This window comes from Amblyomma americanum, chromosome 11 (genome assembly GCF_052857255.1).
Source record: "Amblyomma americanum isolate KBUSLIRL-KWMA chromosome 11, ASM5285725v1, whole genome shotgun sequence".
Taxonomy (NCBI): domain Eukaryota; kingdom Metazoa; phylum Arthropoda; class Arachnida; order Ixodida; family Ixodidae; genus Amblyomma; species Amblyomma americanum.
The window spans coordinates 113,215,921-113,360,099 of NC_135507.1; the positions used below are offsets into that span (position 1 = coordinate 113,215,921).

Genomic DNA, 144,179 nt, shown 5'->3' on the forward strand with positions numbered 1-144,179 from the left:
GTGAATGCTGGCCCAAGCACCCACGAAATAACTGCACAGTGTGGCTGGAGGACATGGGCGGCAGTAACTGCAGGCTCTCTATAGCTCGCCCTGACCATTTAGCAGAGCTTGAGGCCGTATTTTCAGCACCTATGATTACTTACCTTTTTAAACACAGGGATCACTATCATGGGAGGTGCATGCGATGCCAAGGTCAGGTCAGCATAGTGAAAATGAAAATTGGTTTTTGAGGCAAGGAAATGGCGCAGTAACTGTCTCACATAGCTCAGTGGACATCCCAAGGGAAGGGATAGAGGAGGGAGTGAGAGAAGAAAGGAAAAAAGAGGTGCCTAATTGAAGGGCTCTGGAATAGTTTCGACCCCCTGGGGAGCTTTAAGGTGCACTGAAGTACCACAGCACACAGGCGCCTTTGCGCTTTGCCTGCATCAAAACGTGGTCGCCACGGCTGCCTTTGAATACAGGAACTCCGGCTCAGTAACCGAGTGTGCTAACCACTGAGCCACCGCAGCGGGTCAGCGTAGTCAACTGGCATCGAAATTGAAACTGCCGACCTACGCCACCGTTAGTGTCCCCTCACACTCGAAGTGTAATGGTGATGGTGCTCAATAATAACGAAATCGCAACTGTGGATACTGCCCGAAAATTGTATGGATCTGCATAAGATACGAGGTGCAAATATGACACGCTAAATTCTGGAAAAAAAAAGAAAGCTCATATTATACGCGGGTTTTTTCGGTGATGTTCAACATTCTCAAAAGCAAACAGCACTTCACAATTGGTTTCAAAGTGGTAAGAGAATACGTCTACTTAGAGCAGGTAGTGACCGCTAACTTAGCGCGCAGAAGGGGCGGGTTCCTGCGGTCACCTCTGTGCCACGTAAATAAAACATGCTTATGCTGGCAAAGCACTTTATTTTTCTTAGCAAATTGCACTTCGTGGTCGTCTTCTGTTTCCCAAGGGAAAAGAAACCGAGAACCACACATCACATACTGCAACACCTCACCTTTTGGCATATTTGTCATCGATCGTGAGAGCCAAACAACACAGACTTCGACAAGTTGTCTTCGTCGATTTCGTACCAAGCTCTTCTTGCAAGTTTGCTCGGAAGGCACGTAGCCTTAACTGCATTCGTTGAAATTTTTCTGCGCGTTTAGGTCAACCGTACAGTAGCTTGATTTCAGACACCGCATAATAAACAATAACACAGCGTGGAATCAGCTGCTTTCGTGCAAGGCTGCTTGACATTTTACCACTGTCAGCGCATCCCCGCGGCAGCAAAAGGTACCCACCAGCCAATTTAATAGCACAATTTCGAGCACTTTTTGTTTTGCTTAATATTTTCCAACTTTAAACACTATGTTTTGGCAAAATAAAATATTAGTTATTCTGATCGCTGCTTATTTCTTTTTACAAAAATTTAGCAGACATTCCCTCACTCTGTAAAAAAAATGCTCTCGGGGCATCGCCCTGCTATAATTGGCTGATTCCTCGTTGCTTCAAGCGGTGTGACGTCTCTACGTTTTGTCATTTTGGCATCACTAGCAATAACTTTTGACACAATTTGTGACAGTTGCGTAATACGGCCCCAGAAGTGGGCAGAGTGGGTGAGGGAACAAACGCAGGTTAATGACATCCTAGTCGAAATCAAGAGGAAGAAATGGGCATGGGCAGGGCATGTACTGCGAAGGCAAGATAACCGCTGGACCTTAAGGGTAACGGAGTGGATTCCAAGAGAAGGCAAGTGTAGCAGGGGGCGGCAGAAAGTTAGGTGGACGGATGAGATTAAAAAGTCTGCGAGGATACAGTGGCCGCAGCTGGCAAAGGACCGGCTTAATTGGAGAGACATGGGAGAGGCCTTTGTCGTGCAGTGGGCGCAGTGAGGCTGACAATGATACCATATATACACGACAGCATTGACAAATATACCATTTTGCTCACTATGTTTGCTTTTAGGCAGAGAGGAAAAGTGCACTAAGTATAAAGTGTCTTAATTTTAAAAAAATTAATACTCTTTAGAATGCCTTTTTATGATGGGACTACAGCAGTAAATAATTTGATTCCTATTTGCAACTATAAGTTGCAATAAAAATATTGTAGCTGGATTCTGCATATAGTAAAGCACATTAATATCAAATTTAAATGTAATGCGACGAGAGTAAGACCAACAATGCCATGCACAAGTTGCATGAAAATGATTAACGAAGAAAACTGCATACGAAGTGATTTAAAGAGACATTGGCGATACAGCTTCTGGAGAAAGCAATGAGTCAGCACTGTGTCCCTCCTCTTCTGTTTAAATCCTTGTCCCTTGCTCTGTTTTACCAAACATGATCAACCTGCCTGCAGCATCGCAATGGCGGGAAATGTAGCTATACTATACACATTTGTTGCTGTCGTGAGAGCACTACCGTATATACGCGTAAAAGGCCCACACTTTTTTTCCGGATTTGAGGGCATATCTTCAGGGTGCAGCCCATACACGTGCTGTGCGAAAAAAAAAAAAAAACGTTTTTAAGTAAAAACACACCAATCAGGGAATGAGCAGCATTTATTCTACGTTCAAACATCACTCATGTTAGTATTCCGACCCCGAGCTGGTGCTGTGCTCTGGTGCATGCTCTTCTCACAAGAAGTCGCACAGCATGTCCACTTTCAACGCGCAGCCGTTGTTCCGCGCTTCTTCCAGTTTGGGAAACTTGCACGGCTTGCTTCAGACAGCGCGCTTTTTGCATCTTGTGTTCCCCAGCGCATCCTTTTCGTTGCACCATTATCGGACGCACTTCTGACCTATGTCGAATTTCCTGCCCGTCGCACGCTTGCTGTGTTCAACTACAAACTACCAGCCGTGTAGCTATTAAGGTGCTTGCCCATCGTGCTAAAACTTCAACGCTCAGCGGCAGCACGCGAAAGCCACGAAAGCCACAACTACGGTGAAACACGCTACCACAACTCTGAAGCTGGTGATACTGATGCTGATATGGATAGCAGGAGCTCGTGGCGGAGGAAAAAGTTGACGATGATGACGATGAGCCGCGGCCCCGGGCGCCGTCCGTGGGTGGCACCTGGAAGCTCCTGTGCGCATGTGTCTCCTCCATGATCAAGCGCACCGTTGCTTGCAGCCGAAGCTGATCGCAGAGGCCACGGTGCGTGCATTTCGAAGGCTATTCCCGAATGGGTCGCGGAAAGTTTGGGAGCGGCCCTTACATGGATATTTTTTTTTTAATATTTCCTTCAGGAAAACAGTGTGGCCCATACACGGGTGCAACCCTTACACGTGTTTATAAGGTAATCAAGTTCATGACAAATGCACCACGTAATTAGCCTGCATACAAGGCATTCATTACTTTTTGCTAACGATAAAGTGTGCACCATTTTTTTTGGCTGCAAATGTAGTCAGTGCAAACAAGCACTACCCTTGACAGCACTGCACCTTATGTATGAAGCAGCATATAGGCCTTTAGCTTTTTCTTTCAGTAAGCACACATATATATATACTCATCTAAATCTGCACACAGCCTGATAATTCCGTATTTTCCATGCCCGAGAACGCAAACTGCAGTTCACCACTGGCAATCGTTCATTCCTCTCCCAATGACCTCGTCCCTCAGTTACCATTGCCCTATACCAGCTGCGGCCCAGAAAATGTCTTGGAGGGGGACGCAGGGATTAAATCGCAAAAATCTCGAAAAAAAAATTGAATTTTAGAAAACACTCCCTTCGGTATCTATAAGGTTCTTCTAATGAAATCCCAAAAACAGCCCAGAAGTGACTCTAAAGAATGTTTTGCGACCAAAAGTAGCAATAAAACTGGCTTAAAGGAGTGTAGACACCTAATTTTGGTAGCATGTTTTCTTCCCTACAATGATGTGGAAGACACTACTATGCATGGATCACCATGTGGTCGCCTACGACCGCTAAATAATTTATGATCGAATTTTTCTGCCATGCTGTTTTGGTTTCAACAGCCAAACGATGGATGTGACGTCAAAGTCTGGTTATGTGTCACGTGAGGCATGGAAAAACTGCAATATAATAAGTTCTTCACTGTTTTAATTCACTATGGTGCTAAAGCCAGCCTTCCTCAAGAGCCACAATGACAAAGAATGAAGAAGCAGCAATTATATTTAAGTTTTTCATGCCTCACGTGACCTATAACCACACTTTAACGTGACAGTTATTGTTAAGCTGCTGAAACCGAAACAGTCAGGGAAAGAAACTCGATTATAAATTATTTACCAGTCATCAGAGAACACCATATGGTAATCACGTTAAGAATGCCTTACGCACCATTAAAAAGAAGAAAACATGAGCCCAAAAGCTGGGTGTCTATACTCCTTCAAATCTCCATGAAAATGCCAGTTTTCTCTAAAGTGTTTTTTTACCTGACTGCTCTGCTTGCAAAAAACATGGCATAACAATGACTTCATGGATTTGCAAGCAGTTTGCTGCATTGTGTGTATAGTTGATACGTTCCTGGTTTATGCCATTTCCCGGTTCCTAAGCTCAAAACCGCCGGCATTTAAAATGTCCCGTAGAGTTACGCCATATTTTTCCCGGTTAATATGTTCCCGGATAACACAATTTCCTTCTACTATGTTTAAGATTTGGACAAGCTGTGGTCGTATAGCACGTTTATTGGCCAACCATGCATGTTAAAAACATACAAGCGGGCCGAACGTGAGGGCACGCGACATGAAAAGCTATAATGCAGCAGCAGTCACCTGCCGTGGTGGCTTCTCTGCAGTGCAGATATGCAGGGAGCCGAACCACCACCACCACTAAGAATAAAAAAAAACAGTGCGCTAGCATTCGTGACAGCTGTTTTTTTGGGGATGCAGCACGAAGAAGAGTAACGCTGAGGTTTCTTTGCGAGCGCATGATGGCAACGGGGCGAAGCATCTACGAACAACTGCGATGCGCTTCGAAACATTGCAACAATCAGCCGCCACGGTGGCTTCCCCGCAGTCCATAGGGCCAAGCATTTGAAAATGACGATAGGAAGATATTTTCATTACTTTCGTCATGGACTGGATGCGTTGCGAAGCTCCTTCCGCACTTAAAACACTGCAAATGCGAATTGAATTCTGCGAGCACTAGAAAAGGCTCTGTTGAGACCTTGTGCCAAGAATTGCTAATCTTGATTTTTATGAAGTGAGATTGTTGATAACTGTCTTTGTACCTCACTCAACAGTTATATTTCTCAAAATTAGGCAGTTTGGATAATACATCTTTTCCCGCAGTTTCTTGAAAACATATCAACGAGGTTTTACTGTATATTCTCTATGCAGTGATGTTCCTATAATTCTGAATTATGTTTTCATTTTTTCATGACATGACAATAATGAATGCATTATGCAAGCGTAGATATAACTTTCTGTAAACTTTGTGTAAAGCTTAAGTGTAATTGCAGGCTCCTCCTGTGCTTTGTTGTCATGCCAGGCAGGTTTGGTATAGCACTGAAGCATATTAAATTTACATTTGTAGTTTTCCAGAGCAAGAAAGAGCACATGGCCAAAGAAGGGAAGACATCAAGCGCAACAAAGACAGAAAGGAGAACGATGGGACCTGTGTGCTGTCTTTGTTGCACTTGAATTTAGTGGACTTCTCAATAGGTATGCCAAATTTCACTGCGCAAAACCAAGAAGTAAATATGCTCTCAGTTCCTTGGTATCCACTCCGCTACCCTAACACGCGATCAGAGCTGGATCAAAGCTGTAGCTGTCGCGTGTACGTGTGTCCACTGCTCTGCAGTTTGCCCAGATGATCAACCAATACTCAAATGAATGAACAGTGCATTCTTTCTTTAACAAATAGTTTATTTCAAAACAAACAAATGGTGTAGCACTGCTCTCTTACAGTTATCTCCTTGAGAGACCACTCGTTGAATAGAACAATAGCGTGGAACTTTAGGACTCTACAGCCCTTTCCTTTATGCTGCGTGCCTTGAATATCTGTATAACCTGCTAGCAGTGCTTGAATACCAACGTTAGAAGTGCCCATTATCACACAGTGAGACCCATGACACGGTACTAGGAAAAATGATATGAGAACTCACTTCTTCAGTAGCTTAGCCATTTTCATCAGCACTAGCTCGTTAACGAGATCGCAGCCTAGTATGTGGCAGTAAGCCAGCGCCCCTCAACCACCGGTGCTCCAACGCCACCCACAAAACAGTGGGTGCCTGGTAAACTATCGAAAAAGGGATTGCCAAAGAGCACACAGCACAGCACAATTTCAAGCATTTGTGACTTAAAAGAACATGTGCTGTAGTCGCAGACAATTACTTGGCAAAGAATGACGCCAAGTCCCTGAAACTGACCAAATGCACAGTTACGGCAGTCATGCAGCAGTTCTTATAATGTCCTGCTCGTTAAAATAAAATCCTCTCGTTCTCACAATCTAAAAAAGAGGTCCCTCAGCATGCCACACTCAGTGGATACAAAAAGGGTCCCCCCATGCAAATACAGCTTTCAGTGGGGGCAGGGGCCTTGCTTACCACACAGGCGTCAAACAGCAAAGGCCCATAAGAGTCCTGTCTCCATCGATCGTCAATACAGGAAGACTCGCCAGCCACGCCCAGAAATGGTCCGCAGGCGTAACACGTGACGCATCACAGCAAACTCGCGCACAGCTTCTCCGCACCAGCACCGCGTGTGGCGGCGACAGGCAACGAGGCACGCGAGGTGCCGCCGTCAGGTGGTGTCCTCTTGCCAGCGGGCGGCCAGGAAGCGCCGGTAAATGATGGTCACGTAGATGGCAAGCAGCAGCACGACGAACAGGTCATCGAGTAGGCCAAGGATGCCGAAAATGGCCTCCGGGATCATGTCCAGTGGCGAGACAAGGTACATGATGGCTGCCACGAAGCAGAGGACGATGCGCAGCCGAAACATGTACATGATGCCCCCCACTGAGAAGAACTCGGAGCCCGCATGCCGCAGCAGGGTCGGCAGGTCGCGCAGGTGGTCCAGCCACTGTGGAGGGACAAAATGTGGGGTGCAGGCAATGGCACGACGCTCAGCTTTGAAAAGTGGGATGCAGGCAAAGGAACCATCATCAGTTTCAAAATATTGGGATGCAAGAAAAAGGGATGATGCCCAGCTTCAAAAGTGGAATGCAGGCAAAACAAAAACGAGCTTGAGCATGTCCGGAAACGTGCAGCCCATTTTGTATCTAGTGACTGCTTTGCAATGATGTAAAATGAGCTGAGTTGGCTACTAACTGAAAAATAGGAGGACATATCTAAGGACTTTGTCTTTTCTATAACACATTTCAGGGCAGAATAGGCGTGGATACGGGCATTTACGTCAAGCCACCGACTTCCGACTTACGTGTCTCCTTGAATGGGTCACTCAATGAAAACCTGGGAACACAGGTGTGGGGTGAATATATTTAAATACATTTTCTTCCCAAAAACAATCCATGACTGGAATGATTTACCAGAAAACACTGTCACCGCTCCTCTCCCATCTTTTTCTACTCACCTACAGCGTTTAATGTCCAATCTCTGATGGGTGCATTGTTCTGTCACTAAGGCGCTTGGTGCAGCTTGGTCTTTTCTGGCACATTAGTTTTGATGTGTGCTCTGATGGCCTGCTGAGCTTGCATACTAAATATTTGAAATGGCAAGTCTCCTTTTTTCTTGAGCTATTGTTCTGGTGTGTTGTTAACCTCTCAGTGTATATGGTGTCTGCAAGCATAGTGTTTATGTATGTCATTAACATCATCAGCCAGACTGCACCCACTGCAGGACAAAGAAAGACCTCTCCCATATCTCTCCAATTAACCCTGCTTTGTGCCAGCTGCGGCCACCATATACCCGCAAACTTCTTAATCTCATCCGGCCACCTAACTTTCTGCCACCACCAGCTACGCTTCCTTTCCCTTGGAATCCAGTCGTTACCCTCACAGACAATCGGTTACCTTGCCTTCACATTACATGCCCTGCCCAAACACATTTCTTCCTCTTGATTTTAATTCGGATGTCACTGAGCCCCGTTTGTTCCCTCCCCCACTCTGCCCACTTACGGTCCCTTAACGTTACACCTATAATTTTTCTTTCCACAGCTCGCTGCATTGTCCTTAGCTTAAGCTGAACCCTTTTAGTTAGCCTCCACGTTTCTGCCCCGTAGGTGAGATATAGCTGTTGTATACTTTCCTCTTGAGTGATATTGGTAAACTGCCATTCATAATCCGAGACAACCTGCCATATGCACTCCACCCCATTCTTACACGTATAGTTATTTCCCTCTCGTGATCCGGATCAGCGGTCACTACCTCCCCTAAGTACACGTGTTCCTCTATCACTTCCAGCCCCTCACTGCCAATTCTGAACTGCTGTTCCCTTGCTAGACTGGTGAACATTACTTTGGTTTCATATATAATAACTTTTAGAACCACAGTTCTGCTCTGCCTGTCTAGCTCATTGATCAAGCTTTGCAGTTCATCAGTACGCACGCACGATTCCCATTTTTATGCATATCCCTCCCCCTACAATAATGCCTGTCCAGGTGCTGTAGATATTGTAAATAAATAAACTAATAATATTAAGCATGATATGCTTTTAGCTCCCATTGTAGGTGCGTCGTGGATGACCTTGGTGCCAGACCGGAGGGAGAGATATGGAGGCGAACCCCTGGTGCCCATGTGCTGCTTTGCCGCTAGAGTGGCCCATGCATCAGCAACAGCGTCTTCCTAGTCATGTGGCACGAGAAGCCAGCACACGGCACGGAGCCTACACTCTGCGCTGCAGCCTGAGAGGTGCACGCAGTCCTCGTGATGTGAGCGAAGCGAGAGTGCAGCACGTGTTGTGCAATCCACGCGCCTGTGGGCAACTGCGGCACTGGACATTGCACTCTGCCAGCCAATCAATGCTGCGGAAGGGTGGTTGTGTTTGACCGAGATGAGACCATGCAACCAGGTGTAGTCTCTAGAATGTGCTACATCAGTACTGGAAAGCATTTCAAGCTCAAGTCTGCTCTTGAGTGAATTTTCGTATCTGACAATGTGCACTATACAGTTATGCATGCTGACATCACTGAAGCTTTTTGAGTGACCAACACAAGTCATGAGATGTTTTGTGATGACAAACTGCAGCACGCAATCACCGTGGAAGATCTGCAATGTGGATATAGGTTTTCAGACAGACAGACCTCCCAGGAGCACATTTGGTAAATTCGCATGACCAGGCCTCTTGAGAAGCACCACATTTTCCAGCTTCGCTTAAAGAATGCATGTCCAGCACAAGTTTAAAGGTCTATATACAGCTAATTTTATTATGTTTTCTTCTCTCAAATGATGCATTAGACATTAGAATACAGGGATCATCATGTTACAACTACATGTTACAGACATCGTCCGGCTGATGAAAGAGGAACCAAAACACTATAAAGAAATTCAATTACAAATTATTTAGTGGCCATAAGCGAAAACGCAGGGTGCCCCATGTATACCAATGCGTAGCGCATCGTTTGAAATAAGAAAACACGCAAGCAAAAATGTGGTGGCTATACTTCTTAAAGATAAATGTGAAATTTGCATAAGACCTAGAAATGAATTTCGCAGCAGAAAAAGTGTTTACTGCAGCCTGTTCATGTTTATTCGTGGGAATCGTTTGAACCCCATTTTCATGTCTGCATGGGGTTACATCGTCCCTAGATAGGCTGCTATCATGCAGCATCATGCTGCCTACATGACATACATGTCTTCGCACCCCTGCCCCATTCCCAATAAAGATGATCTGAACTGGGTAGGGTGATGAAGGGGAATTTTCGCATCTCATATCTGTTGTCATTATGTTTGTGTGCGTGCTTTGATGCACTTGTCTACCTGTTGTTCATGTCACTGTGTTTCTAGTGCGTTGCTCTCCATTACCAAGTCCACCATTCCACTGTCCACTACAGCTAATCCTGGATATATCCAACTCAAACTAGACACAGGCTAGGATCAGAGGTCTAATCCTGTAAGCAGAATACCACCAGCATATCTCAATAAAATTCACGAAAAATTGCTTTCTGTAATGCCTTCACTACAGAAGAAGGCCAGATGGGAGCCCCCGGTAGCCTTCGGCACTGCATGACAAGCAGTGTACTGGGCATCAGCGTCACTTGAAAAATGGGTATGCCAGATGGAGCGCCACTTCCTAACTGCCTCCATCACATGTTTTCACAGCATCTTCACGTAACTAGTGCTACCAGCAGGTGCCCAAGCCCATGCAGCTGACGCGGCTCCATGCGTGAAAAGTGACTGCAGCAACACTGTTAGGAGAAAGGCCACTTGCATAGGAGTGGCACACCATTGGATATATCAGATGTGCTGTTGAGCGAGAGTTTGATATGGAAATGTTTTTAGTGTTTTTTCAGTGTTTGCTATAAACAATTTGATATATCCAGGCTTGACTGTAGCTGCATGCATCTCTAGGCCTCAGCCAACAATGACCTTAGCAGTAACCGTGTAGCCTCATCATCATCATCACCATCACCCAGACTGCATCCACTGCAGGACAAAGGCCTCCAACTGACCCTGTCCCGTGCCAGCTGCAGCCACCCCACCCTCACAAACTTCTTGATCTCATGTGCCAACCCAACTTTCTGCTGCCCCCTGCTGTTACGCTTGCCTCTTCTTGGAACACAGTGTGTTACCCTTGACTCTTTCGTTTCCACGCCACTATGCATCGATCACCGGTGACCGATGGATTCGAAACACGATTTCAGCGCTGCCGGGGCCGTTGAGGATTTTGTGCTGTCAGTTTGTAGTTTATACACTCAAACTTTACTTTCTAGCTTAGTTGGTATTTTTCTCTCAAGGCGCTGATTTTTGAAACAGCTTTGAAGGTTCCGGTGTAAAACGCTCGTGAGATGGCGTCAGCCGCAGAGATGGCTCGCGCTCACAAAATCCTGCTTCGTGCTAATCTGTTGCATCTGTAGCAAGTTTTTTCAGTGCTTCAAGCATCAGTGACTCTGTTAATGATATTACGTTGTCGGAGTTTGACTCTGACGAAGAAACTGCGCAACCTAAATATGAAACGTGGACACCTGTCCGCCCATAGGCTTTGTTTTTCGCTTCTTTTTTGTTCTTTCGCTCATTCAGCCGGTTTAGGGATTGCACTGATGTTATGAATGATATGTCCGGTTTCTGTAGTCTCTCGACATTATATGCCAAGATTTACTTCCACCTGCACAAAAAAGAATCGACTCTAGACCCGCTAGATATCGGGTACCGACCTTGGATTAATGTTTTGTAATAGCCCGAAGCTGTTCACGAAAGCTGTGGATGTCTTCAGACTAGTCCTAAATCATCCTAAACGTCTACTGGAATGGTTTCTTGTAAAACTAAAGCATTGCGGAGCATTTTCAAGAAATTTACAGTCAAACCTGTTTATAACAAACACAGATATCATTAATTATTGGCTATTGGCGCTGCAACGATCCGCGGAACGAGGCTACCTGCGACAGAATGCTCGGCCAGCTAGAATTCCTCAGCTGCGCGCCACCTGGAAGCGCGCCAGGAAGCACAACGGCATCGATATCACCTGCCTATATGTACCACCCTTGGTGTAACTATCTCGGGAGTTGAAAGGATTCATCGCCTAGGCGCAGCAAACGCCAACAAAACCCGACCTGTCATTCTAAAGTTATATGATTTTCGAGACAAAGCAAAAGTCTTTCTAAACTGCCATAAATTGAAGGACTCCGAAATATCAGTAAGCAAAGACTTCTCACCACGACTTCGTAACATCCGAAAAAAGCTTTGGGACAGCTGTAACCCAAACAAGGATAAAGGTGACAAAGTTTCGTTGGTCTTTGACAAGATTAAAGTTAACGGTGTGCTCTATACCTGGGACGATGATAAGGAAACCAAAGTAGCTGTAGGAAAGAAACGAGTAACACGAAGCAAAAAAAAAACTGAGCAAACACGACACGCTCTACTTTTTAACAATAGCCAACATAAATGCCAGAAGCATTGTGAATAAAACAACTGAACTTGAAGCCCTTATAATCAAACATAACCCTGACGTTATCACCATAACTGAAACCTGGTTGTCTCCCAGCATATCAGATGCGGATATTTTTCCCCCTGGCTTTACTGTAATGCGTAAAGACCGAGGTACACATGGCGGCAGATCGGCAATCTTGATCAAAGACAGCATACACGCAGCGGCCATGCCAGCTATCGATGACGTTGAAGCACTTTGGTGCAAAATCACCATGGGTCAATGCTTACTTCACTTAGGCACAATGTACCAGCCACCTGACGATACCGACAAAACGTTGTGTCTGATGCCAGATTACATGGAACACCACTTAAAAGCGAGTCAAAAAAAAAAAAGTTGTTCTTGCAGGCGATTTTAACATCCCTTGCATCATTTGTGATACCGTCCACAATGGTAACACAGACATACTTAGCGCAAAAGCACTGCTTGATAACTCTTTTTACTCTGGATCTTTTAACTCTGGTCTCATTCAAGTAATCCGCGACCCAACGCGCGTTACGAAAACAATTACTAGTACTCTTGATCTTGCGTTTATTAGTGACATAGTTCAGTTTACAAATTATTCATGTGAAGTAGTAGATGGTCTTTCAGATCACAAGGCTACATTATGTGTCCTCCCGTTAAGAACACCGAGTACCGTTCAAAGACAGAAAGCATAGATTTTTGACTGGTCCAAAGCGGATGATACCAGCATTCTTGACCATTTGTAACTGTCATGCACAAATTTTTTTTCTGGTTCTCAAGTTCCCACAGTGTCTGTCAACCAGTCATGGCTATCCTTCGTAACTATTGTGCAAGATTGCTTATCCAACACAGAAAACCAAGCCAGTGCATCGTACAAACCCATGGCTAACAAGAGGGATTATACATCTTAAGCGCAAAATTACTCAATTAAGAAAGCTGTAACCTAGACTTCAATTGCCAAGTTACGCTGTGAAAATCCACAGCCATTCACAGGCACTCAAACAAGCTGTGAAAGCAGCCAAGCAGGAATATATGAATGTCACATTAATTGATTTTATCAAGACCGCTCCTCATAAACTCTGGCGATACATGACCTCACAGACTAAAAAAAGTAAACCCCATCCGAACGGAAAACTAATTACAGCTACTTCCTTTAACAAACTTTAAATCTGTGTTTATACTTGATGACGGCACCATCCATGTGCTAGAACCCCAGATTAATGGCAACAACGATACACTCGAGGAAATAACAGTAACTGAAGAAGGAATATTTGCCTTACTTCTCAGTACTGATACGAAGGAATCGATAGGTCCAGACAACATACCGAATGCATTCCTGAAAGGTTACACTGAATGGATTTCCAAATACCTGCTACATTTATATAAGAGATCAATAGAAACTGCATAACTACCAGAACTGTGGAAAATAGCTAAGGCAATTCCGATACATAAATCAGGAGACCCAGTCAATGTTTCCAACTACTGTCCTATTTCTCTTACATCTACGGCCTGTAAAATCCTGGAACATTTAATTTTGAAACACATTACAATGTTTGTTGAAGACCACAAATTAATTATTCCCAATCAACATGGCTTCCGAAAAGGTTTGTCTGCGGCGACACAATTACTAGAAACGGTCTATAACTTAGCTATGACAATCAATAAAGGGGGGCAAACAGATATGATATTCGTTAATTTGTCAAAAGCCTTCGACCGGGTATCTAATTCTAAACTTCACTATAAGCTAGTTCACTTTCTTGGTAATGGGACAATAACTAATTGGTTAAAAGCCTATTTAAATGGTCGTCACCAGCTTGTCTCATTTAAAAACAGTGAGTCGGACTTGGCAGAAGTATTATCTGGCGTGCCACAGGGGTCAGTGCTTGCACCAATACTTTTCCTTCTTTTTATTAATGATTTGAGCAAGAATATCGATACAACAGTGCGTTATGTTTGCGGATGACTGCATCACCTACAAAGAAATCAATAGCCCTGCTGACCAAATAGCCCTAAACAACTGACTGCAGTATGTATTGAAATGGTGTGACAACTGGCAGATGGCCCTCAACCTGGAAAAAAACTGTCTGCATGAGAGTCACTAGAAAGAAACAGCCATTAAATTACAATTATGAAATCAAACAGAAGACGCTCACAAAGGTAGAGCAGTTCAAGTATCTTGGCGTTATTATTGCCTCGGACCTACGATGGAATGAGCATGTGACACACATTACCACAAAGGCGCATTCTGCTATTTACATGATAAGACGTTCCCTTCGACTTGCTTCACCGGAAACAAAACTTTTGGCATACATTTCACTTGTTCGTTCTGTGATAGAATACAGTATTATTACCTGGCTGCCATACACTAAACAATATACAGTGGAACCCCGTTCATACGTTTTTCACTGGACTGGGGAAAAAAACGTAAGAGCCGGGAAAACGCAACAGTGAGGAAAGCTCCGAAAATGAATGAAAAAAGTGCAGTTTCAACTATAGACAATTTATTTCCACAGAGTGCGCTTAGGACCTAAAATTTTTAAAGATCAGAATGGTGGCTTGCCGTTTCTGCCACGAGCCTGCTTTGCTTTCGGGCCAAAGAGCGCGGCATTCCCCTCTATCTCGGCACGCTTCGAGACGATGCTGTTAAGCGTCGAGGGTGGGAGACCAAGGTCCTTGGCAATGTCTACTCTCTTCCGCGCTGGCTGCCTGTCGACTGCGTTTAATGCGTCCAACTTTTCCTCAAGGGAAAGCTCCTTCCACTTGCGCGACACCATCTAAGTACAACTTCGACGTTCACGGGGCTTAATGCACAATGATGACAGCGCGATAGAAGAGGGGTCGACCCGTCCAACAACCATGCGGCGACCGTAAAAGTGAGAGCATTTTTCACGAACGGCCACCTAGTGGCGGCCTCTCGAACTGGCGTGCGGCTTCTTGCAGCCAGTTCCATAGCCAAGCCCGGCCAAACCCAGCCAAAACTCTGCAAAAGTCAAAATGGCGGTTGGAGTGCGTTGCCTACTTCAGCCCAGGCGTGTTCGGGGTGCTAAGTTGCGACGTATCATGCGGGAACGTTTTCACAGCTACTACGTAACAGCGGGGTTCTTTATACATTGGATCCTATGGAAGCTATGCCGGGACCGGATGAAAACGACGCAGCAGCCGGGAAAACGCAGCAGTGAGGAACGTAACAGCGGGGTTCTACTGTACTGATAGATTAGAAAGTGTTCAGCGAAAAGCTGTCCGATTTATTTTCAACAAATACATTCATCATGAATCCCCCACACTGCTTCTGCAAAAAGCCGGCCTCTCTGCAATCCACACACGAGCCAGACTGTTGAGGCTTAAGTTTCTGTTCCTCCTTTTGAATGATAGAACAAAACTTGATAAGACTAGATATCTGCTTGAGCCTAACAGGCGTGTCACAAGAACAAAACATGAACATCTATCCGAATATAGATACCATAGCGATGCATTCAAATTTTCATTTTTCCCACATGTGATTCACGAGTCGAATATGTTGCCTCCTGAAATTGTCAACAAGATGTGCCCTGAAGCATTTGTACCGCAGCTAACAAACCATCTTGAAAACTATTATCAACACTGTCACCATGTGTGATTTACATGTACCTTTGTGTAAAGTGAAAAAGTTCCTTCTCTGCTGTTCCTTTCTTAATTTGTTTTGCACTTTTTGATATGCATGTGAACCCGATCCTGTTACAGCCTCAAAGTGAGGCCAACAGTATATTATAAATAAATAAATAAATAAATAAATAAATAAATAAATAAATATCAAAGTGCTCCTCAACATTTTGGATAAAAATATGCATTTCTTACTTTATATATCGAACGCAGTTTGTCAAAGCACAGGTAATCGAACTGCCAAGCGCCAAGCTATGCCCACTCGAATGGCAGGCGACAGGCTTTCCCTCACTGCAGAAGTGAATAGTGGTGGAGCAACAACCCTTAGCACCATTGAAAATTTTGGGGGATCTCAAATTTTCAACTCTGGCGATGCCCTACAATTGATCCACTGGTAGTCACGTAGTGTTCATGATGTCAAGACCCTCTCAACCAATCAGGGAATTTCGTGATAGAGAAGCAGTAAATATTTTGTGAGGCAACAACCTAAATGCTATCGTATTAATAATCCATGCTAGCCATGCCTGCAGTTGCAGTGGGAAGCCACAAAGAACAGCCTGCCTATAGTGCCAATGGCTTGCGCTAGATGGCTTTCAGTGGCACCTCTGTAGGTGGTGCACACTGTCCTCAATAACTCAAAATAACGAAACAAACGACCATCAAACCCGATTTAACGTAGTTTTCTGGTTTTCTGGAAATAACTGAGTAAAAAAAAAGCTATTTCTCACTCATTTTGCCCCAATGTTTTGCACCTTGTTGGCAGCGTAGCAAGAGTAAAGGCCAAGACAGTAAAGGCCAAGACACGGCCCTGGTTTTGTTTTGACGGAGCTGCAAGCTGCGCCGCTGCATGGAACTAAGGACACGGCAGTCGGCAGCACTTCCCACCTCGACGTTGAATCTGTTTTACCAGATGCTGGTTTCATGCACAAGCAATCCGGGTTGCTTTCGTGGACATTTCTTACGTTGTCACATATATTAAGGAGCCTAAATTAAATTTTAAAGGAAAAAGGTGTGAAGAAGACCAAGCGAATTAACCGAAGAATAAAGAAGAGGAAGAAGAAGCATTCGTTGAGGTGGAGAGAGTTGATTGGTGGAGAAGCATTCGGTGAGGTAGAGAGAGATGATTGGTGGAGAAGAGAAGAAGACGACGACAAGGCTTACGTGGACTAACACCGAGGCTATAAAAGGGTGTGTGAGAGCGAGGCACAGGGGGAACAGCAGAGAAGCGGAGGCTCCGGCGGGTCAGGGACACTTTGGCTGGAAGAGAGCGACGCCGGCTACTGCTACGGTGAGCTCGCGTTCTACGACATCGCATCCTGGACTTCCTGCCGTGCCTGAGCCCGTTCCGGGGAGTCAACAGAGGACGCTACCACCTGCTACGGCCAGGGGTATCTCCAGCGCTGTTGCCACCCATCCGGGTGATGCCCCCAAAGTCAACAACACCGGCATCACCTCCACGGGCGCTTGGACTGGGAGCTTGTACGACGCAGCCAGCGACGCCAGTCCAAGCGCGTCGAACGTCGCCAGCGACGCCCAAGCACAGCGAACGCCGCCTCGACGCCGCCTACTGGATCCATACAACGCGGCAGCCACACCGAACCAACCGTGAGCACGAACGCCGACCGCTAATAGTAGAACACTAATAGTAGATGCTAGTAGCAGTGTGCCCGGGTCGTGTGTATTTATAGTCTTTGTGCTTTGTGTTAGTTTTGCTAGTTTTGTGTTCTAGTGTGTGGGCCACGTAGGGTGTATTAAATGTGCGTATGTGTGGGTACACCCGTCGCCTAGTCCATTCTTTCGGTCCGAGTGTTCTCCGGAGAGATCCGTGACAAAGATAAGTGGCAAGCCTGCCAGGACACATTTCCTTTTTCTTTATTGCTTTGTCTCGGATTTTTCCGATCTCTCGACGGCAGAAAGTATGGACTAGGCAAAAACCTTAGAGCTGGCGCTCAAGCCAGGGTTAAGCAAGGAAGAGGCGATGCGTCTCTGTGACGAGGAGAAAGAAGAGGCAAAAAGGCAGAGAGAGGAAAGGGCGCAAGCACGCGCAGACGCTCATGAAGCAGAAGAGCGCCAGGGGAAAAGAGCTCGCGAGGCAGAGAGGAGAGCTCCCAAGGCGGAAGAGCGAGAAGAGAAAAGAGCTCGCGAGGCGGAAGAGCGAGAAAAGAAAAGAGCTCGCGAGGCAGAAAGAAGAGCTCGCGAGGCAGAAGAACAGGAGAAAAGAAGAATATAACGGGAGAAGGAGTTTATTTTGTGGAAACAGGCGCATGTCGCGGGAGGATACGAGGAGATCTCGGACAATGATCAGCGTTCCTTAGCGGGTACAGAATCTCCTAGACCGGCCAGGGTTTGTCCAAGGAAGCTAATGGCTCCTTTCAATGACAAGAGAGATAATCTGGACGCATATCTGCAACGATTCGAGCGGATAGCTTTGGGGCAAGGCCTGGAGCGCAGTGAATGGGCCACGGCATTGAGCATGTGTTTAGTCGGAGAGGCGCTGCATGTGTTTGGAAGGATGCCCGCTGCTGATTCCATGGACTACGAGAAAGTCAAAAAGGCACTCCTCCAAAGATTCAGGCTTATGGCAGAGGGTTTTCGTGAGAGATTTCGAACCGCGAAACCTGAGGATTCGGAAAACGCGAAGCAGTTTTCCTGCAGGCTATCCAACTATATTTTGATAGGCGGCTTGATATGTCAAACACAGAAAAGAGTTTTGAAGGTGTGCGTGACAAGCTGGTCACAGAGCAATTTTTAGCGTGTTGCAGCTCAAAGCTGGCGCTATTCCTGAAGGAAAGAAAGTTGTGTTCATTGGAAGAGTTCACCGACACTGCAGGCCAATTCCTCGAGGCTCAAGGGTTAAGAAATTTGAGTAAGGCAAAGGAGGAACCCCAAAAGACCCTAGAGACAGATGCGGCAAAATTAAGAGCATATGGCAGTGCATCTAAGGCGCCAGTAAGGTGTTTTCTCTGCGGCAAGGTTTTCTCAGCGCCCGTTCTTGTCGCCTCGTCTCTGTCCTCGTCTGTTCAGTGCTGCTTTTCCAGAACACCGTGCAGCTGACTGTTGGACTAGTAGTGCTGCCCAAAAAACACAGGTTGTGTGTCAAGGTTGTAAGAGGAGGGGTCATACTCTTGATGAGTGCCGATACAGAACTCAGGACCGAGCTGCTTGCGTTGTCGACACTAGGGTAGAACTTGTCACGCCACCCGAAGTTCCACAGCTGAAAGGAGAGCAAATGCCGCTGGAAAATGAGGCAGTGAGTGGAACACCCAAGTCGAAAGCAGCAATGCCAGTGGTGGTTGGGCAAATAGGGGACCGTCCTATATTGGTGCTTAGAGACAGCGGAGCCAACACAGTCGTGGTTCGGAGAAGCCTGGTGAAGGACAAGGATCCTACAGGGGAAGCGTCGGTCGTCACTCTTGTAGATAGCACAGTGAGGTACCTTCCTGAAGCAAGAATTCTAATGTCCACGCCATATTATATTGAGCAGGTAGTGGCAAAATGCGTAGACCAGCCCATCTACGATCTCATCCTGGGAAACATTACAGGTGCAAGAAGTGTCGAAGACCCCGATCCCGAGTGGAGGATGCTCGACGTTGAAGAACATTCAAAGGAGGAAAAGCCTGTGACAGCTCAGACGAATGCAGTCAGTTTCTCCTCGGCAGTAGAGACAAGAGCTCAAGCGACAGCCCGAGCAACGCAGCGTCCGCTCTCCACGCCTGTTACGATGTGCCTGAGCGTAACACTGGGTGAAATTGCAATTAGGCAAAAAGAAGACCAGAGCTTGAAGGCCTGCTTCGAAAGAGTCGGGGAAAAAGTGAAAAGAAAGAAGTGTCTTTCGTCATTCGAATATCAATTGGTAAATGGTCTTCTGCACAGGGAATGCATATTTAGTTCCGGAAGGCGCGTCCAACAGCTGGTGTTACCGAGAGATATGCGAGAGACCGTGTTGCGCTTGGGACACGACGCCATTATGGCCGGACACCAGGGTGTTCAAAAAATGGTGTCTAGGATCACCGAGGAGTTCTTTCGGCCGGGTGTTCAGAGTGACATTAAGCGCTTTGTTCGCTCATGTGACGTGTGCCAGCACACAGTTACGAAGGGAAGAGTTGGTCCCGTACCTCTGGGAAAGATGCCAGCCATCGACCTACCATTTCAGCGAGTGGCTATTGACATTGTGGGACCAATCTCTCCAGTATCCGCCAAAGGCAATAGATATGTGCTTACTCTAGTTGATGTGGCCACTCGTTATCCTGACGCTATTCTACTGAGAACTATTGACAGCATCAAAGTGGCGGAGGGTCTCGTGGAAATGTTTTCGCGTTATGGGTTCCCGAGGGAAATTTTGAGTGACCGGGGCTCGAACTTCACATTGGAACTAATGAAGGAGGTTAACGGCCTTTTGTCAGACAGTTACTGACGATGCCTTACCATCCCATGTGTAATGGGCTTGTAGAGCGGTTCAAAGGCACCCTCAAAAATATGATCAAGAAAATGTGCCAGGAGAGACATACTCTTTTGTTCGCTTACCGCAAAGTACCACAAACGAGTCTTGGTTTCTCGCCCTTTGAGATGTTGTATGGGAGAACCGTTAGAAGTCCACTTGCAATACTCAAGGAGCTGTGGGCTAATAAAGAGATTGCATCAGATCTCAAGACCTCATACACATACGTGTTTGAGTTGCGGGATAGGTTGAAGGAAACATGCAGGCTTGCACATAAAAGCCTGGAAAAGGCGCGTGAACGCCACAAGGGATGTTATGAAAGGAAAGCCATTCACAGAAATCTGAATCCGGGCGACAGGGTTCCTGTGTTGCTACCCATGGATCATGATAAGTTAATGATGCAATGGAAGGGCCCATACCTTGTGACACTGAAGAAAAAGGATAACGTTTATGAGGTATTGATTGATGGCACTAAGGAGGTTTTCCATGTAAAAACGTTGAAGAAATATGAAGAAAGAGGTCCCATACGGCGGTACGCCCCCAGGGCAGCTTGTTCGATAATGGCCGAGAAGACAGGTGATGCTGCCGAGGTGTCCAGGTTCAGTGGGAAGAAAAACGCAGAAGGGGATGAGGTACTGAAGAAGCCCAATTTGAATGAAGACAGAGGATTACAGCTCTTCTCCAAATCAAGGGGGAGACGTTTTGGGATGGGCCAAGCCAGACTGAGGTCATATGTTACAAATTAGACTTGTATAGAGATAGAGCTAACTGGTCAGCTCTGGGTGTCTCGGGGATATATCTTGTTGTTGCTGTGTTAATGTATCTCTGGGATTTACCTTGTTGTTGTTGTTGTTCCTATTGTTGGTGTTATGTGATTATACAAGAGAGTGTGTTGTGGACACGAACATGTTTATTAAGGACTCTGTGCGGACAGCGGCAGTGGTGTGTTAGTGTTCTGAAAACGCAATTTGGTGTGCTGTGTTAGTGGTGTGCATTTGGTGTGTGCTGGACCTCTGCAGTGTGTTGAGTGCTGGGTCCAAAATCGGCACAGAAGATAGTCGGTTGGCTGGATGGCTTGAAGATGATGTGAGCAGTTTTTCATGAAAAAAACTCTTGAGAGAGGGAGCCCTTGTCACATAATTAAGGAGCCTAAATTAAATGTTAAAGGAAAAAGGTGTGAAGACGACAACGCCAATTAACCAAAGAATAAAGAAAAGGAAGAAGAATCATTCGTTGAGGTGGAGAAAGATGATTGGTGGAGAAGGCTATAAAAGGGCGTGTGAGAGCGAGGCACAGGGGGAACAGCAGAGAAGCGGAGGCTCCGGCGGGTCAGGGACACTTTGGTTGGAAGAGAGCGATGCCGGCTACTGCTCCCGTGAGCTCGCGTTCTACAACATCGCATCGTGGACGTCCTGCCGTGCCTGAGCCCGTTCCGGGGAGTCAACAGAGGAGTCATGTTCCGGGGAGTCACCTGCTACGGCCAAGGGTATCTCCAGCGCTGTTGCCACCCATCCGGGTGGTGCCCCCAAGGCCAACAACACCGGCATCACCTCCACGGGCGCTTGCACCTGGAGCTTGTACGACGCAGCCAGCGACGCCAGTCCAAGCGCGTCGAACGCCGCCAGCGACGCCAGCCCAAGCACGGCGAACGCCGCCTCGACGCCGCCTACTGGATCCATACAACGCCGCAGCCACACCGAACCAATTGTGAGCACGAAAGCCGACCGCTAATAGTAGAACACTAGTAGTAGACGCTAGTAGCAGTGCGCCCGGGTCGTGTGTATTTATAGTCTGTGTTTTGTGTTAGTTTTCTCAGTTTTGTGTTCTAGTGTGTGTGCCACGTAGGGTGTATTAAATGTGCGTTTGTGTGGGTACACCCGTTGCCTAGTCCATTCTTTCGGTCCGAGTGTTCTCCGGAGAGATCCGTGACACACGTGCAGGTATGGGTTAATGGCAAATATGATGACGCGGTATAGCTTTTGGGTGCTGCTACGTTGCCATTTCAGATTCAGAAGGGTGGAAAAATCCCTTCTGCGATTTTCCGAACTTCTCGATTTAACAAAATAATTTGGGGCTGTTCTCCACTCCATTAAATCGTGTTTTAACTGTATTACACTATGACTAGGCGAGCGAGTCGGTGATACATTGTAAGGCAAGAGTGTGAAAAACAAGGACAAAAGGGGAAGATACTAAGGGGAATCTGATGTACAGTGTAATACCCACTTATAATGATATGTATCACTATTAACGATCCAAATCTTTAGATTTAGAAATTCTCCCAATGCCCCAGTGTAAAAATGAACTATATATAACGATAAAATTATCGGCAAAATAATGCATACAATGACAGGATTCTCGCCACCCGGAATGTGTTTAGTACCACCAAAATAATAAAACACTTTGAGGCGAATGATGTGAAAACTCCGCAAATGGACTGGCGTGGCAAAGCCCTTGAGGCATTGCGTACTGACTTTGGAAGCAAGTGCTATCGTAGTCTCAATCGCTGGAGGGAGGAAGAACTTGCTTTCTCACACAAATGCAGTTTCCGCTGTTTCCGGAAGCCCGTTTGTGCATTCATAGTGAACCGGGTAAAAATGGCTGCGCAAGGCGATAACTTTGAATCCCACTTCCCCCCATGTTTGTCTTTGAGAACTTACATTTTTTTTTTCGAAGTGTTAGCTTTTCTTAGTGCATTCTTCCGTTTGCAGCGCGGACCTTGGCACAACACCAAGAAGCTGTGTGTGGTTCACTTGGCGAACTTGGCAGAGCGCCAATACGCTATGTGCACTTGACAGGAGCGCCAGTGGCAGTGGCTACATGCATGGGGGAATACGTGGGAGTGGTCTTTTTTTCTTTTTGCCTGTCCAGGTATAACGATAATCAGTTATAATGATCAAATTTTCTGGTCTTCTCAATATTGTTATAAGTGAATGGCACTGTACTGCTACTATTAGATGCCCCTTAGACGGGCTTGCACTCACTGGCCTCGGTTCTCCCGAGTAGCGGCGGTTGTAGTCGTTGATGTCTCGAAGTAGGCGAGCCCGTTCCTCGCGCTGCCCATCCGTGTCCTCGGCCAAGTGCTGGTCCTGGAAGCAACGCAGCATCACGGACACCTGCAAGGCACCAAACTGAGCTCTCCTTGGCCAAGCAATGCACCGAAAACACTGCTACTAAGCATCACTTTAATATTTTTACCGCACTTCTTGTCAAAAACTACAGCACCATTCTATTCTACAGAACAATGGCTGTCCCCAGTAACAGAAAAAATTATGGAAGTCAGATACTACTATCTTTCTTATGCCTACCATTTTGAACAAAAAACAACCTATGCAGCACGAATATATACACACCTTACACCCTAAAGAGTTCAAACTGTATTTTGTGCAGGGAAACACAGTCTACATCTGCAAATATTTTTTGTTTGTGCAGATGGTTTTCCGTGCTTGTGCCTAACAGTCGCGGACCTGACCACGTGGTGTAAGTCATGTCTATGTGTGGGGCTTCAGACATTCTCAAGCTGCTTGCTTTGCAGTTTTTCGTCTGGAATCCATTTACTCTGTATGAGAATGTGAGTAAACATTTGTATACCTCCGCATATCTCTTTGATACACTTACGGCTGGCAGATGCTAAAAAGAAATGCGGAAAAAACAACGGCAACAGCATTGAGGGAAACTGAATACTAGTGCAGTTGATTTTCAATTTGACGGTGAAAAGACCACTGTGTGGAAGTGTTAAAGGAACCTTGAAATGATTTTGATGGTCGTATTGTCACACGTGAATACGGGAGATCACTGATCACAAGAGACGGCGGCGGGCTTCGACGAACGTCTTCACCACACCTCCAGATCGCTGTCACTTCCACTTCCTCTTTTTGAGGTGGCGCGTGCTTCAGGTCAGCGCTAAGCGGACATGCGGAATGCGCTGTGTCAGTATTCTATGAAATAAATCTGTAAAGGAGATCCTTGTGAATATTCGAGTCGAATTTAAAAGCTCTGTGTGGACCCTATAACTTTCAAATAATTTGCAAATAAATTGCAAATAATAAGCAGCATTAATCACTCTTGAAATGAGCTTTGTTGTCTTGCACAAGCTGTAGTAGCATTCATGCACTTTCAAGGAAGATGGTGTTGGTTATTTCTGCATTGCTGGCAACAATGGTATTACACTTGCTGCAGTGACTTGTAGCCGGGGCCATGGTGGAAGAGAGAGGGGTGGTCCGATGGGGGGCGCAAGGCGCAGCCAGTTAGTGTGACTTTTATACACATGGCACGGCTGCAAGGGGCAGCACCAGTACTAGGGGCTCTGTCATTAATAATAATAATAACTGGTTTTCGGGGAAAGGAAATGGCACAGTATCTGTCTCATATATCCTTGGACACCTGAAACGCCGTAAGGGAAGGGATAAAGGAGGGAGTGAAAGAAGAAAGGAAGAAAGAGGTGCCGTAGTGGAGGGCTCCGGAATAATTTCCATCACCTGGGAATTTTTTAACCTGCACTGACATCACACAGCACGGGTGCCTTAACGTTTTGCCTCCATAGAAATGCAGCTGCCGCGGTCGGGTTCGAACCCGGGCACTCCGGATTAGTAGCCGAGCGCTTTAACCACTGAGCCACCGCGGTGGGTTTGTTTGTCATTCGTTTTGCAGGCGTCTCTATGGGCACACCTGGCATGGGCGCCTGATTTCGATACATACATTTTATTTATCATTTACGTACAGGATACTGCAGGCTAAGTGCCCAAGCAGGAGTGGCTTGCAGATATGTATAGTATACGAAGCATGAAAAAAATACAACACTACAAAACACACCAACCCTTATGGAACAGCAGAAGGAAACTTGTCATACCACCTCAGTGACATGCAAATGAATGAAATTGTTGCTCAAGAAACGCACTCAGAAAAAAAAGCATGTGCGTACGTGCACGCACCCGCACACACGCACACACAGAAGACATGGGTTCCAGTTCATATATGCTCGATTCAAGCATCTGTAATGAATGGAAAGAACATGCAGGCAGACTATTGCAATCATTAGTTGTGCTGGGAAAAAAAGAATTTGTACAAGTTACCGAATTTACTCAATTCTAACATTCCCTCGATTGTTACACGCACCCGTTTTTCATGCTTACAAAAAAAAAGTTCAATATCTTGGATTGTAACATGGACCAGATGTTCATGCGTCAGCAAAGACATTAATCGTTCTGCTTGAAATCCCCAACCCTTATTACAACAACTCTCATGTCACGATGAACCAAATCATGCTACCACCACAATTGCATTAGCTTTTCTTAGCTCGCTCCTTCGTGCCCTCGTCGATGTTAGCAATGCAGACCTTTCCAGGGTGCCGTGCTCCGATAACATTTTGTGATGTTGATGACAATAGGAACCTGCTGGCATCTTTATTTGATTTTCATACTCAATTCTAAAGCACATGTCGTTTTTAGGCAACTTTTTCCCTGAAGAAGAAGCGCGTTAGAACCGAGTAAACACGGCAGTTTTTGCAAACGAAGAAGCCAAGCAGAGTGCATGGGAGTGGTGAGGCTAAGAGGGTGCACGTAAGAGCTAGGATCAAGCGCGAGTTTGTTGATTAAGTAGAAGGAATAAAAATTTTAGTCGCAAGAATCTTCGCCTTGACTTCAGAGTGTGAATACCATTAGCTGCCATAGGCGCGGATACCGAATCAGTGCAACCGAACTTCGAATAGATGAATTTTTTCAAGAGCATTAATGTTGCACACCATATGGGGGTCCCACAGAATGCTAGCATATTCGAGCTTAGGCCTTATAAGTTATAAGTGTTGTATATGCCAGACACGTGACATGTGCGGAAGCACCCTTGAGCTTTTGCTTGAGCAGGCATGGTTTGCGAAAGGCACAAAAGGAAATGTTATTAATATGGGTGTTCCACCTTAGGTGATTATTTATTGTGACTGCAAGATATTTGTATTCCCGAACTTCAGTGTAGCGACGGCCCTGGATAGAGTAATAACACTCAAGGGGATTTTTTGTTCTGGTTAGGCAAAGTTTAACAGATTTATCCGAGCTTAATTACATGCCCCATTCCTGGCACCACTCAAGATATTATTTAGTTGGACATTAAGTGAGTCTTGTTTTCAGCTTCTCTAATTTTATTAAAGATAACAGAATCGTTGGCAAAGAGACAAATTTTTACAGGATCATGGATCACATTAATTATGTCACTGCAAAAGAAAAGAAAGAGGAGTGGCCCGAGAACACTATTTTGTCCAGAAGTGACTGGAAGAAATTCAGAGTTGAAACCATTAACGTGCACGTAGTGATAGCGAGTGGATAAGTAGGCAATCAGGAAGCTTGAGTTGCTTTAATCTGAAGATCAATTTGTCATGTGGAATTCGCTTTGCTGTAGCCTAAAAATATGTCCACCTCTATCCAGTACAGATGAGGAAAAGTGAACAATTGTTGTGTTGTGGTCGACAGCCCCTTCCTGGGGCCATGCTGGCACGGAGACAGGATGTTGTGCTGTTAAAACGGATGCTTGGGCGAGTTGGTAAGTCATTTTAAAACAGAACAGCACGCACTTTGACAGGGACTACGAGGAAGGCACGACACAGGCGAGGGCTGACTTGCAACTGATTTTTATTGCTTGGAACGAGGCACATATACAGATCCAACAAAAAGAAGAAAACACACAACCATGCATAGATTCAAGTCTTCTAAACATGCCGCACTGAACAAAGCAGATAACTATGATCATCATCATCCCTCCCCCCTAAAAAGGCCAGTTCTTTGAAACAAATCGATAAAGAGGGGCTGCTGACGCAGGCGTCTTTTGGCCAGGCGATGTGCGCTGCTTCAATTATTTCACGTGTTAGTTGGTTAGTGTGCTTGCTTGAAACTTCTGTGCGAGTGAAGTCAGGGTGGCAAGTTTTGCTGTCACAGTCTCTACAGTGGATGCCCAGATGCCTTTTTACAGTATTATGCACATTGTTATTGTGCTCCTTCAGGCGTTCATTGAGGCATCTCTCCATTTGACCAACATAAAGCTTGCCACATGACAAGGGAATGGCGTAAACTACACCTTCTTCACAGGAGACGAATTGATTCTCATATTTGATGCCGCACTCTCCAGGAACGAACTCGGTATTAACATTTTGCACATCTTCCCCAGCTTATCCGGAGCCGAAAAAATGACTGACATGTGCCCTATTTGCTATATTTTTTTAGTGTGTGGGAGAAATGATGAATGTAAGGCACACTAGTGGTTTTTTTTTCTTTTTCCTTTCGCGTCAATGAATCTGCCTGTTCCTCTTTTCTGTTTTTGTTCAAATTACTGAGATTAGATTCTAACACTGACACTAGTCGCTGCTTGGGATAACCAGCTTTTACGAGCCGATCAGTTAGGTGGAAGAAACTATCTTGCATGGAGTGCATGCAAGATTTGTTGAGCGCGTTGTGAAACCTTGATTCCGCCACGGCCCGTTTAACCAACTTAGATGATGGAAAGGGGAGCAATGGCTTGCTGCTTCGTGGCTCGTAAGACCAACACGTGTGAAGGTGCATTAATCTGAGTCTGATATCTAAAAATCGGATGACATTATTATCTGGCACTTCAGAAGTTAGTATAAGAGGATGGAGGCACTGAACAAAGGTAGCTTTGATCTGCGCAAAGACTTGTAAGATTGTACAGTGTTTTCGCTATGTTGATGACTTTCTTGTTCTTATAAACACAAGTGTGGAAAAATTTGACGCAGTCTTTGCGCAGATCAAAGCTACCTTTGTTCAATGCCTCCATCCCCTCATACTAACTTCTGAAGTGCCAGATAATCATGTCATCCGAAACTCACATTAATGCACGTTCACACGTGTTGGTCTTACGAGCCACGAAGCAGCAAGCCATTGCTCCCTTTTTTGTCATCTCATTCTAAGCTGGTTAAACGTGCCGTGGCAAAATCTTGTTTTCACAACGCGCTTAACAAATCTTGCATGCACTCCATGCAAGATAGCTTCTTTCACCTAACTGATCGGCTCGTAAAAGCTGGTTATCCCAAGCAGCGACTAGTGTCAGTGTCAGAATCTATTCTCAGTAATTTGAGCAAAAACAGAAAAGAGGAACAGGCAGATTCATTGACGCGAAAGGAAAAAGAAAAAAAAAACACTAGTGTGCCTTACATTCATCATTTCTCCCACACACTAAAAAAATATAGCAAATAGAGCACGTGTCAATGTCATTTTTTTGGCTCCGGATAAGCTGGGGAAGATGTGCAAAATGTTAATACCGATTTCGTTCCTGGAGAGTGCGGCATCAAATATGAAAATCAATTCGTCTCCTGTGAAGAAGGTGTAGTTTACACCATTCCCTTGTCATGTGGCAAGCTTTATGTTGGTCAAATGGAGAGATGCCTCAATGAACGCCTGAAGGAGGACAATAACAATGTGCATAATACTGTAAAAAGGCATCTGGGCATCCACTGTAGAGACTGTGACAGCAAAACTTGCCACCCTGACTTCACTCGCACAGAAGTTTCAAGCAAGCACACTAACCAACTAACACGTGAAATAATTGAAGCAGCGCACATCGCCTGGCCAAAAGACGCCTGCGTCAGCAGCCCCTCTTTATCGATTTGTTTCAAAGAACTGGCCTTTTTAGAGGGGAGGGATGATGATGATCATAGTTATCTGCTTTGTTCAGTGCGGCATGTTTAGAAGACTTGAATCTATACATGGTTGTGTGTTTTCTTCTTTTTGTTGGATCTGTATATATGCCTCGTTCCAAGCAATGAACATCAGTTGCAAGTCAGCACTCGCCTGTGTCGTGCCTTCCTCGTAGTCCCTGTCAAAGTGCGTGCTGTTCTGTTTTAAAATGTTGTGCTGATTTAAGAAGTCGGTGACACGAGTACTCACGATGTGTTCGAGGATTTTACAGGGCGATGATATCAAAGAAATAGGATGGTAATCTAATAAAGATAAGGGGTTTCCTTTTTTAAACACAGGCACTACTCTCACTAATCCACAAAGAGCGACATATTACTAGCGTTCAAATACACACAAACGACAGAGAGCAAAAACACACAGCGCAAACGCTAGACTTCAACTGCTGTTTATTGCACACGTATGTGAAGAAATCACTATGCGTATCTGCACATGCTCGATATACGAGACATATTTGATTAACACGATCGCTAGTTATCGCCAACACATAGAGTACAAAAGGAAAAGAAAAAAGTAAATTCACAATAGATTGAAGCGCGTGCTTTTTGCCAGGTATGCAATTTCTTTACTCGTGAGGGCTATTGAAGGGGTGCTCACGCGGTTCTATCCTCCTTTATTGATACAAAAAGCCTCAAATATTTCCCTATCTACCTGCTTGTCGAACCGCTTCAGCATGCGCGTGCTGCGAAAAAGAGGGGTGCACTCTTCCTCCTCTATTTGGCCATGTTTCTTTGTTTTGCACTTGCTGCAATGGGCCACCAAATGGCCACCTCCCATCAGCGCTGCGACTGTTGTTCGATGCTTCCGCAATCTTTCATTCAGGCACTGGCCCATCTAGCCTATGTAGCACTTGCCACAAGACAGTGGTATAAGGTAGAACACTACAATGATGCAGTTAACAAACCGCGTGGCGTGCTTGGTTCCACAGGCTATGGCTTCCTTGGTGCTGATCACCATGCGACACATCCTGGACATTTTGAGTGGCGCCAAGAAAACAACGTGTACGCTGCACTTTCCCGCCACCTTTTTGAGACGATGGGACAGGCCATGCATGTATGGCACACACACAGGACGTCCCTGGGGACCATCACTGGTGAGGTGTGCTGACTTGCGTCCATGCCTTACCTCTTTGACAAGGCTCTCGGCGACGGACGTAAGAGTGCCGTCTGGGAAGCCAGCACTGCTCAGATGGAGAGACTGTTGTTGAACACTCAAATTCAACTTGTGTTCGCATGATTTCTGAAGGGCGGCTCTTAAGCTACTCAAAGCTATCCCTCTCTTAACTGGGCTGAATTATAGCTTAGGATTGGCTTTTTTGACCGAGGACAATATGTTCAACAGGCCGAATGACCATTAAAGCTGATGTTTAGATCAAGGTACTGCAAGCAACCCTCAACCGGAACCTCACGAGTTAATCTCAGTCCCTTCGCACATTCTTTAAAAACGCTAAAAACGCCCTCCACAATGCCATCTCTTTCCTCAGGCACCACTCCTTTCAACAGAACAAGATAATCGTCAACACATCGAAAAATTTTTGCAACAAAGGTCTTGTCAAAGCGCGAGAAAATTTCTTTGTCGATACAGGCTAAAAACAGGTCACTTAAAACTGGAGCAATGCACGAACCGATGCACATACCTTGCTTGTGTACGTAGGAGTCAACAGTAAAATCAACAAGAGTCGACGAAAGATAACAACTCAGCAGTTCCAAGAAGTTGTCAACTACAACCCAGAAGAATTCTGGGTTGGGGGTGACTGAACCATGGGACTCAATGTGCTCCCTAACAGTGACACAAAGATCTGCCTGAGGTATGGAGTAGAACAGTTCCTCCACGTCAATAGAAAACCCGTAACACATATCTCGATGTGCTCGTGTGTCGAAAGAAAGCCAATAACCTCATTTGAGTTCCTTGCAAGAAAAGGATAATTAAATTGCAGCAGATTAAGGCCCTTTTGCAGGAAGTTTGCGAGTTCACCCTGCCAGCAGCCTTGTTCAGTGCCAATAGCTCTTAGGGGTATCCCTTCCTTATGGGTCTTGGCTGAGAAAAACAAGCTTAGCTTGTCCCTTTTTGCACCCACAATACTTCTGGAGAGGCAATCAAGGCTCATTTCACGGCACAGCGCCAAGGCTCTTTTTTTCGCCTTAGCCGGGATATTCTTGGAGAGCACAAAATTTTTTCCCACAGCACTGCACGCTTTTTCGCTGAACGTTGATGCAGGCATAACAACAAATCCCACTTCTTTATCGGAAACGAGTAACTTGAGATCCTTTTTCTTTACACATTCTACCGTATCGTTTACCGCCAATCTTAAGGCTGATTTCTGCGGTTTCGAGGGGAGACATTTCACAGTTTCTGAGACACACCTGCTCTTATCATTGCTGCCAGCGCGGCTCGCTATGTGCCTGACCATGTCTAAAAGAGAAACAGGTGACTCCTCAGGTTCAATGCTAAATTTAGGTCCGAGTTTTAACACTTCCTCGACTTCAGCAGGTAGCGGTTCCTGTCCAATGCAAGTTATCTGCGCAGACCTGGCATGCACTGCGCTTCTGTAGCGACACCTGTGATGAAGTTAGGGCAATTTCTGGCGACATCAAGACGTTGCGTGAAGAAATAAAAGCGTTAACAGCTCAGAATCAACATCTCAAAGCAGAAAACAAGAGACTTGAAAAGAAAGTCAACGAGCTCGAACAATACCAGAGAAGTAATAACCTGGAAATTAGGAGTGTGCCAAAGGAGCTTGACTCGACCACAGTGATAAAAAAGATCGATAAACTTGTGGGTGAAGCGGTAACTGATACTGATGTCGACATTTGCCATCGGGTGCCCACGGCCCACGGAGAGGATAAGAACATCATTGTACGGTTCATATCGCGAACCAAGCGCAACACGTTCCTTGCCAAGTCAAAAAAAAAGAAGCTGTCATCTGAAGATGTGGGATTTGAGGGCACAGACACCACTACCATTTACGTGAATGAGCACTTGACATGACAGAACAAGCAACTTCTTGGTGCTGCCCTGGCAGAAAAGAAAAAAGCCGGATGGAAATACGTCTGGGTCAGCTCGGCTAAAATTTTGGCACGGAAAGATGAACAGACCGATGCCATTCGAATTGCAAACAGAGATGATATCGCCCACATCAAATAATCTTAGACCTCATTGTGTTTGTCCGGGCTTTACATTTAATCAGTATGATGCTCAACTCAGCCTTTTTCATTACTGAATCGTTCACACTAAAATCAAATCTTCGCTATTTACACCCATGTTTCTCCTTATTACACTTGAATGTCCGTAGTGTGAGGAACACACAAGATGAGCTGGACATTTGGCTAAAGTCCCTGCAAGTTAATTTTGACGCATTCATGTTCACAGATACATGGTTAAGCAAAGATGAACCTTCCCCTACTTTTACTGATTACATGCCAATACGATTAGACAGAACAGGTAGAGGTGGTGGCCTGATTATTTATCTGCAACGAAAGTAGTACGCATATCATATTGCTGATGAGTGCACAGTTATGAATAGGGATATAGAGTGCCTAAAGGTGGAAACCAGCACGTTTTTAGTTGCTGACCTGTACAGACCACCGACTGTATACAAGAGGCATTTCGTAGAGCATTTAGAAAGTGTAATAATCTATTGTATTAATACTAATAAGCAGTTCTTTCTCTTGGGAGATGTAAACATAGACACGTTGGCATGGTGGAACCAAGCATGCCACGCGGTTAACTACATCATTGGAGTGATCTGCCTTATACCACTGTCTTGTGGCAAGTGCTACATAGGCTAGACGGGCCAGTGCCTGAATGAAAGATTGCGGAAGCATCGAACAACAGCCGCAGCGCTGATGGGAGGTGGCCATTTGGCGGCCCATTGCCGCAAGTGCAAAACAAAGAAACATGGCCAAATAGAGGAGGAAGAGTGCACCCCTCTTTTTCGCAGCACGCGCATGCTGAAGCGGTTTGACAAGCAGGTAGATAGGGAAATATTTTAGGCTTTTTGTATCAATAAAGGAGGATAGAACTGCTTGAGCACCCCTTCAATAGCCCTCATGAGTAAAGAAATTGCATACCTGGGAAAAAGCATGCGCTTAATCTATTGTGAATTTACTTTTTTCTTTTCCTTTTGTACTCTCTGTGTCGGCGATAACTAGCGATCGTGTTAATCAAATATGTCTCGCATATCGAGCATGTGCAGATGCGCAAAGTGATTTCTTCACATACGTGTGCAATAAACAGCAGTTGAAGTCTAGCGTCTGCACTGTGTGTTTCTGCTCTCTGTCCTTTGTGTGTATTTCAACGCTAGTAATATGTCGCAGTCTGTGCATCAGTCTGTGCACCAACTAGCCCAACTTAATTCTTTAATCACTCTCAATAATTTCCAGTCACCGGGTGAGGAGAGAGATCTGATTGAAACTTGCACGATTAATACAATACAGCTTGCTAACTGCTCAATGTAGCATCAAAGAAATGCATTCGGGATATGACAGGATAATATATGTATTGTGGCGACTCGCGTGGCCGGCAGTGGCGAAATGCCCAAGAGGACGAAGCGTCAAGGCCGTATGCTGCAGTCGCCACTCTGCCGCAATCTCTTCTCTGGCGGCCCTCCAATAAATGTGGCCACAGTTGCTTCCTGGGCGACCTCCACAATATGGCGTTTGCTAGCTTGAAACGACTCTTCTTGGATAGAGGGGCGTCCGTTTTCAACTTTGTCAACATTCTGACGCAAGGCATAACACTGTTATGTCTCTGGTCAAGCTACTGCATTTCATCATCAGTTGGAATGGTCTTTCACCTGGTCTTTCACCCAGCTTTGCTTACTGACCTCTTGTTCTCCAAACTGGTCACTGTAGAAACCCATGCAGTAAATGATGAGCAGCCTAGCTCTTTGTACACCGTTTCAGAGCTTGCCCCTCAAGAATTGTTGTTTAGGGTAGTTGCGGTAAATAATTATTACAATAAATTGGCCTAATAAAATGCTTATTCACTCACTCACCACGTCAAACTAATACAGTCCTGTACAACATGAACTGGTGGGCGAGTTGGTCATACATGGTTCTTGTAAACCAGCATAACAGCTCGAAGCCAAACAGGGAAGGGACAAAACACAGCGCTGAACTAACAACAGAGTGGTTTTATTCAAGACACCAGTTCCTAAATACATGCTGGTATCGAAGAAAAACAAAAAATACAGAGAAAACATCAAGTTTCACAGGCAAATCATTCTGAGCGTTGCAAAGCTTTGCCGATGCATCAAGTATTCACGCTGTTTTTTCGAGATAGCAACAGAAGGGGTGCTTCTGCATTCCATACCTATCCTCATGATCTCTGATGCCTCAATTATCTCCCTTGTGAGCTGGTGTTTGCTTTTTGCTACAATTTTGCTCTTCTCGAACAATGGGCGTCATGATAAATCACGAAAATGAATCCCAATATGGCGGAAGGCATTCTTCATGTTATTGCTGTGCTCCTTAAGTCCTTCATTTAAAAGTCTTTTAAAAGTCTTCAAGGCGTCAAGGATCAGGGCGTACAACGTCTTTCGACACAACGTCACCTAATATGTCAGTTCACGGGCTGCAAAGGTGCACTTCTTTAAGTTCAGCTGCAGGCCTACATTTGTGAGGCATGTCAAGACGTCCTTCAGGCGAGTTAGATACGTTTGAAAGTCGGGTGAAAAGACAACGATATCGTCCAGGTAGCACAGGCACGTCTTCCATTTGAGGCCATGCAAAACGGTATCCATCATTCGCTCGAAAATAGCAGGAGCGTTACACAGGCCAAAAGGCATGACTAAACTCGTAGAGGCCATCAGGGGTCACAAACGCGGTTTTGGCACGATCTGCAGCTGCCATTAGGACCTGCCAACAACCAGAGCGCAAATCAAGGGAAGAAAAGAGCTCCGCGCCTGTAGACAGTCCAGAGTGTCATCAATATGGGTCAGAGGGTAGACGTCTTTGCGCGTGATCTTATTAATGCGGCGGCAATCGACGCAAAATCGAACGGAGCCATCCTTCTTGACGAGGGCAACCGGGGAGGCCCAGGGGCTGGTGGAAGGCTGAATAACGCTGCACTGAAGCATGGCGTCTACCTGTTCTTCAATAACTCGTCGTTCAGTGGCGGAAACACAATATAGGTGCTGGCGCAGAGGGGCATGGGTGCCGGTGTCAATGCGATGCTCGACAGTCGACGTGCGCCCCAGAATGCATTGGTGGCAATCAAGGAGGAGCGAAACTCCTCAAGAAGTGCAAGTTGGGTTTACTGAGTTGGAGGTAGAGTGGCGTCAATAGAGCGAAGGAATAGGTTGGTCAACAACGGGGCGGGCGCAGGAGTAGGTGAGCTGAGGGCGTCCATGGCGACCGGCGGTGATTCTGCGGCAGCGTCGGGTTGGTCGAAAACAGAATCAAAGAGCTGCACGGTGCCGACGCATTCTCCACGGCGCAAAGTGAAGAGGCTTGAAAACGGGTTGAAGACCCACAGTGCGGTGAGGCCTTCGGAGAAAGTGAGCAGGGCATAAGGCAGCGGCAGGCAATGGCGACGCAGAAAAGTAGGAGACGGCGTGAAGAGGACACTGGCATCACGGTAGGAGGTAGCGTTCAGTTGCAGAGTTCCAGGGCGAGAGGATATTACCTGGCACCTGCACCAAATGTAAGGCGGGGTTTATTCGGAGAAGCTCCTTAACGGGAGCAGGGCCAACAGCAGTCCGAGGTCAGCTAGTCCAGCCAGGAGCGTGCATCAGGCGATGGCCATGCGGCTCGTTTGTATGCTCGTCGTCTTCCTTACACATTCATTTCTGTTGCTACCTCGAAAAGAGAGCACGAATACGTGATGCATCAGCCAAGCTTTCGCACGCTCAGGATGATTCGCCAGTGAAACTTGATGTTTTCTTTGCATTTTTCTGTTTTTCTGCCATACCAGCATGTAATTAAGGACTGGTGTCCTGAATAAAATCATTCTGTTGTTAGTTCAGCGTTGCGTTGCGTTTTGTCCCTTCCCTGTTTGGCTTCGAGCCGTTGCACTGGTTTACAAGAACCTAATAAAGTCCTATCTGCATAATGTGCCCACTGAGAATTTTCCTGATAATCTATTTCAAGCAATGTCAGAGCAGATGTACACAACAGCTGCATTTTGGCTAACTTGCACAATATGCACAGGCTATCTCTGTACAGCTAAATTCATGCTAGACAGCTAGACAACCATCGCCAGCTCATAGGTATGAGTATTTCCTTTGTGCTTGCCTCCTATCCTTTGTCAAGCTAAGCAAGGAAAGACTTCTATAATGTGTTTCAGTGAAATGCTATGTGCGCATGCTTATGCAAGTGACTTTTGTGTGAGTGAGCGTCAACTGATCCTTATCCTCATCAGAAATGACCAGCCAGGTGTGTTGCGGGCCTGGCATTTACAGCTTTCAAAAAAAGGTGCCTCCTCGTCTAAAATGAGACTAAATTACACAAACAGTTCTGTCGTCCTGAATGGAGTCAAATTACACCTGCAGTTACGTATTTTCTAGCATTGACAGCAGTGGAACACATGGAAAAGCACAAACCTGTATTCCGTACTAATTTAATCATAGAGTTGTTGCTTTGCTTAACATCAGTAACATGAGCTGTTTTCATGTAAGGCCCTAGAGCTGAGTATCATTTTTTTGCATAAATCTATAAGAGGAGACCACAAAGCAAGACATTGGTCTGCCTAATTGCATACAGTCATTCCAGCATGGGTTAAATTCACACAGACTCCCTGTACTTGCCTAGGTAAACATCTTCAAGCAATTAAGGTTAACAACAAGGTCATTTTAACGTAAAGTACACCTAAAGGGAAAATCGGCAATCTGAAAACCAAACTGGCAATAAAACAACAAGCTTTGTTTTGCTGAAGATGTTGCTAAAGAGCAATAGACAGCACATTCCAATATTTTATATCGAACAAGTGGCACAATAAATTCCCATTTTTACCTACTGCTTGGGGAACCATAATCACTGTTACAATCACTTATTTTTTTCTGGTCAGAAAAAAATCTAACATCATCGTAAAGCTATATGAGAGGACATATGCATGTATGCCCGCCACAAACTTAAATTCTATATTTTATATTTCACTGTATTTTGCGACATCATAGGTTTCATCCTGCAAATATATATCTACAAATTCTGCTTGAGACAACCACCGTATGTGGTCAATGTATCCCATTTCCCTGAATATATGAAGTATTCCTTCCCAGCCTCAACCAGCAGCCATCACTCCCAACTGGTTCTAGTATTTACTCTACCTGTAACCCAATTTACCAACTTCCACATCTTGGCATATATGGCCTTTTACGTAGCACCATGCAACCGCTTAGATTGCATTTACATTTGCTTTGCACTATTAGAATTCTTTGCAGTTTTTGGGGTGTAGCCAGATGCACTTACACATGCAGACCTATATATATCCACACACACACACACCTGGGCAGGTTGCCGACACCACGTTAACCCGCCCATTGGAGAACCAGAAGGACAAACAGCTTCTTCTGTGAATGTGAGTTTGAGTGCCAGCGCACTAAAAGCATCTAAATGCAGACCCTCCTTTGGCTTCAATGAATTGCTTCTTGCTGAGACCACTGGAGCCAGACCGACTGACATTGCGGTGTTTCGGCACCACAGTAAGCAATGCCCCCACATCTGCTACACTTAAGAGACACAGAATGAGTGGGCACTGACCTGTTGCCGGCAGACTGGGCATCTGACAGCACCCCTCCAGTTTCCGTGGTGCCAGTAGGAGACCAGGCAGTTGGCTGCACACATGAAGGAAAAGGACTCCTGTTACAGTAGGGCCCTGGCACCAGGCTGTGGGCATCCATTGTGGCAGCACAAATTAAGCGCTCTGCACAATGGCAGCATAAACTGGCAGCATACCAAACGGCAGCGGCGGTGGCGAGCCGCGTGGTGCGACGTCATGCCAGATGGTGCGGCGAGCGCGCAAAGCACAGTAACCGTCTCGCATATCTCGGTGGGGCACCGTAAAGGAAGGGATAAAGGAGAGAGGGAAAAAAGAAAGAGAAGACTGAAAATTTAAAGTTGAATTTTGAGGAGAGGAGCGGCGCTGCACAGCAGTGAAACAAGGAACACCTGTGGCTCCCTGCTACTAGTGACGCATGCGCAGTTGTGACTAGGGAGCGAGAGAGAAAAATGCTCGCGAGGAGCATCGTCACTGCTCCTCGTGCATGTGCAGCATGGCTCTCCTGAAATCAGGTGAAACTGCTCAACCTGTGGCCAGTAAAGCTTTCGCTTTAAAAGCTATCCTGTCTGTGGATGAAGCCTCAAAGTAAGTCGGGTAATCTCAGAGGAGCGTTGCGCCAGCAGCAACCAGTGGGAGGAGGGCAAAAGAAGTGAAGATGGAGAAGAAGACAAAGAAGATGGAGGCAAAGGATGAAGTCATCGGAGGAATGTGCAGTGTAGCGAATGCTAAATCAAGGAAGAAGCTGGTCCTTGGGCAGATTCCAGAACCGAATAACGAGCATGGCAAGCTAAACCCCAACGTAAAGGAGGAGAGTGCCAATATGAGTCAACCAATACAGTGGACAGAGTGAGGCGGCTAAATGGGATGCAGAAACAGGTGAAGAGCGAGAAACAGGAAGAGCACAAAAGAAAAGGTGAATCATGAAGTCGCAGAGGAATGTGGAGCTGAGAGGTGTGAACAAGTGGCTTCAAAGACTGCTAAACAAAGGGAAGGGAGACTTGGATCACATCGGCCCATCACAAGAGAAAAACTGAGGAACGACTGCAGGAACATTTGGGTGCAACTCCTATTTCCAAGCTAAAAACAAGGGCAAATATAAGTCACATTTAGCTTAACCAGGCAAATCAGAGGCAGTTTTATTGCTCACTTTTGTGCAGAAACCAGACAGCTTCTTCCACCTTCTGTTAGCCATGAGGAGGCACCCTTCAATCAGAACAGGAAATGCCAGCCTGACAGTCTTGGGCACAAGTACAGATTCCCAGAAGGAGTATTTGTAGCCACCCAAAACAAGTGAATGATAGACGCATGAGGAGACACGCATGCTGCACCTACAGTAGAGGCCCCCTTGATACGTTTAAGAAAACATTGCACAAAAAGATATATTATGCAGGAAAATATATGATCCAAACAGCCCAATTTTGAGAAATGTAGCCGCAAATTGAATGAGGCACAAAGATATTTATCGACAATTTCACTTTAAAAAATGTCAATCAGCATTTCTTAAAATAAGATCAGAAAAGATCTTTTTCTAGTGCTTGTAGAATTCAATTCGCATTTGCAGTGTTTTAAGCGCGGAAGGAACTTCGTAACGCATCCAGTCCATCGGCAGTAATGATGAACGCAACCAAAATCTTTTCCTCCGCATTTCTGAGTACACTGCCCCTTTGATTCCTTGCTAAACTAGTAAAACTCTTGCTTGTGCTAGTTGGTTTATGCTTGAAGATCAGTGGTGGTCCAGCCATTTCATGTTCTGGAGCAATTTTTGGAACAAAAAGATATTAATTTTAGAGCACCTTTGTATCGAACGATAATTCTGGAGCAACCCGGGAGCAGCATGAACGAAATAAAGGAGTCACCCAGAAGAGTTTTTTACTAATGAGATCACGTTCAGCCATGTGTAGCTAAGAAGAAAAAAAAAAACGTGCTCACAAAAAAGTGACAAAACATTTTATTAATGCTGCCACTGTATTGCACGCAAGTTCTGCTAGGCATTCTTGACTAGAAGTCCAAAGGACACGTTCACTTGAACCATTCTTTTTTTCATGTTGGCAACGCCTCTTGGAATTTTTTACAAATTCATCATGCTTGCAAAGTGAATCAGCAAGGCTGAAATTCTCTTGTTCCAACAAACCTTGACCTCGTTGGACCTGCTCCAAGTTCTTGTTCTTCAACCCAGAAAATATGACTTCTTCAGCCCGCTTAAGGGTTGACTGACATGATGCAACCTTTTGATGCAACCAACATGATGCGCGAACAGGGAGGAAGGAAAACTCGGGAGAAGCCCTCGCTATCCAAGCTGCACACCAAAATGTGTGCCAGAAATCACGCGCTTTCGCAAGGACTACTGGGAGTTTTTGGCCGAAGGCGCGGCCAATAGCAACCCTAGGCGCAACGGCGTCGTCTGCTGCAATGCTTGCTTGCTGCGCATGTGCAAGCGCGCTGAGACAGCGGCCAAGTTCGGGGAGAGCAGAGGGGTGCCAGTGATTTAACCACCTCTCCCGAGTTCTTTCCTTCCTCGATGTGCACGAATGAACTGGCTGCAAAATTCTACCACAAGCCAGCCCACAAGCACCCTGGACAGCCAACTGCGAAAACATTTTAGTAGGTTGCCAGTTGAAAGCCTGAATGGTTACAGAAATAGTTGTTTTCCCGCGACTGCATTTTCGTTTTGGCACAGCTAAGGTGCAATATTGATCAATTTGCCACTTTTGGAGCAGACTGGCATAGCAAAATGTAAATGAATCAGAATGGTGCAAATGGAGCAGCTGGAGCACCACTGGAAGACGTAATGAAAACGGTGCGATGAACGAGGACAAAAGCACTGGTCTTGTTGTTTGTGCTCTACATATGTCCACATTTGTTGCTTTGTTTTCATTAAATCTGCAAGCTAAACTAGCCTCAAACGTTAAACGTAGCTAGGTTCAATTTGCAATCGGAGCTTCTGACAGGCCGCGTTGGAAACTGAACCTGGCAATATTTACAGCTGGAACCTTATCCACTGAGGCTAGTATAGCAGTGCTGTTCGAGGAACTAGCAGGTATCAGTTGGGATGTCATAGTGAGGTTAGAAGGACATGATCAATGACTTAGGCAGTACAGTATGCTGGGCGAGTTAGTTTTTAACTTCCATATCTTCCCAAAGAAACTCCATAACTTCCCTCATTAACTGTCTAGCATGTGCAAGAAGGCAAATGGCAGAAATTCTGAACAGCGCAGGTGTCCAGTTAAGCATGGTGAAAGTTTTGTTACCTGTCAAGAAGGGGTCGCCTATTCTCTATGTCCTGTGGGAAGAGGTACGTTAGACAGACGGCCGCTGTCTCAACAAAAGACTAAAAGAGCACCATGACAATGTCGCACGTGTGGCCACTTCAGGCCACGTAGCCAAACATTGTAGGGACTGCAAAACAGAAGAAACGGAAGAAAGTGATAATGAAGCCTGTGAACCACTGTACAGAGAATGCAGCATGATAGGAAAACATCGTGACGCTCTGTCAAGAGAAATAATGGAGGCACATATGATCACAAGATTGCAGGATGTTTGTATAAGAGCGCCTTCAATAGCATTGTCACAAAAAGAAATGAAGTATCTTAATAGCGAGATTTGACACGTGCCACACTTCCGCCGGCACTAGTTACTTCTGTGCATGTTTTTCTGCTGTGCTTGTGCTTTCTTTCCTTTCTGGTAGCCAGTAAGTATGAAAGCTTGCTGGCCGTCCAATAAAAATCAGTTGTCAGTCAGCGCTCTGTTGTGTGACTTGTGTGTGTTCCTTCTGTCCTGTCTTTAGCGCTGTAGATATGGGATTTAGACAGGCAGAGCAGAACGGTGGGTCTAAAACTTAACATGCAGAAAACCAAGGTAACGTTCAACAGTCTTGCAATGAAGCAGCAGTTTACAATTGGTAACGAGGCACTGGAAGTGGTTAGGGAACACGTTTACTTAGGGAAAGTAGTGACCGCAGATCCGGATCATGAGAAGGAAATGGTTTGTGGGGGTTTAATGTCCCAAACCAACTCAGGATATGAGAGCCGCCATAGTGAAAAGCTCCGGAAATTTCGACCACCTGGGGTTCTTTAACGTGCACCGACATCGCACAGTACACGGGCCTCTAGAATATCGCCTCCATCAAAATGTGACCGCTGCGGCCGGGATCAAACCCGCGTCTTTCAGGTCAGCGGCCGAGTGCCATAACCACTGAGACACCTCATGAGGAGGAAATGACTAGAAGAATAAGAATAGGGTGGAGTGCATATGGCAGGTTCTCTCAGATCATGAATGGCAGTTACCAATATCCTTCAACAGAAAAGTATACAACAGCTGTATCTTACCAGTACGCACGTATGGGGCTGAAATCTGGAGGCTAACAAAAAGGGTTCAGCTCAAGTTAAGAACAACGCAGCGAGCTATGAAAAGAAGAATGATAGGTGTATCGTTAAAAGACAGGAAGAGGGCAGAGTGAGTGAGGGAACAAACGCAGGTTAATGACATTTTAGCGGAAATCAAGAAGAAATGGGCTTGGGCAAGCATGTAATGGGAAAATGACAACCAATGGTGGCTAAGGGTAACAGAGTGGATACCAAGAGAAGGCAAGCGTAGCAGGGGACGGCAGGAAGTTAGGTGGGCAAATGAGATTAAGAAGTTCGCAGGGATAAAATGGCTGCAGCTGGCGCAAGACACGGTTCCTTGAAGATGTATGAGAGAGGCTTTTGTCCTGCAATGGGCATAGTCGGGCTCATGATAATGGTGATAACTATGGGGAAGCCACCACGGCGACAGCCTGTCTCAGCGTTTCTACTTTTTGAGAAGCATTCCCCAGACCCGGCCCTATTGTACGTAAGCGCATCGGATGAGCATCTCCCGCAAGGTAGCAGCTACGGTAGTCACGGACCGAGTGGAAGAGGCCGAACAGGCTACAATAGCACTAGGGATCGTTCAGGAAGGCACCAGCAAAATTCTCAGTTATTCCAAAACAGCCCTTCGCAACTTTGCAAAGGGACGTATTTCCGATAAAATTCTTCGTATGATGCCAAACTACAAGAAGGAAGGGCAGGGTTACCAACTCTTCAATGAAGGAAGTCGGGACGGACGGACAGACGGTGGGGTGGGGGTTGCGGAGGGACTACGTTTGTAAAACAGTTAGTGTTTATTTTCTTATTCATAGCAAGTTTCTGTTACTGGTGCGACCTCTTAAAAACTGTGTTCCAACTGACTTCTGGCCGCTTCCAGAACACGATCTTGCTTCATGATGTATTCGTATAAGTTCTTGCATTTCATGCGGAAGTTGTTTCGTACTAAATACAAACTGGATGGTAGCACATTTTGAAAGATAGAGAAATGATAGCAGGCACTGTCTGCCACAGCGCTAGAGTAATATCACCGTATCGTCGCTGCAGTGATGATGATGATGATGATGGGTGCATGGGATGGCGCACCAGCCCATATCAGCCTATGGTATTTGCACCACACCACGGCCTGCCCAATGCTTCTGCAGCGTGTTTGCTGTTAGAGCTGTGAGTGGGCTGAAAGCGTGAGTCAGTTTCATCGCTTCACATTATGAGCTACAGAACTATTCGGGCTTCAATATAGGATATACAGCTGGCCCGACAAGGGCCAGTCGCGACTCGGGACTTCACATGAAAATGAAGGGTCAGTCCCGAAATATCCAGGACGGTTGGCAACCCTAGATGTGGGTCCCAGCCTACGCGGGTGTTCCAGAGAACGAGGCCGCTCGCCAGTATGATTAAGGTTTTATCAGTCAAGCCGGTGAGGGGGTCTCGAATCCGGATGTCTTAAGAGGTGTGGCACTAATTACACATAAGGTTATAACCAACTACAACCTTGGTTCGTAAAGTTTCGAGACTGATTTGTTTTCTTCTTTAGGAACAATTTCACAAAACAAATGTTGGTGCATACGTGTAGCGCCATCTTTTTGGGCTAACCTGAACTATTCATGATAATTGCTGTGACAGCCGCTAGCTGGCACTACATGTAGTAAAATACATTGCAACTAGTCGTCTGCGCATTCTATTCTGAGTGAATGTGGAGAGATGGACGTCTACCTCGAACAGCGTGTAAACATAAAATTCTGTGTGAAGCTTGGCAAGACAGCCACACATACGTATGAGCTCCTTCGTGGCGCTTACGGCAACAAGACTTTATCGCAGGCGCGAGTTTTCGAGTGGCACAAGAGGTTTGCTTCGGGGAGAACGTCGGTGGAAGGCGACACAAGGCAGGGGGGGCACCCATCAACCTCACGGGATGAAAGCAACGTGGCTTGGATCAGGGAAATCTTACAGCAAGACCGCACCATTACAGTCCGCATGCTATCAGATGCCCTCAACATTAGTAAGACAACATGCCACCAAATTTTGCGTGAGAACTTGGGGAAACGAAACCTGAATTCCAGACTTGTGCTGCCCTCCCTCACACAGGACCAGAAGGACATGCGGGCATCAGTGAGTGCTGATTTGCTCTCCGAGGCAGAGAAGGATGCTGCATTTGTCGACAGCATCATTGCTGAAGACGAAACATGGTGTTTTCAATACGATCCTCAAACAAAGAGGCAGAGCGCCGAGTGGCTGTCCACAAGCTCTCCGGCGTCGAGAAAGGTGCGGCTACAGAAGACCAAAACAAGGACGATGCTAATAGTTTTTTTCAATGCCAGAGGTGTCACACACCACGAGTTCGTCCCACAAGGGCACAAGGTAAATCAGGAGTTTTATATCCGCGTGCTCCAACACATGCATGATGCACTGCGACGCCGTCGCCCTGACTTATCGGCAACTGGACAATTCAGCCTTCTCAACGATGATGCAAGGCCACACACTGCTCTCAGCGTGACAAAATTTCTCGCCAAGCACAGCATTTACTGTACTTTCCCATCCGCCATACTCGCCTGACTCCTCCCTATGAGATTTTTCCCCGTTTAATCGTGTGAAGAGAGCCCTAAAAGGTCACTGGATCGGAAGTGTGGAGGCCATTCAAGACGCCACGACAAAGGAGCTGACAGCACTGCCAAAAGTGCTTTCCAACTGTTTCCAAGACCTCAAGAAGCGCTGGGAGCTATGTATAGACTGCAAGGGAGACTATTTCGAAGGGGTGCTGCACAAATGATTTCAATATTAAAAGCATTTTTTTAATAGACTCAGTCTCGGAACTTTACGGACAAAGGTTGTATTACAGGGAGCTCAGAGTGAGCCTGCCTCCTCTGCACGTTTCGCTCAGCCACAAACAGGCTACCATGCACGTGGAGGCGGCTTCAAACGCGGTTGCAGCCAAACCCGTGGACATATTCCAATATCTTTCCCGATTTGGTAAATCCATGCTGCCAGCTATGCAGCGAGCCTGCCACCTTAGACCACATAATCTGCGACTGCATGGAGGTTCCGCCTCCAGCAGGTCTACTCACATCTCTCACGCTTGAAAAATGGGAAGCTGTTCTCGCCAGCCCGGACACGGATGTTCAGTCCCGGGCAAGAGCGCAAGAGGTCGCCGACAGACTTAAACTGCCGGCCACCTGGAGCGGCAGAAGAAACCTAAGATCACCATCCTCTAACAGACAAGTTTTTTTTTCTCCCTCTCTATCAGCATTTGTCCTCTTCATGTCACGTCCCCGCAAAAATGGCTGTCTCGAATGCTAACATACAGGTTTTATTTTTATTGTTAGGAGGTAGTAGTGCTTCGCCTCCTAGCACCTAGGCACTGTAGAGGAGCCTTGATGGCAAGTGACTGCCGCTGCCTTCCAGCTCTTCATGTTGCATGCCCTAATGCTTGGCCCACCTATGTGTTTGCATATTTGCGGTAGCACATGCGCGTATGTCTCCGTTTTTTTCACTGTTATCCTCAAGAATGTGTAACCTACTCGCCCGCTCAGCAATAGCATTGGACCACATTTGTCGAAATTTTAAACGTAGTATTCAGGAAGTCGTGTTATCCGGAAACATATTAACCAGGAGAAATATAGTGTAACTCCATGGGACACTCTTAATGTACAGGTTTTTGAGTGTACGAACTGGGAAATCGCATGAACCGAATTAAGTATCAATGACGTTTTACTGTACTCACTGAAAGGCTACCGTGGCAATGCAGAAACAAATTTTTTAATTAGCTCACAAAAACAAATTCGTGCCACTGACGGTGTCACCATACAGTGGCGGTTTTTAGCAGCGGATATGACATCACTTAGAGCGAGCTTGATGATTGGACAAAGAGTAAATTTACTGCAAATTGCGTTAATAACTAGAGACACGTTGTGTCAAGTTTTTGTGTTTTATATTACATTAACAAAACCAACTTGTTTGCTCTAGATAAAAGCACTGTAAATCAAGTAAAACAAAGACACGCCACCACAGGCACTGGCTACTTTTTGCAACGAAGGACTTTGCACCGCTCTGTAAACATCATACGACCAAGCACTAAACACTTATGGCTACTTTCTATGTATCTGAGAGCGGCTTTGCGGAATCGATCCGATCGAGCCATTGCACTCCATAAGCGTTCGTTTCGGTCCCAAGGAAGGATGCGTTCGTTTCACATTTAGCAGGCAGTGCGCATCGTCAGCTTGTGGAGGATCACCGGGCGGTGGCGCCAGATGGCGCCGCGTTCCCGACAACAGCGCGTGCTCCTTGCTCGCCATGGCCAACCAGCGCGCTAGGAGCGACGGACGATTGTTGGCGGTAAGCAGTAGCGGTACGCGTTATGCTAAATGTGTCTGATATCTTGCGCAGGCTGTCACACCGTCGCAGTATCACGCACTCGAGTTCGGATCCATAAGTAAGGGAGCGTCACTGATCAGTGTTCCCTTCTTCGCCATCGACATGACTGTGAAGCATCGCTGGGTCAGCTGGGCGTTCACATGGTTGTTGTAACCATGCAAACGGCACTGCCAGCCTTGGCATGAACGAGTTACAGAGAACAGGCAACCATGGAGTGCAAACTTCCGCCACGTGCTAAGATAGGCTGTTTTGATTGGTCGCACTGGATGTCGTAATTGGGAGAGTGAAATGGGAGTGGGAAGCTGCGCGAAAATAGAGTTGAGGGCAGCATTTTGTTTGCTTGTATTTTGAAAATTCTTCTTTGAATAACTCCCGTTCCTATGCATCGATTCTCGTAATTCTTTTTGAGTCAGCATATGTGTGACATAAAGAATTCATCTGAAGCGTAACCGGCATCCGTTCAAGCGGTGTTTCGCAGCCCCTTTAAGGGGGGACGTGGCTTTGCAGTCCCAAATAATGGCCCAAAAAATTCATTTTTTGACAACTCTTGTACCTACTTGTATGCCTCATGCTGTCCAAAGGTTCATTGCTTAAGTCAACCAAAAAGTACTATAAAAAAATTGCTTCATGAACGTGGTAGCTGTGCAACACAGGCAAACGCTTGAACTATGGGAGTTTTTCTGCATTGTTTTCTGCCTAGATACTCACCTTGCAGAGCAGATATCTTCACTACTTTTTATCTATTTGAACCCCGTTTGTTTTGTAGCACTCCTAGGACCATAGTAAAGGTCAATACATTTTGTTTTTCAAATTTATGAATTTCACATTTTTCGCTGTATATGCATCGCAAAAATTCAAAACCAAAATTTGTGCTTTGCTAAAAAAAACAAACACCAAGAATGTTTTGACCTGTAGCACACCAGTAGGAACGCAATGAATGTTGAACCAACCTTCAGCTACATTTCCTCAACTCTGCAGCCTTTCACAAGATTCAGGCAGAGAATATATATTAGAAGATAATTTTCTGCCAGATCCAGGCTAGATGCCTGGATATGCCTAGAGAGCTGGCCTGAATCGGCATGACCACAAGTGCCCGCATAGATTTCTTCCGGGCAGTTCCGACAGATTCCATTTTCTCTTAGTGCGCCGGATTCGCTCCCTACAGAGCTCTGGGAAGCCATAAGCAACTGCATCAGGCATGGGTGTAAACGTGAAATGCAATCAAGCAGATGAGAGTCCTGGCCTGAATCTGCAAGAGGCAATAAGTACCTCCTGTTGTGTTGCTCACAGCCCCTCCTAAAATGCTCCTCCAGGCAAAACCACAACCTTGTTCATGCTTATATTTTTCAAATGAATGATGCTTGGCAGCAAGTGCATGCTTGGGTGAGGTGCACGCGCCTATTTCGGTCTCAACGAATGAAATGTCTGCGCATCTGCGCCAATGAGAGACTGAAAGAATTAGTTCTCAAATGGATAGATTGATAAGACTGAACCCTTTAACTCGGGCCCCACTGCCATCAGGTGCACAAGCAGCGCCATCTCTCGGCAGAATCATCTTTGTCTGCTTTTGTCCTTCTGTAGCTAATGAGGGATGACGTTGCAGAACCAAATGAAGTTTTAAGCACGATGCAGCTGACGATGTGGAATTTCAATATATTCCAAGTGAAAACGAGAGCTACCCCATCCAAATGTAGTGCCGAACTCGTCACAAATCATCACTTCTGTGAAAAATTCGAGTGAGAAACATTCTGAGAGTTGCTCTTAGTGGCGCAATGTACAATGAAACCCTTAGGTGATCCTCGGCGGATCGTTTCATTGTGTTAGCAGCCAAACGTTCATTACATCTGAGGTTGACACACTAAAGTTCATTATAGCCGAGGAGACACACTTACTTTCGGCATATCCAAAGTTAAAAGTTTGTTAAATCCGAGGCGGCATACTAAGGCTCATTATATCCGAGGCAGTGGCAGGTGTCCCTTTAAGCTGCTGACAGACAGTGGCTGCCATTTCCACTTAAACTGACCCGCCTAATGCTAACAGATTAATAAAGCCTGATGTGCGAACAGAGCCAACCAACGTGGTACTACGGCACACCCACCACAAAAAAGGTGACCACAGTTGGTCTCAACAGGGTAGCGGGGCTCGGCCAAGCAGATGGGACACTGCGCATCCGAGCCGTAGTGCAGATGACGGGGCGCCGACACTGCCATGCTGCCACCTGGCGACGCGGCTGCACCATTGTTGAGCCTCTCACTCGTCAGCTCACGCCGCCGCAGCTCGGCCGGTGATGGGCTGGACAGCTGCCGCAGCTGCTGCCACCTGCCGCCGGCCAAGATCCACGGAGTTGAACAATAGCCAGTTATTGAAGGTTAGCAGACAAAGGTTACCCAAAACCCAGAGAGTGCTTTCTGGTCACTTGGGACATTTGGGCTCCAGAGAATAACTGAAATACCTTTTTTTCCGTTTCGTACTCTTGGCTACATAGTGGGAAATACAGAGCAAATGGCAGAAAGCAATGCACAGAGGCAGGACAAGAAAGAGATGACACACACAGAAGCAAGCTGGCAATCGTCGTGACCCCGACATCGACTCCGTCTCCTTTCCCCAATGTCTTTTCCTTTTTCTCCTCCTCACTCACACCTCTGATTTTGCTGGTTGCCGATTAAATGTTCACTTGTCATGAGCGCTCTGTGTGTTCTGCCCCTACACATTGTTTTCTGCCAAGTTTACAAATCAGCAACAGGCCCAACTCCAGACTGTTATGAAGAACAGAGAATGTGATGGAATTCCTGATGCACAGAAGAGAATCGGTGGCTCCTTTTCACTCATATGCATTGGTTGCAGTGTTACAAATGCTAATTAGAGCCTGTAAGTGCTTTACGACCTCTCAAATGATGTATCATTCGCTTTATTTCTTTTTTACCGGCACCATGAAATGTCAGGTGCGCCTGAGGTGAAGGGAAACTCAAACGTCGTCTATACATGTGCATCCTATGGTGCCTGCCTTTCTTGCAGTCCACCCACAAAGGTCCAAGTCTAAAGGTGGCACAACAAAAAGCCAAGCAATTTTTATTTGAAATATAAATGCTGCAGGGTGCTTAATAAACTAAGAATCTGCAGCATGATGGCTATACACTGTACTGGCTCAGTGGAGCTGGGAAATTAGCTTGCTGGTTCAAAAGTTGTCCCCTTCAACTTTATTCAAGGCTAGCTGCTCTACATGAACTAAAGCAACGAGAAAAATGATTTTGATTAGACCCTCATAACAGTGGGAAGGCTAACTCGAGGCCTTAAGTAACAAAACAGATTTTCCGGATATCAGTCACATGGCCATGATACGCGCTCCTCAGGCTGGTGCTTTAACGGGTGTTACTGAAGGAGGCCGAGATGAGTGACGACATGCTCCCACAAGAGTGGCAACACCAGTTCCCTAAACCAATATCACAAACACATTACGGCAGCTACATTTCCAATCAAATGTTAACCTTCGCTTCCTTGCATACACACACAACGCAAAATAACCGCTACGACAGACGTAGGGGCGATATGACAGCAAGCTTTCCATGCCAGTTCCGCCTTAAATATTCGGAAAAAGGCACGGCTCCAACCACGCCGCGCCGATGGAAACCCGGCTCTCTGTCGCAGGAAATGGACCTCGCTAAATGCGACGGGACTCACCCCGCTGGTTCAGTGATGCTACTCATGGCAGGTATCAATCCGGCTGCCAAGAGCCGACGCGACTTGGGGTGTTGTCTGCAATGCGCGACAGTGGCCTCCGTTTCCTTGCTAACGCGCCCGTGCAGCGGCTGCCCGAGCGACTCGCTAAAAGAACGCGACCCCCCGTTGTAATCACTCGAGCCATGCAACCATCGTATCGGGCCAAAGTGTGAAGTCTCCAGATAGCGCCGAGACAGAGCGGCAACAAATTAAAACGCGAGGCAGTGCGCCAGCGCTGACACGGGGAAAGCAGCTTTTGCCCCGATGGCAGGACATGAAAACGCACCCGGCAAAACCTAGCAATCCGACAACCACAGCAGCGACGACGGGCACGGTGAAGAGGACCTCGTTTCCGACGCCTTCAATTAGGCCCCCAGCAACTTCTTCGCACATGTCCACGCCGACAAAACCATTACAGGGCCTTTACGTAAGGGTGAAGAGACGTGTCTACGATGCAACACAGCAGCGGACAGCCATACAGTTACGCTAGTTACGCTACAACGCGATCAAGGTTGCCGAACACGATGGCAGGCAAAAAAAGCGCTCTTTCTGGCGCAGACAGGCACGAAACAACTTACTGTGCTAGGACCGTTTTTTTTTTTTCTAGCTCCATCATACTGGCACCCCACGCATCTTTTGATTCCGGTGAACTGGTGTGATTGAAGAGACGTTTTCTACAGTACCCAACGCTTTCAGATAATGTTGCACCACAATGGAAGAAAGCGATGACGGCGCGAGGCGGACGGATGGTGCGGTACTGTGCGGGCGGCTTTGACGTCTGGGCTTCGCCCGGCCACGTGACCGGGCAGCCTGCCCGCGGGATTTGAATGGCCTGGAAAGTCCTTCAGGAGGGAATATGTTTGGGCGTTGTTTGTTCTTTACATAGAAAGCACAGCGCGGTAACTACAGGGGACGATGAGAGGGCAGGTCAAGCGCTACGTGTCCTGTCCTCGCCTCATCTACTGTAGTTACCGCGCTATGCTTTCTGTGTAGCTGAAAGTCCGCGAGGCGCGGGCGCGATACCTTTAGCGCTTCGCTATAGGTCTCACTGCGACTTTGTAACGGTTCGCACTAATAATTTCCTATGACAGAAATGTCTGTGACTCGTTCAAAATCAGGTATCTGTTACGTTACCCCAGTAAGAACATCCGCATTGTTTATTTACAAGTTACAGCCGCCGACTATAGACTCGGTAGCTTGCTTTTGTATACTGGTCATAAAAAGGTAGTTAATTGCAATGAAGGGCGCATTCGAATACAACTTCCCTGCAGAGTGGCCTAAATAGCCAAACGCACTCAATGTTTGTACGCCTGGAAGGTGTCCACAGTCATTAAAAGAGCTTACTGCAGCTTGTGAGTACACTTGTGCGCAGCCGAATCAAACGACGAGCCCAGGACTCAATCCTTGTATATTTGCACATATTTAGATCGCTTTTATTTTTTTATTTTTAATTATTCAATCCTCAAAGGTCCAGTGAAGGGGTATCACATGAGGGGTGGGCGTCAAAAACGGCGGTAAAGGTTAAAGATAATTTTCGATGGGAGTCTTAATTGAATTCGTGATGACCGGCTGACAAGGCGATGTGGGCGGGAAGTCGTTCCAGTCCAGGGCTGTGCGTAAGTAAAAACAAAATGATTTCTTAAATTTTCCGGTACGGGCGCGCTTGGTGTAAACGGGGATGGCTGTAGCGGGATAAACGATGCGGTGGACAGATGAGATGTTGTCTGATGGCAAGGTATGAAATAACCTGTGATAGAGGCAGAGGCGTGCTAGTTAACGGCGGGAGGCTTGAGTGTGGAGTACGGGCTGTTTTTCGCTTCGGTGACACTACTTCGATAAGAGTAATTGGAAAAGATGAGTCTAGTTGCGCGATTCTGTATGGACTGAAGCAAATCGGTCAGGTTAATTTGGTGACGGTCGAATATAGACTATGTACGGTGCCTTGAGGAACACCTGACATGACATGGCTGAATGAGTAGGAGTTGGTGGTGACGAACTAAAGAGACGATTGATTAAGAACTACACCTGGGTCTAAGTTAAAGTACGGTGGCTAGGTGATTACGCGTGCTGACCGGCATGGGAAGCTTCATGACAGCAAATCTGGCGCTGCTGCTCTCCGCCTGGCGCTCGGGTGCGGATCGTCTGCTACTCGCCGCGGTTGAATTTCGCTTTTCGCTCACCTAAATTTTGGCTCACAACGTTGCTTTCTTGTGTTGACTATCTCTAGGCACTACCGATGAAGCAGGTATTCACTATTTGGCAATGAAACGCTTAAGGTATAAGAGACAGAAGCTGCTTTATTTTCGTCTGTTTCCTTCAGCTCTAGCGCAGTGCAGTTCGCAACTGATCTGGTGCTTTATAGTAAAAATGAAAAAAAGAAGAGGCTTAAAGCCAGCTTAAAGCCAGCTTAAAACCATCGAGGAAGCGTCCTAAATTTTCATTCTTTTGTGCTGTGGTGTCCCAAATTGTTTAGAAAATACGAGTTGTCCGTCGTCTGGCTAAGTAGGCGCTGCACTCTGCCTTGTCTGTGAATGCAACCTCGAGCAGCATTTCATCGAACGTACGCGACTACACAGCTATGATTGAAGGTAACGGTTTTAGGCTAGCAAAGTCATTTTCTACGTGGCATGCGCAGACGCAATGGGGAGAGCTAGCGCTTTTTGGGGACGGCACTGCCGTTCTAGCTGTGGCCGTGGCCACATGCCAGCCTGCATGAAACTGGAAGCCTCCTACTCCTACCTGCTGCTTCAAATGGACACCTTCGCGACTACTTGCACGTTCGCTCGTTCGGTTAGAGTGGAAAAGCATACAGTCAAGTTTGCGTGACCACTTGACTATTTCTCGCGGCGAGGGGTTTCCAAAGGAATTGAAATTAGGGGGAGGGGGTGAATGTAGAGGAGAAGCGGTAGTCATTTGAATTTGTGTCACTGATGTGTCGAGTAACGTTTAACTATGACTCTAACACTCATGAGAAAGATGAGAAAAATTCCCCGTCGCTTGAAAAAAAGAAATTCGATCGTTAGGAATTTAGGGGGTGCCTTAATTCAGGAAGGCAAGGGTGGCGGCGGGGGTGGTAGGGAAATCACTGCCCACGGCTCAAAGGTTCCATATGAGATCGGATGTGAGCAGCATATATGGCCAGATGACAAATCGCGAGTCAGCAAGCTTCAGTCTATCGCAAGCCTTCATTTCATTCATGCTTATAAGGCCTCTTCCCTGAAAAAAAAAAAACTGTGCGTGACTATAGCGTGAGGAAACATAGCGCTGAGACGCGCGCTTGACTGCATGGACACATACGTACATAGTTATTTCACTACAAGTTCCGATAAACTCTCCTATATGTCCATGATCTACTTTCATTCGCTTCAGTATTGAATTTAAATATAAATTCATGTTCTATCAATCACTTCCAATTCGTCAGATTCCTGTTCACCGTGTAGATGCACTAAGCATGCATTTCCTTAAAATACATGATACTGCAGACATTCTCTGAAGAAAACAAGAAAAGAACTGCCGAAATATGGCGTTTGACCTTCTGCTAAGGCCGAGCTTTATATTACACAGTCAAGGGGAAATTGATACTACAACTGCGGCCAAGCTGAACGAGTAAGATATTCCAAACTCTGCATCTGTGACAATATAATATGCACACGTCTCTGTCTTTTTTCCTTGCGCAGTTTACTCACAATGCAATCGTATATCGCAGTAATATCAATAGTAATAGTGAACTAAATCAGCTTCATATATACATAGAAAGGCCGGAGGAAGCAGGCGCGAACCGGGTTTTCGGTGGCGACGCCACCGCTACGTCATGAAAAAAGGGCGCGCACTTCCCCCGCCGGTCCACACACCTAGTCATCTAGACACCATATTTAAAGAAACCCTGAAATGATTTCGATGGGCATATTCTAGTGCAACACATGTTTAGAGGTGGTCTTTGTGGGTATTCGAGTCAAGTTTAAGAGTTCTGCGTGGACCCTGTAATTTCGAAATAATTTTTACAAATCATCGCTCAAGCAGCTCGCAACCGATTACGGCGACTATTCACCGACCGCGCGTCCTCTACCCGATGACGTCAATGGGCCTTTGCTTGCCTAGTCTGCGAATTTAGCCGTGGAAAATCACTGAATTTAGCCGCCATCTTGAAATCTGAGAGCGGACGCAGAAACGGACGCGAAACGAGCAAATGTAAGTAGTAAGAGCTAACACTTAAAAATTTTCAACTCTTAATCGTATATCGCAGTAATATCAATAGTAATAGTGAACTAAATCAGCTTCATATATACATAGAAAGGCCGGAGGAAGCAGGCGCGAACCGGGTTTTCGGTGGCGACGCCACCGCTACGTCATGAAAAAAGGGCGCGCACTTCCCCCGCCGGTCCACACACCTAGTCATCTAGACACCATATTTAAAGAAACCCTGAAATGATTTCGATGGGCATATTCTAGTGCAACACATGTTTAGAGGTGGTCTTTGTGGGTATTCGAGTCAAGTTTAAGAGTTCTGCGTGGACCCTGTAATTTCGAAATAATTTTTACAAATCATCGCTCAAGCAGCTCGCAACCGATTACGGCGACTATTCACCGACCGCGCGTCCTCTACCCGATGACGTCAATGGGCCTTTGCTTGCCTAGTCTGCGAATTTAGCCGTGGAAAATCACTGAATTTAGCCGCCATCTTGAAATCTGAGAGCGGACGCAGAAACGGACGCGAAACGAGCAAATGTAAGTAGTAAGAGCTAACACTTAAAAATTTTCAACTCTTAAGCATACTTAAAAATTTTCAACTCTTAAGCATACAGTAGACAGGGAACCATGCCCGGGAGAATAACAAAGATTACATCAAGCAGCGAAAAAAAGCTCTTTTATTTGCCTTCTTCTCTGCGTAAAAAGCAGTAGGCACCACATTCAGTATGGAGAAAACGTCTCTTAAAAGTGGTAAAAGCAGCAACCAAGCACGGCATGGAAGTGCGTAGATGATCGAGCCGAAAAATCTGCCCAGCAAACAACGTACCTCCCCAGTTGCGCCCAGAAAGGATGGAATGTCCCAGTCCTAGTAAAACGTTTATCAAACATTTTTCTAGGCCGTAGAGGCAGGACACAGAAACACAAGCAAAAGTTAAGTGTGCCCACTAATGGCCTGGAGACGTTTTTCCGAGGGTGTTAAGCAGAAACAAAAACAAATCATAGCATTTTGGTCCCAGAAAGGTAACTGGGAGAACGTTTTTGGGACCAATGCTTTTCAACGAAAAATACAAATTGACTCCTCGCTTCCTTTTCTCTCTCGTGAGTGCCAAAAACTACGGGGAGAAAAGGTTTTGCTCTTGCACTCGCCGTTTTGAGAGATCAAACAGTTTTGTTCGAACAGCCGAAGGAAGCGCATTTCACCCCGCATCTCTCTCGTGGGCCGTCGGCTCCATGCTGCAGGCAAGCAGGCGACGGCGGTCTGCCTTTTCATCGCACCGCCGGGAGCGGCGGTCACCAACGTGCCAGTTTTCTATAGTGTTTCCAACTTCAGCACGGTGCGGCAGTCCCTGCAGGCATCTCCAACTAGCAGCAGCCCTCGTTGCGCCGCTGTCCAGCAGAGGCGCAGTAATGGCCTCCCATCGCTCGACCGGCTTCCTCGCGGCGCTCGACCGGCTTCCTAGCTGGACGGAAGCCATCTTGCGCGCACGTATTCGCGCAGCCCCTAACCGCTCGCGCGCAAACCCCAGCGCGCGGCAGCTCTTGCTCTCATCACTGGGCTGTCGTGAACTTCGTAGCTTACGGATTCATGGCAGCTTTCCCGCGCACCTCGGCGTGCCCACATAATTCCTTTTGGAACTGATGCAGCAGCGCGGCGCATCGCAAGTGTTTTGCGCAGCTTCGCGGCCCTACACCATAATGGCGCTGTTACAGGCGTCGTTCGCGGCAGCAGATTTGAAGGCAATGGGCGACTCCTAGCGCGCACTCTGCATCCCTCAGCGCCTCCGACGATTGTGGTGTGTTGTTGGTGGCAGCGTGGCCGTCCACTGCGGTCATAGGCGGGAGAGATCTTCGGAAGCCCACCAGATTCTTGCTGCGAGTGCCTATGGATTAACCTGCTCTACCTACATTGCCGTCCTGTCGCAGCGGTATGGTTTGTGTTGTGTTCGCGTCGCTGACTTTCAACCCACCCCCACCTACTTGTGCCTTGATCTCTCGCCTCCCACTCCGTATTGTGTCGCACGCGCGGACTGCTGTACCATGGGTGCGGCGCGCCAGGGCTCCTACCTCAAGACGTACCCCCTTTCCATCCGGCTCCAAGCAGTCTTATCTCCACACTTACTGACAAGAAAATAAAAAGGGGGTGTAACGAGGATGTAAGGCGTATGTTTGAGCGTTCGCTGTGCCGTGAGAAGGCGCAAGATAGAAAGCTGCGTTGAATTCATGTATATAGTTGCAGCATTTTATTGTATCCCCGGGTTTCCGTTGGCAACGTCGTCAAGGTGGGTTGGTTTATGCTCGTTTATTTTCGCCTCGTAGAATTAATTTTTTTCCCTGCTTTGATAACATGCTCAAGCTTACTCCGAGGCTCGTGCGAGAGGCAAAGCCAGAGGGAGGTTTCACCCAGCAGAATATCCGTGACCTTAAACCGCGTATCTGTATCGTACGCCCATGTCGTCTTTTCTTTTGGCACCCAGGTTGCTCTTTACATGCGTTTGCTTTTGCGTCTGCATGCATGCTTTTGTACCCTTTAGAATGTTTGCTTAAGGTGCATCAACTTTCAGTCTGTATTATGTTTTTATTGCTTTATCTTTTCAGATTTCTCTGAGCTAGAGAAAAATTTGGGCATTATTATATGCTGGTGTTGTAGTGCTGCGTACATTGTGTGTTAAATGGTGCATAAATATGCGTCTCCTGTTTGTATTCATTTAAACGCAAAGAGCACATCTAATAAACTGAAATTACATCTGTATTGCGCTGCTATTTCCTGTTATATGGGCGGGATCGGGCGACGTTTTGAATTCATATTTCCTCTGTGTGTAAAATTTTGGCACATTTTATGTTCTTGTGGCGGGAGCAGCGCAGCACGAAACAAATAATAGAGAGGGGGAAATCAACGCTGACTAACAACCAGATTTTGAATCCACGTTCGATCGAATATTTACATCTTGCTCGTGCAATAAGGAAAGAACAGAAGGATGACAAACGCATAAGATGTACACGTGGTAAAAGATTAGGACAACGCACGCAGATAATCAATTTCGCTATCACGAAACGCTATCGAAAGTATGCTGACGCATATACGTGGCTCTTTTGTCGGATGTTGAAGGCTTCTTCAATCTCTTTGGTCCGTTGATCAAAATATGACGTGATGACCATTGTGTTGCTAACCTGCAGGTCACATTCATGCTCTCTGCAATGGTTTGCTAATTCACTGCTGATGGCGCCCTTTAGGGATCCTTTGTGCTCTTGAAGCCGTTCATTCAAACAGCTCCCTGTTTGACTAATGTAGGTGCGTCCGCATGACAGTGGTATTTTACAAACCCTCTTTTCGCATATTTCGCATGTTTTTTTTTCCGGTGCTTTTTCTTTCATTGATTTTTCTTTGCTCGCTGTTGATTTTGGCGCACAGGCTTCTTAATTGGTTGGGTGCCGACATGAGCACTTTTACACAATCTCTTGCGCCTACCTTTTTGAGACTGCGGGAAATGCCAATAATGTAAGGAATGACCGCGTACGGCTCCCTTTATTCTGATGTGGTTGTGACATATTTTCTGCCTCTAAGTGCTTGCAGAATCCCTTCTGCGACACTGGATAGCGGTCTCGTCGGGTAACCTGCTGCTTTCAGCCGACTATTCTGCTACTTTTGCTGAGGACTAGAAGAAGTAGGACTAGAAATAACAAGTGAACTCCCAGAAAACAACGTTATGCGATTTCTTGACTTGACGCTAGCCTTTCTAGGCGCTCACATATGCTGGCGGTACGGACCACGAAACTAGAAGGGACTATACATCTGCGCATTTCAAGATCATCAAGCGGGTGTAGAAAAAAAAAACAGCAATGAGAGCCGCATTGACGAGATCCTGTCACCATAAAGTTCAAGGCAGTTTTGACACCCAGAACCGTCGGCTGAAAGCAGCAGGTTACCCGACGAGACGGCTATCCAGTGTTGCAGAAGGGATTCTGCAAGCACTTAGAGACAGAAAATATGTCACAACCACATCAGAACAAACGAAGCCGTACGCGGTCATTCCTTGCATTAATGGCATTTCCCACTGTCTCAAAAGGGTAGGAGCAAAAGCTGGTGGGAAGACGAAGACGAAGAAGAGAGCTGTGGCTGTTCTGTTGACATGGCTCAGCTACTTACTCTACGCAAGCTAGACCCCTCTATTACAGCAGTTGCAGTAATTACTGATTCTTTATCTTTGTGCTCGTCCGTCGCTGCACATGTTGACGGTCACATTTTAACAACTTTCTTATCCCTACTTCCTCCGCATTTGAGCCTTGTTCATTTAGTATGCGTTCCCGGTCACAGCAGTGTGACAGTAAATGAGATTGCTGATAATCTCGCAAAGGCTTTCCTCAGCGGCCCCGTGTTGCCAATCATCCCGGCTACAGCCTATATTACAGCATCTAGATTTCGGCGACGTGCGTTTTTAAGCACGCAAGATACATCAATTTTAACATCGGCGGATTATGAGCACCTTAAATATTATTGGAACAATAAAATTTGTTGCTCTCGGCAGCTTGAAGTATCACTGACGAGGCTGCGCTGCTGCATCCCCCCTCTAAATTTCTATTTACACAAGTCGGGTTTGGCGCTCTCTCCCCTTTGTGCATTTTGCCGTGAGCCTGAATCTATTGAACATTTTTGGCTGCATTGTCGCCGATTCAACTCTCTGAGAAAAAGGTTGCTGGAGGAGCCCTTGCAGCATCTTGGCCTTAGTTTGAGCAGCCCGCTCTTGCTATCATTTGGCGCCACCACATTTGGGTTCAGCCAAAGATCTGTTTTTACCGCTGTTCGAAATTTCCTGATAGAATCTCACCGACTGCCTTGCTAAGTGTTCCAACCTTTTCTTTTCTATCAATTATTACATTTTGACTAAATCATTAATATTTAATCCCGCTCTTTATTATTATTCTTAAAATTTTAAAATCAAAACACTCATCCCTTTTCTGTTCATGACGAAAAATTCACCTGTGTTGCGCTCCCACGTGCTTTTCCTTTTTGTTAACTGCATTCAGGTGAATAGCCAACCGATTCTTGGCCGATCCCCCAGTGTGGGTATGTGCCATCTTTTGATAGGCTAACAACAACAACAACAACTCAGCTACCCAGGCGGCGGGGCAGTGGATAAGTACCTGGCGGTGTTGCGCTAGCTTGCTAAATTTCTCCTTTTTGTCTGTGCCTGTTTGCTCCTTTTCTGGGGTGATTGGGTGCGGGACGAGAGCTTAATGTCTACTTCTTCTCATGGCCAGGGGTTTTCCCCTTGCTCGGCATCTCTTCCTAAAGACCAGCTCCCAATTGATCTCTTTTTCCGTAGTGGTGTTTCAAGCATTCCGGTCGCTTTAGTGCCTTCCGATGGCGGCGCTATCCGACTGAACAACCCGGAGGCCGTGCAGGCGGCTCTTAGGTCCACATCGCAGCACTTCGTGCTCATTACCGATGTCCGGCAGCTCGGCAGGGGTGATATTTTGTGCAGGTCGCCGGATAAAGACTGTATTGAAGATCTCCTAAAGTGTACGACCTTCGCCAACCACCCGGTGAGCGCATTCATTCCGCCTCATCTAGCATGTTCTAAGGGCTTGGTCCGAGGGGTCGACTCTCGATTGAGCCCTGCGGAAACGCTTGAGAACCTCTCGCCTGCGGGAGTGATTGCTGTCCATCGATGCAGCAGGATGGCTGACGGAGTAAAAATTCCTACGGAGTCCGTCATTGCCACATTTGCAGGAATATTTTGCCCGTCAGAGATTAAGGTGTGGCCATTGGTTTTTCGAGTAGATGCCTTTAACTCTCGGCCCCTTCAGTGTCAAAACTGCTGGCGATTTGGCCACAGCGGCAAAGCCTGCAAATCGGCCTTACGCTGCTGTGCCTGTGGGGAACGTCATTGCAGAGAGGAATGTCCTGAACAGCAAGAGAAATGTTGTTTGTGTAGCGGTGCTCACCCTGCTGGTTCGCCTGACTGTCCTGCACGAGCACAAGAAGTTCAGGTGCTCGAGCTTATAGACAAGCGCAGATGCACGCGGAGAGAGGCTTTTGCCGCAGTCAAGGAGAGAGCCTCAGCCTACTCTAGTGTGGCCGCCAAATGCCCACCCATAATGGATTCTAGTTGGTCCCAGGCTATTACAGCGGCAGTTGAGAAAGCTGTGGCAAATGCAATGGATCGCATTATGGAAACCGTGTCCACGTGCATTTCGCAGGTCATAGCTGCTCAAATGACCAATCTTCTGCAGGCGTCCACCGCTCCGCTCTTGTCTTCTTTGGCTTCGAAAGGTGCCCCTCCTTCTGTAGTAATCGATTCCGCTCCACAGGGCCAAAAACAACGTGAGCAACAAAAGACCTCTCAGGACTCTCCTTCGAATAGCGTTATGGACGCATCCTCTATGGATTGTATGGATATGGAGTCTGATCTCCGCGCCCAGAAACAAAGTGGGTCTCCTCTGAATATTGCAGGTCCATCTTGCCCCCAGTCAAAGACAAAGAAAAGTAACGCAAGTCAAAACGCTAAGACCAGGATTCTAGAAAAGGCAGTCGCGGCTGCGGCACTTCCGCCAAGATAGGGTTCTTAAGTGTACTCCAGTGGAATTGTCGATCTATATTCTGTGGGGGTTCTTACTAAGCCGTCGAGCCTCCTTTGAGGTCTAGGCCGTGAACTCCGAGCTCCCGGTATCGCACACCACGCGCGGCCGTTCTCACGGCGGCGCAGCAGAAATGCGAAATAAACACAGCACGGAACAGGACGCTTTGCCCGGGGCCAAACGTTTATTGGGTTCTCCCAAGTCGCTGGCTGCTTGAATCTTGATCTGCGACCCTTGCCGTCTGGCTTGGTCGTGCGGCTGACGGGGCAAGATGGCGACAACAAAGAGGGAAGAAGCGAGGTAATTACCTGACGTCCTCTCGCTGTCGCGGCTCGCTGAAGTCTCCCAGAGCCAAAGAGACAGAACAGAGAATATTTACAACTATGTACAAGAAAAATCGGGCCACCCTTCAGGCTTCCGCGTTCATTCGCTTCTGGCTTGCTGTTCTCCGTGGACGTCTCGGTCTCGCTCTCCATGAGCGGACCTCGTAGGTTCACCTTCCACAGGTGTACAGATGAAGTGCTCATCAAAAGCGTAGCATGCACGGCAATCATCCCATGCTGCTATTACGCTCATCTCGCTGTCAAGAAAGCATCTTCGCCTTGCTAGCAACTCCGAATTCGGGTCAGGCCTAACGCTGTTCCAAATCCGGGCGGGCATTCCACGAACCGAACTGACTGCCGTCCCTCGTCCCAAGAGCTTGCCACACGTTGGGGCGCCATTGTGGAAATACGAGGGAAACAAAGCCTTTCGCCCCGCCCGCACTCCCACTCCGCGGATGCAGCGTTCCCGCTCGCTAACCGCGGAGGGGTTCGTGCTCGAGGGACAAAGGGAAGGGACGACACAGCGTTAACACTCATATGCTATTTATTACACTTGCAATTAATACACAGAGTGGGCCAGCTAGCTACAAAACATCAACGAGGCATTCCTCGGAAATAGAAGGCTACGTAAGAAGGACTTCCGACTTACCGGCTGGGGCAGGGGCGCGACTTCGGAGGTATCGGCGGCGAACATTTGTATGCGCCGATAATGGCGGCCGGGTTTTCCCGTGCGCGCTGCATTCTTGGGGCAAAGCCATTCCCTAGCATTTGCTGGGGAAGGCGGTCAGAGCGCGCGTTTGCTGCGCTCGCTTCGCTGCCTGGAACCAGAAGTCCAGCGGCAAGGCACAACGGATCCCCGTGCGCCTGCCGCGGAAGGTGACGAGAGCCTGCGGCTCCAACCGCTCACGACGCTGGCCGGATCCCGAAGGGTTCTCTCCGGTTCCGCAGAATTCCGCGTAACCTACGAGGTGGCGCTCCCGTCGCCGTTCCCTTTCCCCCATGAGGGAGACTTCCCTCCTCGCCCAGCCGGGGGCTGTCCGTCCCGACGGCCGACGATGAAGATGGGCCGCATCGAAACGGAGGGGGGAAACAGGTTCTCCACAATTCTCAGCTTCAACAGATTTAGATTGCCTATGCAATCAGCTTCTACCAGATTTAGTTGCTTTACAGGAAACATGGCTAACTTCAAATTTCAATTATCATCTCAAGGATTACCATCCGTTCCGGCTTGACCGGTCATCACGAGAGGGAGGGTTGTTAGTGCTCATATCTACAAAGTTTTGCCACAGGGCATGCATTTCTTTTCAACATGCGGACAATGAATGTGAAATCCTTGCGGTTCACCTCAGTGTCCCAGGTCAACAGCCCTTTACGGTAGCTAATGCATATTTCCCGTCTGGTGTGCGTGACATGGTTTACTCAAAAAAGCGTACAGGCGCTAAAAGACGAAGACAAGCACACTCAAGACAGGACAGGCGTCAGGACAGCGCCTGTACGCTTTTTTGCGTAAACCATGTGAAGCTACAACCAACTAGCTCAAATGAAAGTCTTGTGCGTGACACTCGGCCCCTTGACTCACTCATGTCAAGTAGCCGATCTCAGGTTCTATTACTTGGCGACTTCAATTCGCACCATGTGACTTGGGGGTTTAAAACAGACAGCTTTGGTTCAAGACTATTTGATTGGGCTTCTGGCAACAACTTGATCTGCAACAATTCCGGATTGCCTACGTTTGTTCGCAGTCAATGCCGCTCTGCCTTGGATTTAACTTTTTCCTCCCCAGGAGTCTCTGTTATTTCTTGGGCGCCTGTTGACCGTGCAACAAACAGTGATCATCTACCGATTAGTTTCAAGTTTGCGTGTAAATTAACTCTTCCTGATCGACATCAGCGCACGTTAATAAATTACAATAGCTTTAAAGACACGCTAAAATCAGCCCTCCAAATCACTTCAGACACTCGCGCTCAGAGAAGTGCCGAAAGCAAGGCTGCACATCTATTGTTCAGTACTGGACCATGCAAGGCAAAAGTCTGAACAAAGGGTGCAATCGCGAACAATTGGTGGAATGCTGAGTGCACGCGTGCATATAGACGACGGAAAGCAGCTTGGAAGAAACTTCTCATCAATCAATGCCCAAAAAATTGGCTGGATTATAAGTATTTTGCAGCAACATTTAAGCGCACTGTCGCCCGTGCAAAGGAGGAGTATAATACAAATCATTACGATTTCCTTTCCCAATCAGGAAATAAACGAGCTTTGTTTAATTTCATGAGGCGCAACAAGGTGGTTCCTCCGGCTGCCAACTCTGAATCCCTCGTTCAGTCCCCTGCTGACATCGCAAAGACCTTAGAGGATATTGCGTGTGGCCTAGAGCTTTGCTTTACATCTGCTTTACCTTCTCCTACTATATTCACATGCAGCTCAAGTGATTTCACTGAGGTCTCTATGCCTGAGCTGTCGCAAATTGTTCTGCGCTTATCCCCAGCGGCTCCTGGCCCCGATAAGGTCACTTCATCTATGATCAAAATTTTGTTCAATGAATCTCCTGCAGACCTGTTGGCTCTAATTAACCATTCTATTAAAGGTCCTTGGATACCGCATGAGTGGCGTCTTGCTGAAATAGTTCCATTGCTTAAAAAGCAAGGGGAGGGCTTAACTTTAGACAATATACGCCCTATTTCGTTAACATCGAACCTAGTGAAATTGGTGGAAAGGGTCCTTCTCAGCCGTGTCATGTCATTCATTTCAGAAAATGCTGTATTGAATTCATGTAAAATTGGTTTCAGGCCGGGTTGTTCAATTTGGTGTGCTCATACTGACCTTGAGAGTCGTATTAAATTAGCTCGCAATAGAAAAAAGTTTGCTGCGCTTGTCACCTTGGATGTCAGTAAAGCATACGACAGCGTGGAGCACTCGACTCTATTACTAAGATTACAGGAACTCAACTTCCCAAGCTATTTTGTAGCCTGGATTTCTGTTTTTCTAGAAAACAGAGAATTTTACTGCTGCCAAAATGGTGTTTCCTCAAGGAGATTTCCACAGACAAGAGGTGTTCCGCAAGGATCAGTTCTCTCACCTGTTCTTTTAAACATTTTTCTAAGCTCAATTCCATGCATTCAAAATGTGAAAACTTATGTGTACGCTGACGATATTGCATTTTTTGCATCAGCAGGTGACATTCACACTCTTTATCGAACCCTGCAAAATTACCTCAATGTTCTTGACAACTGGCTAGGAAGAATTCATCTGTCCCTTAATGTGAAGAAATGCGCATTGTTAGTATTTCCAGTTTCTGTTCCGGTAAATATCTGCCTGGTCTATAGAAATAACATAATACCTCAAGTTCAGACGGTGAAGTATCTCGGTGTAATATACGACTCTACTCTCTCCTGGCGGCCACACATTGAGCAAGTTTCTGCAAAAGGAGTTCGGGCCATTGGCATCCTGCGCAGGCTTTGTAGTGCTAGGTCATGCATGAGAAGGCATACGCTTCTGATGATTTATAAAATGTACGTCCGCCCAATTTTGGAGTTCGGGTGTGTTTTATTCTGAGGAGCTCCTGCCTATAAACCTCGCCCTCTTGTGCTTTTGGAGCGTGAGGCGTTGCGCCTTTGTCTGGGGCTTCCAAAATATGTCGCCAATGCTGTTCTGCACCTTGAGGCGCGAATGCCTTCGTTATCAGCTAGGTTTCGCCTTTTAACAGTTCAAACATTTTTAAAATTGTGCGACTCACTTCTTCACTCTTCCAGTATAATATTTCTTAGTCAACCTTCCGCCTTTTTTAGTGCTGCCTGGTCTCGATTTCATACCCCGCAGATATGTTAGGTGCAGTCCCTCCTTGATCGCATAAATATTCATTTCACAGATGTCCGCCAAATATATATAACAACTCCTCATCTGTCCAGATTGAATTCGATGACATTTTCCCATCGAATGCAAAGCTGCAGCCCTTCCCGCTTCTTCAGGGTCTATTGCAGGACCATCTAAGGTCCTTTCCCTCTCATGTTCTTATTGCTACCGATGCCTCGCAGGATCGCGAAAAGGCAGGTGTGAGAATTTTTTCGCCTTCACTGGATTGGTCTTTTTCTCTCCGTCTTCCTGACTTCACTCCAATTTTTCTGGCTGAATTATTAGCAGTAACCTTAGCCTTACGAAAATTAGAATCTACCGTTTCCCAGGTCGTGGTTATGACAGACTCTCTATCCATTTGCTCTTCCTTATCCTCACCCACTGACTCGGCCATTACGCCTCTTTAAGTTCCTGATTCCGCTCCATCTAAATACGGTAAGGTTGCTTTGGGTACCCGGTCACATGGGCTTTCACTTAAATGAGGTTGCAGATTCCTTAGCAAGAGCCTCTCTCAGCGGCCCAATTGTTGCTGTCCTGCCATCGTGTGCATATACAGCTGCGGTGAGGTTTCGCAGCTACACAATATTTCAGGAATTGGCTGCCTCGGCTCTTACATCATCTCCCGAATATCAGCATCTTCTGCATCCTTGGAGTAGCAAAGACTGGCGCTCACGCAGACTAGAGGTCTCTTTCACGCGCTTGCGTTGCCGGGTTCCCCTTCTAAATTTCTACCTTCACAGATCTGGCCTGGCAGCTTCCCCACTGTGCCCTTTTTGTGCCGAACTTGAGACAATAGATCACTTCCTGCTGTTCTGCTGCCGCTTTTCTCATCTGGGGAAGCGTCTTTTGCAAATTCCATTTCATCAACTGGGCTTGCCTGTGTCTTCCGCGGTTGTTCTTTCCATTGGCGCTTCTTTGCTTGGACGAAGCGACAGGAGTGTGCGCTCTGCTGTGCAAAATTTTCTTCAAGAAACGTAGCGACTCCCATTCTAATTTCTTTTCCCGCTCTCAGTCAGTACGACATTGCAACATTACAGGCATTGTGTACTATTATGCACATTAAGCAATTGTCCCGTCTTCCATCTCCAAGTTAACTGGACCCCTTTCCTTCCCTCTTCCAATCTATCAAACTACATACTATTACCACTCCTTTTCCCGTCAAAACTTTCCTGTATCCAGTAATTAACCGCCTGTGTCTTGGCCACTCCCCCGTAGTGGGTATGTGCCAGCAACGTCTGATGCCTTCCTTCCTTCCTTCCTTCCTTTGCCCGCTCGTCTCTGCCACTCTTTGTGAAGGATTTCTCATCGGTGCTGGACATCTCTGTTCAGATAAGCTGCACTGCTACATCCTGGTATGATTCCTGCGGTGGGTGCGGCTCCACCGGTGCCGCACCCTGGCTCAACACCTGATTGTTCACCTGGCATTTCGTCAGGCCTAACTCAGCAGGCAATACCTGCTGTGCAAGCTCTACCTGCCGCCTCAAGCCTGGTGTCTTGCAACCACTCTTCTGCTCCAGCTGCATCAGGACCAGGATTTCCACATCCTCATGGGCAACGAACTCCTGATGCTTACAACTCAAGCCGTGATCTGCCACTACCTTCAGGTCAGGACGATTTTTCTGATTCGTCTGGTTCTTCTACTATCATCTACATGGACACTACTGCGATGTCCGGATAAGGGTCTGAGAGATTTATTCAAGCGCCTTCAAAGCGCCGTCGCGGTTCAAAGCGGTCACTTATGAGTGCAGATACTCCGCATGTACCTCAAACTCCTAGGCACAACCTTACGGTCGTCATCAAGCCACTAGATTCCGGGTACAGCATTACCTGCATTAATCCACTATCATTGAGACAAGGTTTAGAATCTGTTGCTCCAGACGGTGTTCTTCAAGTTCGTCCGAACGAGCGCCTAAACCTTCTGGCAGTTGACGCCCGTACAGCGCACGCAACTGAACGCCTCTTGCAAATAACAAGCATAGCTGGAGTTGCAGTTCAAGCCTACGAGCCTCGCCCCAGCAACTGCGGCGTGGGTGTCATTAAGGGTGTCCCCCTGGATCTCAGGTATCTACTCAGCGCTGCTGCAGAGAGCTCCGATTAAATCCGTCCGCCGACTTGGAAACTCACAAAATATTCGTATTGTATTTGCGACAGAATCTGCTCCACAATACGTGATTCTCGGATATACAAGGTACCGTGCGTACGAGTACATACAAACACCACGGCAATCCACCAGATGTCAACGCTTCGGCCATGTGGCTAGCGCTTGCCGACTTGCCTTGCGCTGCCCTCGTTGCGGTGGCAGCCATGACCGCAATGAATGTGCAAGTAATAACCCCCTTTGTCCCAACTGCGGCAAGCAGCATGAGGCGAAGTTTTTCCGCTGCACTGCCTACCAAAAGGAGAAAATTATCTACAGGTACAAGAACTCAAATAACACAGACTATAAGTCAGCAAAAACTGCTCTACTTGAGCAAAACCAAATCTGGGGAAGTCGCCGCAGGAAAAATTCATCGCCGAGGAAGAAAGCGCCTCAATCGCCGGACAAAGACAAAGCCAGTCACCTAAGCATTGAGGACGTGGTTGAATTTCCTCCTCTTCCACCGCGCCAAAATGTTGATCCACCTCCTGTAACGAGTAAAAAAGTGAACACCCCACGGCAGCCGCAGTATGGAACCTGGAACCACCCACGTGAAGGATCTATTCGCCAAAACTCCGACAGTACCAGTTCCCTACTGTGTTCGCTTGTTGCGGCTGTCCGCGCTTTCCTTACACCACACTCCTCGCCGGTGGCGAAGGCCATCCTAACAATCCTTGAATTCATTGCACCTCTTCTTGCACAATGGCAGTAGCACTCAATAGACCAGCTACCCTCCCTAGCATGCAAATAATCCGTAACAAGGCCACCATCTTCCAATGGAATGCCTGTAGCCTTCGTCCACGACTGTCTGATTTCCGACAATTTGTTTCGAAGCACCGTTTTCCGATCATTGTCATCTCAGAATCCCGTCTGCGTACTACTATCCGTCTTTCAGGATATACCGTTCTGAACTCGATGACAGGTGCTGGCATCAGCAAAGTTCTTTTAGCTGTTCGGAAAGACGTCACCTCCATTCCACAACCCATATCTGGCGATTAACGAAATGAATATGTTGCGGCCACCGTCAAAATCATGAACCTCTCCTTCACAGTGATCGTCGGGTACATACCCCCCCCCCCCCCCCCCCCCCGTGTCAACTTTGACGTCGACCGCCTTCAGGCTATCGTACGCAGTACCCCTGCGCCGCACATCATTACGGGTGATTTCAACGCACATCATCCTGTTTGGGGAGGCATCAGATCAACAGCCAGAGGACGACAGTTATTTGATTTCGCACTGTGCAACAATTTCACTTTCCTCAACAACAGCCAGGCAACCTTTTATCAAAGTACAAGATCCAATGCCCTTGACATTTCGATGATTTCTAATCATCTGTAGTCTTCAACAACCTGGAGGGTTGACATAGAATCTCATGGCAGCGATCATCTTCCTACGTATATAGAGGTTGGTGGTGCTTGCTTAAGTTCACAGCGGCGTGTAGCCCGCTACACGAATCGGGAACTTTTCGCTGACACAGTTTAAAAAGTGGATCTCTCAAACCTCAATTATGAAAGATTCATCGATACTGTAGCACGTGCTGAAACGTCCAGCACTAAGGTTACAACGCTATAAAAAGTGCACTCAGCTGCAGATGCTGAATATGAGCGACTTCGAGCAATTCGCCGTAGAGCAGAGAGACGATCACGCAGAACAAATTATAGAGAATACATCAGGGTTGCTTAACGCGCACAAAAACATGTTCAACGTCATTTGGACAAGCTGGCAAGACGGGAATGGCGATCCTTTTGTGCGAAGCTTGATCCCAGAAAGCCTCTTTCTAAGATATGGAGCATTGTACGCAGCCTCAGTAGTCAGCCCGCCCCACTAAATCCTTTTGACTGCGTAGCTGTAAATGCGAATATTTCTCGTCTTGATGCAGCGGAGGCTTTCTGTTCTAAGATCACTGCTCGATTAAGGGCCATATCGGTGTCATTGCCTCTCCAAAGCTTTACCCCTTCACCTAATACTGCCCTCCTTGATGATCCGTTCACCATGGAAGAACTTCTGGCGGCTTTGGCAGCTACCAACAAAAAATCGTGCCCAGGACCGGACGGTGTAAGCTACACTGCCCTTTCTCATCTGAGAAGTAAAGCCAAGGGACTGGGAGACTGGTCGCCTTGAAACGGGTTGGAAGCGTGCGCGTGTGATACCTATCCTCAAGCCTGGAAAACCATCAAATGACTTAAACGCTTACCGACCCATTGCGCTTCTAAGCTGCGTCGGAAAACTGATGGAGAAAATGGTACACTCCCTCCTTACCTGGAACCTGACAAACAGATATTTACCCTTCGGCCATGTCCTGTTTCTGAAAAGGACGCAGCAGCATTGACAACGTTATTGCCCTCACAAATTGTGTTAAACGCAGCAAAACAGAGCGGTATATGGTGATTGCTGTGTTTCTTTACGTGAAGGCAGCATTTGACAACGTCACACATGAAGCCATTCTTTCAGCCTTACAGTCAATTGGCATTGGTGGATGGATGTAAAACTGGCTGTGCGATTATCTGCACGGCAGATTGAATTTCATGTCAACAAGTGAAGGCGACTCAGCTCTGCATCAAATATCTCGCGGAGTCCCTCAGGGGGGAATTAAAGTCCCACCCTTTTCAATATCTCACTTGTTGGCTTGGAAAAATGCTTGCCTCCTACAGTTTAAATCTCCCTTTACGCCGATGACATCAGTATATGGTGTTCCGGACGCAACAGGCGCATTGTGCATGCCCGATTACAGAGGGCAATAGGTTGCATAGAATCATTTTTAAGTAAGCGCGGTCTCGTCATGTCGCCAGATAAAAGCTCAGCGATTGCATTTTCGAGACGCGATCTTTCACGCTACGTGCTCAAAGTTTCTGGTACCCCAATACCATACGTTACAAGCCATAAATTCCTAGACTGCTCTCTGCTAGAGTACCCAGTGTGGAGGTGGTCTTGGGAAGACCGAGGCAGATTCTCAAGGCCTTACCTTGCATAGCTTCAAGGAGTTTGATATTTGTTTGTGAGATACCCTGAAGAGCTGGGAGACTAGCGTAGGAGGCCTTCACACAGGGCACCATACAGCCACGTCTAGCTGCATCAGTACTGCTAACCCAAGAGTTGCTCCGTGCCCAGATGCTGTTCGTCGCTCGTGTACCTCACCATCCACTGGCAGCGAACTGCATAGAGGAAGTTTCTGACATTCTCCCACTACACTACACTAGCAGCGCCCTGTCACAACCTCCTCCCCACCTTGGAGGTACACAGCATGGCAAATCAATACAACGGTTCCTGGCATCAAAAGAAAAACAACCACCCCCGGTCCTGCACTTCAATATTTTGCTCTTGAACACATTTATGGATGCTACCGTGCGTACCTTCACATCTACACTGATGGCTCTGTCACATCCGTCTCATCAGCGATTGGCGTCTGGGTTCCGTCATCGCCATCGACATTCTTCAACAACCCCCAACAGCATGGGTTATTTTCAGTGACTCTCGGGCTGCATTACAATCCATACAGTCATCAGGAAGCCTTCAAGAGCTGATCACCGATGACTTAAACAGATTCCACTCCGAGGCCTGTGAGCTTGGACATCGTGTTGTGTTGCAGTGGTTACCTGCTCACTGTGGCCTTGCAGGCAGCGATCACGCTGACGGTGCAGCGAGGTCGGCGCATGACGACACCACCTTGCTCCTACCTATACCGTTTTCTCGCAGTGATGGCGCGAGACTTCTATCTACAAAATCCTGGCACACGCAACGCTCTTTGGGGTGCGATCCGGAATATCAATACAGACCCCTTCTTCGTATTGACCCCACTTGTGACTTCCGCATGCCACGCAATATAACTACTAGACGTGATCTAAATTGCCTCCACCGAATTCGCCTGGACGTTGCCTTCACTAAATTCTATTTACATAAAATTGGTGTAATAAGTAGCCCTTTGTGCCCCACATGTGGTGTGCATGAGGATCTGCCACATTTGATCTCCTGCTGCAAACGCTTCAACAATCATCGCAAGACACATTTAAGTGCTTTAGGACTCCGACAGGATGGCCCCGTGCACCTGGAGTATGTCCTTGGACCCTGGAGGAACGCTGATTCGGGTGTGCGCGGGACAAAAGCATTTTTAGTGTTTTTAAGAGACACGGGTTTGGTGGACATTCTTGGGCAATTATGTTTGTGTGTGTGTGTGTTTGTGAGTGCGCGAGTGTGCTTGTTTTCGCCATTCACCCTTTCTTTTTCTCTTTTCCTTTTCTTTTCACCATCCTCTTCTATACCTTTCTCTTCTTTCACCCTCATCTGGAGTAGCATGCCCGGCCGACAACCAGGCAGACATCTCCTATTCCATTAAAATTCCTTTCCTTCCTTCCTTCAAGAGCTGGTGTAAAATGCTTATGTCAGCACCCGACAAGTTCAGAATCCTGTGCGCCAAAGTCAACAGCGAGCAAAGGAAAAAATCAATGCAAGAAAAACACCGGAAAAAAACATGTGAAATCTGCGAAAAGCGGGGTTTATGAAATACCTCTGTCATGCTGATGCACCTGCATTGGTCAAACAGGGCGCTGTTTGAATAAACGGCTTCGAGAGCACAAAAGATCCCTAAATGGCGCCACCAGCAGTAAATTATCAAAACATTGCAAAGAGCATGAATGCGCTCCTCAGCTTATTAACACAATGGTCATCCTGTCATGTTTTTATCAACGGACCAGGGAGATTGAAGAAGCCTTCAACATCCGACCAAAGAGAGACGTATGTGTTTGCATACCTTCAATAGCGCATCGTGACAGAGAAATTGATTATCTGCGTTCGATGTCTTAATATTTCACCACGTGTACATCTTGTACGTTTTTCATGCTTTTTTCTTTTCCTTCTTGTACAAGCGAGATGTATATATCCGACGAACGTGCATTAAAAATCTGGTCGTTATTCAGCGTCGTATCCCGCCTCTCTCTTTGTCTCGTGCTGCGCTGGTCCCGTCACAAGATCATGCACCAACCAGCCCAAATTTTCACCTTGTTAAAGCACATTTCATGTAAACAGGTAAGTCTGAATGGCTTAGCCAGCAAACATTCACGCGAGTGGAAACATGTATTACACCACCTGTAACGTAAGCATGTGCCTGAAATTTGGCTCATATGTGCGCGTAGATGCCTGAAGTCTGCATGAAAAGGAAGAAATAATTTTATTGAGCCAGAGCCGAGAAATCTAGCATTAACCTTATGGGCCGTCCCTGGAACGCACAACTTTTTGGACACGGCTAGTTGTGGGGACGTTTTTTGGATGTCTTCGGGAAAAATGAGCACCTCCTGGGGACATTCCAAATGTCCTGATGGGATAACACTGGGAGATTTTGAGGAGGCTTTGTGTTTGTTGGGTGATGTGCGTGAGAGCCAACAATTAACACGGCTGCACGATAAAAAGTCATGGCAAATGACAAAACGTAAAAATTGAAATGCTAAAATTAAAAAACGACGAGAAAAAACAAGGGATGCAAAGATATGTAAAAGAAAATGGGGAAGGAAAAACTTACCGCAGAAACAAAGTTAAAATCACATAAAAACCAGACAGGAATGCAATCTACTTGTTTGAAAGGGAAACGGAAGGCGTGCTAACGCATTCTCTCTTGAAGTTTGAAACCTTGGCTGCTTGTGCTATTTCGCGATTCAGCTGGTTGGGGCATTTCTTCAGAATGGTTGTTGTTTCTAACATAGGGGTGCCTGGTCCTTGCTTTTTACGCTTACAATTTCTACAGTGTAAGTTCCTGAGCGATGATTCAGATAGATCCCTTCGATGTTCCATTAATCTTTCGTTGATGTTTGGCCGATGTTCTCCTTTCCACACGATAGAGGGATTGAGTAGACTGCTCCCTCGGAACACGTGACCAAGGGTTCTCTGTGGCGCGTGGCACAACCGGGTTTTTTTTTTTGTCGTGGCAATGAATCTCCGGCACAGTCTAGAAAGGTGCTAGGAGGCCGTGAAAACCACATCTATACCTGCCTTTTTTCTTGTTTTCTTCAGGTTATGAGAAATTGTGCGGATATAGGGAACAACGGCGACCATTTTATTTCACTGCCGCACTTCGGGTGAAGCGTCAGTTTTCGTGCTCTTCGAATTTCTTAACATCTTTTCAGCCACAGAAGTAAGTAGCCCTGCAGCGCCTTTCCATACTGAGCCGGATAGTCAATGCGACGACAAAAAGCACGCCCATCTCGAATTTCCTACTGATCTCCACTTAAACTTCAAACCGATATCATCTACTTACATTTTGCCAAAGCCTTCGATTGCGTCCCCCGCCAACGTCTGATGTCCAAATTCTCCCGTCTGTCAGTCGACCCTCTTACTTTAACCTGGATCCACTGCTTCTTAACTAACCGCCCACAGTCCACAGTCATCGCCGGCCATACGTTCGAAACTACTATCTCCGGGGTCCCCCAGGGATCGGTTCTTACTCCGTTACTGTGTCTAATATCTATCAACGACCTACCCTCTGGTATCTGATCAACCGTCCGTCTTTTCGCGGATGATTGCGTCATCTATCGCCGCATCAGCAGCAGCAGTGATCATACGATATTACGGGAAGATCTGAGCAGAATCCAGAAGTGGTGCTCCGACTGGCTAATGCAGCTCAATGTTTCAAAATATGAATTCATGCACATTTCATGCAAACGCTCCAATCTTTATTTTCCATACACCCTGAACTCCAAAGCCTTGTCTCAAACTAATTCATACAGGTACCTTGGCATAGAGATGACGACCAGTCTAACATGGGCAGATCACAAAACGAAATTATGTGCTAGTGCTTCCAGGTCACTTGGATTCCTTATAGAAGGCAAAGGCGGGCTAGTTGGTGGTTAACAGGGCAGTGCATATTGCAACCGCGCAAAACGACGAGGGACGAAGAGAAGAATGCACAAGACACAACGCGGTTGTGTCATGTCTTGTGCATTCTTCTCTCCGTCTCTCGTCGTTTTGCGCGGTAGCAATATGCACTCCACTTGGATTCATCAGGAGGTCATTTGTCATATCTCCCCTAGCCATCAGAGGACTAGCATATGAAACATATATTCGCAGCAAACTAGAATACGCCTCAACAATATGAAACCCTCACCAGCCTGTACCTGATTGACTCCATCTATCCAGAACCGGGCAGCACATTTCATCACCTCGCAGTAGAAACCTCGGCTCAGTGTTACTTTCATGAAATCATCTCTCGGTCTCAAGTCAGTAGCGCTTCACCTAAAAATTTCAATTCTCTGCCTCTTCCAAAAACTAACTTTCCAGCACTTCAGGAAAACCTTCTGCGCACTCCGGTACGATCATCTCGCTGCTTATATGATACCTTTAGCACACAGCGCTTGCACGGCTTCACAAATGCATTAACCAAATCGTTTCTTCCTTGTGCGATCGAATTCCTGAATAACCTGCCCGAAAACACTGTCGTTTAGACTAATCCTACCAACATTAGGCAGCTACTCATCGACCATTTCAAAGAACAATACAACTTTCCTATACCATGTATCAGCTACGATGCACTGCAAAACGATCAAACACTTTATTGGACGCGTTGTATAACTGTACAGTGTATTTCCGTATGTCTCTTTCTCACATTGTCTTCGACTGACTATATTAATTTGTTACTCTTTTGCTTTGCCTATAGTTTCCTCTCACTTGTTTGCCTTTTCATATGTATGACCGCCGAGCACTTGTTTCCCACTCTTATGTAATGTGCCTACGGGACTTTTAAGGGTTAATAAATGATGATGACTAGCGCAGTGCCTCATGCGGTGCTTCAATAACCACAGCCTTTTTAGGGACGCCGAAACAACATAATAAACATGTGCGTTCCACGTTAATTTGGAGTCAATTATAAAGCCCAGATAATTGAAGCTGTCAACCCGCTTGACATCTGCATAGTTAATTTTGTAAGTATATAATAGTTTTTTTCTTTCTTGTGACCATCATATGAGCACATTTCGAGACATTTAGGTTCATACGCCAGGATTAGCACCAATTGCTAATTGCAGAGAGGTAATCACTTAGCATAGTCTGATCTTGTACAGATGCGATGTTCTGGTACACGATGCAGTCATTTGCGAATAACCGGCATTGTACGGAGGAATGCAGGTAGTTTATAAGATGTTGGAAATACAATTTTCAGCCCCCCATTTTTTCCCCGTGAAATTTGTTCGTTTTGTCCAGCAAAATAGGAGCTAGAGAACTGTGGGCCCCCATGAAGCTTGCACTGTGCACTGCACAAAAATCTTGCTTCACGCTGTAAGCTTGATGCGGGCTTCAGCTGCTGCTAGTCCGCGTAAATGAGAAAAATATCAAAACAACGCTCTTTATTACGATGATAAAATATCTTCTCAAAAACAAACGGCACATGCAGCATCTGAGCAACTTGAAATAAATAGGTTGGCGGAGAAAAACGAGCCTACCTGGAATAAGCTATATCACCAGCACCTGATGCAGACGAATGGTGCATCAAGAAAAATAAATAAACAGCATTACGACACAAACAGCCAAGATCCCATCCAAAATCTTCTGAGACGTGCTATTTTAATACGTTGCGGTGACACGCACATGTATGACCACGTTTTTTATGCCGCCAAACATTCATTAGGTGGTGTACAGACCAAGAAAAAAAAAGGGAAAATAACATTGACCGCATCGTCCATGGCGCCGCCATCTAAAGCAATCTAAAATAAGTAATGAGGCACAAGCAGATCGTGAACTTTCACGCCTCCTTGCACAGTCTGCGTGGCAAACCGATTGTTCGCTCATCCAGCAATAGTTTCTTTAAGCAGCAAAATTATTGAACAATACGCTGCAACTAAAAAAACAGACCAGTTAAGCGAAACGCGTGCAAGAAAATGCGTCGATATTGTTGCGACTCAGATGCTGAATGCGCCTTCTGCTTGGCGTGCACATGGCAGCTTCGTCTCTGAGAAAAGAGTAATAGTGCTTTTAGTACAGCTCCCGTCCAGTGTAAATAATATGTGCGCGAATTCTTCGCCTCTCCGGATTTGATTTACCATGCTTATGTAGTCTCCTTGCCTTCGAAGGCGAGGAGACTACATAAGCACGGTGAATTAATTAACAAAAGCGAAAGCAGATTCTTTATACTAATATGATAAAAGATGCGAATCAAGCCATACCCGTGCATGCTGACAAATTAGGAGGAGTACTGGGAGAATATTGGGTGCGTATGAAGACAGAGAGGGAGACGCGGAGCGAGTAGGAGGGAACATGGTTCCTGAGTTCTAATCCAGGACACAAGGGAGAGATGGGTCGAATGACACACTTAGCGCCGCGCACCCCGGCTGATACAGGACATTGACAACGAGTGGTAGGACGTGCGATGGCAGGTGAGTCCATATGACACCCGCAAGAGCAGAGGCGCCTCGAGGCCCACTTCCGCTTGTGTATCTTTGGGAGGCAAGATCACCGCTGGTCCTTAAGGATAAAGGAGTGGATTCCAAGAGAAAGCAAGCGTTTAAGGGGGAGGCAGAAGGTTAGGTGGGCGGATGAGATTAGGAAGTTTTCAGGCATAGGGTGGGTGCAGCTGGCAAAGGACAGGGTTAATTGGAGAGACATGGGAAAGGCCTTTGCTCTGCAGTGGGTGTAGTCAGGCTGATGATGATGATTTTGATGATGATGCGGCACTTTGGCGGCGACCTCATCTGCTGCAGCGACGCCAGCTCTCGGAAACATCATACTAGAGTCGCTGCGGCCAATCCAGGAAACACGATCCACCGCTCACCGCCACCAACTTCGCCCAGGTAGCAGCAGAGAACGGAGACATCTTATACACCGATGAGACGCTGCAGCTGCAACAGTTACAGAGAAGGAGATGCGAGCGACGAAGCGCACGTATACAGGTGGCCACAGTGCCCTAAGGTCGGACGGACGCACTGGAAAATGGTATACACTCAGAGGCTCGCAGACGCAACAGGGTGGAAACGCCGACTGAGCAGAGGAAGACCACCGAGGAACCACTGCACAGCGATGGTGCGAAGAGGTGTGCGCGCTCGGTGGTAGCTAGCTGCACGCCGGGAGAGGTCGAACAGGGACAAAGAGCCGGAAGGAGCAGCGCGATATCCACAGTGCAGCGAGGAAGCTGCACGGAGGACAAAGGAACAACCTGTGTAACCTTGCTGCAGTACATGCAGGCAGCGACGCGGATGTGGCTGCAGGCACACAAAGGTTCGCGAGAAGACCACTGCAGGACGAGCACCGGGCGACGATGGGAGGTGCACAGGGTACTCACGGAGGGCGAGCGCACGAAGGCACAACCAATGGCCGCAGTGCGTCGGAGAAGCCGGACGAGCGACGAGGGATCCCCCAAAGGTAGCACCGTGATGAGGAACCTTCACATCATACAAATCAGGCTTGGTGCAGGAATTCTGAAGGCAGCGCGCACCGTTTGAGGCGTGCACAGTGGAGGCCGCAAAGATGGCGGGGCCACGCCGCCCGCCGGCGTCGAGACAAGCAACTGCATTCCCTCTGAGAAAAACACCGAGCCGAAGCAGCCCGTCAGAATTAGATGAGCCTTTCTGCAGAAATGTCTGTAGTCTATTATCTGTCTCAAAGAGGGCAGTAATAAAACCCGTCTTCAACCCCGTGCATCACACGCCCGAAAAACCCGTCAAAATGGAGTGCAATTTTCCACCAAAACTTCTTTGGTCTGTCATCATCATCAGCCTTATTACACCACTGCAGGGCAAAGGCCTCTTCCATGTCTTTCCAATTAACCCTGTCTTTTGCCAGCGTCATTCACCCTTTGCCTGCAATCTTCTTAATCTCATCCGCCCACCTAATCTTCTGCCGTCCGCTGCTACGCTTACTTTCTCTTGGAATCCACTCCGTTACCCTTAAGGACCAGCGGTTATCTTGCTTTCGCGTTACATGCCCTGCCCAAGCCCATATCTTTCTCTTGATTTCCACTAGGATGTCATTAACCCGCGTATGTTCCCTCACCCACTCTGCCCGCTTCCGATCTCTGAACGTTACACCTTTCATTTTTCTTTCCATGGCTCGTTGCGTTGTCCTTAACTTAAGCTGAACTCTTTTCGTTAGCCTCCACGTTTCTGCCCCGTAGGTGAGTACCGGTAAGATACAGCTGTTGTACACTTTTTTCTTGAGGGAAATTGGTAAACTGCCCTTCATGATCTGAGAGAACCTACCATATGCTATAGACTTTTGAGCATTACTTTGGTTTTCTGAATTTTAATTTTTACACCCACCACACAACTCTGTCTTTCGAACTCATTGATCATGATTTGCTGTTCTCCCCCTTAGTGACTCAGCAAGGCATTGTCATCAGCGAATCGCAGATTACTTAGGTATTCTCCATTTACTCTTATCCCCAACTGTTCCCAATTCAGGCCTCGGAATACCTCCTGTAAACAGGTGGTGAATAGCATTGGCGAGGTCGTGTCTGTGGTCTGTAAGGCATCTTAAATACGGTTAACATGAACCAGCCGTCTGCCCGGTGTGCATACCGAGGCCAGACCACCCGCCAAAGTAAGATGACTTTCCAGCCAAAACTTCAATCGCCATTATGACGTCTTTGAGAGAGAAGAGATAAGGCTCGTCTTCTGAAGACCTCTTTTATGTGTATTGTCAGGACAGATCAAATCCCAACGATAAAAAGATCTCTTGGAAGCGTGTATGTTGGTCGAAAATCCGTTTTATTCGTTTTATCTCTAAAACAAATGTTTTGAAGATATTTTGTGCTATCTGGGAAATAACATTGTAATGAGGTAAAAAAAAACCGCGAAAAGTGTACTGTAATGCTATCGCCAAAACACTTCGTATCAACCGGCCACGGTATCGACCAGGATAAGGCACACGTGCTGGCAACTGAAAAGAATCTGTACCGTCGCCTTCACCTCGAATCATTATTCATTCAAACGACTAATCGCACCCTCAATCGCAACACTAGAAATCTAACCCCTGTATACGCACGCTCCCTGCGCCCTCTTTTCAAGCGTATTTATTACCGATGCACTACCTAATTCTTCTCATTGTGAACAAGGCTCCCGTACGAAAGCCGAAACGTCTTTTTTTTACTTTTGGTGGCCTCCCTCTTTTTAAGTTTTATTACCACGTAGCGAAACATAGCAGGGACTGCAAAGCAGAAGACGACAGGGAAGCTAATTGTGAACCGATGTACCCCAAATGCAGTGTCATAGGAAAACACCGAGACGCAATAGCAAGAGAGATACTAGAGGCTTTCATTATTGTCAGATTGCAGGACGACTGCATAAGCGCACCATCAGTGGCATTGTCCCAAAAAGAAATAAAAAAATACAGGGGGCACTTTGTTCACCTTAAGAGTGCAGTGAGGCGAAAGCATTAGCTCGATGTTGCTGCTCGCGTCATTGATGTGTTGTTAAGATGTCAATTAAGTACACAATTGTTTGTGAATCTTAAATTTTGGAGACATTGGAGGGCGTTTTGGAAGCATCCGTCTGATTCGACGCCTTTCTGCAAACACTCTCCCGCGTCCTAGACAATAACAGCTACATATTCGTTGGCAGAAAGTAGCGATGACGGCAGCACAGAACATGCGATGTCGGTTGCTCGCCGGTTTTGTGATGCAACTAATAGCGTTGTTAATCTGGACAAATGTGCGGGCCTTTGGCATGGGAACTAGACATCAGCGCCTTCGTTTCATGCAAGTGTAAAATGGTCACATGTCCTCTCCGAGTGCCTAGGTGTTCCTCTTGACAAGTATCGATATAACGATGACTTTTGGAAGAAAAAATTCAAGAACTGTCCACGCGTACACAGAAATGGTCGGGAAAGGAACTGTCTTTATTCGCGCGCGCAAACGTATGTAGTGTATACCTGGTTTCAAAACTGTGCTATTGGTGGCAGTTCCTTTCGTGCTCTCGACTTAACATTCAAAAGTTTCATCGTCTCTTCGCCGTTTTTGTTTGGCAGTCCTCATGGGAGAGGACTAAGCGTGATAATTTATTTCTGCATTTGTGAAAAGAGGTCTTTCTTTGCCACATTTGTACCTGAGGCAACTGGTGTCAAGTTTTATGTTTCTTCGCCTTTCCTGCGGACTTTTATTCAAGTGAAGCTTTCTTCGGCTTTGCCAAACTATGTTATTTCCACTCTACACGGGATGCGATACAGTGCAAGTAGATTTTTGAAAGAAGTGGTCTTTGCCTTCCGGTTTCTAAATGCTCGATTCAGTTTGGAATACCTTTCAAATGTCACGCGTAGGCAATTGCTAAAAGATTTGCTTGACCGTGTCTTCCCTGAGCCAATATATCGATATCTGTATAGTGGAGGCCAAGGAGGAAAAGGTTTAAGATGATTTAAAAAAATGCTGCCAACAGGTGTGAAGACGTTTTTCTTCGTTTCACACTGGTACGTTGCCGGTTAAAACAAGGAGGGAGGAGAAGGGATTGTTTTTACCATGGGTCCTGACTGCTTGTTATGCCACAAACGAGAGTCAAATAAACACGTCTTTATTGATCGCTGGGATACGCTGCTCTTTTGAGACGTCTTCGGGGTACATAAAGACTTACCCTTGACGCCGTATGGGATACGATTCCTGGACGTTGAGCCGGATCTTTATAAATACGATGTGATTTTCCTTCTTGGCCTGCACAGCATTTGGCGACACTGCGATGAAGATGCGCGGTCTGTCCGAGATTACTTCAAGGAAAACATATTTAAGTTGCGTGAAGTGTACAAAGAGCTAAGTTTTGGAGATGAAGTTATCGAGTTGATGGGAGAGTTGTGTTCTTTGAAACAGTTTTGATTTTCTCACGTGAGGGAAACGCATGTCCGCTCTTGATGTTTGAGAATGTAGCGCAGAACATGTTTGTGATCTGTTGTAAACTGTCGAAACAGGCAATAACGACAAAAAAGTATAAAGTAGCGTAGTCTTTAGGACGCTCGGCTGAGGAACGGAAGAATGGTGGTTCGAATCCCATCGTGCAGGAAGATTTTTTTTCTTATCGTGTTGAACGGACGAATGAACGGACGGACGCGAGCATGAGCCATTAAAGGCTTTCGCCTTGACACCCAGAGTGTGAAATTTGACACGTGCCAGCTAACCACCGGCGCTTGTACCTTTTGGGCATGTGTGTGGTTTCGTTCTCGGGTGTTTTTTTCCTTTCCGGTCGCCAAATGGTATAAAATCCTGCTGGCCCTCGAATAAATTTTGTTTGACAGTCAGCGCTGTTGTGCCTGCCTCTTCTTTTGTGCCGTTTTTGCGCTGTTAATATGGTAGTGCGTAGCCAACGTGACCAAATATTGTATTATGTGCCGCGTTGTGATGCTATGCTCGTTTAGGACATACTTTAGCATGCTCATAAAAACGAACATTGAGATTACGCCTTACTCTATAATATTTCTGCCTGTAGTAAAAAAATCCGGAAGTCAGAGTAAACTTTTCGTGTTAATCTAAGACTATTTATTCCGTGCAAAACCCGAATTACATGGGCAAACTTGCTGAACCACCGCGTTCAACGAGGTCCCTGTACAGAGAGGAGTGAATTTTAGTGCTTCTCAAGTTCAATCACCTGACTAATGACCCTTTGTTGGCGTGTGCGCCTTCCGGAATTTCGATTCTCCGGAGTAAGGGAGTGATGGTAGCGTGAGGATGTACGGCGAGATACTGAATTGGACACGGTAAAGTAAAACACGAGAGGTGGGGGATCAGAGAGGTTCCCGATATTGAATTAGACAACAACAATACGGAGCTTCGGAGATGGACGAGTGGCCTATAGGGCAGCTGTAAACGAAGCTTCTGTTGCTTCGCCACTGGTTCGAATCCCAGTCCGAGTAAGACTGAGAGTTGTATTTTTATTGCGTTAGCAGTATAGCCACCTTTCTCAACCATTACCGCGGTGTGTGTGCGTGTGCCTGTGCATGAGCTTTACCTGCGCGTGCATGTGCAGCGTCCACCCTTGATGCACACTCTAATGGGCGCACATCTGCAGGCACTCACTGCTAAAAGTGCATCTTCACCCATAGGCACCGACTGCAGGTGTGGGGGGGGGGCTGGAATGCATGAATTTGACCCCCCCCCCCAAAAAAAAAATCTGGCGAGGGGGAGCAGCATATCTTCTGTTATAATCTCGCACATTCACACAAGCGACGGGGAGTCGCCGAGAGCGAAGTCGCTGTTTCCAGCCGCACCCGTCACGACAGGAACGGCGAAGTACACTGGAGCGAAAATAAGCGGGCCGCAAAAGTAAAATAAACAAACTCGTCCCGTCAGCCACTTTATATCAGCGCCAACGTATCCTTCATCATTTGGTGATGTCGCTGTTGTTTTTGAGGCGGGTCCTTTAGTATACAGCCTCTCCGCCTGTCTAGATCTTGTACTAGTGTCACGGATCTCTCCGGAGAACACTCGTACCGAAAGAATGGACTAGGCGACGTGTGTACCCACACAAACGCACATTTAATACACCCTACGTGACGCACACATTAGAACACAAAACTAACACAAAAAACAAAGGCTATAAATAACCACGACCCGGGCACACTGCTACCAGCGACTACTACTAGCGTTCTACTATTCGTGGTCGGCGTTCGTGCTCACGGTTGGTTCAGTGCGGCTGCGGCGTTGTATGGATCCAGTATCCGGCGTCGAGGCGGCGTTCGACGTGCTTGGACTGGCGTCGCTGGCGGCGTCGCTGTCTGCGTCGTGCAAGCTTCCGGTCCAAGCGCCCGTGGAGGTGATGCCGGTGTTGGTGGCGTTGGGGGCACCACCCGGATGGGTGGCAACAGCGCTGGAGACACCCCTGGCCGCAGAAGGTGGTAGCGTCCTCCGTTGACTCCCCGGAACGGGCTCAGGCACGGCAGGAAGTCCACGATGCGAAGTCGTAGAACGCGAACTCACCGGAGCAGTAGCCGGCGTCGCTCTCTTCCAGCCGATGTGTCCCTGACTCGCCGGAGCTTCCGCTTCTCTGCTGTTCCCCCTGTGCCTCGCTCTCACACGCCCTTTTATAGCCTCGGTGTTAGTCCACGTAAGCCTTGTAGTCGTCTTCTTCTTTTCTCCACCAATCATCTCACTCCACCTCACCGAATGCTTCTCCACCAATCATCTCTCTCCACCTCACCGAATGCTTCTTCTTCCTCTTCTTTATTCTTTATTCTTCGGTTAATCCGCATCGTCTTCTTCACACCTCTTTCCTTTAAAATTTAATTTAGGCTCCTTAATATATGTGACATGGGCCCCCTCTCTCAAGAGTTTTTCCATAAAAAACTGCTCACGTCATCCTCATCTTCAAGCCATCCAGCCAACCGACTATCTTCTGTGGCAATATTGGACCCAGCACACAACACACCGCAGATGTCCAGCACACACCAAACGCACACCACTAACACAGCACACCAAATTGCGTTTTCAGAACACTAACACACCACTGCCGTTGTTCGTACAGAGTCCTTAATAAACATGTTCGTGTACACAACACACTCCTTTGTATGATCACATAACACCAACAACAGCAGCAGCAACAAGATAAATCTCAGAGATACATAAACGCAGCAACAAGATACATCCCAGAGATACCTAAGGCTGTTCAGTTAGCTCTATCTCTATACAAGTCTAATTTGTAGCATATGACCTCCGGTTTGTCTGGCCAATCCAAAAACATCTCCCCCTTGATTTGGAGTAGAGCTGTAATAGCCTATCTTCATTCGAATTGGGCTTCTTCAGTACCTCATCCCCTCCTGAGTTATTCTCCCCACTGCACGTGGGCACCTCGGCAATATGATCTGTCTTCTCGGCCACTACCGAGCATGCTACCTTGGGGGCGCACTGTACGGGAACTCTTTCTTCATACTTTTTCAACATGTTTGCATGGAACACCTTCTTGGTGTTATTTATCAATAACTCATAATCCATGTCATTTTTATTCTGCGTCACAAGGTAAGGGCCCTTCCACTGCATCAGTAACTTATTATGATCCGTGGGTAGCAGGATAAGAACCTTGTCCCCGGATTCAGATTCCTGTGAATGGCTTTCTTTTCATAATATCCCTTATGGCGTTCACGCACCTTTTCCAGGCCCAGATGTGCAAGCCTGCATGTTTCCTTCAACCTGTCCCGCAGCTCAAGAACGTACGTGTATGTTGTCTTGAGATCTGATTCAATCTCTTTATTAGCCCACAGCTCCTTGAGTATTGCAAGTGGACCTCTAACGGTTCTCCCGTACAACATCTCGAAGGGCGAGAAACCAAGGCTCGTTTGCGGTACTTCGCGGTAAGCGAACAAAAGAGCTGGGAGATATCTATCCCAATCAGTAGGTCTCTCCCGGCACATTTTCTTGATCATATTTTTGAGGGTGCCGTTGAACCGCTCTACAAGCCCATTACACGTGGGGTGGTAAGGCGTCGTCAATAACTGTCTTACTGACAAAAGGCGGTTAACCTCCTTCTTTAGTTCCGATGTGAAATTCGAGCCCCGGTCACTCAACACTTCCCTCGGGAACCCATAACGTGAAAACATTTCCACGAGACCCTCCGCCACTTGGATACTGTCAATAGTTCTCAGTGGAATAGCGTCAGGATAACGAGTGGCCACATCAACCAGAGTAAACACATATTTATTGCCTTTGGCGGATACTGGAGAGACTGGCCCCACAATGTCAATCGCCACTCGCTGAAACGGTAGGTCGATGGCTGGCATCTTGCCCAGAGGTACGGGACCAACTCCTCCCTTCGGAACTGTGCGCTGGCACACGTCACATGAGCGAACAAAGCGCTTAACGTCACTCTGAACGCCCAGCCAAAAGAACTCCACGGTGATCCTAAACAACGTTTTTTGAACACCCTGGTGTCCGGCCATAATCGAGTCATGTCCTAAGCGCAGCACGGTCTCTCGCATATCTCTCGGTAACACCAGCTGTTGGACCCGCCTTCCTGAACTAAATATGCATTCCCTGTGCAGAAGACCATTTACCAATTGATATTCGAATGACATACGTCTCTTCTTTCTTTTCCCTTTTCACCCGACTCTTTCGAAGCAGGCCTTGACGCTCGGGTCTTCTTTTTGGCTAATTGCGATTCCGCCCGGTGTTACACTCAGGCACATCGTAACAGGAGTAGAGAGCGGACGCTGCGTTGCTCGGGCTGTCGCTTGAGCTCTTGTCTCCACTGCCGACGAGAAACTGACTGCACCCGCCTGAGCTGTCGCGGGCCTTTCCTCCTTTGGATGTTCTTCAACGTCGAGCATCCTCCACTCGGGATCGGGGTCTTCGACACTTCTTGCACCCGTAATGTTTCCCAAGATGAGATCGTACATGAGTTGGTCTACGCATTTTGCCACGACCTGTCCAGTATAATATGGCGTGGACACTAGAATCCTTGCTTCAGGAAGGTACCTCACTGTGCTATCTACAAGAGTGACGGCCGACGCTTCCCCTGTAAGATCCTCGTCCTTCACCAAGCTTCTCCGAACCAAGTCTGTGTTGTCTCCGCTGTCTCAAAACACCAATATAGGATGGTCCCCCTATTTGCCCAACCACCACTGGCATTGCTGCTTTCGACTTGGGTGTTCCACTCACTGCCGCATTTTCCAGCGACATTTGCTCTCCTTTCAGGTGCACAACTTCGGGTGGCGTGACAAGTTCTACCCTAGTGTCGACAACGCAAGCAGCTCGGTCCTGCGTTCTGTATCGGCACTCATCCAGATTATGACCCCTCTTACAACCTTGACACACAACCTATGTTTTCTGGGCAGCGCTACTAGTCGGACAGTCAGCTGCACGGTGTCCCACCTTGCAGCACAGAAAACACCTTACTGGCGCCTTAGATGCACCGCCATATGCTCTTGGTTTTGCCGCGTCATTCTCAAGAATTTTTTTGTTTCCTCCTTTGCCTCACTCAAATTTCTTAGCCCTTGAGCCTCGAGGAATTGGTCTGCAGTGTCGGCGAACTCTTCCAATGAACACAACTTTCTTTCTTTCAGGAATAGCGCTAGCTTTGAGCTGCAGCACGCTAAAAATTGCTCTGTGACCAGCTTGTCACGCGCCCCTTCAAAACTCTTTTCTGTGTTTGACATATCAAGCCACCTGTCCAAATAGTTGGTCAGCTTGCAGGAAAACTGCTTAGCGGTTTCCGAATCCTCAGGTTTCGCGGTGCGAACTCTCTCACGAAAACCCTCTGCTGTAAGCCTGAATCTTTGGAGGAGTGCCTTTTTGACTTTCTCGTAGTCCATCGAATCAGCAGCAGGCATCCTTTCAAACACATTCAGCGCCTCTCCGACTAAGCACATGCTCAGTGCCGTGGCCCATTCACTGCGCTCCCAGCCTTGCCCCAAAGCTATCCGCTCGAATCGTTGCAGATATGCATCCAAATCATCTTGTCATCAAAAAGAGCCATCAGCTCTCTTGGACAAACCCTGGCCGGTCTAGGAGATTCTGTACCCGCTAAGGAACGCTGATAAATGTCCGTGATCTCCTCATCTGCCCCCGCGACATGCGCCTGTTTCCACAAAATAAACCCCTTCTCCCGTTCAATCCTTCTTTTCTCCTGTTCTTCTGCCTCGTGAGCTCTTCTAGCTTCTCGCTCTTCTGCCTCGCGAGCTCTTTTCTCTTCTCGCTCTTCTGCTTCACGAGCGTCTGCGCATGCTTGCGCCATTTCCTCTTTCTGCCTATCTGCCTCCTCTTTCTGCTGGTCGCAGAGACGCATCGCCTCTTCCTTGCTTAACCCAAGCTTGAGCGCCAGTTCTAACATTCTTGCCAATTCCGTCTTTCCTGCCGTCGAGAAATCGGAACGATCCGAGAGAAAGCAAAAAGAAAAACGGAAACGAATCTTCGCACAGGCTCGCCACTTTGTCACGGATCTCTCCGGAGAACACTCGGACCGAAAGAATGGGCTAGGCGAAAGAAATGGGCTTGGGCAGGGCATGTAATGCGAAGGCAGGATAACCGCTGGTCTGTAAGGGTAACGGAGTGGGTTCCAAGAGAAAGTAAGTGTAGCAGGGGGCGGCAGAAGGTTAGGTGGGCGGATGAGATTAAGAAGTTTGCAGGCAAAGGGTGGATGCAGCTGGCAAATGATAGGGTTAATTGGAGAGACATGGGAGAGGCCTTTGCCCTGCAGTGGGTGTAGTAAGGCTGATGATGATGATGATGATGATGATGACGTTACACACACACTAGAACACAAAACTAACAAAACTAACACAAAACACAAAGGCTATAAATACACTCGACCCGGGCACACTGTTACCTGCGTCTACTACTAGCGTTCTACTATTCGTGGTCGGCGTTCGTGCTCACGGTTTGTTCGGTGCATCTGCGGCGTTGTATGGATCCAGTATCCGGCATCGAGGCGGCGTTCGACATGCTTGGACTGGCGTCGCTGGTGGCGTCGCTGTCTGCGTCGTGCAAGCTCCCGGTCCAAGCGCCCGTGGAGGTGATGCCGGTGGTGTTGGCGTTGGGGGCACCACCCGGATGGGTGGCAACAGCGGTGGAGACACCCCTGGGCGTAGAAGGTGGTAGCGTCCTCCGTTGACTCCCCGGAAAGGGCTCAGGCACGGCAGGAAGTCCACGATTCGAAGTCGTGGACTCACTGGAGCAGTAGCCGGCGTCGCTCTCTTCCAGCCGATGTGTCCCTGACCCGCCGGAGCTTCCGCTTCTCTGCTGTTCCCCCCCCCCACCTCCCGTGCCTCGCTCTCACACGTCCTTTTATAGCCTGGGTGTTAGTCCACGTAAGCCTTGTCGTCGTCTTCTCTTCTCCACCAACCATCTCTCTCCACCTCACTGAATGTTTCTCCACCAATCATCTTCCTCCACCTCACCGAATGCTTCTTCTTCCTCTTCTTTATTCTTCGGTTAATGCACATTGTCTTCTTCACACCTCTTTCGTTTAAAATTCAATTTAGGCTCCTTAATTTATGTGACAACTAGCACCATCTGAAGATACCATGTCACACGCAGTATACATATGCCCGGCCTGAGCGATCACGATACCTTGCATTTCATGTTCGATTTATTGCATGCACCATAGTCAAAACGTTAAAAAAACCATTATAGACTATAACAAAGCTCTTCTTGTAGCCCTTAATAACCGGGCTCCTTTTTAGATATTTTCTTACCAGGATATCACCAGCCCTTAGTAGAAACAAACGGGTGCATGCACCGAAATAAGGTGTCTTAAATGATTCATCGTCTTCTCCCTCTTCCCCGCGTATACTCCGATAGCCATGCTGTATGGTATAATTTAAAACGATTTTCTAAAAAAACAATAAAATACTTTTTCGGACTGCTTAAAACCTGCCCATTGGACAGCACAGAAGACAACTGCTTTAGCATATAACGAGCACAGTAGTCTACTAAATCCGCCTTCTTTAAAGTAACCCTCCTGAACATTCTGAAGACTAACCCAAAACGGTTCTGGAACAAAAAATAATTAGCGGTGGCTTAGCTTAGCTATGCCAGGATATACGTAGCGAGAGCTGCAGTTCCCGCTTGTCTAATCCCGTGGTCGTTTATACGACGAGCCTTTACATCCTCCTCTTCAGTTGTTGTTGATGATGATGTTGTTGCCATTGCTTCATCTTGAGTTTCTTGCGAAGGAACCATGCGAGCTGCTGTGCCGCTTCTTAGGCTCCGCCTGTTGGCGTCTCCGCTTGGCAAGACGTTCCCTTTGTTCAGGCGTCTCCGCCGCTCGTTTAGCCTTCTGATGTTCATTATTTCTCTGCAGAGCGGCCAAGTGCCAAGCGACGACTTCTGGGTCCGAAGGATTGATTTTCTCCTGACGATACTGCCACATAGCGGTGGCTGAGTCTCCTTTTCGTCACCCATACGAAGCGGTTGTGATCTACCGAGTCGTATCCGCTTTTATACACACAGCCGCACATACGCAGTTTATCCAGGCGACCCCACACGCGGGCGCACCTTCTGCGCTTCTCCAGTTGCCGCGCATGCGCATTCATGCTCGGCGCCGGCGGGCGTAGTCGGGCCGGCGCGGCTCCTCCCGCGGTGGCGGCGGCGAACTCTGACGTTATGCGCCCCGCGCCTGCTGCTCCTCGCTGGTTCCGCGCATGCGCACTATCGGCCTCCCAGACTCGCGACGAAATGCTCGACTGGGTAACGTAGTATAGCTCGTAGCTCTCGCTACAATAAAACCTGGAAACACCAATAAAGTGTCCTTAATAAGCCCACCAGGGAACGTTCTTCCGCCACCTCTGTGCTGCTGTACTAAATGATACTTTCGTTAAGTCGTTTCCTTCTCCATCCGATGTTATCCAACGTCCCGATCTCCAACTGGGCGATCATTTCACGATGGATTCCACCATGTTCGAATTGCAATAGTGATCACTTCATCCTTAGCATCACCTTCCCCACGACAAAACTTAAAAACAAAGCAAAAGAAATACGAACCACGGATTGGGACAAGTTCAGGCAACTTCGCGACAAAACAGCTCCAAAGGAGATCTCTAACCTTAGCGACTGGGTTATCTCCCTGAATGAGGATGTCAGCTCCACTAGCGTTGTGGTGCCAGTTGAGAAGGAGGAGCAGATTGCAGACTCAAAACTGTTACACCTGTGGCAGGCACAAAAAGGCCTCCAAAAACGCTGGAAGCAGCAAAAACACAACAAGCGACTACGCAAAAAGATCGCTGAAATCGAGAGGCGAATCGAGGAACATACACTTACTCTCCAAACACAACAATGGAACCAAATATGTGAAAGCGTCAATGGACAGCTCGGAAATAAGAAGACATGGCATCTTCTAAGACACCTGCTCGATCCAGAACAAACACGTCCCGTGCAACAAAGTCAACTGTACAGACTCATACATAAATATGAGGGTACAACTGAAGACCTAATCAAAGAGCTAGCAGAACGTTATCTAAACACGGATGATAGTACCACACAACCAGACTACCGGGGGACTCCTAATCCAAATTTAGACGCAGACATCACAGACGCAGAGGTCTGGTACGCAATTGGAAAACTGCGGACAACATCTGCGGCAGGACCAGACAAAGTAACAAATACGACTCTCAGAAACTTAGACGCAACGTCGATCGCGGCGGTTACAGACCTTATGAACAAATACTGGCATGCAGGCAACATACCACCAGAGTGGAAACACGCGAAAATCACTTTTATTCCTAAAGCGGGTAAGAAACTCAGCACTGAGAATCTACGCCCAATTTCATTAACATCATGCCTAGGCAAACTCATGGAGCATGTCATCCTCAATAGGCTCCAAAACTATGCGGAGGACATGAACCTCCTACCTGAAACAATGTTAGGATTCAGGGCCCAACTATCTACCCAGGACATTCTCTTGCAGCTTAACAAGGGCATAATTGAAGCTGACGAGGGAACAGGAACGAAAGCAATATTGGGTTTAGACCTTGTTAAAGCTTTCGACAACGTCACCCACAAAGCCATCTTGACAAACTTGTCAGAAATCAACCCCGGAGAAAGGACGTACAACTACATCCGATCCTTCCTCACTAACAGAACAGCAGTGATAACGGTCGGAACAATAGAGTCTGCCCCAATCAAACTAGGAAGTAAAGGAACGCCACAGGGCTCTGTCCTGTCCCCTTTCCTTTTTAACCTCTCCCTCATCAAAATTCCCCCCAAACTGGCACAAATACCAGACCTACATCACACGTTCTATGCAGATGACATCACACTTTGGGTAACCAAAGGATGCGAAGGCTACATAGAAGACACACTCCAAGCAGCAGTGGACATCATCGAGGCATGCGCATGGGATTCCGGCCTCACTTGTTCTGAGCAAAAATCTGAACTCTTCGTGATCCGTCGTAAACAAAGAGGTAGGCGTACCACGACATCCCCCCCGCAAATAAACGTCTATGTTAATGGACGATCTGTCAAGGAGGTACAGACCATGAGAATACTGGGGTTGTATTTACAAACAAATGGAAAAAATACTGACACACTCACTAAGCTAAAACGCACGGTAGAAGCGACGGCGCGATTACTCCGCCGCATAGCTAACCGCAGACAAGGGGTGAGGGAAAGAGATTTATGCCGCCTAGTGCAGGCCTTTGCGCTGAGCAGGATACTCTACGCCACCCCTTATCTGAAATTTTCGAAAGCAGAAAAGGACAAATTGGATAGCATGATACGGCAGGCCTATAAGGCTGCGTTAGGACTCCCACTAAATGCCTCAACCGAAAGGCTTATGAGGTTAGGAATACATAACACCTACAATGAACTGAAAGAAGCCCATTTAATGGCTCAAACAGCGCGATTAGCCAATTCCAGAACTGGCAGGAGTATTCTTACCAGGCTCGGAATTAACTTTCAACCTACGAATAACGATGCTAAAGTAGACTTACCCCGCGCCTATAGGACGGCCCTACTAATCAAACCACTCCCCAAAAACATGCACCCCTTACACCATGAGGGTAGAAGACAAGCACGAGCCAAAGCCTTACATAAGAAATACAGACAGTGCGCTGCAACACTTTATGTAGATGCGGCAGAATACAAAAATACCAATGCCTTTGCAGTTGTGGTTGTGAACGAGAATGGTGACCACATCGTCTCGGCGACAATCAAAACGAAATCCTCTGAAACGGCAGAAGAGGCGGCTATAGCCCTCGCCCTAGCACATACTCAAGGGAGCATCATCCTCAGCGATTCCAAAATGGGTATCAATAATTTCGCTAAAGGGCGAATTACAAACACCTCCCTTAGAATCCTTAACGCAACCAAATTCTCACCAAATTATTCCGAATTGATATGGGTCCCAGCCCATTCGGGGAATCCGGGGAACGAGGCAGCCCACAATAAAGCCCGAGGTTTCGTCGACCGGGCAGTGGATGAGTCTGGCTCCCTGAATTTCACGAAGGACTCAATGATCACATATCATGATCTCACCAATCATTTTAAACTAGAGAGGAGAATTTTCCCCCCTCCAGACAAAAGACTTACTAAAGAACAAGAGGTTACGTGGCGTCGTCTACAGACGAGATCGATACGCACCCCATCACTCCTCGCGCACATTTATCCAGATCTTTACAACCCAAACTGCAAACACTGTGGCCAACGTGCTACCTACGATCACATCCTGTGGGACTGCAAAATAGAGCCACCTCCGGGTGATCTAGTTACAGCTCCTTCTCTCGAGCGGTGGGAGACCGTGCTGGCTAGCTCTGACCCCAGAACGCAAGTTTTGGCGGTGGAGTGGGCTGACAAAGTCGTCGAGGGCTATGTACTCTCGACCACTTAACGCGACCTCTTGCCAAGCTCTTCCCGGCGAATAAAATGTTTTACAATCAAAATGGAATATATTGCAAATTTACACGGAATGCTAAAGAGTATAGCTCTTTCATGAAATGCACATTCTCACAATCGTATCATCATGGTGTACTACTGTAGACTGGAAGACTGCAGTGGTAATACCAGTACATAAAGCCGGAGATAAATAGAATTCATCTTACCATTGACCCATATCTTTGAGAACAATAGCATGCAAAATAATGGTACATATATTTACAGATCTCGTTAATTTTCTGGAGGATAAAAATTTTGTCTCTCTAACAGAGCCGTTTTTCTATTGTGACGTTCAACTACTTTCCTTCACTTGCGACTAGCACTTATTTTAGGACTCCGCTTTTTCATCTCACTGTATATTTCTTGACTTAGATAAATTATTAGATAACGTTAATAACTCACTGTTTTACATAAACTAAGTGTGCTGAGCATTTACACCGCAGTTCTTAACTGGATCCGTGAATTTCCTTCTTCTCGAGTTGAATTTGTCAGCATTAATGACGCTGATACCTCTACTGAACCACTTGGTTCTGGGGTTCCTCAAGAATCAGTACTTGGCCCCTTACCTTTTTTTATCTTCTATATTGCTTTGAATTGTCGTTTTCCTGTGTAATGTACTCTATGTCAGGAGAGTAAAATAAATAAATAAATATCTCTTGCCAAGGAGCATGCCCGGAGGAGGAGGGGAGGGCGAATGAAAAAGAGAGAGGGTGTTAACTTAACTACCTCCAAATTTTTAACTTTAACTACCTTTAACTTTTACTGCTAAAATGCAGGTTTCTAGAAAAAATAAATGAGGATGTTCCTACTGTGGATAACGTAACTCAAGCGGACGACTGATTTTGAACGACTCATAATTGTATCACGGGAAATAGTTACTGCCAATTGTTACGAAATCGCAGTTAGACGTAAAGCGTACATAGAGCTTGGGAGTCTCGAGTCTGCGCCTCGAGGACTGCCCAGCCCCATTGAAAATCAGCGCGCTGTTACCAGGTCACGCGACAGGACGAAGCTCTATACCCCCACGAGGAATTCCTGCGTGGTGTAAAAGCGACCGACCGACCGTGTTTATACGCAGCAAATGTGTGTGCGTGTGCGTGTGGGGGTATGGTACTTCATCGGCTTCGTTGCGGAAAGGTAATGCGCATTTGCGGGCCTTCTGATCAATTCTGGAATTTCAGGATTACCAATGAAAAATGCACTCATCAAGAACTTCCAGTTCGTAGTTTGTGCTACTTCCTCCTTGAAAATAAATGAGGGCCTTTCGAAGCCTCATTCATTACTTCTGAAACTGTCTGCGACTGGCTTAAAACGTTTTCAGGATGTTTGTGTGTCCTGGGGCGCTTTGCTTCGCGGCTCAAAGCTTGAATGGGACTTGCTGACCGGCTTGGTGATCCTTGCACCGCCAGGTTTTCTGTCAACTGCTTAGTGTAGGGATCAGGTAAAAGCGCACCAAGCCTTTTCGAATGAATGACCCCACGAACGGAGAGAAAATCTGCGAATAAGAAAGGTTACCATACAGCATGCAGGTACATTGCACTATACGAACAGAAGTGAACATTCAGCGAACGATGCGTGATTGTTATCGGCCGTGCTTAAAGAAGTTTAGTAGTAGTAGTAGTGGTTTATTAAAATAATAATAAAAACAAAGGATAAGACTTTTGCTAGCCCTGGCGTCTGTCGTCGATACTGAAGCACCTAATAAGTGTTTACATATTTTAAACCAGCCATATATCGCGGCCGGCGAAGGACCGGGTTCATTGGAGAGACGTGGGAGAGGCCCTTGCCCTGCAGTGGGTGTAGTCAGGCTGATGATGATGATGTGTCCGGAGGCCACCAAGAGGAACGCGAGTTCCGAAGAGTGATAGTTACGCTAAAGACGAAGCGCGGACGAGAGCGCGACTTCGAAGTGCTGCGAACAGACGTAATTTATGACCAACCGATTCCCTCGCCACCGGGACATGTACTGCAAAAATTGATATCCCTTGGGTTCGAAGCAGCTCACTTCTCAACAGATGGCGGTGCGGAAAATGTTGAGCTGCTCATCGGGTCAGATCACATATGGAATTTCACGACCGGCAGATCCATCAAACTCCGAAAACGACTGAGGGCAGTAGAAACATCAGTTGAGTGGTCTGTTCAAGGGCCTGTTGAGGGCGATGTCGAGCAGAAAAATTGCCTCCAAACCGTGGCACCGCGAGCCTAAGTAATTGAAAGAGGAACAACTAGTATTCTAACCAAATATTGGGCCTTATAGTCAATTAAGGTGAATGAGATCGAAAACAACGAGAAACCATGTGAGGCCTTGTAGTTTTTTGAGGGCAACATAAGCTAGTCGGTAATCGTTATGCAGCTGCGTTGCCCTGGAAATCCGGGATTTCACTTGAGGACAACAAGGAAATTGCGCTGAAGCGACTCAATCAGCTGGCGAACCGGCTCAGAAGGACTCCTGACCTGCTCCAAGGGTGTGACACGGCCATTAGGCAGCACGGCGTCTCCGACATAGAAGAACGGGTAGAAGATGAGGTCAGCCACAACCACTGCGTTTATCACATGCCTCATCAAGCGGTCATTTGCGATTCCCGAAAACTTAGGGTCGTATTTGATGCTTCCTCCCGCGGAAAGAATTCCAAGTCTCAATGATAACCCAGAGACTGGACCCAATCTAACAGCGGACTTCGTGGGGCACCGCAAGTATCGAGTTGCACTTGTTGCTAACATTCAACCTTCAAATTGCAATCCGAGCACAAGACAGAGACGCCCTGCGATTTTTTTGGTTCGGGGAGACCCCTGAGCCCGGTTCTCCGTGGCCTCCCATTGACACGTGGCGCATGAAGCGAGTTGCGTTTGGAACCACCGCGAGCCCATTCCTACTCTTCACTCTTCAGCACCACCTGAAATCGTGCGAGGGAGATTTTCCCCAGCTGCTGCGAGGCCTTTATGTAGACGACGAAGAGGAGGCCGTGAAGCTATACACCGAGGCCAACGCAATTTTCCACGGCTCCTCGACGAAGGTGCACAAGTGGTCGTCGAACAACGAGAGGCTGCGGCAGCTATATTTGGGCAAGAGTGTAACGAAACCAAGCCTCTAGGATTGGTGTCCGGTGTACTAAAGGTATAAGGACTGGCATGGGACCCCATTACAGATCGCCGGACCTTTGCGTCGTGCGTTACAGACGACACTGGTCAACCAGACACCAAACGATCCATGTTACAAACTACAGCACGGATTCACGACCCGCTGGGATGGCTGCCACTATTTATAGTGCGGGCCAAGATCTTGTTTCTGAATCAGTGGCGACAAAACGTGGAGTGGGCTGATCCCGTACCAAGTGATGTAGCCGAAAGGTGGCTCACATGGCACGGAGAATTAGAACACCTCCCCGAGATACAGGTGCCACGGTACTGTGGGGCGGACGTAAGTGGCAAGGAAACAAAGACGATCTACGCATCTTTGCAGACGCCAGTCACGCGGCTTATGGGGCGGTCGTATACACTCTGGAACTCTCCGGTCAACAACTCTCCTTCATCATTTTGGGGGAAGTGCGACGGTGACAAAAGGATGTCAAGAGACGGCGTCATACGGCACGCGATATCCTTGGCCAGCGAACCCAAGACAGAAGGAACGTTGTGTATGTGCGTGCGTGCGCGAGGAGACCAAGCAGCAGGCACCCGAATGGGGATCCCGCGGCCGTCCCTGAACAACCCTGAACCGGGCGGCGGGCTGCGAGGTCAGGGAATGGGGATCGAACCAGGGCCTTTTGCGTTTGAAGCGGAGACGTTACCGGTCTGCTACCAGTCAACAACTCGCCCTACAGAGTGCCTGGTAGACCACTGGACGCGAAATTTGGAGGTCGTCTGTTCGGACCCCACGGGTGGTGCGTGGTTGTTTCCTTTCTGCTTTCCAATATTTTATTTAAAAAAATTGCCCTATTAATCTCCCAGTGTTGAACACCCCAAATATTAAAAAAAATTAGCTTTGGTTCAACCCGGCTGGACCTATAAAAAACGAGCGAGAGCTCTGTTGAGTAAGGATATCCAATCTGACGCCTTTGCATACCACAAAGACCATCAGATTCCGCTAGACGACGAGGATACATCGTCGAAGCACTACTTCGGGCACGTTGCTCATTCGTGGCTTTGTGTGATGCATGCACAGCAAAAGGCGCGTCACGCCATTTCCGGCAGTTGGGGAGAGTGCGTCGGCTCTGCATACGCAGATGTGGCGAGGCGCAGCGAGTAACGCGGTTCGATAGTTCCGAGGCGAGCGAGCGTCGTCGGCTCAACGCTCGCAGCTGTGACGCGGAGTGGCTAGTCATTGGCATGACGTTGTGACGACCCCCCGTAATGCGCAGGTCCACACGGGACGGAGAGACAAAGAGACACCGTATGGCTCAGTTTAAACAAACAGATATATTCAATAATTATACATGATTATGATTATACATCAGAGGCTGTGGTGTCCGAGCTTACGTGCCGACGACTTCATGGGGACGATAAAGGGGCTCCGGAGTTGAGCTCGAACGGTTGCTGGCAGAAGCTGCACGCCGTCGGGCTTCGGCGCTGAAGGCCCCCTTGGCGAACGATGTCGTCCTGAGCGTTGTTTCTTCCCTACTCCTGTAGATTTTTATATCCTTCTTATTCCCCACATTCCCTAGGTTGAGGACGCCCACGCCGGAGTGGGAGGGGCCTAGGGCTTTCACTTGGGCGCACAAACACACCACCGCACTTATGGTCTCGCCCCCGTCACGTGTTGAGTCCGAGGGAAAGAAGGTTGTCGTCCAGGTAGCGTCGGCTGTGGTAGACGGTCTCTGACCCACTGACGGTTCCCGCGGGTCACCGACCTCCGTTCTCCATCAAATGACACCCGCCACTCAGGGCCGGAACGCGAGGTCACTAAAAGGCCGGGAAAGTGGTCCCTTGTCCTAGGATGTGCTCGGGAGTGTTGGTGATGATGCCCGCCGTCTTGTCACGGGGCCAGGCCCGCCGAAACGAGGCCCTTTGTCCCCGGCACGGTCACGGCAATTGGGGAAGATAACGCCCGTCTCCCCGCGGCGGCGGGGGCTGCGTTCGACACGTGCCGACACTATGGAAAGGGGGTCCGGTTGTGCTTAAACCCCTTCGTTTTGGTCGTTCACTCTCAACGAGTATGGCTCGGTAATTGGACGCAGCTGTCACCTGGGTCTTCTCCGTGCGGTCCATGGCGGCAGGCCCGAAAGCAATCCCACTCAAGTTGCTTGCAGCCATATACAGTAGAAACATGTGTGCTGGCTGCTTCCAAAACGAGACCGGCTGTCGCCGATCTCCTCTCTTCCAGCTTAATTGCTTTCCCTTGAGTGCTTTTGCCGCCACTGGGGGCTCCGTCTACGCCGCGCCGTCGAACGCGGACCCTCGTAGCACACACAAGGAACGTCACAACGTCAGAGCCAAGCCTCCGTTCCCCCTGGTTTGTAGGTCAAATTTCACTGCCACACGACCTCCAGCTTTGTACGGGATGAGTGCAGGTTTCGTTCTAGAATATCCCCTATGCTCCTTAGTTTCGGTGACTGTTGGCTTCCGTGATCTACATCACGACGGGCCCTTGTCTGCTCAGTACTTGACGCAGTTGCTTTTTGTACGTCGGGCCATCTTTAGGTGTCTGCTATTCGCGATCCGATTTTGTGTGAGCCTCATCGTCGAGCTTGCCTGTTGCCCTATGCAGTCAAGAATGACTTGCTAAGACCTTCAGCGCTCGCTCTAACAGGGCCCCATTCGAAAGGCCACAGACGCCGCCTGTGCGTCATCGCTTGGGGTTCGACACCGCTTCGGAGGAGAAAAAACTTTTATTAAGCTTATGACGATTTCCACTGGTCGTGCTGGAGCAGCTTTTCTTGCTCCGCGACGAGGAATTCGATTTCCACTGGTCGACCTGGACCGACCGCGCGAATTCCGCTGGTCGTTTGGAGCAACTCCGTTCCATACGGAGCGCTGGTCGACAACGGTCGCTGTGCTCCGAGGCGGTTTGGGGCGCTCTTTTGCGATTCGAGCGCCTCGCTTCGGACCCACCAGTGGAATTCGCCATTAGTATGCCTGTCTTCCCGAAGGGAGCGCTCAGCCCAGGACTCCATGTGCCACTGCAATCCTGCAGGCCTGCTAGAGAAGCTGACGCTGGTCTCGCGTGTTCGTGCCGGTCAGAGCGGTCTCAGGAAGAAGGGCTTTCAGCCCATGGCCCCGTTAGCCGCCGCTATTTTCTTGGCATACTCGATGAGCCGGCGCAGGTCGGTCGCCTCCGTGTCGGACAGGGCATCTTCCCAAGAGGAAGAGGTGGGGAGGGCTACGGGTGGTGTTGTGCGGGCCCAGACGGAATGGTACAGTGTAGGTTGGTATGGTTGTCAGCTCGGGCATTTGTCCGGGTAGAGGGTGGGGAAGAGCAAGTGCTTGCGAAACAGGTTAGGATACTTGTGAGTCAGAAGTTGACGCCATGACAAAGCCTCGACCTTGGTCAATGGCCGGTGTGCTGGTGGTGGTGTTATTCTTTGTGCACGGTAATATTCTGTGATGTGGGTGTAAGTGTGCGGAGTCGCGCAGGCGTCTTCTGTGTCTGCTTTCTCCTCCTGTTCCGTCCTGGCCTGCCTTTCTTCTGCCATCCCTTTTTCTCTTCAATGTGGAGAGCGAACGAATACCGAAGTTGGCATCGGCCACATTTCTCGTTTTGCATCTTCACTGCTTTCTTCGTTCACGGAGCTACATCTCTTGCGGCTGACCTTGACCGGACCAGAACACCCACTCTGCCAACAGTGACGCGAGGGACGGAGTGCACCTACAGCGTGTTCTGCAATTGCGTTCGAGCGCGAATTTCGCCCAGAAATGACACATTTATGGCAGAATTGTTTTATCCTACATTTGTGTGGACTACCTGCCTGAATCAATAAAAAAATGGCTGTGGTTTAGCTCTGGTTAAACCTGGAGGGACGTGATAGCTACAGCAGTCCGAGTGGAACTCGCTCAGTCGAATTGCAAAGTTGGTCTTTCGGCGCTCCAGGCGTTCCTTCTTCATCTTCGTCCGTGAACGTGATTCGCTCTCTCCCCCTCTCCACCCACCCCCCCTCGGTCTCGCCGGCAGCTGCTCCGCACCACGTGACCAATTACGTGACCGACCACGCACCACGTGTCCACGTGGCTCATTTGTCTTTTTCGTTCCCAGGCATTAAATGGTTTTGAACTTGCAGTCATTGTCCGTCTGCGGATTCATTTTCATTTTCCTTTAAATGGCTTTAACTGCTTTGCCGTGTTATTTGCTGCGTCGACGTTTCCGTTTCTGTAACCACCGACTATGGCTTTGCCAGCGAACGCTGTTCCTGATTTTTTACGCAATCTTTTTTTCACCCTTCTCCACCGCTTTTCCAGATTGTCATCTTTTTGTTTTATCTTTTAGGCTTCCGTTCGTTGCCGCCGTGGTTGTAGATTCGTTAACAGTAGGAACACATGCGAGTTTCCTTCGCCTCGCGCCTTCATCATGATGGTGATGTTTTTCTGCCTCTTGCTCTTTCATGGACATGCGGTTTTTGCCTTTAATTTTGTAATATTGGGCTTTCACTGATTTCTGCTTGTGTCTTGTTTTCTGTGGTTTGTTTTATTTGGCCGGGTTCGTTAGCACGCTTCATAAGTTCTTTTTTGCGCTGCAAACGATTGCCAAGCGTTTTTATTTTTGGAGGCGCTCCCTCTTACCGATCAGTGGCTGACGGTATCACGTGGTCCGATGTAATTAGCATAAAACGTGCTTTCCTTTCGATGCAATAAATAGTTCGTAGTCAGCGCCCGTCCTGTCTTGCGTGTCTTATTCTTGTGTCGTTCCATAGCGCTGTGGTTATATAATGAAGAAAAGTTGAAATCTTGTAATAAATGCTTCAAAGACAATACGGCTCGCGCTAAAAATCGAGGAAGCCCTAAAAGCTTGTCACAATTAATAAAACAGAAAGATACACTGCACAGACACTTCTTGCAAACACGAGAACTGGATGACTTACGCACGTTAAAACGTTTTGGAAACAAAGTGATTGCAGTTCTTAGGCAAGCATTTAAAAAGCATTATCGTCACAATATTTTCAACATGGAAGTGGTAAAACCTAGCGATATTCTATGGAAAAGAATCAATATGGTACTCGGAAGGAATAGCACAAATCAAAATCGTGTTCGAGACATAACTCTCGATGGCGTAATGAAATCCAGAACATCTCTCGCTGACTCGTTTATTTACCTTTTCATAAATTTAGCAGACAGTCCCCATGATTCACGTAGCTTGCATTATCTCGGAGATAGGAATTGTGACAGCGCATTCCTGAGCATTCCAGTGCTGAATAAATCGAAAACACATTTCTAATGTTCCGGAATATCAGATCCCGAGATTCCTATGTTATACGAATCGGACCCTTTAGATACGTTATTTATACCATAGGTCCTGTCCTTGAGCACATCCATAGTATCTGCTTTGCGGAAGGGAAATTTCCTAACCCAGTGCAACTACCGAAAGTGGGAGTCCTCTTGAAAGGTATCGATAACAAGGACATGTAGAGCTATCTACCATTATGTAAACTTCAGTGTTTTCAAAAGGCACAGAGAAGTTCATTAACGACCGAAGAACTACTTTTTGTGAAAGAGATAACATGCCGACGAATTTAGTTTCGATTCCATAAAGGTCACTCTGCAAAGTTGGCACTTTTAACCCAAAAAGAACAAATCTTGAAGGGCATAGAAAGGAAGATTTCAACCCTAGGAATTTTCGTCGACTTTTATGAAGCATACATAGCATGAACCATGCAACATTATTAAATAAATTTGAACTTTATGGTTTAGGGAAATATTTTTAGATTTACTTAAAAATTATTTACAATATCGCCATCAGAGGGTTATCATGAACGTTCATACCTCTAACATCAAGGAAATTAATTCTGCGATTACACAAGAAAGTATACATGCGTACTTACTGTTTAATCTCTATAGTAATGACATCACTAACATTGACGACACTATTAAGTTAATTATTTATGCTGACGATGCTAGCCTCTTTTTACATCTTCTAATACTAATGAGCTGGTACCACGCTGCAATCATGTCCAAAGATAATTACATAAATGCAGCGCACTCAACGCACTCACCGTTAATACTACTAAAACTAAGGCCGTGTTATTTCAAGCAAAAATATCTAAAAAATTAATGGTGCGCTTGTCATTGGTACTTCGAAAATTGAGCTTGTTCCCTGCACAAAGAGCCTTGAAGTTATATCTGATGGACACTTAACATGGAATAATCACATCGAATTCATTTCCAACAAAATTTCCGAGAGGTTTTGGCATACTAACTAGATTACGCTTCTGTTTCCCACAACCACGCCACAACGCATTAGTTTGCTAATATCATAATCATCATCATAAGCCCGACCAAGCCCACTGCAGGGCAAAGGCCTCTTTTATGTCCCTTCAATTAACCCGGTCCTTTGCTAGCTGTGACCACTGTGCACCCGCAAACTTATGCCCTTGAGGATCCATAGCGCACAATATTCAAGGGACACACCACGAGTGTTAGCGCTCGTGTTGTGACTGCCCACTAGCCCGAACCCTGACTCTTCTTATTATACCCCTGTCACACGGCATTCCTCGAAGGCCTTTCCAGCAAAGGCAGCCCTTTTCATCACAGGAGCGAAAGCTCAAATGAGCAGCGACGCAGCTACAAGGTGCAGCCCAAAGGTGGCATAGTCATTGAGGCTTATCGGCTGAAGTGAGTGTTTTAAAATTAAATTGGGGTATTCGGTTCATTCGGTGAGCGCCGACAATTTTTTATTCTAATGGCTTCCTTACAAGAACTGCAACAGCTACTCTCATCAGAAATAGCAGGTTTTGTGCATCGCCTTGGCCACCAGGGGCACTCTGTGTTGCCACAATTTTACTGTCTTGAAATCTGGGCGTAAAACTCGTACAAAAAGCAAAGCCGGAAGAAGAAGAAGGTGTCCCTGCTAAAGCGGCTGCACATCGCTCTTCAGAAAAAACTCGCCATCCACGTATATACGTGCTCAATTTGAAGAGAACTGCATCATCGCCTTCTGAAGAAGCTCCGGACGTCCTCCCACTGTCTGACGCCTCCTGGGAACCATGCATGAGTGCAGCTGAGCTGGGCACTGACGCTAGGCTTAGTGCCTCCGCTGCCACGCTGGCGGAGGTGGCTCTGCCGGCATCTCTCGTGGCAGCACCTGCCACGCAGTCGACACCTGATCCGCAGCGCCAGGTCCAGCTTTGTGCTCCCGGTTCATCGGTAGATGCACCCTTCCTGCCCTCCCGAAATGCCAAACTGCTCGTGAGTGATCTGCCACCAGGGCACATGGCCATCAACTCTACACCACCGGATGGGCCTCAAACCGCACGGCATGATGAACAGGGCATTCCAATGGACTTATCAGCACCTCTACCCGTGCAAAAGTGCCCTCGCGCAACTCACAAGCGTTCCTCAAATGACAGCCAACCGATTCCATCTTCGGCAAGTGATGGCTCCCAGGGTAAGCGCACTTGTCCTACGATCGAGAAATCGGTGGAGCCTACACTCGGATCGTCTTCTTACAAAGTGACCATTAAATCACTGGCCAACAAAAGCCTCACGGATATACCGAACAAGATTTTACAAGATAACTTGGACGCGTGCCTCGGAACCAAAGGTTTTCGGGACTTCACCGCCAGGACAAAGTCCAACACCATTGCGGTGTGGCTTCCGACTCTGACTGCCGTAGAACGGCTGCAAACGCTCACCAGTATTTCACTGACAAGCGAACTCTCAGTGCCAGTACAAGTGTATTTAGTTGAAGGCTCCGACTTGCAGCGCAGCGTCGTCTACAACGTCGATATCACTGAGGATCAAACTGCACTCCAGCGTGAGCTGTACTGTCCCACGCCCCGTGTCATCGAGGCCCGACGCATGGGAAAGGGGCGTTCTTGCATAGTCACCTTACAAGGCCCTCTGACACTACCAGGCCGTCTGTACTATTATGGCTGTATTTTACGGCCTCGGCCATATAAACCGAGTGCGTTATATTGTTATAACTGCTTCCGTACTGGACATATGCACAAATCCTGCCCCTTCACTGCTGCCGGTGAAAGTACATCGGAAGGAAAAGTGGCTTATCGATGCGGCCTTTGTAAATCCGACGACCACGAGATAACATCTCCAAGCTGTCCGACAAAACAAAAGGCAACACAACAGGCTCGTCGTCGAATGACTAAGCATTGGCCAATAAAAGACAGTATAACTTCATTGCAGACATCCAATCGGTTCGCAGCTCTCCAGTGGGATGAAGACGAGTGGCCGGAGCTCCCTGAGCACACCTCGCATGATCCTTCAGCTTAGCAGTCTTCTAACGGTGCTGTGCGAAAGGAACGCCTTCGAAAACAGCCAACAAAGCAGCGCAGTGTGCCTGAACTACCGCAGGACGTTATGGCCGCAGTCGACGAACAAATCGCACGTTTTTTAGCCGAGGTCACCAAGCTCCGGCAGCACCGTGAACTGCTCGCCCTACGTAGACGGGCAGCGGAATCATCCGCCGCATCTATCAATGGCGCAGCAACATCGCCTTCCTGCCGCCCACCAGTGTCATTTCCTGCCGCCTCTTCCCAGATTACCGCAATGCCACTGGACAACTCTGCGACTTCTTTGCTCCGCTTTATGGTTAACCAGTTGTCCAGCCTGACGTCCGTGATTCTACAGCGGTTGGGCTAGTAACTAGAAATGGCAATTTCCAGTCGTGCTGGTGTGCTGCAGTGGAACTGCAGAGGCATTTCCACGAAGGTGGGAGAGCTCAAGACCCGACTACAAATTCACAAGCTCCAGGTATGGGCCATGCTGCTACAAGAAACAAACGCCTTGCCATCGATTCCAGGCTTCAGTGCCTACGTCTCCTTCAATGATAGACCGTCGTGTACAAACTGCTGCTCCCCCGGGAAAGGCGGCAGTGTATGTGGACTCACGTTTTCCGCATGTACGCCTTGCTCTCGAAAACTGGTGCACGTCGTATCAAGAGGTAGCGGCAGTGGCTGCGAAACTTAAGAAGGGAACCATTGTGGTCGTTTCATTTTACGTTATACCAGCCGGTGGTGCTTCCTCCCGTATTAATCTTGGCTGGTTAACAAGTGTCCGTCGGTAGTATCCCGTGTTTCCGATTTTAGTCGGGGGCGACTTTAACGCCCCCTCACCCGGGTTTGGGGGTACCCCACTTCAAGCCCTCGTGGCAGGCGTGTGCGGGACGCCTTCACGGATGTCCAATTTGTGCTGCTCAACGATCCTGGGACAGCAACTCGGCCAGTGCGTCAAACTCGCAGTGCTTCCTATGCTCCAGACTTGACGTGGTGGTCGGGTCCGGGTATTCCCTCATGGCACATGGAGCCAGACTGCTGGGGAAGTGATCTTCACCCTATCATCATCGGTCTCCACACCTCACATTTCCGACCTTTGCGCTACAAATGTTCTGTGATCAACTGGGACAGTTTTCGCTCCTGTATGGACAATGTCTCCTCATATTCTTCGCCAATCCTTGTTGAGCGCATACAAACAGCGCTCAACAGTGCTACAACTACCACCTGGACTGATGTTTGGTTGACCGGCACCAGACCTCGGCCTTCTTAATTTGTGGGCGGCACGCCGTCAAACCGAGCTGGCTGCTACGCGAGACCCTACTTCGTCGCAGGCGCGTACGCGATGGCACTATCTTACAGCTAAGGCACGCAAATATGAACGCGACCTTCCTCGGCGGCAGTGGTACGCGTGGTGCGAACAATTTTCTGCAAACTCTTCGAATGTATCTCTCTGGCGAACATTCCATACATTGGAGCGCGGTCGCCGTTCGACTGACGCAGCGGCAACCGCATGCTTCGCGGCTAACTTGTCGCCAGATGATTTCGCCAAAGAAGCAGCGCGAAAGTTTTCCCTAAAATACGATGCTGTGCCTTCTTCATCCGCTAGTTTAAATATGGCAGGCATCCTAGCGCATGTATATCAAATGCTGTCTGATGTCGACGTAGATGGAATTGCGTGTCCATTCTCTATGCCTGAGTTGCTGGCTGCAATAGATGATGCGAAAAGGAAAACAGCGCCCGGTACCGGACAATATTTAGTACGAGGTGTACAAGAGCCTGCGTAGCGCTGCACTCCCTCAACTACTTTACACCATAAACAAAGTATGGTTGGATGGCGTAGTGCCCGAGAGCTGGAAATCCGCTGTCGTGATTCCTATCCCGAAACCAAGAAAGCCTCCGACGGACCTTGCCATCTTGTGACCTATCTCCTTAACTCCTACGCTGTGCAAGCTGGCGGAGAAAATGCTAGCCACACGATTGTCATGGTGGCTAGAGCAGCACGGTTTTTATCACCCAGCACAAATCGGCTTTCGTCCATATATTGGTACAGAGGACGGGTAGGCTGTCTTAGCATCTGCTGTTCTGTTATCTAGCCGCAGCCGCAATGTGCGTACTGTTTTAGCAATGGATGTTGAAAAGGCATATGACAACATCAGTCATGCAGCCATTCTGAACTCCATCGACATGCTTCATCTCCCTCTGAGAGTGCGTAGTTTTGTTCAATCATTTTTGGAAGGCAGAAAATTTGCAATACGCCTCAGCGGCGAGGCGGTCGGATCATTTGTACCTCTCTGTGGCGGCGTGCCCCAGGGATCAGTATTGTCGCCGACGTTATTTATGAATGCTTTCATCCCGCTGGCTTGGCGCTTACATGATATCCGTGACATAAAATTTCTTCAGTACGCTGACGACATCACGGTGTGGAGTACTCACCAAGATCTCCGTACTCATGAGGCTGTCCTTCAATCTGCCTTGGATGTTACCTGTAATTACGCATCATCCATCGGACTTCACCTATTTGTGCATAAAACAACATACACGTCAGTCGCCAACTGCTGGGGACGCCGTAAACTTGCTGCAAGTCCAACCCGTCTTTGTCTATCAGACACCCCACTACAGGAAAGTCCGAGTGTAAAAATCTTTGGCTTAATGATTCACCAATCAGGATCAGCGACTGCATGGCTTTCTCAGGCAAAAAGGCAAGCTATTCGGACTTTGGGTTTGATTAGAAGAATAGCCCCTAAAACTGGTGGCGCAGGCTCGTTCGTTGCACAGCAATTAGTGAGGGCAGTTATGCAGCCACGTATTGTTTATCAAGCCCAGTTTCAACATCTTACAAGAGCCCAATGGGATCGCCTTGAAGCCGTGAACCGAGAGGCTATGATGACCATTACGTGCCTTCCATGCATCACACCGGTCATAGCTTTACGAGAGAATGTGCAGCTCAATACCATTGAAGAGCTCGTGCAGCAGCGCCATGAAGCGCGCAGCCTTAAGGTCAGTCTGTCACACTCCACGCATGCACTGAAGACTTATGCAACGTCACACTCTATTATTCAGCCGCCAACGCCAGTTCTACCCCCATAGAAGTTTGTACAGCTCAGCGACAACAAGCCAACAGATAAACGCCGGCCAACATCCGCTCATTCGGCATCGTTGCTTCGCCAGGAATTTGAAAAACAAGATGCTTGCCTGCCTGAAGGATCCATTGTTGTCTACGTAGACGCAAGCATACAAGAGTGCAAAGCAACAACAGCTATCTACTGCCCGTGCAGACCTGCCCTGAATCAAACCTCTTGGTTTCAGCTTACGGAACCCTCTTCGTCATTTTGTGCTGAGCTCGTTGCAGTTCAAGAAGCACACTGCTCCGTGGCCGACATAACTATGCTCCCTGCGGCCCGCATTGTCATCCGCACTGACGCCCTTCAAGTTGTCCGGTTGCTACGACGTGCTAGCCGCTGTCCAACGATATGTCAGGACATCCACCGGCTCGCGACACGCATCCCGCAGCCAGTACGTATTGAGTGGGTCCCACGAGATCTGCTGACCTATCAAAGCCAGGCAGATTTAGCGACCCACCTTGCGAATACAAACTCATCACCGCCTCGGCTCCTTCATTTGGACAATTTTACCCTCCTTTCATCACGAAAGGAACTCATCCGGCGCCGCACACGTGCTCTCATCCTTCCGTGCGCGGATACCTTCCCCCGCGGTCTTACCCGTGCAGAGGAAGTTGCGCTTAGGAGGATCCGGGTCGGGGTTGCCCTCACACCAGCCATCACTCGGAAGTGGCCTCAGTACTGAGAATTGTTTCCTCGGCCATGGTGTCCGATATGTAAACACGAGGACATTGAAGCCGACATTCATCACATACTATGGGACTGCCCAGCTCAAGCCTACAAGGATCCGGCACCTGATGGGAGCAGGTCTTTCACCAAGCAACCCTGCTTCATACATTGCCTGGACGCAGGGACCGCACCATCGTTCTCTAGTGGACTTCATCAAATCAGCTAACCTTTTTCCATTCATTGAATCTCTACTACATCATTCATCACACCTTCACCCATCATTGATGCCCTGGGGCAATAAATTTTGCTTTAAAAAAAAGCAAAGCCAGACACATCTTTGGAATTTTTTAACGACGTTTTCAAACATTGTTGGCAGCATCTATTTTTTCATTGCTGTTACTTTTTCACGCTGCATGACCCTGCGATTGCAGGTTCTTGAAGGCTGCGCCTTTGGGCTCCAAAAGTCTCGGATGGGCGTCTTCGCCTCCAAGGCCCTTAGCGGAAAAGGCGCAACATTTGAGCCGCGTAGCTGCGCTCCTTACGCCTTCGGATATAAGGACCTGATTCTCAAAGGCCTTAGCGGTGCCCGTGGCACAGGGGTATTAATCCATCCGCCCACGTAAGCTTCTGCCTCTCCCTGCTACGCTTGTCTTCTCTTGGAATCCTTAGTTCTTTGAGAACAAAACGTCAGTGAACACCGCCGAATAAACAACCCTAATGATGATAAAGAAATACCAACAAACCACATAATCCTTACCTTTGCCTCAAGCCAGCTCCCAGAATCCATAGAAGTAGGATATCTCATGGCAACTGTACGACCCTTTGTCCCAAATCCTCGACGCTGCTTCAACTGCCAAAACTTTGGCCAAGGCTCTCAGAGTTGTTGCGACCACAAAACCTCTGTCAAGTGTATACCACATGATCATGAATGCGTGAATTGCAACGCTGTACCACAGTGCAGGAACTGTGAAGGGGATCACCCCGCGTATTCGAGTTAATGTCCGACGTGGAAGAAAGAAAAGGAGATAATAACCATAAAAATAAAATAAAATATAACTTTGAAGGAAGCACATAAGTGACTCAAGTAAACACAAAACATATTTCTGTTCACAACAAGAATAAAGTTCTCCAATGTGGTGCGACAGGGCGCTGCACAACACCGGCCTTCGGCACCTGCCCAGGCCACACTTTTACACACACAGTGAGCCTGAGGCAAGGCCATCCGCGCCCCGAGCAGACGCAGCGCAGGCTTCCCTGCCATATTTGAAACAGGGAGCGCCTTTGAAACAGGGGAGGCCTGAAACACACATTCGCGGCTTCGGTTGGATGGATGGATGGATGGACGGACGGACGGACGGACGGACGGACGGACGGATGAATGGATCATTGGTTCTTTGGGGTTTAACGTCCCAAAGCGACTCAGGCTATGAGGGACGCCGTAGTGAAGGGCTGCGGAAATTTTGACCACCTGGGGTTCCCTAACATGGATGGATGGATGGATGGATGGATGGATGGATGGATGGATGGATGGATGGATGGATGGGTGGATGGATGGAAGGAAGATAGGAGCGTCCCCTTTGAAACGAGGTGGTGGCATTTGCCACAATGTTTTGTTTTGTTTCTTTATTTTTGTTTAAATATGTTGCGAATTAATCGGCCTGAAAATTATTAAAATTCTCTATTTTCATTCAATGCGTTTTCTTACACTTATAAGCTTATGTCACCTCAATGCTTCTGAGCCACCAATATTCGAATCGCTTTTTGCGAACTTCCACATTGATTTATTTACATGACCATTGTTATTTCTAAACCATAGGGCCTCAGGAAGAGTGACTTTGCCTGCATCGACATCGAGATGGATACCATCACATTTCAGTATGAGGTGTTCAATTGTTTCTACAGATTTGCCACACAGGGCACATGTGTTTATGGTTTATGGGCGCTCAACGTCCCGAAGCGACTCAGGCTATGAGAGGCGCCGTAGCGAAGGGCTCCAGAAATTTCGACCACCTGGGGTTCTTTAACGTGCACTGACATCGCACAGTAGTAGGCCTCTAGAATTTCGCCGCCATCTAAATTCGACCACCGCGGTCGGGATCGAACTCGAGTCTTTCGGGCCGGCAGCCGACCGCCGTAACCACTCAGCCACCGCGGCGGCTGGGCACATGCGTAATCTTCAGTGTTAAATATCTTTTTTAGCTGCGCGTTCTCAGACACCTTGACCTAGATTTCAGCCTGAGGATTAGTGCAGTAAAGGTGTTTCAGATCAATAGAAAATCCGCAAAGTTTCTTAGTGTAATTGCATTTTAGAAACTCTATTACTTCGTTCGAACTTTTTACCCGGAAAGGGTCGTCAAATGTAAAAGGCTTCACTTTTTCTTGAAAAAAATTCGCGACATGCTTCTCCCATGTCTCAGTTTAAGATATTATTACACGAAACGGATACTCCGGCTTGTGGGTTTTTGCTGTGAAAAACATCTGGAGGCAAACATTGTTGCTACTATCTATCACACTTGCTAGCTTGAATTTATGTCTGAAATTATGTTTTCTGTTAGTCACTTCACTGACCAGTACGGAGCCGTTGCATTCGAGAATGAGTGCGGGATATCCGCAGGCACCTTTCTCGAACTGCTGTATTGTTATCTAGAGTCTAAATTTGCTGAATGGAATGGCGATGTATACATTGAAAAAGATGAAATCTGTATTGGTTCATGCCTTGCACCCATCCTTAGTGACATGTTCCTGGCTTTGCACGACCAAATATTGAATGAGGTGTTCGAAGGGTCCTGTGTTTGTGGTATTTTTAGGTTTGTGGATGACTACTTCGTGTTTTTAGAATGTGACAACCTCGATTTCAAGTAGCAGTTCCTTCATGTTTCTTCAGTGTTTTCCGAGTGGCGCAGAACGATGATGTTAACACACGAAGTACCACTTAATGATTTTATCAGGTTTTTAGATCTCTCACTTCAATTCAGTTCATCCCATGTATGATGGGCTTTTGAGCCTCGTGGTCAAAAGCCCACCCCGCCATATTCATCATCCCATTCGAAGCTCGTGAAAAGAGCAATTGTGATTCAGTTTTTGACAATGTTCTGAAGAAATCATGCCAGCACAGATTGGAGCAAAGTTTCCACAACCAAGTAGATCGTTTGATTCAGAATTTTTGGTTTCAGTCGCAGAAAAACTGCAGAAGACGTTGGGGTCTGATGTCAATAGCAAAATTGAAAAAGAGAAAAAGAAAAAAGTTGCCGTTGTGCCATATCTGCATCAGGTCTCGCACAACCTGAAGAGAATTTAAAATCATGTGGGGGTTCATGTTTTGTTTTCAGCACCTATTCGATTGTCCAGCCTGGTGAAGAAGGTTAATTCGGCCAACAGTGAACCACGCGGTTGCTTGAAAAGGCATGCAAAACAATGTGTCCCCGGCCAGGAGGGAGTCATCAACACTTTGCCGCTTTCATGCGTGAAGCAGTACATCGGCCAAACCACCCGATGTATCAACAAAAAATTAAAGGAGCATGATTATAATGTCTCACGTGGCCCCATAGTAGGCCACGTAGCCAAACACTGCAGAGACTTCAAAGTGATGATGATGATGATGACGAAGATAGCATCGATGCCTGCAAGCCATTGTACAACGACTGCGTTGTAATATGTAGGAACCACGATTCGCTGACAAGAGAAATTATAGAAGCACACATGACAGCAAGGCTCCCGGAAGAATGTATAATCCCACCCTGCGTACTGCTATCAGAAAAAGAAAAACGATACCTCGACTGCGAATGCGGACACGCGTGTGCTTTATATCCGGTTTTTTTATATTAGTGACTTGCGTGCACTGCTTTACATTTCTGGCCGCCAGTCGGGTACTTATTCCGACTGGCAGCTTATATTGATTGCAGTTGTGAGTCAGCGCTGTGTTGTGTCCCTGTCTGTGTCCTTGTTCTACGTCCCATTCGTTGCGTTGTAGTCGTGGAAACTCAGATTAATGCACCACCACACGCGTTGGTCTTATGAGCCACGAAGCAGTAAGCCATTGCTCCCCTTTCCATCATCTCATTCTAAGCTGGTTAAACATGCCGTAGCGAAATCTTGTTTTCACAACGCGCTTAACAAATCTTGCATGCACTCCATGCAAGATAGCTTCTTTCACCAAACTGATCGGCTCGTAAAGGCTGGTTATCCCAAGCAGCGACTAGTGTCAGTGTCAGAATCTATTCTCAGTAGTTTGAAGAAAAACAGAAAAGATGAATAGGCAGATTCATTGACGCGAAAGGAAAAAGAAAAAAAACCCACTAATGTGCCTTACATTCATCATTTCTCCCACAGACTAAAAAATATAGCAAATAGAGCACGTGTCAAAGTCATTTTTTCGGCTCCGGATAAGCTGGGGAAGATGTGCAAAATGTTAATACCGATTTCTTTCCTGGAGAGTGCGACATCAAATATGAAAATCAATTCGTCTCCTGTGAAGAAGTTGTAGTTTACGCCATTCCCTTGTCATGTGGCAAGCTTTATGTGGGTCAAACGGAGAGATGCCTCAATGAACGCCTGAAGGAGCACAATAACAATGTTCATAATACTGTAAAAAGGCAACTGGGCATCCAATGTAGAGACTGCGACAGCAAAACTTGCCACCCTGACTTCACTCGCACAGAAGTTTCAAGCAAGCACGCTAACCAACTAACACGTGAAATAATTGAAGCAGCGTACATCGCCTGGCCAAAAGACGCCTGCGTCAGCAGCCCCTCTTTATCGATTTGTTTCAAAGAACTGGCCTTTTTAGGGGGGGGGGGGATGATGACGATCATAGTTATCTGATTTGTTCAGTGCGGCATATATGAATGACTGTGAATTTATGAATGGTTGTTTTGTTTTCTTTTTGTTGGAGCTCTATATATGCCTCGTTCCATGCCATAAACATCAGTTGCAAGTGAGCGCTCGTCTGTGTCGCGTCTCCCTCGTCATCCCTGTCAAACTGCGCGCTGTTCTGTTTAAAACTGTTCATTGTGCCGACGCTAACAAACAGCTGCACGAGGACGCATCGCCTGCAAAACACGTGATCTGCGTCTGGCTAGATAAACAAAGCAAGGATCACATACTGGTCATTTGGCCGCAGTGACAGCACTGTGCGCAGTGGCTAACCGCTTTTTCTGCACATTGGAGTCCTCCGGAGCATCCTGTACCCGCAGCATCCAGTAACCTCCGGGGCAGTAAGTGTCTGGCGTGTATCTACCGTCTCGGACCAACAACGCAGAAGTTCTGCTGGCTTGGTCATTGTGCAGAATTTCTGCGTTGTCGGACCGGGACGGTAGTTACATGGCAGATACTGGATCTGCCAGCTTTGTCATTGTGTACCCGCCGCGGTGGCTCAGTGTTTAGGTGCTCGGCTACTGATCCAGAGTTCCCGGCTTCGAACCCGACCGCGGCGACAGCGTTTCGATGGAGGCTAAACGCAAAAGGCTCCCGTGTGCTGTGCGATGTCAGTGCACATTAATGATCCCCAGGTGGTCGAAATTAATCCGGAGCCCTCCACTACGGCACCTCTTTCTTCCTTTCTTCTTTTACTCTCTCCTTTATCCCTTCCCTTACGGCGCGGTTCAGGTGTCCGCCGATATGTGAGACAGATACTGCGCCATTTCCTTTCCCGAACAAGCAATTTCAATTCTTGGTCATTGTGCGGACGCCGCAAGAAAGCTGCACGATGACGCATCATCAGCAAACCACGTGACCTCGGCCTGGCTATATGAACCTAGCAATGACCACATACTCGTCAATTTACAGCAGTGACAGCATTGCGCGCAGTAGCTAACCGCTTCTTCTGTACATTGCAGTCCAACCTCAAGAGCATTCAGCATCTGCCGTTTATCTACCGTCCCGGACCGACAGCGCAGAAATTCTGCCGGCTTGGTCATTGTGCCAAAGCCGCAAGACAGCTGCACGAGGACTGGTCGTCTGTAAACCGCGTGACCTCGGCCTTGCTATATAAACCCAGCAAAGCTCACATGCTCGTCATTTGGCAGCAGTGCGCGCAGTGGCTAATCGCTTCTTCTCCACATTGCAGTCAAACCTCTGGAGAACCCATTATTTCACGTGTCTACCATCCCGGACCGACAAAGCATTAATTCTGCCAGTTTGTCCACTGTGCCGAGGCCGCAAGGCAGCTGCACGAGGACGTATCGCCTGCAAACCACTTGTCCTCAGCCTGGTTATATAAACCGAGCAAATATCACATACTCGCCATTTGGCAGCAGTGATAGCATTGCGCGCAGTGGCTAGCTGCTTCTTTTGCACATTGCTGGGCAGTAACTTCTCTGCGCAGTATAGCGCAGACTTTTTCTTGAAGCCTTTGCTGTCGTTGTTGCCTATTAGTGTGTGTGTGTCTGCCTTTAAGTGTGCCTTAAAGTTGTTTTGTCGAGAGAGGGTGATGTCGAAGGAACTTTCACAGGATGTAAAAGTATGAGGGAAGAAGCTAAATGGGAAATCAAGGGATTGAATGAGGGAATAGAGCGAAGCCTTCGAAAAGAAGAGCACGGTTTTCGTACAGAACTGGATGACCTGAATGAGGGCGTAGGTTTTACATGATGGTCGTTTGTCAGGTTACAGTGTGATTGCGATGATTGCATAAATGTGACGCACCGCCGCAATAAACCAGTTGAGGTTCCGCGCTCTTTTCTGTTGGTTTCTTCCTCGTCCTTTGTATTTTTTGCGCGGTTTCAAGATGCATCCTGCAATTAGTCAGGCCACAGTGTGATTGCGGTGATTGCATAACTGTGACGCACCGCCGTAATAAACCAGTTGAAGTTCCGCGCTCTGTCCTGTTGGTTTCTTCCTCGTCCTTTGTATTTTTTGCGCGGTTTCAAGATGCATCCTGCTATTAGTCAGACCACAGTGTGATTGCGATGATTGTAGAAATGTGATTGGATTGGAAAACATTTAATTCGTCAGAAAAGGCAGAATGCAGACGATCCGTGCTAGGTGGCTATCAGTCCACGGCTGACAGCGACCTGGGTAGCCCATTCAAATGTGACGAACCGTTCCAATAAACCAGTTGAAGTTCTGTGCTCTGTCTTGTTGGTTTCTTCCTCGTCCCTTGTCTTTTTTGCGTGGTTTCAAGATGCTTTCTACTACTTCAACGAGCAGCTCTGCCTCTTTGTGAAAACGTTGTTAGGAAAGGCCGCTTCGCTCAAGCATGCATTTGGCTGTCGGTTTGTGTGGACAAGAAATGGCAGCATTTTCGCGCACTCTACAGAGTCAACCTCAATAGTGCATATTAATAAGGAATTCGATCTACTGAAGATCTATGAAGGTAGTTGAGAGGGATGCGTGCGTAGTCTTTTTGAACGATGGCCGCTGAGAGCATTTGCCCAGAAGCTATTGCTAATCGTTTGAATACCACCAAAGCAAACAAATGGTTAAAACTGTTTCATTTAAATACGAGATCTGTTAAGCAAAAGTATGATGATCTACATTTACTGCTTGAAGCTTGTGAAATACCGTTTAACGTGATGATGTTAACTGAGACATGGTACACCGACGAATGCGATCATTTTGTGCTGAGAGGGTACAGTCATTACTTTCTAAACCCGGAAAAACATAGATGAGGTGCCGTGTCCATTCAAACTAGTATACCTGGTGTTAAAATTGTGGTTGATTATAGCACCATCACTGCCGATTATAAATTTCTGTCGATTAACAAGTGTAAAAACATATTTTCTGTTATTTCCAGACCACTGAACGGGAATATTGCCGTCTTCCTGATTTTTTTTATTGACGATTTACCCTCCTTAACAAGTTGCAATGGCTTCTTACTCACAATAGGGACGATTTTAACACTGACGTCTTGAAGAACTCAGAGCCTGTCACAGACTTTTTACTGCTTTTAAAATGCAATGGTTTTTGTAGTATTATCAAGTACGCGCGATATGTTATCACGCGTGCAGACTGATGTATAGCAGGAGCAAAGACTGTTTCACACGTGCCGCTTATCATGGCCAGTCATGTAATCTTTGCTGTCTCTATAAAGCCAGCAACACCCAGCAATAAACGTTCTTTCTTCTGCCACTACCTACCGGCTACGTTCCGTTACTTCAGTGGCGACGAGGATGGGATAGCTGCACGATGACAGCTAGGCCACCCGAATTCGACGATACGACCGGTAGTTGGAGCAGTTACCGTGTTCGGTTGGAGGCCTTTTTTGAGGGCCGCGGCATCACAGATCTGGGCAAAAAGCGCGCGCTTCTGGTGTTGGCCCTGAGCGACAACGTGGTTCGCGTGCTTCAAAACCAGTGCCAGTCGGAATCGGTGAACAGCTAGAGCTGCGAAGCCGTCATACAGCACCTGGACAACCACTTCGACCCACAAGCCAATGAGATTGCAGCAAGCTACGCTTTCTTTATGCGGAACCAAGCGGAAAGCGAAAAGGTAAGGGACTATATCACCGACGTGAGACGTCTCGTAAAGCACTGCAGTTTCGAGAAGTTTTTGACCGCATGCTGCGGGATCGGATTGTCTGCGGAATGCATGATGAACAAGCTCGACGACACATGTTGTCGCAAGAGAAGTTAAGCCTCGCTGAGGCAGAAGCGTTTGCTCTAGCAGCGGAAGCCGCAGAAACGAATGTCCGGGCAACGCAAGAGGGAAGCTTCAACGACAACGGTGCTGCCGACTTCGCACAGAAGCACAGGAGGAATCCGCAGAAGTCCGTACGCGAGCATGAATCCATGACAGAGTCCACTGAACGCGGAAGGAACCATACTTCGGAAGTCTGCAGACACAAGAAAGCGACGTGTCACAAGTGCGGCCGGAAGGGTCACCTGGCAAGGATGTGTTCCAGCGGTGGCGCTACCCACACAGGAACTTACGCGGTGAAGCAGCTAAACGGCAGTGACGGAAGTGGCGAGGAAACGCTCTACGATTTGGAGGCTCACAGCTACACTAGGAACGAGTCCGCACGGCCATTCGAAAGGGATTTCATCTGGGAAGGCCGGAACCTGCGCATGCTGGTAGATACAGGGTCCACTATCAGCGTCATTCCAAGATGGGTATTTGAGAATAACCGCAAATGGTGGCCGCTACTGGAGAAGACTTCAATGCGCCTGACGTGCTTCCCCTGGGGCCGCTACCTGTCCTTAGCTGAGTAGCCATGAGAGTCGAATGCGGTGGACAGCTCGCTGGTTGTAGTGGATTGCAACGGGCCTCTTTTGTGCGGCCAGAACACCATCCAAGCCTTCTGGAGGGCTGGCATTGCACTACTGGAAGAATGCGCGTCGCGGAACGTACCCAAGCAGCACAGGTAATCGGCCCAGTATTGCAACAGGGTGGTCCCATCCTGGTGCTTTGTTGGGCCGGCCTTTGCCAATACGGTTCCAGTGTTGGGCCAATTACCTGTGCTGCTTGGGTACATGTCATACACGGTGACGCCACGACTGCGAAACTTTTGATGAAATTTCCAGAAGTTTTCGAGCAGAGTTTGTGTTGCTGTAAGGGGCCACCCGTGAAACTACTTAAAAAGATTCCGCTCAACCACGCTTCCTCAAGGCTCGACCGGTGCCATACGCGCTTCGAGAAAAGGTGTCCGCAGAAATCGACCGCCAAGTCAAGGAAAGGGTGCCTTCACCAGTGAGAGTTTCCCAGTAGGCTACGCCCGTCGTGCCTGTAGTGAAGCGAAACGGGTATATTAGGCTGTGCGGCGACTTCAAGTTAACCGTGAAAACGGCAACACATCTGGAACAGTATCCGCTGCAAAAAATTGAGGAAATCTTCGCATCTCTGTACGGGGAGGAGGTGTTCACTACTTTGGATATACCACACGCGTATAATCAACTTCCACTGGACGACAAAGCACGAAAAAGGCCGTGTTGAACACACACAAAATGTTTTTTGCATACAACCGCCTCGCTTTCGACATCGCATCGGCTACAGCTTTGTTCCAGCGCCGCTTCGAATCCGCACTGCAAGGTCTTCCTCGCGTCAAGGTGTTGATATGCTTGGGTATCGGGACCGAGGTCTTCACCGCATGACGATGAACTCTGCAGACGACGGAGGGAAGCCTTCAGGAGGGTTGGTAAACTTGAAGGTTTATTTACATATTTACAAGAGAAGTAGGGAGATCAAAAGTCAGAGATGAAGTGCTTGAAACCAGCCAAATCGCGGCTTAAATACAGTGGATATTCCCTAGGCACCTAGCTAGGGAAACCGGTGGCTGATTAAGCGTCCAATGGGAAGACACACTCTTCATAGTCTCTTCCCTAACCCCGTGACCGCTCCGCCCCCACAAACAAGTGCACAGGCGATGAGGAATCCTGGCGCCTTGAGTTCCTGGAATCCTGTTTCCGACCGGTTGAGCAGGTTCGCAAGGTCGTAGGCTTAGCAGGCGGTGACCCCCTCCATGGGAAAGAGGCGTCCTGGAATGTTTCCCGACGGGTTGATCATGTGCACAAGGTCGCTGGCTTAGCAGGTGGTGACGCTCTCCGTGTAAAGATGCGTCCTGACGCCCCCGGGCATTCCCGAGGGTGAGATGAATCAGCCGTGTCCGCCCCCGCTTTGTCTGGCCGCACGTGCAAGCGAGCGAGGCGGGTTCGGCGCCTTTGTTCGCGTCTTTCTGCCGGTCCACGTGAGGGCACAGTTTGGGAGCAATGCCGCATTCCATACTCCGGACGACCGGATGAGAGGCCTTTCGTCACAGCTCACAGTCGCCAGGAGCCGTTCCTAATGCTCTTCTCAGGACGACAGCACCTTTGGGTCAAGCATAGTTCGATGGCGCCTGCCGGGCTCGTCTGTTCCCGCTGTCGGGCCTCCGATCACAACAATCCGTCCGCCGCCAAGAAGACGCTACGAAGTGGTTGCAGCTGGTCGGTGCACCACAAATGGGCGTCAGAGTCCCAGTCGGCCTGGTAGTAGTCAGTCCACTTGACCTGCACAGCTGGCAAGGGTCCTCAACGGAGCATTAGCGATCCGATCTGAGCTCAGCCCCTACCTCCGGCTAGGCAGCACGCGGCCAGCCTCAGAACATTGCCAGGTCTTTAATACAGAGCCATATGGCTGCAAATTTTGGATGACTTAACCCTCGCCAACAGCTTACGCCCGGAAGTCTGCTGAACCAAAAGTAACTCCGCTTTGTCTTTCCTTTTTTCGCAAAAGACATGCGTCTGAAATTTGGTAAAAAAACTTTTTTTTCGGCAATGAGGTAGGTACGGAGAAGCAAGAGAAAAAAAAACAAAACAAAAACCAAAAATGATACGGTAGCTTTTCTCGAGCATTAGGGCATTTTACACCAGATTATGCAGGAAAGCTACGACTGAGACCGTCGGCATTCCCGTTTTCCCGCCCTTTCCGGTAGCGGATATCAAAGTTGTGCTCTTGAAGCGCTAGACTCCAGCGCAAAAGTCTCCCATTCTTTGGCGACATATTTCTAAGCCAGGTTAAGGGGCAGTGATCAGTTTCTATGGTGAATCTCGAACCTGCCAGGTAGCACCTCAGTCTCTGGGTGGCCCAGACCGAACAAGCACATTCTTTCTCAGACGCGCTGTAAGCCTGCTCCCTTGTGGTCAATTTTCGGCTCACAAACAAAACCGGATGCTCTGATCCGAGATCGTCGTGCTGGCTTAACACTGCTCCCATGCCCCTGTCGCTAGCATCGCACTGAAGGATGAAGGGGCGGTCATACGCGGGGGCTCTTAGCACAGGTTGCCCCATTAATGCCGCCTTTAAGGCCCTAAACTACCTCTCCTTAGCATCGTCCCAAATCACCCGAACTGGCTCTGCATTTCTTAGACTGTCCGTCAGCGGACTAGCGATTTCCGAGTAGCTGGGGATGTAGTTCTGATAATATCCGGTTAGACCTAGGAAGGCTCGTATATCGGTCTTAGTCACAGGTCGGCGGTACTCCTGAATGGCTTGCACCTTTGCGTCCAGCGGCCTTCGGGCTCCCCCTCCAATAGCATGCCCTAAGTATTCTACCTCAGCTTTTCCGATCTGGCAATTTTCGGCCCTGATCGTGAGGCCGGAGTTTTGCACCCGGGTCAATACTTCCCGCAAATGACGCAAATGTTCCTCCCAGCTGTGCGAGAAAACCGCTATGTCGTCGAGGTAAGGAAGCGCAAAGTCTTCCGTCCCCCTGAGAACACGATCCATTAAGCGGGAAAAGCAAAAGGGGGCGTTTTTTAGCCCAAAGCTCATCACGAGCGGTCGGAAGGTACCCATGGGTGATATAAACGCCGCGTAACGGCTCGCTCTTTCGGTCAGGGGCACTTGCCAGTATCCCCGCGTTAAGTCAAGGGTTGACACATAGGTGGCCCGGCCAACCGTCTCGACTCTTTCCTCCAAATTAGGAATTGGGTACAGCTGGTCGCGTGTTATAGCATTTAGCCGGCGGTAATCAATGCAAGGTCTCGGGTCCTTGCCAGGCACCTGCACCAGCATGAGGGGAGAGGTATATTCACTGTCTGACGGAACTATAATCCCCATCTCTACCATCCGTTCTATTTCAGAAGCTAAAATTTCCTTCTGCCGCGGAGAGACTCGGTAGGGCCTAGAGCGAATCGCTTCGTCCGATGTCAGTTCAATGTCGTGTTCTATGAGATCCGTTCTCCCTGGCTGGTCCGAAAAAACAGCCTGGAACTCCCCCAGCAGTCGCTGCAGGTCCCCCCGTTTCTCTGCACTCACGCTCTCCTCCGCCCGAATCCTCTCGAGCAGGTTTTTGAAGGGTTGTGATTCGGTCTCGCCCCCTGGAAATACAAATTCTGTTTCCACTTCTTCTGGTACATTTATTGCAAGGTGGACAATGGCTTCGCGTTCCCTGTAAGGTTTCATGAGATTGGAGTGATAAAACCTCGTTTCCTTTCTCCTTCCTGCCATCCTAACCACATAGTTAACGTCGGATAGCTTTTCAACTACTTCGGCAGGCCCTTCCCACTGAACAGCGAGTTTGTTTGCCCGTGAAGTAGCTAAAATCAACACTTTGTCACCTACAGCAAACGTACGCTGGCGCGCATTTCGGTCATAGTACCGCTTTGCTATTTGCTGAGCGGACTTTATGTTATTCACTATCATCTCCTGACACGAGTGAAGCCGATCAAGCAAGCTCAGCACATACTGTAGGGTCGTCGCCGGTTCCCTCCCAGGCATCTCTTAACATCCGAAGGGGGGATCTCAGCGATCGCCCGTACACCGGCTCCGCCGGACTGAAGCCCGTGGCCTCATGCGGCACCGAGCGGAGAGCGAACATCGTTGCTGGCAGGCAAGCTTCCCAGTCCTTATGATGCTCATAGCACATAGCTCTTAGCACGCGCTTCAAAACCGAATGCCACGCTTCGACGCTGTTACTCTGAGGGTGTCTGACCGAGCTATGAACTATGCGTATTCCACATTTTTCCAGGAAGGTAGTAGTCAGTGCGCTCGTGAAGACGCTTCCCTGATCGCTTTGTAACTCAGCCGGAAAGCCAACGCGGGAAAATGTCGACAACAACCCGTCAACAATGCCCACCGAGTTCACCTCCTTGAGCGGAACTGCCTCGGGGAACTTGGTCGCCGGACAGATCATAGTTAGTATGTAGCGGTAGCCCGACTGAGTCACTGGTAGAGGACCGACTACGTCCACCACCAAACGACGGAAGGGTTCGCTAATGACGGGCACTAGCTTCATCGGAGCCTTCCTCAAATCCCCTGGCTTTCCGACACGCTGACAGGTGTCGCAGGACTTTACAAAATGCTCGACATCCCTGAAGCAGCCAGGCCAATAAAACTCCTGTAGAAGCCTAGCTTCAGTTTTCTTCACTCCAAGGTGGCAAGACCAACCCCCACCATGGCACAATTTAGGATGCCTGCGCGATATTTCTGCGGCACCACGAGCTGATCAAACTGGACCCCCTTTGAGCCCTTGTAATATCGATACAACACTCCGGAACGGTTACGGATCGTAATGTTTTTCGTTGCTACACTTTCTTCGTTTGTCCGGCTGGATAAATCGCGAAGTGTAACGTCCGCCGCCTGCTCGGCTGCAATCATGTCTCTATCGACTTTGGCCAGATCCAAAAAGGGTTCCAAGCGTGGCTGCACGACATTTGACCCGACCCCCACAGAGTCGCCCACCGGCTCAGAGACTGGTTCCTTGCACTCGGCGTCGCATCTGTTCCTGCCGCGAGCCTCCCCGCTCGTCTCAGAAGCATCGCCTCCTGGGTTTTCTCCTGCCTGACCCGTTGTGGGAGAGCCTTCGTTCTTCCTACGATTTACTTCAGCTGCAATCTCGCGAGCCTTCGCACGAGTGACCGCCTGGACGGTTCGATCGCCGAAACTACGACCCTCTTCCTGGAGCATCTGCTCCGACCGATTTGAAAAGAGGTAAGAAAAATTTTCCGGCAGATTCCGTGATACCGCTGCCTCCGTTTCCAGAACGCCAAACGGGCCCTCTATTCTAACTCGTGCGATCGGCAAGCATGCGCTATTCTCTTCGGCCGCCTGCCTAATCCATGCACATTCCCCAGTAAAATCAGCTGCGTTCACGTACGTTGGGTGGATTACGTCCATGGTGGCCGCGGAGTCCCTCAGAACCCGGCACGGTTTTCCATTAACCTGCATGTCTTTCAGGTATGGCTCTAGCAGGCGCATGTTCTCATCGCCCGCCTCCAGCAAGGAGAGAACGATTTCCTGCTTCCTGCAAGCGCGGGCGTAGTGACCGGGCTCGTGACAACTGAAACACACTGGTTTCTTTCTGGCTTGAAAAGCCTTATTCCTCTCTTTTTCGGTCGCCCCATTTGTGGGGTTGCTTGATTCTGCTTTGTGGCCCTCGTTCCGCTCCCAGTTGCGGCTTGCTGCCCCTCCTGTCTGGATCCGTGGAAATTTTTTTTCTACTTTGGGGCTTACGGGGGCACGCGCACCCTCTGCTACGCGCTTGACATGGAACTCTTCGGCCAGCTTTGCTGCACTTTCTAGGGTTTTATTTCCCGGCCTGTCCTGCACCCACACGCGCATTTCTTCCCTCAAAGAGCCGAAAAACTGCTCCAGGCAGATCACCTCTATTACTTTATCGTGAGTTCCGTAAGCCTGTTCTCCCTTTAGCCATTCCTTCAGGTCTGCCTTAAGGTTATACGCATAATCCGGAAATGACTGGTTAGGCTGTTTTCTGGCTTCCCTGAAGCGGCGCCGAAAGGCCTCTGCGGACAGGCGATACTTTTTTAGGAGTGCTGCCTTTACTTTAGTATAGTCTGCCGCCTCTTCTTTTGCCAGACGAGCGAGTACTTGGGCCGCCTCACATGGAAGAATGGTCAGAAGTTTCTGCGGCCAAGACTCGGTCGGGAACTCGCAACTCTCACATGCCGGCTCAAAGTTCACGAGAAAGAGCCCTATGTCCTCTCCAAGTTTGTACGGTTGCAAGAGGTCCTTTATTTTTATTTTTGATGCTGCCTGGCTTGCCACTGTGTTCGGCACCTCTAGCCTAGTGCGTTCTGCCTGTGCAGCCTGAGCTATCTGTAGATCGAGCCGTTTTTTCTCGATCTCTCTTTCATGCTCTCTTTCCTGCTCTTCGCGCTTCCTTTGTTCCTTTTCCTTCTCCAACTCCTCCTTAATTAGCTCCCAACATTCTACTATCTCCTCCTCGTCCGCACCGAAATCCTCAATTGCCCTAATCAATTCAGGTTTTCTACGGATCGACCCACAATCAATGCCCAATTCCCCGCATACGAGAACTAGGTCTGGTTTGCGCAGCTTCTTCCAGTCCATGACTATTTATGCAACGGCAAGTCTCTACTCATGTGGTCAGAGGAGCCCCGGCTGCCTCTTATACCAACCTTCGATTACCTAGGCTAACAATCTTCCAAAGTTGTAAAACCTGGCAATGCTCCAAGAGAAAGACCGCGCACTTACCATACCAGAGTCAGGACCAGGCGCAGACCATCCCACCGCTGCCAACCAGTTGATATGCTTGGGTATCGGGACCGAGGTCTTCACCGCATGACGATGAACTCTGCAGACGACGGAGGGAAGCCTTCAGGAGGGTTGGTAAACTTGAAGGTTTATTTACATATTTACAAGAGAAGTAGGGAGATCAAAAGTCAGAGATGAAGTGCTTGAAACCAGCCAAATCGCGGCTTAAATACAGTGGATATTCCCTAGGCACCTAGCTAGGGAAACCGGTGGATGATCAAGCGTCCAATGGGAAGACACACTCTTCATAGTCTCTTCCCTAACCCCGTGACCGCTCCGCCCCCACAAACACGTGCACAGGCGATGAGGAATCCTGGCGCATTGAGTTTCTGGAATCCTGTTTCCGACCGGTTGAGCAGGTTCGCAAGGTCGTAGGCTTAGCAGGCGGTGACCCCCTCCGTGGGAAAGAGGCGTCCTGGAATGTGTTTCCCGACGGGTTGATCATGTGCACAAGGTCGCTGGCTTAGCAGGTGGTGACGCTCTCCGTGTAAAGATGCGTCCTGACGCCCCCGGGCATTCCCGAGGGTAAAATGAATCAGCCGTGTCCGCCCCCGCTTTGTCTGGCCGCATGTGCAAGCGAGCGAGGCGGGTTCGGCGCCTTTGTTCGCGTATTTCTGCCGGTCCACGTGAGGGCACAGTTTGGGAGCAATGCCGCATTCCATACTCAGGACGACCGGATGAGAGGCCTTTCGTCACAGCTCGCAGTCGCCAGGAGCCGTTCCTAATGCTCTTCTCAGGACGACAGCACCTTTGGGTCAAGCATAGTTCGGTGGCGCCTGCCGGGCTCGTCTGTTCCCGCTGTCGGGCCTCCGATCATAACAGTGTACTTGGACGATATCATTATTGCTTAAAAGGAGAACGACTCAACACTCCGGCAAGTCTTCGAGCGGTTGCGCGACAACGGACTCAAGATGAACCTTGACAAATGCAGGTTCCGCGAGAAGCAAGTTACGTTCTTGGGCCACAAGATCGACGCAGCTGTCTTACAGCCCCCTCAGAATATAGAAGCCATCACCGCCGCACCAAGGCCAGAGACGGTGAGCCAGCTATATTCCTTTTTGGGATTGATCACATATTACGCCAAGTTTTTGCCGAACCTTGCAACCACGCTGGCTCCACTCTATAGGCTGTTGGCGAAAGGAGCACGATGGCAATGGACAGCCGAGCACGAGAAAGCCTTTCAGGCAACGAAGTGCACTATGGGGGAAGCGGAACTTCTCGTCCACTACGACCCCGAAAAGGGGTTGCTGCTTGCATGCGAAGCTTCGCCAGTGGGGGTCGGCGCGGTGCTGTCACACCGAATCGGGAACAGGGACCACCCCATATCGTTCCGTTCGAGAGCTCTGACACCGGCTGAGCGGAATTATTCGCAACTGGAAAAAGAAGCGTTGGCCTTGGTGTTCGGCGTTACCAAGTTTCGAGATTACGAAGCATTTCACTCTCGTGACGGATCACAAGCCACTCACCGGACTGTTTCACTCGGAACGGCCAATTCCGCACATGGCCGCGGGAACAATCCAACGGTGGGCAGTGCTACTGTTGGCTTACCATTGTGAGCTGGAGTACCGCCCAGGACTCCTAAATGCTAACGGCGACGCCTTCAGTCACCTACCTTTGTCGGGCTTGGGTGAACGAAAAGGGCAAGAACCCATGAAATACGTGCTTTATACGTGGAGCCTAAATTCCATGGCCCTTTCCGCTCGGCAACTAGCGGACCTAAGCCGCTCGGACGATACGCTTCACCGGACCAGGGGGTGGACCTCACGCGGCTGGCCACGGCACTTATCGGCACAGAGCAACACCTGATGCCGTACTTTTCTCGCCGTAACGAGCTCGCCGCCAGCCACGATCTGATATACTGGGGCCATCGAGTAGTGTTGCTTGGGGCGGCGCAGCGATGCATGCTAAAGGAACTGCACGACATTCACCGCGGTATCACAGCCATGAAGCGCACAGCTGGAGTGTTATTTTGGTATCCTGGACTAGATAGGGACATCGAAGTGCTGGTTCAAAGTTGCCCTCAATGTATTCAATGCTGGCCCATGCCGGCTACTGAAGTTCCGTCTGCATGGCCGGCGAGCAACAAACCATGGTATAGGTTGCATATGAATTTTGCAGGCCCCATCAATGGCTACCAAATTTTCGTTTTGGTTGACGCCGAGACAAAGTGGATGGAGGCCATACCTTTGAAGACCGCCACAGCAGAGACCACCATTCAAGTACTTCAGAGGATTTTTTCACGGTTTGGCCTACCATACTGCTTGGTATCTGATAACGGACCACAGTTTGCAAGTGCCACCATGTCTAGTTTCTTGCAGGAAAGCCGTGTGAAACACGTCTTAACAGCCCCATACCATCCGCAGTCAAATGGGTTGGCGGAACGGGCCGTGCGGACGGTAAAGGAAGTGCTTCGAAAGAATTCAGCAGGTACATTGCAAGAGCGACTAATCGAATTTTTATTCCGTTAGAGAACGACACCTTTGGAAGGAGGGAAATCGCCAGCGGAACTGATGTTGGTTTTCTGTCCCCGAACCAGGTTGACAGCTTCACTCACAGACATCAATGTCAAAGGAAATGATTCCGGTGAACCTGTTCCAGCAGCGACAAAATCACCAGCACGGTTTCAACCCGGACAGCCTGTGTGGTCGCGCCAGTTTCGGTCTGCTCGGAAGTGGATGCCTGCGACTGTAGTGTCCAGGACGGGAGCACGCATGGTTACTCTGGAAACACCGCAGGTATCGCAGCGGCGCCAAGTGGACCAACTCAGGCCACGGCTCGACGTGGGGTCGTCACCTAGCAAGCAGGTCCCAGTCCGGAACCACGACGAAGCTCAAAGTAGCCCTGAGCAGGCAGAAGATCATCAAGGTACGGAGGCACGGGATGTCCGCTCTCGAGCCGAAGATCAACAACTACCACTTCGCTCGACTCGCCAACGGATGCCACCAGGTCGTCTCACGTGCTCCATCTTAGGGGGAAGGGATGTAGTATTATCAAGTACGCGCGATATGTTATCAAGCGCGCAGGCTGATGTATAGCAGGAGCAAAGACTGTTTCACACGTGCCGCTCATCATGGCCAGTCATGTGACTTTTGCTGTCTTTATACAGCCAGCAAGACCCTGCAATAAACGTTCTTCTGCCACTACCCACGGGCTACGTTCCGTTACTTCAGTTTTCAGAATGTAATTTCTATCCCAACTAGGGTAACCCCTTTAACATCGTCAACATTAAATTTCTTTATTACAAATTCATCAGCTGGAAACTTCAAATCAGGTGTCATAAGTTTTAACATTAGTGATCACATGCCCATATTTCTAATGTTGAAATACCAACATGACTTAAAACGCACTGTGAAACAAGTGCCGGGAAATCACACCTATACCTTTGAACGCTTCCGGCAAACAATTACACCTGCAAACTGGAGCGCAGTCTTTATAATTAAAGACATCAATGCATCTTATAATAAGTTAGAATTATTTAGTCAATGCTAATTTGAATGCTTCCCACTAAAAACACATAGTAGGTGCAAGAAGTGCCGCAACCATGAATAACTCGCCACTTAGCCAGGTTTATGGCAAAAATGCACAAATTCTATCAGTTATTTGTGCATTCCCACGACAGCGGGAAGCTGAGAGAGTTCAATTCAATACCCAATAAATTAAACATAGGTATTAAAAATCTAAACATGAATACTATGCTCACTTATTTGATAGCCACTGCCTACAAAACAGGGACATAACATAAATAAAATATTTTAATAAGCTGCTTAATAGGGTGGAACGTTGGGCCAGTTAGTTTAGCGACACATATAAATTCTGCGCAAAGTTTTTAAATATGTAATAAGCTGCTAAACCGAAATAGACAGGAAAACAGAACATTGCTATCGATAACGAAACAGGTGGAACCGAGCTTGCGGATCACTTTGACAATTTTTTATAGATATTGGAAAGACTACTTATTGTCCAGAGGCATCATCTTCTGTGCAAACGTTGCCTCAAAGTCTATTTCTTGAATCTACAAGAGTGTCAGAGGTATTATATTTTTTCCGAGCGCTTATAAACAGCTGTAGCTGTGATTCAGAGGATATGAAGATAAGACCTATAAAACATTTTCTTGATATTATTGCAGCTGCACTAACGCATATATTTAATCTGGTCCTACCCACAGGCGTTTTTCCTACTAAAATGCAAGTTACCAGAGTCACGGTCATCCACAAGACGGGGGGTGGGGGGGGGGGGGTAGGCATAACTTAACCAACTAGCGACCAGTGTCAATTCTTCCGGTATTTTCAAAGGGACTAGAAAAAGATTATAAACAGCCACCTTGAATGTTTCTCAAGAAAACATAACTTGATAACAAATTGCCAGTTAGGTTTCCGGAAACAACGCTCAACTGAAAATGCACTTTTAATGCAGGAGGAGATAATTCTAGACAATTTATAGAAAAAAAATTATGACTAGGAATATACATAGATTTTAGCACAGCATTTGACCGTGTTAATCACTCAATATTGTTAGAAAAATTGGAGCACTGTGGTTTCCGAGGTATTATGGAGAAAGTACTTTGGTCTTATCGAGATGGTCGGCGTCAGTATGTTGCGGTATATGAAAATAAATTACGCCGAAATGTAATTAAGTCAGGCGTTTCACAAGGAAGCATTTTAGGACCCATTATTTTCCCTTTTACATCAATGACATTGTAGAGATTTACAATGACTGTAAATTTGTAATTCGTGCCGACGATTCCACAGTATTTATTGAGAGAAAATTAGAAAAAAAATTAAAACAGATGCTATCTTATTTTGTAGCATACGGCAAGAAGGGTGACGAAAAAATACTTTAATGCTGAATTCATCTAAAACCAAATGTATTTTGTTCCGTACACCCGGAACCATACCTATTATACCTACGAACATCACTCCGGCGCGTACACATTTGGATTAGAAAAAAATGTGTAAATTCTTGGTGTATTATTTTCTGAATATATGTCTTGGAACGAAAACGCTAATTATTTCTCAAACAAATTCAGCAAGATTGTAGGACTGTTAAAAAGAAGCCGACATTATCTCCCACATTATCATGACAAAACTCATATAAAACGCACTTTTAAACTCGCAATTCGGTACTGCGCATTACTCCAGGGAAATACGACCAAGTCCAATATAAGTAAACTAACCTTGATCTAAAAGAGGACTGTGCGCATTATTGAAAACGCTACATTCCTAGAGCACACAGAGCCTCTTTTCCTCAGGCATAAAATACTCAAAGTGGAATACATGTACGAATACAAACTCTTAGGAATTTACAAGACTGCAGTAGAAGGAAAATCCGACACGTTCCTAAACTTAGCAAATCTGGTGAAAACTATGAATACATACCCGTTCAGGTGTCAATCACCATGGCTTCTTCCTTTCGCTCATTCAATGTACGGGAAACAAAGAATAAAACCCACGCTACCTTATACAAAGACTGACTAGACATTAAACTGATAGACATCCTGACAATGCAATACAGAAGTGTTTTCGAAATATTCTTATGGACTGTACTATTGAAGTTTTCCGAATTGACTTTACAAACCTGGTTTGCTTTGGCTATTTTGTTTACTCACATTTTTAATATCAATGAGTTTTAAGAGGTTTCCAACGACAGGCTGCTTATAGCTTTACAATGAACTGCCTGTGCTGTATATGAGACTGCTGTACAGGTGGTTGAAGCCACGTCAAGCTGTAAACAAATCAGCTTTTTTTCCTGCCACCTTTTTTGCTTGTGCAAAATAAAAGCTCTTGATTGATTGATTTAAATATAAATCACACGAAATGAACTGGCTTCATGGAAAGAGAGAAATGGATTCAAGCTTTCTCCTGAAAAAACAGTTGCTGTTCTGTTCTCATTGCGACGAGGCGTACAGGTCGATCCCAATTTATTTCTGAACCAAGCCGCTCTACCAATCAAGAGCACAAATTTTTAGGCGTCTTTTTTCACAAGAAACTCACATTTATACCACAAATTAACAACTTTAAAAAGGAAGCTTCTCACGCCCTCAATATCTGAAATGTGCACTCACGGAAACTGTGGGGGTCTAATAGAGCATGCTTTTTGCCAATCTATCGCTCTCTGGTACGCTTCAAGCTGAATTACGGGTCCGTGGTATATGGTTCAGCAAAAGCATCCTACCTGAAAAAATTAGACTGTGTTCATAATCTTTGTCTGCGCTTATCATTTGGAGCATACAAAACATTGCCGGTATCCAGCCTTTACTTCGAAGCTAATGAGCCCGCCCTAGAGGATCCAAGAATCGTGCTTACATTCACGTACGCCATAAAAATCCGTTTTCTCCTGAAACATCTCGGCGTCCCATTATCACCAACTGCTCGTCGAACAGATTGTTCAGAAACAAACTACATTTAGTCAGGCCTTTAATACTACGCTTTGAAGATAAATATGAAGAGTTAACAGCGCTTGATGCCTTACCGAACATTGCACAAAGACATGAATATTTGTCACCATGGTACAGCCTCCCTTCATTATGCGAAGCACATACAGGAATTCTACGCGTAGCAAGAAAAATATGTCACCTACACTGCATTTTACACTGATGGCTCAAAAGCAGAAACACATGTTGGAAGCGCATTAAATCAAGTCAAAGGGGAAAATGATAAGACTGTCACAGTGTGCATCGGTTTTTACTGCCGAGTGCTATGCCATCTATGTGGCTGTGGTGGAAATAGTAAGAGAGAACATTAAAAACAGCATCATCTATACTGATTCCCCTAGTATGCTCAAAGCATCTGGGGTAATTCCTTCCGAAACTTCCCAGGCCCCAAACGCGACCATGAGCGATTTTGTTGAAAAAAAAAAATTCAGGTAATTGTCGATTATGTGAACACCGTTTTTCTATAGTATTTTCGCGAACAATTTTTTTGTCTCACTTAAGTGCCTTTTGAAGTTTTCGCGATCACTGAAAATTTGCTTGCAGGTACATATTTTTAAATCAGGTGTGAACGAAGATTAAATAACAAATTCTATTTTATATTGCATCGTTCTTTGATGAAACGTCATTGTGCCCCCATAAAAGCCTTTGCTGCTTTTTCTCGGTGCCATAAAGAAGCAAAAAATTGTGCGTTTTCAGAATTTTATTTTATCAACGTCGTTCATGTTTCAGTCACAATAATTTTTTTCACCGTTCACTTGGTGATAGAATTGCTGCCAAAATATTATGAACTTTATTTAAAGAGCGTTTTCTTTCTTCCGAAAATCAGTCCCAAAGTTGGCGAAGTGATGCTTTTCTTAGATTGAGACCTAAATTAAGCATAAAAGACCTCGAGGTAAAAATACTTGAGATAACTCAGTAAACACATATACTTATTAGCTTGTAATCAACAAACTTTTGTTCAAGCAAATTTATTCTGACGAGAGAAAAACAACTTGAAGTTCACAACGTTCACTGGTACCAGTGTCAATGGTCGGCACTGCCGAAATGCGCTTTCACTGCATCACACGTGCGCGGCGCCGACCCTTTCTTTTGGCCCGCATGCTTACTTAAGGTCTTTGCCAAGCGAACATGTTATCAGTCAATTGATGCCAGTAAAAATCCATCTTGAACTAGATATTTTCCAAAGTTTAACACTCATTTTTGCCTCAGCGTGGCCAGGTAAACGAATAAAACATCGATGTGACGCCTGTTATGTGGCAGTTAATCGTAAATGTTGCAGAGGCAGAAGAACGACATGGCCATTTCTTCTGTCCTGTCTTACAACAGAATGAAAAGATGGCTTGAACAGGACCGTGAACACTTATAGCAGGAGGCTGTACCCGGCAAATAAACAATTTTCTCTACATTCTAGTTCACTGCCTTTTTTTCTCATCCCCTCATCTGTTCATTTGAATTTTTCGTTTCAGTATGAGGCCGCCTGCATGTTGATGTCTGTTTCTTGACTTGAATATTCTTCTTGGACGTTTGTGATTCATGTGATCACAACATGAAGCGTCGAAGACGTCGCTGGCGTGAAGTAGTGGAACTATCGCGTTCCTTTCCGATGATTGATATGGCGAATCTAGAAGCCAGTTCTATTCTTTTTGTAGCAATAGCTACTCTACGCCAGCCACTTCGCTAGGTCAGCGGGGCTGCGCGCTGAGCCGTGGCACCATCGCTCCGCCAGCTGTGCGCATGCGCGGAGTAACGTCATAGCCCGCAGCTGGTGCGCGCGCCGCGCGCCTCGCCGCTGCGCCGACGCCGGAGCGGACGCCGCCCGCCTCGTCAGTTGTGTGCATGCGCAGAGTGATGTCAGAGCACGGAGCTGGTGTGCGCGCCGCGTGCCTACATTACGCTAGCATTTCGAGACTTAGCGTGGCGGCGCCGTGGACACCGTGGCAGCTGCCGGCGCGCGGCGCGGCGCGCTGGCGAAACCGAGTGGGGGAGAAGTGGGAGAGAGTTAATCTACGCCCAGGGACGAAGATGAAGGGGCGCCCAGTGAAACGCTCAAGAAGGGTTTTCTGGCGGGCTAGTTGGTGCTTCTCGTTCGTGATTATACTACGCGAAAGAAACAGGTAAAAAGACAAAAAAATACGTACACACAAAGAGCGCAGACTTCCAACTTTTATTCGAAAAACCCAGTTAGCATGTCCTTGGAACAGTTTCTTGAACTTTTGAAATTTTACCTTGCCTCGACTGCAGTCTGCCACCAGAGAACAGTTTTACATTCAGAAAAGTGGCATTTGCATTTGTTCATCCGTAGTACCCGTTTTCTGTAGTATTTTTCTCTCTTCCTTTGACCAGCGTTGGCGGTGTTGTCTCTACGACCAACATATTGTGTGTATCTTTAGGTACGTTGATGATTATCTCGTGATGCTAAACCTCTCTGGTAATTCTAGTCTGCCTGATTCTGTGAGTAGCATTCTCAATTTTTCAAGCGTGAAGAAAAAAGGCTTCATTTCACGCATGAATTTTGCGCCCTCACATATATGCTGGTCCTACAACCTCAGAATGAACAAGCAGTTTCTACCCTATGACAGTGCACATTCAAAGTTGATAAAAAGAACGATTCTTCACCAAGACTGCCTTTCCGCCCTAGAAAAGTCATATCAGCACAAAATGAGTTTAAGCCTTAACCCTTTCAGCCCTGGAATTTTTATGTTTATCGCGGATTTTTTTCTCTCATTTTCTTCACTTGGAAGGTCAAAATGACATGCTCACAAAATATAAAGCTTGTGTGTAAAGTAATTACCGATTTGGCTTCATGTCCTCAAAAAAGGACGTCAGGGCTCAGTGGGTGTAGGAATGAAAAAATGTTCACTTTATTTCATGCCGCTCTTACAACAAAAACTAAGCACAAATTTGATTATTTCTTTGTGTGAAAGTCCTTGAAGTAATTCCTCGACTTCGTCAAGCACAGATGCACCTTGCATTTTTCACAAAAAACTCGAACTTTCCCTGTGCAACCGTCCATTTTACACCGCTGCGCTCCAGCGTCGGTGTGAATTGGCCAATGTCCAACTTGGTCGAACCTCACATCTTCTATAGGCCTATTCTCCGTGAAGCGAGCTTGCTTCCTGGGCTATAGTGGAGACAAGGAGGGCCTACCACGCTTCATTATCTTGCATTTTTTGTCTTTCTTTGCAAGAGCATCAATGATTCTGAGGGCGAAGTCCAGGAGGTCAAGTTGCTCATTCGATGAGACACCTCGCACATCAGCATCACGTCTGTACTCTAACCAAGAGATCACAACAGCAAGATTCACAAAACGAAAAATCATTCTGAGGGTCCACTTTCTTGAACGAATTGTGGTCCTGTACAAGGCTACAAGGAAGTCCATTTTGTCTACACCTCCCATGCTTCGGTTGTACGCTCCGACTGCAGCTGGGCGTTTCACTACAATGAAACATTTGTCCACCTTGCTCCAGCGCTGTGCTGTATCCTCCTCTTCTACACCGATAAAATTTGAGGCCATATTTACGGCTCGATTGTCCAGCCACCGCGTCACAACAATCTTGCCGTCATTGCTGACCAAACTGTCAGATGAGCCTCGACCATTTTTCTTTAGTTGATTTTCACTCATGAGCGGGAACTTTTCACACCTGTTCATGCGTACAGTACCAGCTGCAAATATATCTTGTTCACGCAGGGCGCGCAGCATGGGCAACGAACTAAAGTAATTATCAAAAAAAAGTTTGTGGCCAACAAACGGCGGGATTCGCTCGGCCAGGTGCGAAACGATTGCACCTGTCACACCATATAGCTGTTTTTCACTCTCGTTCAGCTTTGTTGTAGAGCCCTGGTATACCAAGAAATCATAAATCAGGCCGGACTCCCCGCATAGCATGAATACCTTCACACCCCAAGGGTGAGGCTTGCCCTTCACATATTGCTTTATGTCCAAACGGCCTTTGAAAGGAACAATCTGCTCATCAATGCACAGATGCTTGAGATTGAGAAATTGTATGCTGCTGGGTATCCAAGGCAAATGATAGCCTGTGTTTGAGGAAGATTGCTACAGAGCATGAAGAATACAAGCCACCAAGCGAACGAAGAACAAAAACCTGTGTGTGCCATGGCTTACGTGCACCGTGTGTCACGCAATTTAAAGAAAGTTGCAGGAAGATACGGCCTCCAACTTGTGCTTGCGGTGCCGTGTAAGCTTGCTAAACTGTATGCTATTTCGAACTGAGATGATAGACAGCAAAGATGCACCTTAAATCATAGCCTTGAGTACAAAGAATGAGCCAGAGAAGTTATCTATCAGGTTACATTGTCCTGTGGAAAGATGTACATAGGCCAAGCTGGGCGATGTTTCAATGAGAGGGCAGATGAACACGTCCGCAATCTGTCTACCAACTCAGGAGGCAAGTTAGCTTTACATTATCAAAAGTGCAAAAAAAGTGATTGCCACCCGTTTCTCGAAAGCACAAAGTTCCTCGCTACGGCTAGATCCAAAACAGAAAGGGAAATAATTGAGGCCTTCGTAATCGCAAAGAATGTGAACAATTGTGTGAGCACACCGTCCATTCTGTTTTCGAATAAAGAAATCTCATTTTTAGAAAGTAACACTTGGAACTGTCCTTTTTACCCTGCACCTTTCCTCTTGTTACTTGTTGTTTCCATCCTTCATAGACTTTAGCCTGGTTTTAGCTTTTGTCAGTTTCGCGTCTTTACCTTTGTTTATTGTTGTTTCCATAATTCACTCTCGGTTTCATGGTTTTAGCCCCGTCGTTAATCTTGTTTTGTATCATTCATATGGTTTCGTTTTTATGCTTGTCTGCCTACTTTTTAGTGCTTGCACCTTCATCTTTTACTGTTGTTACTGTTGGTTTCACGTTTCATCCCTTTACTTAGTAAGTTTTCGCTCGTATACATGGTCTGTCCGTCTTAATTTTTGTTCTCTTTAATATTTTGGTATTACCGTCAGGTTTTATCTTCTCTCTTTTTATGTAGGTATCAAGGGTGTTTAGGCATGCACGCACTGGGGGCTTTTAGACTGGTTCTCCAGATTGGCTCTACTAAACTGTTAAACTTATCTGCTTTGTTGAATCCTGGATGTGCCACGTGGTGGGTGGTGCGTTTAAAAGGAATGCTCGAAAGTGTTTTTCGAATAAAAGTTGCAAGACTGCGCTCTGTGTGTGTACATGTTTTCTTGTCTTTGTCGCTGTTTCTTTCGCGCAGTATAATCATGAAGCGTAACGCTTCGGCGAAAGACTGCAATTAGACTGAGCGAGTTCCACTCGGCCAGCTGTAGCTATCGCGTCACTCCAGGTTTAACCAGAGCTAACCCACAGCCATTTTTTCTTGTATTTCTGCGTTGGGCACCCAGGTTACTGTAACTCCTTTAACATTATTTTTTTGTCCAGGTAAACAGGTCCTCTGGTCATATAATTTGATCCTGATATGGTATCTGCAAGCATGCTCTTGCTACGAGACGTTTCACTGTGTCGCCGACACCGTCGCATGCACTTTTTCGTGCGAAGTAGAGAAGAAATTCCATTTTTCCAAAAGACAGTGATCTTGTTTGTAATAGTAAAGATTCATAAAGTTCTTTTTATTCTTATACTGTGATGCAGCTCCATCAGAAAAATAATAAATTTGTTTTACTTGGGCAGATCTTGTTTCACGAGTTTGAGCATTGTACTCTGAAAAGCGTATACATCAAGAGCATCGTGTTCCAAACAGTCATAAATGACGGCGAAAGACCGCACAGAAACGTCGACAGGGTTGCTTTCCTCCTTGGAATAATAGACGACTATTAGGTGTATGGCTCCCTACGTGTTTACCCAACGGTACGATTGTGGTGCATCCTGATTGTGGTGCATCCGATTGTGGTGCATCCTCATTGTGGTGCATCCTGATTTTCTGCGAAATCCATCACTATTACCGCCTCATGTCGATGTAGGTAAACCTTCAGGTTTCGAAAATAGGTAGCTTGCTGCTTGCTGATAGAATGGTGAATTTTAATTTGGTTCAACATATCCATGAACTTTTCCGAAAAATCAGGTGTCACAACAAGTGTTTCGAGTCTACAGCTAGCTCCGCTTATCTATTGTTGGACATGTAAGCACACTCTGCTCTCGATGACATGAGCAAGATTTTGTTGCAGCAGAGTTTTGGCGTAAACCGTGCCAGGGCAAGCTGCGCACATGCCGAAAATATAGTCTTCGTTATCAATATGACATACTATAGTAGCCAATAGATACTCGGTTGTCTCTTGAAGCCTGCTAGAATGAGACATTAACTTTGGTGACTCATGCACACGCACATGGTATGTGTACTGCTATCACCCAGAAGAACACAGTCTGGAGGACATTGTTGGAGATGTAAGCAGTCTCTGCTCTCGATGACATGAGCAAGACTTTGTTGCAGAAGGGTTTCGGCGTAAACCGTGCCAGGGCAAGCTGCGCATTTGCCGAAAATGCGGTCTTCGTTATCAATATGACATAATATAGTAGCCAACAGATCCTCGGTTGTTTCTTTGAGCCTGCTAGAATGAGGCATTAGTTTTGGTGACTCAACCACACGCACACGGTGTGTGTACTGATTCCACCCGGAAGAACACAGTATGGAGGACATTGTTGGACATGTAAGCAGTCTCTGCTCTCGATGACATGAGCAAGACTGTTGCAGCAGGGCTTCGGAATAAACCGTGCCAGGGCAAGCTGCGCATTCGCCGAAAATGCGGTCCTCGTTATCAATATGACATAATATAGTCGCCAATAGATCCTCGGTTGTCTCTTTGAGCCCGCTAGAATGAGGCACTAGTTTTGGTGGCTCATGCACACGCACACAGTGTGTGTACTGCTTCCACCCAGAAGAACACAGTATGGAGGACATTGTTCGACATGTAAGCAGTCTCTGCTCTCGATGACATGAGCAAGACTTTGTTGCAGCAGGGTTTCGACGTAAACCGTGCCAGGGCAAGCTGCGCATTTGCCGAAAATGCAGTCTTCATTATCAATATGACATAATATAGTAGCCAATAGATCCTCGATTGTCTCTTTGAGCCCGCTAGAATGAGGCATTAGTTTTGGTGACTCAACCACACGCACATTAGTGTGTGTACTGATTCCACCCGGAAGAACGCAGTATGGAGGACATTGTTGGACATGTAAGCAGTCTCTGCTCTCGATGACATGAGCAAGACTTTGTTGCAGCAGGGCTTCGGCATAAACCGTGCCAGGGCAAGCTGCGCATTTGCCGAAAATGCGGTCTTCGTTATCAATATGACATGATATAGTCGCCAATAGATCCTCGGTTGTCACTTTGAGGCCGCTAGAATGAGGCATTAGTTTTGGTGACTCAACCACACGCACACGGTGTGTGTACTGCTTCCATCCGGAAGAACACAGTATGAACGACATTGTTTTACATGTAAGCAATCTCTGCTCTCGAGGACATGTGCGAGACTTTGTTGCTGCAGGGCTTCGGCATAAACCGTGCCAGGGCAAGCTGCGCATTTGCCGAAAATGCAGTCTTCGTTATCAATATGACATACTATAGTAGCCAATAGATCCTCGGTTGTCTCTTTGAGCCCGCTAGAATGAGGCATTAGTTTTGGTGACTCAACCACACGCACACGATGTGTGTACTGCTTCCACCCGGAAGAACACCGTATGAACGACATTGTTGTACATGTAAGCAGTCTCTGCAATCGATGACATGAGAAAGACTTTGTTGCAGCAGGGTTTCAGCGTAAACCGTGCCAGGGCAAGCTGCGCATTTGCCGAAAATGCAGTCTTCGTTATCAATATGACATACTATAGAAGCCAATAGATACTCGGTTGTCAATTTGAGCCCGCTAGAATGAGGCATAAGTTTTGATGACAACCACACGCACACGATGTGTGTACTGCTTCCACTCGGAAGAACACAGTATGGAGAACATTTTTTGGATATGTAAGCAGTCTCTGCTCTCGATGACATGAGCAAGACTTTGTTGCAGCAGGTTTTCGGCGTAAACCGTGCCAGGGCAAGCTGCGCATTTGCGGAAAATGAGGTCTTCGTTATCAATATGACATAATATAGTAGCCAATAGATACTCGGTTGTCTCTTTGAGCCCGCTAGAATGAGGCATTAGTTTTGGTGACTCATGCACACGCACACGGCGATGACATGAGCAAGACTTTGTTGGAGCAGGGTTTCGGTGTAAACCGTGCCAGGGCAAGCTGCGCATTTTCCGAAAATGCAGTCTTCGTTATCAACATGACATAATATAGTAGCCAATAGATCCTGGGTTGTCTCTTTGAGCCCGCTAGAATGAGGCACTAGTTTTGGTGACTTAACCACACGCACACGGTGGGTGTACTGCTTCCACCCGGAAGTACACAGTATGGAGGACATTGTTGGACATGTAAGCAGTCTCTGCTCTCTTCGACATGAGCAAGACTTTGTTTCAGCAGTGTTTCGGCGTAAACCGTGCCAGGGCAAGCTGCGCATTTGCCGAAAATGCAGTCTTCGTTATCAATATGACATACTATAGTAGCTAAATAGATCCTCGGTTGTCTCTTTGAGCCCTCTAGAATGAGGCATTTGTTTTGGTGACTCATGCACACGCACACGGTGTGTGTACTGCTTCCACCCGTAAAGACACAGTATGGAGGACATTGTTGGACATGTAAGGTGCTCTCGATCACATGAGCAAGACTTTGTTGCAGCAGGGTTTCGGCGTAAACCGTGCCAGCGCAAGCTGCGCATTTGCCGAAAAAGAAGTCTGCGTTATCAATATGACATACTATAGTAGCCAACAGATACTCGGTTGTCTCTTTGAGCCCGCTAGAATGAGGAATTAGTTTTGGTGACTTACCCACACCCACACGGTGTGTGTACAGCTTCCACCCGGAAGAAAACAGTATGAAGGACATTGTTGGACATGTAAGCAGTCTGCCCTCGATGACATGAGCAACACTTTGTTGCAGAAGGGTTTCGGCGTAAACCGTGCAAGGGCAAGCTGCGCATTTGCCCAAAATGCAGTCTGCGTTATCAATATGACATACTATAGTAGCCAACAGATACTCGGTTGTCTCTTTGAGCCCGCTAGATTGAGGCATTAGTTTTGGTGACTCATGCACACGCACATGGTGTGTGTACGGCTTCCACCCGGAAGAACACAGTATGGAGGACATTGCTGGGCATATAAGCAGTCTCTGCTCTCGATGACATGAGCAAAACTTTGTTGCAGCAGGGTCTCGGCGTAAACCGTGCCAGGGCAAGCTGCGCATTTGCCGAAAATGCGGTCTTCGTTATCAATATGACATACTATAGTAGCCAATAGATCCTCGGTTGTCTCTTTGAGCCCGATAGAAGGAGGCATTAGATTTGGTGACTCATGCACTCGCACAAGGTATGTTACTGCTTCCACCCGGAAGAACACAGTATAGAGGACATTGTTGGACTTGAAAGCAGTCTCTGCTCTCGATGACATGAGCAAGACTTTGCTGCCGCAGGGTCTCGGCATAAACCGTGCAAGGGAAAGCTGCGCATTTGCCGAAAATGCGGTCTTCGTTATCAATATGACATACTATAGTAGCCAATAGATCCTCGGTTGTCTCTTTGAGCCCGCTAGAATGAGGCATTAGTTTTGGTGACTCATGCACAGGCAAACGGTGTGTGTTCTGCTTCCACCCGGAAGAACACAGTATGGAGGACATTGTTGGACATGTAAGCAGTCTCTGCTCTCGATGACATGAGCAAAACTTTGTTGCAGCAGGGTCTCGGCGTAAACCATGCCAGGGCAAGCTGCGCATTTGCCGAAATTCGTTCTTCGTTATCAATATGACAATATAGTAGCCAATAGATCCTGGGTTGTCTCTTTGAGCCCGCTAGAATGAGGCATTAGTTTTGGTGACTCATGCACACGCACATGGTGTGTGTACGGCTTCCACCCGGAAGAACACAGTATGGAGGACATTGCTGGGCATATAAGCAGTCTCTGCTCTCGATGACATGAGCAAAACTTTGTTGCAGCAGGGTCTCGGCGTAAACCGTGCCAGGGCAAGCTGCGCATTTGCCGAAAATGCGGTCTTCGTTATCAATATGACATACTATAGTAGCCAATAGATCCTCGGTTGTCTCTTTGAGCCCGATAGAAGGAGGCATTAGATTTGGTGACTCATGCACTCGCACAAGGTATGTTACTGCTTCCACCCGGAAGAACACAGTATAGAGGACATTGTTGGACTTGAAAGCAGTCTCTGCTCTCGATGACATGAGCAAGACTTTGCTGCCGCAGGGTCTCGGCATAAACCGTGCAAGGGAAAGCTGCGCATTTGCCGAAAATGCGGTCTTCGTTATCAATATGACATACTATAGTAGCCAATAGATCCTCGGTTGTCTCTTTGAGCCCGCTAGAATGAGGCATTAGTTTTGGTGACTCATGCACAGGCAAACGGTGTGTGTTCTGCTTCCACCCGGAAGAACACAGTATGGAGGACATTGTTGGACATGTAAGCAGTCTCTGCTCTCGATGACATGAGCAAAACTTTGTTGCAGCAGGGTCTCGGCGTAAACCATGCCAGGGCAAGCTGCGCATTTGCCGAAATTCGTTCTTCGTTATCAATATGACAATATAGTAGCCAATAGATCCTGGGTTGTCTCTTTGAGCCCGCTAGAATGAGGCATTAACTTTGGTGACTCATGCACAGGCACAAGGAGTGCGTACTGCTTCCACCCGGAAGAACACAGTATGGAGAACATTGTTGGACTTGAAAGGAGTCTCTGCTCTCGATGACATGAGCAAAACTTTGTTGCAGCAGGGTCTCGGCGTAAACCGTGCCAGGGCAAGCTGCGCATTTGCCGAAAATGCGGTCTTCGTTATCAATATGACATACTATAGTAGCCAATAGATCCTCGGTTGTCTCTTTGAGCCCGATAGAAGGAGGCATTAGATTTGGTGACTCATGCACTCGCACAAGGTATGTTACTGCTTCCACCCGGAAGAACACAGTATAGAGGACATTGTTGGACTTGAAAGCAGTCTCTGCTCTCGATGACATGAGCAAGACTTTGCTGCCGCAGGGTCTCGGCATAAACCGTGCAAGGGAAAGCTGCGCATTTGCCGAAAATGCGGTCTTCGTTATCAATATGACATACTATAGTAGCCAATAGATCCTCGGTTGTCTCTTTGAGCCCGCTAGAATGAGGCATTAGTTTTGGTGACTCATGCACAGGCAAACGGTGTGTGTTCTGCTTCCACCCGGAAGAACACAGTATGGAGGACATTGTTGGACATGTAAGCAGTCTCTGCTCTCGATGACATGAGCAAAACTTTGTTGCAGCAGGGTCTCGGCGTAAACCATGCCAGGGCAAGCTGCGCATTTGCCGAAATTCGTTCTTCGTTATCAATATGACAATATAGTAGCCAATAGATCCTGGGTTGTCTCTTTGAGCCCGCTAGAATGAGGCATTACCTTTGGTGACTCATGCACAGGCACAAGGAGTGCGTACTGCTTCCACCCGGAAGAACACAGTATGGAGAACATTGTTGGACTTGAAAGGAGTCTCTGCTCTCGATGACATGAGAAAGACTTTGTTGCTGCAGGGTTTCGGTGTAAACCGTGCCAGGGCAAGCTGCGGATTTTCCGAAAATGCAGTGTTCGTGATCAGTATGACATACTATAGTAGCCAAAAGATCCTCGGTTGTCTCTTTGAGCCCGATAGAATGAGGCATTAGTTTTGGTGACTCATGCACACGAACAAGGTATGTGTACTGCTTCCACCCGGAAGAACACAGTATGGAGGACATTGTTGGACATGTAAGCAGTCTCTGCTCTCGATGACATGAGCAAAACTTTGTTGCAGGAGGGTCTCGGCGTAAACCTTGCCAGGGCAAGCTGCGCATTTGCCGAAATTCGTTCTTCGTTATCAATATGACAATATAGTAGCCAATAGATCCTGTGTCTTCTCTTTGAGCCCGCTAGAATGAGGAATTAGTTTTGGTGGCTCAACCCCACGCACACGGTGTGTGTTCTGCTTCCTCCCAGAAGAACTCAGTATGAAGGACATTGTTGGACATATAAGCAGTATCTGCTCTCGATGACATGAGCAAGACTTTGTTGCAGCAGCTTTTCGGCGTAAACCGTGCCAGGGCAAGCTGCGCATTTTCCGAAAATGCAGTCTTCGTTACCAATATGACATCCTATAGTAGCCAATAGATCCTCGGTTGCCTCTTTGAGCCCGCTAGAATGAGGCATTAGTTTTCGTGACTCAACCACACGCACACGGTGTGTGTACTGCTTCCATCCGGAAGAACACAGTATGAACGACATTGTTGTACATGTAAGCAGTCTCTGCTCTCGATGACATGAGCAAGACTTTGTTGCAGCAGGGCTTCGGCATAAACCATGCCAGGGCAAGCTGCGCATTTGCCGAAAATGCAGTCTTCATTATCAATATGACATACTATAGTAGCCAATAGATCCTCGGTTGTCTCTTTGAGCCCGCTAGAATGAGGCATTAGTTTTGGTGACTCAACCACACGCACACGGTGTGTGTACTGCTTCTATCCGGAAGAACACAGTATGAACGACATTTTTGTACATGTAAGCAGTCTCTGCAATCGATGACATGAGCAAGATTTTGTTGCAGCAGGGTTTCAGCGTAAACCGTGCCAGGGCAAGCTGCGCATTTGCCGAAAATGCAGTCTTCGTTATCAATATGACATATAATAGTAGCCAATAGATACTCGGTTGTCTATTTGAGCTCGCTAGAATGAGGCATTAGTTTTGATGACAACCACACGCACACGATGTGTGTACTGCTTCCACTCGGAAGAACACTGTATGGAGAACATTTTTTGGATATGTAAGCAGTCTCTGTTCTCGATGACATGAGCAAGACTGTTGCAGCAGGTTTTCGGCGTAAACCGTGCCAGGGCAAGCTGCGCATTTGCGGAAAATGAGGTCTTCGTTATCAATCTGACATAATATAGTAGCCAATAGATACTCGGTTGTCTCTTTGAGCCCGCTAGAATGAGGCATTAGTTTTGGTGACTCATGCACACGCACACGGCGATGACATGAGCAAGACTTTGTTGGAGCAGGGTTTCGGTGTAAACCGTGCCAGGGCAAGCTGCGCATTTTCCGAAAATGCAGCCTTCGTTATCAACATTGTGACATTCCTTGTGTGCTACGAGGTACATTCCTTGTGTGTGCATCGAGTTGGGGCTTAAGGCCGCCCCTCTTTTCCAGCTGCATACCTTTGCAGAAAGCAGGACGCCGGCACACGCGGAAACCGCTCCCCAGTATAAGCGAGAGCCCCGAGTACTTACCGGGAACGAAAATTGTCGCTTGACGCACGGACCCCCACCCCCTTACGACGTGGGCTATCGCCGGGAAGGCACCCACAGCTTCTCGCGGTGCCTCGTGAACAAAAGCGCATTCCCAGAAGGGCCGTGACGGACACCTGTCAGACAGACAGGCAGTACTCGCCAAGAATGTGGAAAGACAGGCGCAAGTGAACAAAAGCGCATTCCCAGGATGGCCGTGACGGACACCTGTCATGGCGGACAGGCAAGACTCGCCAAGAATGTGGGAAAACAGGGGCGACCCTTAATCTGGTTTCCCGGAGCGACAGACGAACCCCTTCATGATTATTAGCTGTGTCCCGCCGTCGGTAGCGCGGCAGCATCGAGGGCGCTTTCGCCCCCTCCTCTGTTGCTGACGAACGACGCGGACCGATGGTGGGTGGCGGTATGCATGCCTGAGGCAAGGATTAGCTCCGAAGGGAGAGCCTGTGGATACTCTCACTTGAGAGAGAGTGGTGACGTTTTTGTTGTTTATTTAGTTTGTATTGTTAACAAGAATCTGGGTTCGAGGCTAAGCCCAACCCAAGGTGTTGTCCCCATCTCGCATGTTATTTTTCATTGGAGAATTGATGCTTTGGGCGGGCCACTGAAAATGACCGCCCTTAGTCCTTTGTTAATCAAGTGCTTAAAAGCGCATGTAAACGTATGCAGTCCAGTCTGAGCTGGGGCTCCATGCTTAGCATGTAATGTGATGCTACTTAGGCACTAACCTGCCCGGTCGATGAGTAAAGTAGTGCAAAGTTTGTTCTTTTGTAAATTCAGTTCTGCTTTTTCCAGTTTAACTCTCTGTATATGTATGTTGTAAAATTATGGTCTGCTGTCATCATCTACAAGCTCGCCTCCTGTTCATCTTCCAAGCCGAACGACACTAGAGGAAGGGTTTGTGAACCATCCTCGAAGAAACGGACGACTATTGAAATTCTACTGCATACACGCTCAGGACGACATCGTTCGCCAAGAGGGCCTTCAGCGCCGAAGCCCGACGGCGTGCAGCTTCTGCCAGCAACCGCTCGAGCCCAACTCCGGAGCCACTCCATCGCCCCCATGAAGTCGTCGGCACGTAAGCTCGGACGCCCCAGCCTCTGATGTATAATCTTAATCATGTGTAATTATTGAATATACCTGTTTGTTTAAACTGAGCCATACGGTGTCT

The 144,179-nt window shown here is 47.4% G+C and overlaps 1 protein-coding gene across 3 annotated transcripts; it reads right to left on the minus strand.

The window, feature by feature from the left end:
* Positions 1–5,795: 5,795 nt before the first annotated feature.
* LOC144110655 (E3 ubiquitin-protein ligase RNF170-like) lies at positions 5,796–50,596 on the minus strand. 3 transcript variants are annotated; one of them, XM_077643707.1, is made up of 5 exons: positions 50,442–50,596; positions 48,245–48,465; positions 37,417–37,490; positions 23,012–23,143; positions 5,796–6,971 (listed from the first exon to the last, which is right to left on the minus strand). In XM_077643707.1, exons 1-5 carry the CDS (start codon positions 50,477–50,479, stop codon positions 6,693–6,695), a joined length of 744 nt encoding a protein of 247 aa, XP_077499833.1. In that variant the 5' UTR covers positions 50,480–50,596; the 3' UTR covers positions 5,796–6,692. The 3 variants fall into 3 exon arrangements, with proteins under 3 accessions (XP_077499833.1, XP_077499832.1, XP_077499834.1); XM_077643706.1 differs by lacking the exon at positions 50,442–50,596 and adding an exon at positions 50,150–50,367; XM_077643708.1 differs by lacking the exon at positions 50,442–50,596 and adding an exon at positions 49,825–50,069.
* Positions 50,597–144,179: the final 93,583 nt, after the last annotated feature.

What these genes read in the sequence shown, in the direction of transcription:
- LOC144110655 (XM_077643706.1), bottom strand. Translation starts at nt 50,256, where the DNA reads ATGTGCGAAGAAGTTGCTGGGGGCCTAATTGAAGGCGTCGGAAACGAG. An exon ending in GGATTGCTAGGTTTTGCCGG is followed by an intron (nt 48,466 to 50,149) that starts GTGCGTTTTCAT and finishes GGCCGGCGGCAG; the next exon opens with GTGGCAGCAGCTGCGGCAGC. An exon ending in CTGTGGTCACCTTTTTTGTG is followed by an intron (nt 37,491 to 48,244) that starts GTGGGTGTGCCG and finishes TCATGTGTGCAG; the next exon opens with CCAACTGCCTGGTCTCCTAC.